At 40.0% G+C, this 144179-nt stretch overlaps 3 protein-coding genes across 4 annotated transcripts; 2 read left to right on the top strand and 1 right to left on the bottom strand.

The window, feature by feature from the left end:
• Positions 1 to 44488: 44488 nt before the first annotated feature.
• Positions 44489 to 111839, bottom strand: OXCT1 (3-oxoacid CoA-transferase 1). Its single transcript, XM_070938894.1, has 17 exons — positions 111656 to 111839; positions 103346 to 103454; positions 100386 to 100476; positions 91072 to 91207; positions 89409 to 89558; positions 88480 to 88586; positions 83830 to 83890; positions 77179 to 77286; positions 69668 to 69782; positions 69466 to 69560; positions 69172 to 69220; positions 67395 to 67467; positions 66667 to 66742; positions 56414 to 56503; positions 52390 to 52470; positions 51004 to 51105; positions 44489 to 46962 (listed from the first exon to the last, which is right to left on the bottom strand). Exons 1-17 carry the CDS (start codon positions 111764 to 111766, stop codon positions 46927 to 46929), a joined length of 1590 nt encoding a protein of 529 aa, XP_070794995.1. The 5' UTR covers positions 111767 to 111839; the 3' UTR covers positions 44489 to 46926.
• Positions 111840 to 117822: 5983 nt separating this feature from the next.
• Positions 117823 to 127106, top strand: RIMOC1 (RAB7A interacting MON1-CCZ1 complex subunit 1). The gene is made up of 6 exons (XM_070935914.1): positions 117823 to 117946; positions 121468 to 121574; positions 123227 to 123373; positions 124131 to 124262; positions 125400 to 125514; positions 126798 to 127106. The coding sequence occupies exons 1-6, from the start codon at positions 117853 to 117855 to the stop codon at positions 127061 to 127063; spliced, it is 861 nt and encodes a 286-aa protein (XP_070792015.1). The 5' UTR covers positions 117823 to 117852; the 3' UTR covers positions 127064 to 127106.
• A 2071-nt stretch (positions 127107 to 129177) lies between these two features.
• Positions 129178 to 139272, top strand: FBXO4 (F-box protein 4). 2 transcript variants are annotated; one of them, XM_070935913.1, is made up of 8 exons: positions 129178 to 129543; positions 130161 to 130396; positions 131983 to 132203; positions 133993 to 134065; positions 135458 to 135624; positions 135718 to 135893; positions 136515 to 136608; positions 139261 to 139272. In XM_070935913.1, exons 1-7 carry the CDS (start codon positions 129352 to 129354, stop codon positions 136590 to 136592), a joined length of 1143 nt encoding a protein of 380 aa, XP_070792014.1. In that variant the 5' UTR covers positions 129178 to 129351; the 3' UTR covers positions 136593 to 136608; positions 139261 to 139272. The 2 variants fall into 2 exon arrangements, with proteins under 2 accessions (XP_070792014.1, XP_070792013.1); XM_070935912.1 differs by lacking the exon at positions 139261 to 139272 and having other exon boundaries at positions 136515 to 136649.
• The last annotated feature ends 4907 nt before the right edge of the window (positions 139273 to 144179 follow it).

Here is a 144179-nt window from a genome sequence, read left to right as displayed (position 1 = left end):
GGCATACTCAGCTTAGTCTTGATTTCACTTATCTGACAATAGAGTAATTACTTTAACAGATGATTAATCTATTCTTCCCCAAGCTATCTATTGAGGGAATCTGTTGAGACAGCAACTTTGGTAACTTCCAAATTCCCTATTAACAATTCCAACACATCTGGTGAACTTCAAGTTAGAGAATCTGGTATTAATCTATAATGGTATATATGAGAATGACCTTGGGAAACAAGAGGAAGAGCTGCAGACTAAAGTATATGGAAGCAAAGAGAGCATGGGAAGCATTTAGAAAAGTACCTCCTACTTTTCAGGCGAGTAAAAGTAAAGGAGGGGATTACAGATTGGCAAAATTCTGCTGATGTAATCTTACAATAAGCATAGAACCAGTGATGGGATTCAGCCGGTTCAGGTTGATTTAGGCGAACCAGTTGTTAAATTGCTGGCTAGCCCTGCTCCACCCCATCCTTTCAAGGAGTCCCCACGTGCCCCATTTTGGCTCCCAGGTAAGTGCAGGGGGGCCTACTAGGTCCAAAACGGGGCGTGGAGGTGTGGTGTGTCCCGCCCCCCCCCACTGTCCATTTTTGCTCCCAACAGGCTGCAAGGAGGCCTACTAGGCCCAAAATGGGGTGCAGGGGGGGGTATGGTGCCCTCCCATGGCCCATTTTTGCTCCCAGGAGGTTGCAGGGAGGCCTACTAGGCCCAAAACGGGGCATGGGGGGGTGGCGTAGCCCCCTGCATGGCCTGTTTTTGCTTCCAGGAGGCTGGAGGGAAGCCTATTAGGCCCAAAACAGGGTGGGGGAGGGTGGTGGGTGGTGGCCCCGTGGCCCATTTTTGCTCCCAAGGTTTGCAGGAGGCCAAGTGCTGCCTGTCATCCCCTGGCCATGCCCACCATGGCCATGCCCACCCAGCCGGTCATTAGGGTAGAGAACCGGTTGTTAAATTATTTGAATCTCACCACTGGATAGAGCCAATATTCATTGTTGTGCTTCTTGTCTGGATTACCTCAAAGGGCTATCATAATCCATTAAAGACCAATATTTCTCTGCAGATTCTTTAGTTTAAGCTAAATGAGAGTGGTGGACTAAAATCAGGAAGGCTTCAGTTCAAGTTTACCCGAGTGACTCTGGGGCACTCTTTCAATCTAGACTACTTCATAGTCTAGCCTTCTAGGGGATACCACATTGAGTTCCTAAAGGAAATCTGGGACATAAATCTAACAAATATATCAACATATGCTGTTGCTTGCAGTGTTTCTATTTGTGAGTCAGTAAACGTTTTGCAAGACTCAGCCAATGAAATGCCCAATTTAATCCAGTCTATGAATTTAAGCATTTGGTTTATTTGGCTTCTATTCAGCTGATGCACAGTAATGCCATTTCCTTCTCATTAAATTATTTATACATGCTATTCTTTCCTATTTATATTACCTTCATACAATAAATGAATGCCAAAGAACCCTACATCTGATTTTCTCAGAGGGAACAGGAATAAGTTAATTCCCCAGCAATCTAAACATCATACCCAAAAACACACACAAAAACTGCACCCTTTGTTCTTTGTTTGTTTATATGAAATAGCAGAAAGTTTGCAAAATAGGCACCAAAATCCCTAAATGGACATTTTGTGTTAAGTGACTTCCAGAAGAAATAGCATGAAAAGTATTAGAATTTAGAATTGGTTCTAAAACTACTGTTTCATGACTTATGTCAGGGTTCCAAGTAACACCCCCAAAACCTGCACTCCTGCTAAAAAAGATAAGTTACGTGCTTGCTTAAAAAAACCTCTTCAATTCACAAGTTCATAGTTTGACCTTTCCCAAAATAAATCCCATTGATAATCAAGGAGCAGGTTCAGCTCTGGAAGAGGAAAATTTTATTGTGAAAGTTTGAAAGTGGGAAAAAGTTTTTTTTTTCTTTTTAGATAATGCCATTCTTTTGGAGGGGGGGTTGTTATTTCTAGAAAAATGTGCTCCGTATCTTTTCTCTTCCAAAAAGAAGCTAGTCAAAGTAGTTTACATAATATGATCAAGAACAATCCATTGTTAAAACACAATTGCCTTATAAAACACAATCAGAATGTTTCAAATGCAATACCCTGCTGTTAGAGCACCAGCGGTTATTTCTACTTATTTCTATGTGCCATAGTGTCATATAGACATGTCTCCAATAAATAGTCAAATGCACATTAGCAGCATAGGTAGCTCTCAATTTACAACAGTTCATTTAGTGACCATTCAAAGTTAGAACAGCACTGAAAAAAGTGACTTATAACCAGGGGTGAAATGCTCCCGGTTCAGACCGGATCACCCAATCCGGTAGTGATGGAAGTGGGTGGTTCAGAGAACTGGTAGCAAAAATCTCTGCCCCCCCCATGCCCAGTTGAGCCGCACAATCATCCGAGGCTTTTTTTTTTTTTACTTTAAAAAGTATTTTTCCTACAACCTCTTCGGCTGAAAAAATGCTTTTAAAAAATAATAAAAAAAACCTCTCATGATTGTGCAGCTCAGCTGGGATCATCAAAGGCTTTTAAAAGAAAAAAGGGTTTTTTTCTTTTAAATGCCTCTGACGATCCAAGCTGAGTTGCCTGATCGGCAGAGACTTTTTTTCTTTTAAATGCCTCTAACGATCAGGCAACTCAGCTTGGATCATCAGAGGCATTTAAAAGAAAAAAACCCTTTTCTTCTTTTAAATGCTTCTGATGATCCAAGCTGAGTTGCCTGATCGGCAGAGGCATTTAAAAGAAAAAAGTCTCTACCAATCAGGCAACTCAGCTGGGATCGTCAGAGCCTTTTGAAAGCATTTTTTTACAACCTCTTCACCGAAGAGGTTGTAGAAAAAAATGGTTTTAAAAGTAAAAAAAAATGGCCACGTCCACCCAGTCACATTACCCCCCTACACCAAGCCACGCCCACAGAACCGGTAGTAACAAATTTTAGATTTCACCACTGCTTATAACCATTTTTCACACTTATGCCCGTTGCAGCATCCTCATGGTCATATGATCAAACTTTAGATATTTGGCAACTGGTTCATATTTATTGCAGTGTAAGGGGGTCATGTGATCAGTTTTTTCAACCTTTTTCAAACAAAATTAATGGGAAAGAAAGATTCACTTAACAACTGTGTTATTAGCAATTGAAATAATTCACTTAACAACAGTGTTAAAAAGTTGTAAAATGGGGCAAAACTCACATAACAAAAGTTTCACTTAGCAACATAAATTCTGGACTCAGTCATGGTCATAAATCAGGGATTACCTGTAGTAGCTGAAGACTCTGCTGCTAAATTGGAAAGTAACGTGACTCTCTTTATAAGAGGAACAATCGCATGTTTCTTTAAGGTGGCACTTTTATACTTGCCAAATCCAAAATCCAGAGACGCACAATTTCTAAGAGGGAAACCTCTCCTTCTTCACCCAACCAGGATGCACAAACAACACATATCAAGTCTGCTCTCTCATCCAAGATTGAATCATCTTGGTTGAATCATCTTGGATGAATGATTTATCCAAGAGTGAGTCAGATTTATTATAGGCAGACTTGGCATTCATCAACAAAAGTCAGAAACAAAGGATTTCATACACCTGATGACCTAGTTCCTGTGGTGACAGCGGATACCAGAAGTGGGAATTTATCTCAAATAACCAATCCCCTTTTCCCAAGAGTGGCCCTCCTCTTGCCTCCCACCATATTTTCATTACCATCTTGTTCTGTATCTTTTCTGCATCTCAGGTTTCAGTATCTGCAACCTCTGTTCCTGCCTATAGTAGGTATCATCTATCTTATATTCATGTCCTTATTTCCTCTATCCTCAGTCATCCTCACAACCTCCAGGACTTCCCACTGCTCACCTCTGGGTATACTTGTTAGGGTCACTAGTTGTCCCTAGTCCCATTAAAAAGGAATGGGTAAGTTAAGGTTTTAGATACCTAAATCCCATGTTTTCAGTAGCTTTAGATCTAAGCCAAAAGCTCACAATTGTCCCACTCCTTACAGATATGGCAGCCAAATTGTCCCTGCCAAATTGAAAAGCACAGTCTTATTAGGTCTTAACTATAGCATGCTTACATGATTCCAGCAGAAGACTGTCTATCTCTCATCTATCTATCTATCTATCTATCTAGCTAGCTAGCTAGCTAGCTAGCTTCTATCTTCCATCATCTATCAATCTGTGAAGTTCTTAATGTTCTTTGAGCCTGCAGTTGTTTGCCTGCAGAAATTTCATTATCCACCTAGGGAACATTGCAAGTGCTGGTGAGTGTAAAATTTGCACTGTCATCCCTAACACTGATGATGTTACCTAGGTGGATAATGAAATGTCTGCAAGCTCGGACTCCAACGTTTACATGAAATGAAGCAAATTGACTAAAGAACTGTCAAGGATCTGGATTCTAAATCCTCTTGTTGGAGGGTCTATAAAACACCAAAATCCATAGACTAGGTCAAGGTTGTCTTTTGAGGAATTAGATGGCTCTGAGGAAAAGAGTATTTTAAAAATCCCAAAATCTAGAATATATGCTGAAAAGGAAGTCACTTGTATTGCATATTTTATTTATTTATATTTCATATTTCTTAACAGCCTATCTACCTGAGAGAGGGGCTCTGGGCGGTGCGTGTTTGCATCTTACTTTTTCCCCCCAGGAATTAAAAGATCTCTATTGCATGCATTCCTTCCCCTTTCTTAGCCCACCCACCCCCCACCCAATTTTCCAGTCTCTACCTGTTCCTTTTTCTCACTCTTAAATTCTCCTTACTGTTTACTTGCACTCTTAAGTGTGAAGAGGAGAGAGTAAAACTTGGATTATAAATACAAATCTTGTTATTTCTCCAAATTGAGAAAATAGGGGAGGGGGAAAAAAAAGTAAAGTGGTAACAAAATAAGCACTTTTCTCATCTTGGAGATGGGATGACACATCCAGTAAACAAAATGACTAATATTTTTTTTCTTTTGTAGCAAGGGGACTTTCACTTTGTATAGGAGCAACCTTTAAAAAAGGGGGTTATGTGTGTGTGATATACAAGGCAGGGGGAGATAGCTATGAGAATAGTGATTTTTAAAGCACATTAGCAGTCATCCCCTTGAAGTAGGGCAAGTAAGAAACAGACATGGCAGGAATTTCAGGAATACTTTTTATTGTATAAGGTAAAATTATACCCATCCAAATTTCTCTGGGTCCCATCTTACACTCAATAAAAGCAACCTCCCTCCCTATGGATATTAGACTGGGCTCCATTCTGACACTCTTTCGGAAGGCCCTAGAGATGTCGTTCTGCCAGCAGACCTGGAGAACTCAGAATGGGATAGAGCCCATTAAATAGTTAGGTGTGGGTGGGTGTTGTCGGAGTAGAGGGATGCGGAGTTATTATATTATTTTATTATTTTTATTTTCTTTTATACTGTGTTTTTGAGCCGAGGTGGCGCAGTGGTTAGCGTGCAGTACTGGAGGCTACTTCAGCTGATTGCTAGCTGCAGTTCGGCAGTTCAAATCTCAATGGCTCAAGGTTGACTCAGCCTTCCATCCTTCCAAAGTGGGTAAAATGAGGACCCAGATTGTTGGGGGCAATAGGCTGACTCTGTAAACTGCTTAGAGAGGGCTGTAAAAGCACTGTGAAGCGGTATATAAGTCTAAGTGCTATTGCTATTGCTATTTTATTTCCTGTAAGCCGTCTTGAGTCGCCATGAGCTAGTAGACGGCAATATAAATTTTCATGAATGAATGAATGATAGATAGATAGATAGATAGATAGATAGATAGATAGATAGATAGATAGATGCTATTGATAGGAAAGGTTTGGTTTGGTGATCTTGATCTGTTGATCCTAGATCAACGGCTGACTTGAAATGGGTGGCCCCTAGCATTTGTTAAAAAATTCTTTCATTAAAGCATAGAGAAGTTGACTAGGAGGGCTTTAACATAAATTCTGTCGGGGTAGTGGTGGAAATGAAGCCCCTGTAGTAAGCACTTTGGATCAAGAGCTGTGCGCTGTGTGTGGCTTGGTGGGCGTGTCTTGGTGGGCGTGGCAGGGGAAGGATACTGCAAAATCCCCATTCCCTCCCCACTCCTGGGGGAAGGATATTGCAAAATCTCCATTCCCATCCCACTTTGGGGACAGCCAGAGGTGGTATTTGCCAGTTCTCCAAACTACTCAAAATTTCTGCTACCGGTTCTCCAGAACCAGTCAGAACCTGCTGAATAGCACCCCTGCCATCAGTGATAGGATTCAAATAATTTAACAACCGGGTCTCTGCCCTAATGATTTCTTACAACAGCCAATTCACCAAACTGCTCAGAAAGTTAACAACCAGTTCTCCCGAAGTGGTGCGAACTGGCTGAATCCCACCACTGCCTGCCGTTCTTCAAGTCTATGAAACTGTTATGTTTCTAATAAATAAAATAAGATCTAGCTGCAAAGAGGTAAAAGAGAGAGAGTAGAAGCAGCAGCTTAGAGGAAAAATTACAGAGCAGGATAAAGGCCAACATCTAAATTCAGAATCCTGATCATCCTCCACATCATGGGCAATTTGCCCCTTGAAGGTTTTAAATGCTGATCTAATACTGTTCCATTCTCTTGTTCCATGGAGGAGAATCCATTAACGATAATAGGACCCTTTTAAGCCAGTAGATCTATTGCAGAAGTTGCGCAATGAGAAACCCTGCATATTTAATCTGTACTCCCCCTCCCAAAATCTATACCAGAGTTAAATAATCTAGAGTGCCTTCATTTTGCTGAACAATCTGAGTATTCCCTAAGGCAGCTGGATTTCAGTCCATTAAGAACCAAGATGACAGAGATCATGCCAAGGTTATTTTTAGGCTTGTCAATAGACATTCTAGACTGAAACTGGTTAAAAAGGCCTCTCTATCTCTCCTCTCTCTTGTAGGAAAAGGGTTTGAGGCTGAAGCACAGTCCTATTAAGCAGTGATAGCAGATTGGTTGATTTTCAGAAATGCATTTTCCTTTCAAAGAAGTGCGGACAAAACCTTTCTCTCTCTCTCTGAGGTTTGGTACATAATGCATTGTTTGCAAACAAAATGTCCCAGTAGCTTTATCAAATTATTGTTGTTATTTCAAATAAGAGAGTTCAGAAAAGTTTGTATACTCAAGCTTGAATAGTCTCATACGTTGACAAGGTCTTGACTGCTTAAGGCAAAAGGATAAACCCTTATTCAGCTGCCACGCCCAATTCAAGCTGCGCCTTGTCCACAATTATCCAAATTATTTTAGCATTTTATGTGCTAAAAATCCCCCTGATCTTTTCCTTTGAAATAAATATTTAATATTGTTGGAAGAAATGTCCATCTGGGTTCAGTTCCAAGTGGGGTGAAAGACACTGGAAACATGGAGGCTGTTTGGAAAGATGGTTTAATGGTGGACAGGACCAAATGGTTTGAGATCCTGGGCAACCGCGCACATGGAAGAGAGAGAGAGAGAGAGAGATTTATACCCTCTATCGGGCCCCGCCTTGGAGCTTCCTGTTCCTGTGTAAGGGCAGGTATCCCATTGGTTGCTGTAGGAGTTCTGTGCAAATCCTAGGAGTTTGTCTGATATAAGTCTCGTTGAACTGTGTGCTGATGGGCAATGCAGTGAGCCCTGTTGTTAGATAGAGGGCTAATCCTATCATGTCCTGAGGGCCATGTCTTAATCCCATCATCCTGGAGTTGAAGTAGGGTGGAAGGAGCTTCAGGGAGCAGCTTTCTCTTTAAAAAACATGTTTCGCCTTTTCTTATCCAGGGAAATATAATATTCCGCCTTTTTAATATTTCCTAGAATATTTCATTCTTCTAAGAGGGGTGGGTGTTAACTTTCTTCAATACCAATACATGAAAAAGTATGTTTCTCTATCCCTTTATAATAGTCAAGAGGCACCCATCTTACTCTGCCAGTTAGTAACTGCATTTTGGTTGAAACCTATTTTGGTTGGCAACTTCATGTTCTCGTGCATCACTGTATGGTTTTGTGTGATGGTTTAGGGCCCCTCCCTCCCTGTCTCATGGAAAGTCTCTGCAAGAGCACCAAGCAAAGTCACAGAAATTCATAGAAAATCTCACGAGGTATTAGATAAGAAATTTAGTTATCTGGCAAGATTTCCTTGCCGGATACTGGATTTCTCAAAACTCATGAGAGTTTGAGGGGTTGTTTTCTTTCAAGAACTCCTATAAAATGGTAGATTGGATAATATTGGGGGAGAGGGAGAGGCCCTTTTCCAAGCATTCCTCCTGTCTATTATTGATAATATGAAGGACATTCAAGCCAGTGGTGGGTTTCAATTTTTTTTTTAATATAATTTTTATTAATATATTCTATACACCAATACACCAATAAAATATACAATCCTGCCACCATGGTATAATATGATTACATTGTCCATAAGTATAAAGTCATTCCTTTATACATACATATTTGCCATCATATATATACATCATCATATATCTATTCTATCCCACTTTTTCTGGACCCAATCGTACCATACTTTCCAACTGTTATAAAATTCTGAATCTTTTTTACCATTGATCAATCTAGTTAATCTATCTGATTCCGCACACTCATTAATTTTATATATTATTTTCAAATCTATCGGTAAGTATTGATTTTTCCACTCCTGCGCATACGCTAATCTTGCTGCAGTGATAATGTGAATCAACAAGAACCATATATCTGATTTAACATTCAAAGGTTTTGCCCCCAATAGGAAAATCTCAGGTCTTAATTCCAAATTAATCTGTGTAATTTCCAAAATCCATTGCCGTATTTTTTTCCAATATTTAACCGCCTGCGGGCAGGTCCACCATTGGTGAAAATAGGTTCCATTACTGTAACCGCACTTCCAACAGCAGGCAGATGTCCCGGGAAACATTTTAGCTAATCTCGGCGGGGGGAGATGCCACCGGTAGACCATTTTATATATGTTTTCTTTATATGAGGAGGCCATGGTTAATTTCATATTTTTCAACCAAATCTGTTCCCATTGCTGGAAGTCAAGGGGATATCCAAAATTTCACCCCCATGCTATCATACAATCCTTCACTACATCCTGTCCTATCTGCAGAGACAATAAATATGCATAACATTTAGATAATATCCCTTTCCCTCCTTCTAATAAGATCTTATCCAATTCTTGTCTTTTACGGTAAATTCCTTCACTATATAAATCTTTTTTATACCTGGAGCGCACTTGAGAATAAGACCACCAGTCTATCTTATATCCTTGAAGAGTTAATAATTCTCGTGACTTCGGATTACCCTGAACATCCAAGAAACCTTCATACATCAAGGTTTTCTCCCCTTTATACAATGTCGGGTAAATCTGAGCTTCCTGCGCCGAAATCCAACATGGAATTTTTGAATATACTCTTCTTCTAACCTTTTCCCAAGTGTATCCAAGTGTCCTATGTAAATAGTGATCATCAAAGTGTCTAGGGCGGCCGGATGCTCCCGGCCATAGAAAATAGTGCCTGCCATGTTGAAGACCGGCTCCCTCAAATGTCAAAAGTCGTCTCTTTTGTAGGACCATCCATTCTTTCACCCAAATCAAGTTCACTGCTTGGTGATAGAGCTCCCAATTTGGGAGTTTCACATTTTTTTACTACCGGTTCTGTGGGTGTGGCTTGGTGGGCATGGCCTGGCTTGGTGGGCGTGGCTTGGTGGGTGTGGCAGGGGAAGGATACTGTAAAATCTCCATTCCCACCCCACTCCAGGGGGAAGGATACTGCAAAATCCCCATTTCCTCCCGATCAGCTGGGACTCAGGAGGCAGAGAATAGATGGGGGCAGGGCCAATCAGAATGTTTACTACCTATTCTCCAAACTACTCAAAATTTCCGTTATCGGTTCTCCAGAACTGGTCAGAACCTTCTGAAACCCACCTCTGATTCAAACCTGTTAGAGGCTAAGGCAGATTTTCCTCACTTCATGAGAGTTCACTTCGTGCTAATTAACTATTATTTTTTGTCCAAGAATTTGCTTCAGGCAACTCAAACAAACAAACAAACACAACCCACTGTTATGCAATTTGTGCCAGTATAGTCAGTTTGTGCCAAAAGTCTGGATACACATGCCAGGATGTCTTCCAACCCAAACCACGTGAACATTTTCCCACCAAGATCCCTTTCTGCCCACACATGCACCATTTATCGTTTACCACTTATTATTTATTTAGTTCTTGTTTTTTGTTTAACTTTTATCTAGCCGCCCATCTTTCAACCTATTCTGGAAGGCTCCCAATCAAACATTAAAAGAACATATAAAATTCAGAGGTGGGTTTCAGCAGGTTCTGACCAGTTCTGGAGAACCAGTAGCGGAAATTTTGAGTAGTTCGGAGAACCGGTCGTAAAAATTCTGACTGGCCCATCTATTCTCTGCCTCCCAAGTCCCAGCTGATCAGGGGGAAATGGAGATTTTACATTATCCTTCCCTTGCCACCAAGCTATGCCCACCAAGCCACGCCCACAGAACCAGTAATGAAAAAATTAGAAACCCACCACTGATAAAATTGTTTTGTGTGATTGTGCTAATAGTGTGTTGCCCATTTACTTCTACAGGTGTAATATCTAATCCTTTTACTCTAAGGTCAAAACACTCACCAACATTTTGTCCAAATGCCTTACCCAAAAGGAGATGATCTACTCCAACACTGGAAGCAAAGTAGACATATTAAGTCAGGCTGGTGATGGCTCTTCAGCTCTAGGTTCAGCTTCTAACCTAGGAAATCTACTGTGCATAATATAATAAATAATGCTTGAAAATATAATACATCTGTGAAACTTTCTGCTTTTTATCCACCATCTACATTAGAAATCCAATCGTAGAAGACATGGAAAAATGTTTTCACTGTACATTGAAATGAGGCAAGGAACGTCTATTTAAATAATGTAGTGCTTGTGAATAAGATTTAAAAAATCTAGGTTACTGCTTGTTACAGAATTTGACACCGCACCCTGCAGCTCACTTTTTCCCACTGGCCCAGTGTCTTATTTTATGAGAACTTGCTTTGTGTGAGCTTTTGGGAGAATATAATCTTAGCATAAAGAATTGCTATATTTTCCCATTAGTTCTCATTCCATCTGATAACAACAATACAAGGAGCATTTATTTAGAGTAATTCTTGAAGGTGGAGCATAAGGCTCTTGCATTTATTTAGGGGGCTGGGTGCCCTATCATTCAAAGGCATTATAGAGGAAGAAGTGTTACTGTTACCACTAAGGAGAGTCCTGATTAATTGATCAGTTGATTACATGCGTGGTCACTGACTTGATGGCACATAAATTTTCTCTATGACAATCTGTCCTTAACCTGTTCTTCAAATCTTGCAATGGTGCATCCATCGCTGCTGTAACTGAGTTCATCTACCTTTCAGCCAGTTGGCTTCTTCCTCTTTCCTTCCATCTTTCCCAGAATTAGAGTGTCTTCTAGACCAGCAGTCTCCAACCTTTCTGGCTCAGTGGACTGGCCAAAGGTTGGCGGGGGGAATGGTTTCATGTGTGCATCGCTTTCACAAATGCAGATTTATGCAAATTCAAAATAAAATTAAAAAAAAATGCATATGGCCACTTCCGTGGCCTGGTTCCAAATGGGCTGTGGCCTAGCACCAGGTCACATACAGAGGGCTGGGGACACCTCTTCTAGACAGTTCTGTGTCAAAAGTAGAATAATTTGAGCCTAGTCATTTGTGACATCCATAAATGAGAACTCTGGGTTGATTTGTTCAGTGGTCCATGTATTTGTTTTTTTTGGCTGTCCACAATATTTCTCAAGTGTCATCTCCAACACCATCATTCAAAAGCATCAATACTCTTCCTATCCTTCTTTAAGGTCCAACTGTTGCTTCCATCAAATATGGTTTACATTATTCTGAACTTTGTAGCAGTGCTGGGTTGCTACCAGTTCTCCCCGGTTCTTGCAAACCGGTAGTGGAAATTTTGAATAGTTCGGAGAACCAGTAAATACCACCTCTACCTGGCCCCACCCCCAATCTATTCGCTGCCTCCCGAGTCCCAGCTGATCTGCTAGAAGGAAAAAATCAAGGCTCACTTGACAAAGAAGAGGAAAAAAAACACCTTAGCTTTAAATTGAGAAGCCAAGAAGCCTCCCAACTGATCAGCTAGAACCGATCAGCTCCTTGTAAACTGCTCGGTGGTGGTAGATTGGCAATTGAGGCCAAGCTGCCTGAAAGCGGTTTCTGATGATCTTGGTGGTGGCAGAGCAGCAAAAAACTGTTTAAACTCTTGCCGCGTGGACTGGCCATTACTGTTAGCTATGAGCAAATAATTGGAGCGGTACGTCTCCCTCCCCAATTTCATTTCAATTTTTATGCCATATAATCTAACTATGATTTCCTCCTTAACATTTTCAGCTTTGGCATTCCAGTCTCCAGTTTCATCTATCCAGCAAATTCTATCAATTTCAAATTAAACTTGATTATAAAACTTAGTAACCGAATCTTATTCTGCATCATTGGTTGGAGCATTGACTTGGATGATCATCATATTAAAGAATTGTCCATGAGGTCTAATTTATATTATTTGGTCATTGAAAGCATTATAGTCAAGTACTGTTCTTGTAATACTCATCTCTAACTATAAAAGCAATGCTTTCTTGCTTTGTATTTTATGCCTTGAGTAATAAACAAGATGATCTTCTGACTGGAAGTGTCCAATCCCAGTCCATCCCAATTCACTCATGACTAAGAAGTCGATTTGTAGTGGTTCCATTTCATCTTTCACTGGGCCAGGCTTTCCTATGTTTCTGCTTCTTACAATTCATGTTTCTAGTATAATTCTATTTTTGCAGCTTCAGATTTTACTTTTTTTGATGGCAACAACAGCAAGCATACATCATGAAGGCTTTAATCCAGCCATAACATAAACAGCATTAGTACTCCAAAAGATTCTCAGCATTTATTTATTTATTTATTATTAATTAATTAATTTGTCAACAAGTACAAGGAAACAAGTAACAGTCTAGACATAGACATGGACATATGAAAAAAAATTGGCACAAATAAAAGGAAATAAATAAACAAAACATAGCCATAAACACATAAAATGAGTACATATACATGGGAATAGTAGGACAGGGACGGTAGGCACACTGGTGCGCTTATGCACGCCCCCTTAGGGACCTCTTAAGAAACATGAAAGGTCCACGGTAGACAGTTTAAGGTAAAAGGTATGGAGGTTAGAGAGACTAACAACAGGATCAGGTAGATTGTTCCAGACATTTACTACTCTATTGCAGAAGTCATATTTCCTACAATCAAGATTAGAGAGATTTACATTGAGTTTGAATCTATTGATAGCCCTTGTGTTATTGCGGTTGAAATTAAAGTATTCATTTACAGGTAGGACGTTTTGGTAAATAATCTTATGAACTAAGCTTAGGTCAGAACGTAGACGGTGTAGTTCGAGACTATTGAGGCCTAAAATTTCAAGCCTGGTGGGATAGGGAATTTTATTTCGAGCAACGGATTTGAGTACTCTTTTAGTAAAATATCTCTGGGCCCTCTCTAATGTATTGATGTCTGAAATACATTTAGCTCAGCTTTGTGCCATCTGACCCGAAATCATCCAGCACTGTAGTCAGCTATTTTATATTTTTCATCCATGTGGTTTTCGTGGTAAGAAAAGAAGAGTGGCTTACCATTATCTTCTCCTGTCATTGTCATTAAACTGATAATTTGCCTCCAGCATCTTCCTACATGGCTGTTCCCCAGCACAGGCAACTGATTGCTTCAGCTGGGCACCTGAGATGATCTTAACACCTTGACTGATCATGGTGGGAACATATACTCTTGGTGTGCACTCCTGGTATTCTTCACTCATCCCTCCCTGGTACAACCCAGGGGTGGGCTGCTGGGGGTTCACAGGGGTTTGGGAGAACCTCTAGCTAAGATTCTGTGCAGTTTGGAGAACCCCCAAATCCCACTCCTGGCTGGCCCCGCCCACTGCACCCCTCCCAAGAGGTGCCGTCGGCCAGACAATGTCGGCTGGCGACCCCCAGGGGGAGAGCCTTCTCTGTGGTGGCACCTGCCCTCTGGAACGACCTGCCCCCAGAGATACGCACGATACCAGACCTCCAGACTTTTCGTCGGGCCCTGAAAACACATCTTTTTCACCTAGCCGGGCTGGCTTGATCCCATCCCTTCGATTTTAATTTGTAATTGGTTTTAACCCGGGTTGTTTTAATTGGATAGCCAAATTATTTAATGTTTTTAAATTGCTTTTAAATTTTATATGTTATGTTTTACCATGGCTGTTCACCGCCCTGAGTCCTGTTGGAGAAGGGCGGTATACAAATTAAATAAATAAATAAATAAATAAATAATAAATAAATAAATAAATAAATAAATAAATAAATAAATAAATAAATAAATAAATAAATAAATAAATAAATAAGAGTCCCCACGTGGCCCATTTTGGATGCAGGACACGCGCAGAGGCTCGGGGAGGGTGAAAAACGGGCCTATCGGAAGCTCGGGAAGGCCAGAAATAGGCCCAGAGCCTGGGGAGGCCGTTTTCGCCCCCCGGAGGCTTGCCCCCCTCCCCGCCATGATGCATGAGGCCGACTAGGCCATGCCGACCATGGTCACACCCACCCAACAATCAGGCAGAGAACCCCTTGCTAAAAATTTTGAACCCCATCCCTGGAACACCCCACTCCCCAACCACAATGAGGCAGCACAGCAAAAGCTGTGGGGGAAGGACAGTCCTTCCCTTTAAAAAGTTGTTGAAGAATTTTTTTCCTCACTGAAGAAATTTCTCCACCAATTTCTGCACCCATGAATTTGATGCAGAATTTCAAAAAGTTCCTTTACGTCCAACTCTGATCATAACTAATTTAACTCCTGGGTGTTCTTAAAGGGAAAGTTAAAATTAATCCTTTATTTTTCCTGGCACAGTGGAAGCTTTACCTTACAGAGAAAAAGACCATCTTTTCTGATTTTAATAAGCGGGATACTGAGCAGCTCTCCTGAACTGTTCCGAGACAGGAGCAATATGCTGATGAGTATCAAATGATGACACATCCCAAATTCTGCTCTTCCTGGGCTCACTTTGTGGCTGTCAGCCAAGAACCTGCTTCTTAATGTCTGATGGAGCTGGCATTTCACAAAGGTTTCTCAAGCAGCCAGGCAGTCTTGGTTTCAAATTGCTGTTGCAAATTTGTTGAGCTTAATGATTTTGATTTAACACTATGAAAAGGAGTAATGACCTCAGCACCCCAGCTGTCAATGAAGGAAGAAGCACAATGTTAATGGACCAGAATACTGAAAGCAGCACTCCTAGTCTTGGCCATTCTCTTTCCACCCCACCCCACCCCATCCTGGGCCTATATGTGATGCTACTTTGGCATACTTCCACTTAAGTCTTTCTTTCCATCTGCATGTCTTTAACTGAGCAGAGTGAGTGGTGAATGCCGGGACAACAAGAGAACCAAGTCAGCTTTTTCCAAAAGAATCCCACTCTGATACCTCTCCAAAATAAAAGTTGAAAAAAAGTATTCTTTAAGCAGTTCTTTCTGTCCTGTGCCAAACACTCTCCTTCAACTCCCCTCAAATTTCAAAACCTTTGCCAGACCAATTCTTGAATACAGCTCAGCTGCCTGGAATCCACACTGTATATCTGACATTAATACAATTGAGTGGGTCCAGAGCAGTGGTGAAATGTAAAATTTGTTACTAACAGTTCTGTGGGTGTGCCTTGGTGGGGGTAACGTGACTGAGTGGGCATAGCCAACTTTTTTTTTTAACCATTTTTTCTACAACCTCTTCGGCTGAAGAGGTTGTTAAAAATGCTTTTAAAAGCCTCTGACAATCAGGCAACTCAGCTGGGATCATCAGAGGCTTTTTTTTTAACTTTTAAAAGCATTTTTTTGGCCGAAGAGGTTGTAGAAAAAATGCTTTTAATTTTTTTTTTTTAAAAGCCTCTGATGATTGCGCAGCTCAGCTGGGCATGGAGTGGGGAGGTAGGGATTTTTGCTACCGGCTCTCCGAACCACCCACCGTCCTTGCTACCGGATCGGGTGATCCGGTCCAAACCCGGAGCATTTCACCCCTGGTCCAGAGGTATTTCACGAGAAGAGTACTCCACTCCTCTGCTCACAATAGAATCCCTTACCCCACCAGGCTCGATATTTTGGGCTTGGACAACCTAGAACTACGCCGCTTATGGTCTGACCTAAGCGTGATACACAAAATTCTCTGTTACAACGTCCTATCTGTCAATGACTACTTCAGCTTCAATCTCAACAATACACGGGCAAACAATGATACAAACTCAAAGTAAACTGCTCAAAACTCAATTGCAGAAAATACGACTTCAGCAACAGAGTGGTCAATGCCTGGAATGTTCTACCTGACTCCATTGTTACATCCTCAAACCTCCACAGCTTCAACCTTAAACTGTCTACTGTGGACCTCACCCCATTCTTAAGAGGTCCATAAAGGGGGCATGCATAAGTGCACCAGCATGTCTACCATCCTTGTCCTACTGTCCCCGTTTACTTGTACTCATTCCTAGTTCATGTCTATGTTTATACTGTACTTATACCTGTCATCTAGTATATGATCGACAAACTAAAGAAATAAAATAAATAAATGTTCTTCTCCCTTAAATGTAGCTTCTGGTTTTGTACTTCAGACTCTGGATGCTTTAGAGCTTCATTTGAATTTCTTTTTGTAGTGTTTTGGAGTTAAGAGACGATTTCAAGGTGACCAAGGGTGGAATCACTACAGGATTGTTGTTGTTGTTTTGTCTATTTGTGAATTACACATCTTCCTGTCACCCTCCAGCCTTCAGATTTAGTAGAAACATGGAAAGTCTGGGAGACGGAAAATCACAGAATAATTATCACACAAACTGCTTAGTCTCTCTTTACTAAGACATCTTACTCATCTTATGGCAGCTCCTAGTTGTATTTAGCAGATCTCAAAAAATTCAGCAGGACACATCAGGGAATACCAGGCCATAATACAGTTGGCAAATTATCTCACTTTCTCTTGGAACATGGCAATATATTGTTGCCAAAAAAAATTACATAACAATCTCCATGTAGTCCCCAAGAGCTAAGCTTATTAAGCAAGACATGTTCTCAAAGGAGTACATAGTCTGCTCTGGAACTACCTAGGGTATATTTTAGAAAACCCCTATTTGGATAATGCACAAAATATTAATTACTTTTCTTCCACACTATTTTCCCATATTTTAAACATATTAAGAGGAACAGTTTCCATTCATTACATAACTTAGTAGTTCTGTCTAGTTTGTTCTTTATAATATACTTTGCTGGTGTTTTGGTTTATCCTTCAAATGATGCAATTTCAAAGCACTGCTTATGAAAGTGTCATTTAATAGCTTTCAACTCTTCAACTGTTACAGAAAGGCTAGGATTTCAGAACATGCTAGATCAGTGATGTCCCCCAGTGATGGGGGGAGCGCGGGGGGTCGTGCGCGCGCATGCCCACACCCATAATTATATGCACCCCGGCCCCCCGTGCATGCATGTGTGACACACACACCTGCGCTCCCCCCACTTTTGGCACGTGTGGCACAGTGGGCCTGGTAGGCTCATTTTTTGCTCTCCCCAGGCTCCAGAGCATCTCTAGGAGCGTGGGGAGGGTGAAAATGGTCTCCCCCCCCAGAGGCCCTCCGGAGGCCAGAAATAGCCTATTTGCCAACTTCCAGTCCCTCCTAGAGAGGCTCTGGAGCCTGGGGAGAGCAAAAAACAGGCCTTCCCCACCCCCCACCCCCCACCCCCAGGCCCTCCAGAGATAGGAAACAGCCTGTTTCCCTACTTCTGGTGGGCCCAAAAGGCCCGAAAATCAGTTGGCCAGCACACACTTGCACGCCAGAGCTGAGCTCACGTGCCCACCAATATGGCTCCGCATGCCACCAGTGGCACACGTGCCACAGGTTCACCATCACGGTGCTAGATGAAGCTGAAGTTGTGTTGGTTAATTGGTGGTTCAGGGTGCTGTCAGCCCCTACCTGGTAGGGTTGGCAGTAAGAGACATGAGGCTGGCCTTGAAGATTACCTTGAGCCTACAGCTGATACAGAAGTCAGTGAATGCATTTATTTAATGGGCAACCTCCTTACTGACATGTAAAACTACTTCTGTAGAAGCTGCATGTTTCTGAAAGCAGATCAAGACACTGGTACAGGTAGTCCTTGACTTACAGCCATTCATTTAGCAACTGTTCAAGATTACAACAGCACTGAAAAAAGTGACGGATGACCAACCTTCACATTTATGACTTGTTACCACTTATACCCGTAGACACATGATCAACATTCAGGTGCTTGGCAACTTGCCTATACTTACGATGGATGCAGCATCCTCTGGTCATGTGATCACCATTTGTGACCTTCCCAGCCAGCAAAATCAACTGGATTTGCTTAAACCTCATGATTCATTTAACAACTACAGTGCTTCACTTAACAATTGTGGCAATAAAGATATGGGTATGACTCAGTTAACAACTGCCTTGCTTAGCCATGAAAATTCTAGTCCCACTTGTAGTGTAATCACCTATAATGTCCCATATGGCTCCCGGCCATATGTCTAGGAGACCGCATATCCCACCAAAATGTTGTGGGGTCAAAAGAAGGCAATCTCTCTGTCAAGGGAGAAACATCTCCTCTGATTCGGAACAGCTTGCCCCCAGAGCAAAGATGGCTTCCACTTTCAGAGCCTTCTGGAACTTTGTAAAATGCTGACTCTTTGCAGACTTCATGCTGTAGAATGGTTGACATCAGGAATGATTATTAGAACGCTTTGCATCAGGTGTTAATGTTTTGTGAGAATGCAGCTGAGGAGTGGACAGCACTTTCTCATTATATGAACTGCTTTCAGCTATTAGTCTCCTAATAGCTGAACTGGGAGTTCAAGGACAAAATGCAAGGTGGAGGAAAGAGAGGCATAATTTGGCATTTGGCATGCTCCACTATGTGCAGCACATTGAATTTAAACAACTTTCTCTCAAGAGAGTATTTTTTAAAAGAAAGGCCTGATATATTAATAGCAATAGCACTTAGACTTATATATTGCTTCACAATGCTTTGCAGCCCTCTCTAAGCAGTTTACAGAGTCAGCATCTTGCCCCCAACAATCTGGGTCCTCCTTTTACCGACCTCGGAGAGATGGAAAGCTGAATCAAGCCCAAGCCTTGAGCCCATGAGACCCAAACTGCCAAACTGCTGGCAGTCGGCAGTCGGCAGTCAGCAGAAGTAGCCTGCAGTACTGCATACTAACCACTGTGCCACCATGGCTTAACCTTAGTTTCTGTACTGTATCTCCTTACAAAACCACAGGCCTTTCCTATCTTTTTAAATGGCTCATTGTTATTATACCCAACGGGGATGATGTAACAGTTGGTTCCAGACTGGTAAACACTGAGGAGACTGCAAAGTCCTCTGGATTTTTAATGATTTCTATAGTTGTTTCAATTTTATTCTTTATGTTGACTGTTGTAAAATTACTTTTCGTAGAAGAGGGGCTATAAACAGGGGCATCTGTAGAACCCATTACTTTAATCAAAATGACAAAAGTAATGTGACACCGGGGTTCAAGATCTGTAAATCTATGTGACATCCCAACATACATGAAAAAGGGTTAGAATTTGCGTTTTGTCAGGACAGTGTTGTTGGCCATCATTTGATCCCCTTGGTTCCCTCTTGCAGATGGCTCTGACTGTAAATTAAAGAAATGAAGATCATGTCATCTGACTGACAATGGCCTGAAGAGACAGCATCTTGATCCCAGCACTCAAAAATAAACAGCAAAAGATGAATAATCTATGTACATTGAACTTCGAAGAATTCAAGAAGCTTCTTGGATGAGAAGCACAATGTCTTCAAAGAAAAAACAAGAAAGTCCAGTTGCCTCCTGGAAAAGCATTTTTGGGACAACCATGACCTGGATGACTGAGAATCTCTACAGATTTTTAGCTATGCAATTTGGGGTGAACACCCTTCAAATGGTGTGGGAATCTGAAAGGATTTCCAGAAAAATTGCAGACTACAGGAACCATTAGCACTACTCAGGTGACCCTCAGGACACAGAAAAAGTTCCAAGTCCTTCAATGACCTTCTAAAAGGATGCAAATGACCAGCGTTCTGCAAGGAATATAAATCCTCCCATTCCCCATCATCCAGTCAGAGCTGAAGAAGCTTCTCGGATGATCTTCAAAGAAACAACAAGAAAGTCCAGTTGCCTTCTGAAAAAGGACCTTTGGGACAAACATGACCTGGATGACTGAGAATCTCTACAGACTTCAAAGAATTCAATTCTCATGAATTCTGCACAAGGTAGTACAGTAAGTAGTCTTAAAAATGGAAGTGATAACAAATCACAACTGTGGTTCTGAAACTGATATAAAATTGGTTTCTGGGTTCATTTTAATCTAACTCAGTTTTTTCCAATCTGGTACCCAACAGAAATGCTGAACGTTAGAACTCCCTGAATTTTAATCCTGGAAATTGCTAGTCTAAGATAGTAGAGGACATCTAATTACACAGCAGTTATCTGTTAAGACAGTTTCAAGTACTGCTTTCTGATCTCAGTAATTCCTTAACTTAAAGTGTCTTTAAATTTTTTTCTCTTGGTGGTGACTCTCTTTTCTAAATATTGCACAAACTTATTGCCATTTAAAAAAACAGGTGCTGTGTGCATTTACTTACGTGCTTGTCAGCAAACGTGCTGTGAAGCAGGAAGATTATTTGACACGTTATTACTAAATTTATTTTGCACTGACACATAATGACAAACTCCACTGGCTATATTTTCAATCATTCTATTTTAAAAAGAAATGGGGCGGGGGAAATCTGTTTTTCTTTCTCTGTGCTTAAGTTTTCAACCAAGATAATTTGATGTCATTTATCAGAAACTGAAGTTATGTGACACTGTGCTAGATGACTTACTGAACAATGGCCAATCCTTGGAAAGTAACACAGCCATCCAATTACAGGTAGTCCTTGCTTAATGATAGATTGCTTCTTGACTGTTCAAAGTTACAACTGATCCCCTCCCAAAAGATATTTATTTATAACCTGGTTCTGGAGTTCTGATGGTAACACACACACACTCCCACACACACACACACCAGAGGTGGGTTTCAGCAGGTTCTGACCAGTTCTGGAAAACCAGTAGCGGAAATTTTGAGTAGTTCGGAGAACTGGTAGTAAAAATTCTGACTGGCTCCGCCCAGTGGTGGGTTTCAAAATTTTTTACTACCAGTTCTGTGGGCGTGGCTTGGTGGACATGGCAGGGAAAGGATACTGTAAAATCTCCATTCCCTCCCCAATCCAGGGGAAGGTTACTGCAAAATCCCCATTTCTTCCCGATCAGCTGGGACTCGGGAGGCAGAGAGTAGATGGCGGTGGGGCCAATCAGAATTTTTACTACCGGTTCTCTGAACTACTCAAAATTTCCCCTACCGGTTCTCCAGAACTGGTCAGAACCTGCTGAAACCACCTCTGACACTGACCCCATCTATTCTCTGCCTCCTGAGTCCCAACTGATCAGGAGGAAATGGGGATTTTGCAGTAACCTTTCCCTGGAGTGGGGTGGGAATGGAGATTTTACAGTATCCTTCCCATGCCACGCCCACCAAGCCACATCCACCAAGCCATGCCACACCCACCAAGCCACACACACAGAACCGGTATGAAAAAAAATTTGAAACCACCAGTGACACACACGGCCACAGGTACTTATTAACATAACAATTTTAAATTGGGGTATTTTAAATTTCTGGGATTTTAATTGGAGCCTAATTATTTAATGATTTTAAATTTTAATTTTTGTTTTGTTCTGTGTTTTTAATAGGCTGTACACCGCCCTGAGTCCTTCGGGAGAAGGGCGGTATAGAAATAAAATTATTATTATTATTATTATTATTATTATTATTATTATTATTATTATTATTATTATTATTATTATTATTATTATTATTATTATTATTACTTGGCAACCGGTTCAACTTTGCAATTCAGTTGCCAAGTACCTGAAAAATAGCCCTGTGACCATGGATGCTTGTGTGTGCCACTATCAGAACTCCAGTTTACAGCAAAACACACCTATAGGAATGCATTTTCTCACTTAATGACCATGATATTTGCTTAACTGCATGTTTGATTTACAATTGCTGTGTTTGCTTTAGGTAAAAGAGGTCAAAAACTCAGGTTGGTCATTATGGGTGCTTTGAGATAGGATCATTGTGACTTGCAATAGAAATTCCTGGCAGCATTAACAGTCATAATTTCAGGACTTCCTGTATTTCTCTAGTCATTTGGGGCTGGACTTCCAATCCCAACATCTGAAGCTTGGGGAAGGCAGCAGAATCCAATGTCACCAAACCAGTACAATCCCATACTCCATGTCTACTTTGGAATAACCTTGCCTACCTTGGGACACTGTTTTCAAAGTATGATCGAATACTATTTTGATCATCTCTTATTTCAATCATTTTCTCATCTGCCAGCTATCATGAAAGAAATCAAGCTGGGTTAAATTGCCTATTCCCAAATCTGTAGCCAGCTATGCCAAACTTTACAATCATGATAAAGAACTGGTGGACTTTTAAAAGGGAATATTTCTGGGTTGATCTCCATTCCTGGAACCGCCATAGGCACATCCATGGAGTTTTCTTCACAACAGTGTGATATGTTTTATCATTGCCTTCTATAGGATGTTTTCAAACTTCTCAGTGTAATCTGCAGCCCTGGGATTTTCTGGTAGACTCACACAAAACACAACTAAGCCTAATACTCTAGAGCCGTGATGGCGAACCTATGGCACAGATGCCACAGGTGGCATGCGTAGCCATATTGGTGGGCACATGAGCTCAGGACCGACGTACATGTGCCAGCTGATTTTTAGACCTTCTGGACCCCCCAGAAGTAGGGAAACAGGCCATTTCTGGCTGCCAGAGGGCCTCTGGAGGGGTGGGGAAGGCTGTTTTCGTCCTCCCCAGACTCCTAGAAAGGCTCTGGAGGCTGGGAACAGCAAAAAACGGGCCTACTGTGTCATCACTTGCCAGGAGCAGGGGACGCATGGGGGGGGTCGCACGTGCATGCGTGGGGGCAGGGCACATAGAATTATGGGTGTGGGCATGCATGCATGCATGCAACCCCCCCCCTCCTGGCACGCTATGGCAAAAAGGTTAGTCATCACTGCTCTAGAGCTTCTGAGCCAAGATAAACTCAACCAGATGCTGGTACCTGCTGGTACCATTTCTTGACCAACTTCTCCTGGAAAATGAACATTCTGAATGCTATAAAACTTACTCATGCTTTCACCTGAAAGTCCTCAACTCCATTTGTTGGGTTGCAAGCTGGTAGATCAATGGTATGGATACAAGGAAGCCACACTGAAATGTCTGTTGTGTTAAGAATCTTTCAACCTGAAACTAACTATATGCAACTTGACCCAGCAGAAGTATTTTGGGATGGCCTACACCTCATCAGTCTGTCCTCGATGAGATGAATAGCCTTGACCAAGATGAATGGCCTTGACCATCCATTGAAACAGTGATCTGTCTTCCTTGTTTCTCTCTGCTTGAATATCTTCCATTAGATAAATCTGTAAAGGTGTTGGATGACATACTAGCTGTGTTCTAGTCCAGTCTAGTTTAGTCTAGTCTCGTCTATTCAGGAACCACCTGATTCCAAACTTTTTCTTGCCTTATTTTGAAATGTAAACAGTCAACCAAGTGCAGTCTAGAAATCTGAGCCTCCTAAAACAGCAAGCAACACATGCCAAAACATGAGATTAACAGAGTTGGAAGGGATCTTATAGGTCATCTAGTCCAACACCCCCACTCAAGTAAGGAGACCCTACACCATTGTAAGGAGACCCTACACCATTTCTGACAAATGGCAGTCCAATCTCTTCTGGAAAGCCTCCAGTGATGAAACTCCCACAACTTCTGAAGGCAAGCTGAAGGCAAGTTTGGTTGATTGTTCTCACTGTCAGAAATTTTTTTCCTTATTTCTAGGTTGAATCTCTCCTTGAACAGTTTCCATCCATTATTCCTTGACTGGCCTTCAGGTGCTTTGGAAAATAGCTTGACCCCCCTTCTCTCTGTGGCAGCCCCTCAAATATTGGAACACTGCTATCACATCTCCCCTGTCCTTCTCTTCACTAGACTAGCCATGCCCAGTTCCTGTAACCATTCTTCATATGTTTTAGCCTCCAGTCCCCTAATCATCTTTGTTGCTCTTCTCTGCACTTTTTCTAAAGTCTCAACATCTTTTTTATAAAGTGGTGACCAAAACTGGATGCAGTACTCTAAGTGTGGTCTTATTAAGGCTTTAGTGGTGTTAGTACCTTACTTGATCTTGATTGTGTCCCTCTGTTAATGCAACTTAGAATTGCATTGGCTTTTTTGGCTGCCGCTGCACACTGCTGGCTCATATTTAGCTGGTTGTCCACTAAGACTCCAATCCTCTGTAACATGGACAAGGACTCAAAGATTATCCTTATCTATGTCCTTATCTGCTCTAGTGGACATTCCACCTTCTGCTGGATCCTTCTCCAGACTGGTTGCCATCTAAGAATGGTAAGGGTGTCTCTCCAGGACATCAATTTTCTCTTCTGCAGGTGAGGTGCCACTGCTTGTTTTAGTTGCGGATTTCATCTTGAGCTGAACACAAAATTGTTCCAGTCAATTTATTTTTCAGATGTTTTTCCCTTGCTTGATTGGTGGATACACTGCTTTTATCTCCTACAACTTAAGGCAATGTGTACAAAATGTTCCTTCCTCCTGTTTTCTCCACAACAGGAGGGAGTCCTAACAAAACGTAGGCAGTACATTCACTACTTTTCACTACTTTTTCTATGATTGCATCTACAGATTTCTGTTCATTGGCCATGCTTGAGTTGATCAGTCCTTCTTATAGAGGGAAGGAGTGGAAGAATATCTGAAAGGTTATTGGGAGGTTTGTTTGAAGCATCGGACAGGTAAAATTGCTTTGATCTACTCTAAGCTGACCTCTGGTTGTGCAGGTCCTGCTGAGTTGATTGAAGCATGGTCTAGCTTGATTATCTGGTAGGAATTTGAGCATGTTAGCCTCAAGCAAATGGACATGGTCTCCTCCTCAGGCTCTGAGCACAGCCATCACTTTATCAGATCCATGTTAGTTAAAGTTTCTCAGTAAGACAGCATGTGATTGAGCCCAAATGGTGATCATTTTTTTTCTTAAGTGAGGGGGTAATTCTTGCTGCAATGATCTGTCTTTAGTCAAGAAGTCATTGCCAAATCTAAAAATGTTAGCTAGATCTCTACTAGCCTCCACCCTTCCCTTCTGGGGAACACCATTGAGAAGATGATTGAACTGCGGCGGAAGTAAATTATCCAGATTTCTTTCAGTTGAATTTCAGGCATGAGCAATTTCAGGCGTTGATCTTGCTTAAGGAGACTTTAGAAGGGATGCGTATGACCTGACTGTCCTGAATCTCCCTGAACTTTCAGTGACTTTTCACTTCATCAATCTTGGTATCTTTCTGGACCAGGAGTCTCCAACCTTGGCAACATTAAGCCTGGAGGACTTCAACTCCCAGAATCTCAAAGCTGGCTGGGGGATTCTGGGAGTTGAAGTCCTCCAGGCTTAAAGTTGCCAAGATTGGAGACTCCTGTTCTGGACTGACTCAGGGACTGAGGAGTACAGGCCATTGAGTTGCAGTGGTTGCCTTGATTCCTTCTCCATTCAATGAAGGAAATATCTACCCTTAGGCCATTGCTTTGCAGAGGTCATCAGGGTTCAAATCACCTTACTCTTACTTAACATCTACATAAATCCATTGTGTGGGGCCATCCCTCAGCATATGATTAGTCATTTAAAAAATTATTAGGTACTAACAACCTATAGCAATATATAGAATATAAATAGAGCAAACCCTTGTGAGAAATTTTATATCAAAATATATTTTATACCTTATACTGTTTCCATCTTCCGTTAAAACATTAACAGAATCCACAATGGTCTGAGAAACAGTCAAGCTAAAACTAAATTAATCAAGTAAAAATAGCAAATGGGAGAAAATACTTTACCCAAACTTCCTCAGACCCCCCCCCAAATAAGTTACTCAGACTTAATCGACATATCAAAGGATAAGGTCTGCAAACACAATAGAGTTAAGTTAATTAAGTCTCCCAGCAGAATTACATGATCACAAGAATAATCATCATAGACATACCTACAACACACACACACATATACACATACACACACCTCAAGTGTCACCCTAGAATCAGCACGTAGACATTTCTATACCCTGGACAAGCTCCCCCACCCTATAAAAATCTGCTGCTGTACCCCATTTCTCTGCAGCTGCCCCCAAAGGCAAACTGTTTGCTTTTAGGAATAATTTTTTCTTCTTTTCTCACAGCTGTCTGGATCTCATTTTTATTTATTCTTTCACAACCCCGGCTCGAGTTGGAACTCCAAATTATTCTTCTGACAACCTATAGCAACTTATTAGCAATTCTGTAAACCAGGCCTACATGATATATGGCCCATGGGCCACATGTGGTCGATCAAGCAGCCTTGTGCATTGGTGTTTCTCAAAAAAAAACAAAAAAAAAAAAAAACCACCTCAATAAATTGACTGCTGTCAAATGTTGTTGCTACCAGGCAGGATCTGCTGTTGCCACTGCCAGAAAGACACACTGTCAAATACCTCCAACATCTCTAGGCTGCATCAACCCCAGCAAATCCAGAATGGCTGATGCTCTGGTTGCTGTCAAAGAGCTGATCTACATTCTTTCATTAAGGTTTGAAGGTTAGACTCTCCCAGTGTTTTTAAGACTTGTTACCCAAAGGTTTCCAATGGCTAAAAATTAGTTAATAAACAATTTCGACTTAGTGTTCTTTTAAAGACCCTAATTGTGATTTGAGCAAGATGGTTATTCTTTCATTGATCCCTCCCCTCAAAACCCACTGAAAACCACTGTGTCAGGGTTCTAAGTAATACATCAATAACAAACAGAACTCTGAGGTAAGTAGGTTCCTCAAAGAATTGGTTTATTGGACATATCATATTGGCACAAGCTGGTGAAAACTGACTGAATATTCCTGCGGTTTTCGCCTAATTAAAAGTAAAAGTTTCTCCCTTTTCCCAAACAATCAGTCACATGGTCCAATCAAGGTCCAGTCTGTTTGTCAGGTGACATCACTCCTCCTCTCTCCTATGCAAATGTCCTTGGTTCCCAGGAGAAAGTATTTTGTTTTGACTACAAACCAGGGGTGAAATCCAGCAGATTCTGACAAGTTCTGGAGAACTGGTAGCGGAAATTTTGAGTAGTTCGGAGAACCGGCAAATACCACCTCTGGCTGGCCCCAGAGTAGGGTGGAAATGGAGATTTTGCAATACCCTTCCCCCAGGAGTAGAGAGGGAATGGAGAATTTGTAGTATCCTTCCCCTGGAGAGGGGCAGGAATGGAGATTTTGCAGTATCCTTCCCCTGGAGTGGGGTAAGAATGGAGATTTTGCAATATCCTTGCCCCAGGAGTGGGGAGGGAATGGGGATTTTGCAGTATCCTTCCCCTGCCACGCCCACCAAGCCACACCACGCCCACCAAGCCATACCCACAGAACCAGTAGTAAAAAAAATTTGGATTTCACCACTGCTACAAACCCCCACTATCTCTATTCCCCCCTCCCTAACCCTCAGCTCCAGTGTTGTAACACTGAAGCCTCAAAATGGCCTCGGTCGGGTCAGCTTAAGGGTTGACACACTGTCTTGCAGTCTCCTTGTGAGGAGCAACTGTTTAGAGGACTTTTAGGTAATTTCCTCACTTTATCTGGAGAGGTTCAAATAGCTGGTCTACTCATCAGCTCTTTGCTCTTTGCCACAATCATTGGCTCCACTTTTCGCCAAATTCTCTTCTGTGGTAGAAAATATTAAAAAGGAAATTTGCTCTTTCTTAAAAATAAATTGAGATGGTACCAATATGTTAATCGCCCAGGACAAAATTAAAGCATCCACTTGTGGATCTATTATCACTTTTGCCTCAGCAAAAAAAAAAGAGAGAGAGAGGCTCTGAGATGCTAATTTTATTCATCTGGAAAAAAAAAATAGATTCATTTTGTTATATACCAGAAACCCCACAGATGAATCATATCAAGTATTTATAGCAGCTAAGGTTAAATTGGGTCTACAAAATTTGAATATTCCTTGAGATGCATTAATCTGAACTCCTAGGAATAAGGATAGGAAACTGGAAAGTTTATAAGTTTATGGTTTGAAACAAAAACAACATTTTATATCTAGAATTCTGGCCAGCATTGGTCACTTACAAATTAAGACAGAATCTATAAATGATCAGTTTTATATTTTTTATACAGAGTTATATAAATTATGGATATTTCCTACTGCACAGAAAATTATTAATTTCTCGAGAAGTATTGAAATGTAAGTGATCTTTCAGGAACTTAAAAATCAACTGTCTCAGCCACCAACATGAGAAATTACAGAAACAATTCAAACTATGAAACGGAGAAAGCCCCTGGACCAGACAAATTTCCATTTGAATTGCACAGAGGTTTCATAGACCAGTGATGAAATCCACATTTTTTTATTACCGGTTCTGTGGGCATGGCTTGGTGAGAGTGGTGTGGCTTGGTGGGCATGGCAGGGGAAGGATACTGCAAAATCTCCATTCCCACCCCAGTCCAGGGGAAGGATACTGCAAAATCTCCATTCCCACCCCACTCTGGGGCCAGCCAGAGGTGGTATTTGCCGGTTCTCCAAACTACTCAAAATTTCCGCTACCTGTTCTCCAGAACCTGTCAGAACCTGCTGGATTTCAGCCCTGTCATAGACCTATTGGAACCTATATTGCCAAAGTACATGTTCAAACATTTAATATCACTATTATTTCCCCATTGTTTTATGAGGCTTATATTACAGTAATAATAGTTCTGTGATATAATACTATTAGTAGTACTATATTAGAGAAAATATTCTACTAACTGTGGAAATTATCTTTGTTTAATGTTGAATGTTGAAATATTAATTGCAACACTAGCTAGGGAATTAAAGAAAATAATAGCATCATCCAAGCCTATCCAGGACTGGATGTATAAAAAGTAAATGAACCCCTGACAATAGCAACTGCTATTTTGAAGAATAGAATAGAATAGAATAGAATAGAATAGAATAGAATAGAATAGAATAGAATAGAATAGAATAGAATAGAATAGAATTCTTTATTGGCCAAGTGTGATTGGACACACAAGGAATTTGTCTTTGGTGCATATGCTCTCAGTATACATAAAAGAAAAGATACATTTGTCAAGAATCATAAGGTATAACAATTAATGATAGTCATAGGATACAAATAAGCAATCAAATCATATTAGGAAACAATCAATATAAACTGTAAGGATACAAGCAACAAGATTACAGTCATACAGTCATAAGTGGGAGGAGTTGGGTGATAGGAACTATGAGAAGATTAATAGTAGTGCAGGCTTAGCAAATAGTTTGACAGTGTTGAGAGAATTAGTTGTTTAGCAGAGTGATGGCATTCAGGGAAAAACTGTTTTTGTGTCTAGTTGTTCTAGTGTGCAGTGCTCTATAGCGTCGTTTTGAGGGTAGGAGTTGAAACAGTTTATGTCCATGATGTGAGGGGTCTGTAAATATTTTCACAGCCCTCTTACCACTGATCCTTTGAAAGTGGCTGAATGATGTTGAATGCTGGAAAGGCCTTTGATGTGGTTCAGTTTAAATTTATCAAATCTATCCTAAAAAGATAGGGGTTTTCATCATTTTTCATTTACTAGATTACTATTTCATACTTTCCCCCTATGGTTGAAATTATTACAAAAGAATTTGTTACGCCACCCATCAAGGGGCTGTGGTGGCGCAATGGTCAGAATGCAGTATTGCAGGCTAACTTTGCCCATTGCTAGGTGTTCGATTATGACCAGCTCAAGGTTGATTCAGCCTTCCATCCTTCCAAGGTCGGTAAAATGAGGACCCAGATTGCTGGGGGCTTAGAGAGGGCTGTAAAGCACTATGAAGTGATATATAAATCTAAGTGCTATTGCTATTGCAACCCCTATTAATTATGCCCTTATCGCCTTAAAATTTTTGATTAGCTTAAGCCTTTGAGTTCTTCTTTTACAGGTAGTCCTCACTCAGCAACCACTCATTTAGTGACCATTTGAAGTTACAACACCACCGAATGAGGAGTCTTGCAGCTTCAGCAGCAGCTCTGCAGTCATGTGATCATGATTCAGATGCTTAGCAACCTATACACAATTTTAATGTTCACAGCATCCCACAGTCACATGATTGGCATTTGCAACCTTTGCTGCTGACGTCTGACAAGCGAAGTCAGTGGAGTAGCCCCTGGGTGGTCACAAGTCACAGTCCCAAGTCATATATAATGCTGTGTGATTCGCTTAATGATCATAATTGGAGCTGCTTTACATGCCATCATAAATTGGAACGGTAACATTTTTGATTTTCAAGTGTGTCACTTATAATTACAGTTGTTAACTGCGGACTACCTATAACGAATCTTCAGATATTTCGGGGCATTTAGGCACTTGATACCAGTAGTGAAATCCAATTTTTTTTTACTACTGGTTCTGTGGGCGTGACTTGGTGGGCATGGTGTGGCTTGGTGGGTGTGCAGGGGAAGGATACTGCAAAATCCCCATTCCCTCCCCACTCCTGGGGAAAGGAAATTGCAAAATCTCCATTCCCTCCCCACTCTGGGATCAGCCAGAGGTGGCATTTGCCAGTTCTCTGAACTACTCAAAATTTCCGCTAACAGTTCTCCAGAACCTGTCAGAACCTGCTGGTTTTCACCCCTGCTTGATACTGAATATATATTTTTATATGCTGATGATATCATGGCTACTTTATTTTGGAAAATAATCTACTGTCATTAGCAAAACTGTTTGAAATTTTATAGCAATACAGTTTTATACTCTTGTTTATACCCTCCAGTTATACTATTAATTGGGAAAAAATAATTTTCTGTCTTTGGAATTTACAGTATCCATAGAGTAGTAGGGCTCATATTTTGTACAGACTCTGTTAAAAAAAACCTTGGCTTTATATTTTAATTGAAATATATCATAATGGTTAGAATTAAAAGTGTTTAATGGCCTAGATGCAATTTCATTAGATATAATTTAATGACTAAAATTTCCATTACGATAAGTCTTTGGAGAAAGGATGATGCAATTAAAATGAAGATTACATGAAGATTAGTGTATATTTTGATGATTCCTATGATACTGCCTCTTACTTCCTTTACACAACTAAGTACTTTAATAAGAATACTTTTATGACAAGCTAAACCCCTTGAATGTCTCTGGCCAAAATGGAGTTTGCCTTTACCCTGAAGTTAGCTTTAATCTGTCAGATTTTTAATGATATTATTGGGCTTTCATTTTAATATTTTGAAAATGAAATGTTTATGAAATCCCCCCCCCCTTTGTCCTACTAGAGCAAACATGTATTCTTCTGTATTCTTAGCAAGTTGAAGGTCCAAGTATATTAAAAGGGGATTTTTGTTTGAACCTTGTAAGCTGCCAGACACATTTGGTTATTAATTGGCAAGCAGGTGTATTTTTGATCCTAAATCACAGGAGAAATTAACATTGTGGACGAATCCAAATTTGAAAACAGCAGCATGATGTGGCTTAAGGATTTTGGTTGTATTTTTGTTTGATTTTTTTTGCCCCCTAAAAGACAATATTTGTAGCTCAGGGTTGAAGTGGGGGATCCTTGGTGCTCCCTGAGGTTGGTTCAGCATTGGCACTGATGATGTAACCTAGTTTGGAAACTAACAGAGGTGTTATTCAGCAGATTCTGGAAAACCGGTAGCGGAAATTTTTAGTAGTTCGGAGAACCAGCAGATACCACTTCTGGCTGGCCCCAGAGTGAGGAGGGAATGGAGATTTTGCAATATCCTTCTCCTGGAGTGGGGTGGGAAACAGTGATGGGTTTCAGATTTTTTTACTACCGGTTCTGTGGGTGTGGCATGGTGGGCATGGCATGGCTTGGTGGGCGCAGCAGGGGAAGGATACTGTAAAATCTCCATTCCCTCCCCAATCCAAGGGAAGGATACTACAAAATCCCCATTTCCTCCCAATCAGCTGGGGCTTGGGAGACAGAATAGATGGGGGCGGGGCCAGTCAGAGGTGGTATTTACTGGTTCTCCGAACTACTCAAAATTTCTGCTACTGGTTCTCCAGAACTGGTCAGAACATGCTGAAACCCACCTCTGGTGGGAATGGAGATTTTGCAGTATCCTTCCCCCGCCACACCCACCAAGCCACACCCACCAAGCCACACCATGCCCACCAAGCCACGCCCACAGAACCGGTAGTAAAAAAATTTGAATTCCACCACTGGTAACAAAGCCTCTGCAAGAAAACAACCAAGCTCAGAGACCACCAAGGAGCCCTCTTTTCAAATCCTCTGCTAACCACCCAATGTCACATGACAAATGGGCAGCTCGAATAAAATAAACCGTCTACTTACCTACACGCCTACAAACAAAAATAGCTGGAAAGTGAATGCGCGAGAATAGGCCATTTTAAAATAGCAGCAAACAGCAGGCAGTAAACAGTGGTGAACACAGGACAAATAAAAACTTGCATGGGTAACAAGAGAAAAATGAAATAAAAAGGTCTGAGAGAATGAAAAGGCTGATTCTAGCCTTGAACACAGAATAGACTTGGGAGCTTGTGTGCTTCTCTGTGGAAGTTAGTTCAAAAACTGAATCCAGTACTGATGTTAGAGAAACCATCTGGTGTTTCTTTAACATGGAAGACCAAGTGAGAATATATAAGAATATGCTAATGCCTAAATCCTATTTTTTTATTCCTTTCCAATCTCTCATATTATATTTTTCTCATCTGCAATCACATTCTTTTTTCTTTTTTACTTTTCTTTTTCTTTTCTGGTTTTTTTACCATTTTCACATACACTGAGCTGCAATCTGAATGGATTCAGGGCTAATATGTGTGCCAGGAACAGGAGCTTAGTAAGTGTGAAACAATAGCTTTCTAGTCACATGACCTTTGAAACTGCCAAACAACAATTTATTTATTTTTATCCCACTTTATGATTTTTATATATGTAAGAATGGAATGGAATGGAATGGAATGGAATGGAGTAGAGTAGAGTAGAGTAGAGTAGAGTAGAGTAGAGTAGAGTAGAGTAGAGTAGAGTAGAGTAGAGTAGAGTAGAATAGAATAGAATAGAATAGAATAGAATAGAATAGAATAGAATAGAATAGAATAGAATAGAATAGAATAGAATAACAGAGTTGGAAGGGACCTTGGAGGTCTTCTAGTCCAACTCTCTGCTCAGGTAGGAAACCCTATACCACTTCAGACAAATGGTTGTCCAATCTCTTATTTAAAACTTCTAGTGTTGGAACATTCACAACTTCTGAAGGCCAGTTGTTCCACTTATTAATTGTTCTAACTGTCAGGAAATGTCTTCCTAGTTCTAGGTTGCTTCTCTCCTTGATTAGTTTCCATCCATTGTTTCTTGCCCTGCCCTCAGATGCTTTGGAGAATAGCTTGACTCCCCTCTTCTTTGTAGCAACTCCTTGTTATTTATGAAGTCAATTTGTTATTTTGACAAATCATTGACTTAGCCAAGTCACATTGAATATCGACCATGGTTTTGTTTTCTTTCAAAATACAGCACAAAGTTAGTGTCCATAACCAAAACAGGCAAAAGATAATTTCCAACTGCAATAATTGCTATTCAACTGTCAGACTGCTTATAGTACCGCACCAACCAATTTTGTAACCCTACTTGTAGAAAATTTATAGTGGTTCTGCAGATGTCAAAATATTTTCCACTCTCATATTATTCAGGATAATCATTTTATATTTCTACAAATATAAAATGAAATATTTGAGCAGTTTCTCATTCCTTCTCTTCAATCAGGACACTCATTTTTATGCAACTCTATAACTTCACTTTTTCCTTCTTTAATGACTGTACGGAAGTGATTTGCCATCGACTTCTTCCTGGATGTTTTCTGACTTTCCATAACAACATTTGTCCAGGAAAGATAAGAGGATATGAATTATGGAGTTTTTTAAAAAATGACAAAGCTCTGGTACTTTTTCACAGAAGTGAAAAATGGATGGCCTAATGAAATACGTTCCCTTATGTGTCCTAAGATCCTTGTCTCCTTTCATTAATTCTGGTTCCCTCTTTTATTTCAAGCATAAATAACTATTTTTGGGATAAATGAAAATTGGGTGGAGAACAAGGGAAGTTGATTTATGTTTATGTTTCCTTAATATTAAATTTGAAAATCAGATAAGCTAATACGGTTATTTCTTTCAAATTTTAGAATCTTCTCCTTCTTCCATTAAAAAAAAAAGAGTTTACTGATGTTTAGGGGTTACATAGACTGTTTTAGGGGATAAATGTAGTCCTATTGTCATAGATTTATAGATAAGATTTTATTGACTTGCAGAAAATAAAGAAAATAAAGCTAATATCACAATAGAGCTAATTTTTATTTAGTATTTGTTGCCACACTTTTGCACATTTTTGAATGTATTTGTGTATGTGTGTGTGTACACAAGTATTTATTCTTATAAATTTACCAGTTTAAAACAGGGGATCTATTTTATTATCATACGTTTATGAACAAAAATGATGAAGAACTTCAAACTTCAATGACAAAGTTAAAAGAAGCAAATATGTATGATACAATTTACAACACCAGATCTGGATTACATTAGAAGAACATGGCAATTATAAATAACAGTGTGGTTAATATATTCCAAAGGAAATATAGCAAAGATAAAATAATTCATAAACAAGATGCTTGTCAATGGAAAAGCCTTGCGGCTATTATTCCTGGCAAGATCATGTTCTCTGAAGTAGAACTGCTCTAATTGTATTCTTGTATTCTAGAAATCTGATAGAAGACTGTTGACAAGCTGTGTCTCAAATGTGGAAGTCTACATTTCTTGCAATATGCATTCACCAAAGGTCACATGAAATGTTAATTTGAAATAAATAATACACTTTTTGAAAAATGGCTCAAGTGAAGTGTGACTGAAAGAGCAGATACCAAAATATAAAGATGGTTTGAGCATCAACTAAGGAAACATATTCAGATATGTGTTCTGAGGTGTGCAAAAAAGAGAATGAAATTCAATGTTCCATAGAAGACAAGATTTCGAAAAGAAAACAGCAAGGACAGGATTATACAAAAACAGATAGTCGTTTCTAACTTTTCCAACAGTTAGAAAAAATTTAAAAGCAGTAAAAAATAGAGTAATAGCATTAAAATGCAGCAGGTTCTCTTCTGGATGTCTTTGAGAGGAAATTAGGACTTGGGCTACTTTCATTTGAGTTCTTGCACTAAATGTGAGATTGGATTCAGTACACTGAATGATCCCTCCCAATTTGTGGTTCTTTGAAATTAGTGAATTTTCCTTGAATCGTTTCTTGGAGAGGCCCCTAGTTTATATGACTCTCAATACAAGCCATTGCTGGCACACTATATTTTCTCTCTATATTTTCAATAAGGCATGCCTAACATAATGATTTTTTTAAATGTACATTAACTTTATCATACCATAAAAAACCAAAATTACCATCATTATTCTCATCTTCCCTATTACCTATCTCCTTATCTTCTTATGACTATAACTTAGTTGCTGATCACTATTGTTGTGTGTACGTTGAGAGCTTATGCACTGTGTCTAATCAGACTTGGCCAATAAAGAATTCTACTTCTACTTCTACTAAACTATGCCACCCAAACCTCAGGTTGTGCTCTTCTAATTGTAACAGTCTCTTTTTTCTTTTAGCAACAGCCATTCTTTTATCCATACCAAACAGCAGACTGAAAAATACAATTTGAAATCTAGCAGCCTCAGCCTTCTCTTACCTTTGCAAGCTGGAGAATTTTATATTTAATAATTTCTTGCCTTCTTGCCTGCCACTTAAACTGTCTCTTATTTGACCATTGGATAATCTGCTGCTATTTCTCCTGTTTCTCAAGGACATTTTTACAGACCATAACTCAGAGGTGTTATTCAGCAGGTTCTGACAGGTTCTGGAGAACCAGTAGGGGAAATTTTGAGTAATTCGGAGAACCGGCAAATAACACCTCTGGCTGGCCCCAGAGTGGGGTGGAAATCAGGGGCGGGTTCTACTTATCTTTACTATTGGTTCGCAATGGGATCGCGCACCTTGCTTCTGCGCATGCACTGAAGCTTCTGTGCATGCACAGATCGCTGATGACAACATCCGGGGCGGTGGGCAGGGCCTCCTACCAATTTTACTACCGGTTCTTGCGAACCGGTCCGAACTGGGGGCAACCCACCACTGGTGGGAATGGAGATTTTGCAATATCCTTCCCCCAGGAGTGAGGAGGGAATGGGGATTTTTGCAGTATCCTTCCCCTACCACACCCACCAAACCACGCCCACCAAGCACAACACACCCACCAAGCCACGCCCACAGAACCGGTAAAAAAAAATTGAATTCCACCACTGCCATAACTTCAAGGGAGATCCAGATCGAAGTTCCCTCCTCAGACACAGAAACTGATTTAGGACAGATCCTCTCTCAATTTCCTTTGCAGGATTGTCAGTGAAAGGAAACTTGGAAGAAAGGAGTACTGTATACATCACCACTGACTATAGAATATCAATTTAACAAATAAATAACATGAAATTTTGTGACAAGGTACTACAGTTAATCTGGTTTGTGCACCCGTCTTTCATTTGCCTTGTTGGAGAGCTGAAGGAGACAAGAAGACTCTGCCAAGTCAAACCAATGGCACCATTTGATAAGGCATAAAAGCAAAAATCTTTTTCCAGCATGGCCAATAGACAGAAAATGCCCTCTATAAGTACAATCCAGCCTTACTGAATATATAATAATCGTAGGTTAGCTTAATAAACTGCAAGAGTGTTGAAATAACACTTGAAGCCTTTTCATGACATTTTATCATGAGGATAATCATGTTCAGCAACTCTTTATCGGAATGTAAATGAATTTAAGAATCTAATCTAACCATCACCTTTTTTAAAAAAAAAAGAAAAAAGAAAAAGAAAAGATGTTAACAATTTAATCCATTTTAGAAATACCTTTGCTGCTAAAGGTAAGAGAGAAAAGAACAGGTAGACTATTATTTGGAAAGAGATTATTTCAGAAAAAAACATGGTACAGGTAGTCCTCGACTTATAACCATTCAAAGTTACAACAGCACTGAAAAAAGTGACTTATGACCGTTTTTCACAGTTACGACCTTTGCAGCATCCCCATGATCATGTGATCAAAATTCAGGCGCTTGGCAGCTGGTTCATATTTATGACCGTTGCTGTGTCCCAAAGTCATGTGACCCCCTTTTGCGACCTTCTGACAAGCAACGTCAATGAGGAAGACAAGTTCACTTAACCACTGGTTACTAATCTATCAACTGCAGTGATTCACTTAACAACTCAGGCAAAAAAAGGTCCCAAAATGGGGCAAAACTCACTTAACAAATGTCTCACTTAACAACATAAATTTTGAGTTCAATTGTGGTCATAAATTGAGGACCACCTGTATTTTTCAAAAGTGGATTAGATCAAAACCAAGCTCCACAAAGCATTGATTCTTGTGCTTCATATTCCAGGAATGTGAACCCAAAGACAGCATACTGCACCATGGAAAAATGAAAAAGAGATTTAATAATTACAGGTAATCCTTGGCTTGCAGCCATTTGGTTAGCAACCATTCATAGTTATGACAACACTAAAAAAATGGCTTATGGCTTGTCCTCTCACTTACGACTGTCATAGCATTCCTAGCCACATGCTCAAAATTTGTATTTTTGGCAATCAGCATATATTTATGACAGTTGCAATATGCCGGGATCATGTGATTGTTATAGTGTGTGATCTTCCCAGCTGACTTCTGATTTTTCAGCAAAATAAATGGGAAAAACTGGATTAGTTTAGCAATTATGTGACTCCCTTAACAAATGCAATGATTCACTTAACAAACCATGGCAAAACAAGATTGTAAAATCAACTGCAATTCACTTAACAATCACCTTGCTTGGCAAAAGAATTGTTGTGACCCTGGCCCAAGTAAGTAGTGGGAAAATCAGTCAGTGAAAAAACAAACTTTATTCGAACAGCTGAGAATTACTTCATTCCCAGCGTCGCTCAACTAAATTAAAGCAAATTCCTCCCAACACAAATTCCTCAGTCCTATCGCAAACCTTGTTCCAATTAGGTAAACTGCCAAAGGCCTTTCTTGGCAAACGTTCAGAAGTCACAGATACAAAAATAAATACAAGACGTAGATGAAGAAGACGATGAAGCTACCAACGTTGTTTCCGGCAAAGCCCAAACGCCGTTGCTGGTCTGTTTTAAGCCTTATGGGAGGGGCCAATCATCTCTTGGCCCTACTCCCGAGTTGTCCTCTTTTCTTGAGCTGCTCTTGCCTTCTGGCAGCTCTTCTCATGGGTGCATTACGAACAGGCTCCTCCTGTTCCTCTGCCTCACTCCTATCAGGCTCTGGAGGCTCTGGAGTCGGTAACCTCACTCCCCGATGGCCCTGGCCCCATCTCTGCCTCTGACGCAGAGCCCTCATCCGGGCCTTCCCAAGCCTCCAGAACTGGCCCATGTTCTTCCTCAGCCTCATCGCTGTCCGACTCCGCTGCCAGCTCCGCAGGCTGCTGGCGGACCACAACAAGAATATCTGGTCCCAATTATGGCCATAAGTTGAGAACTACCTGTGCTAGCAGCTTGATTTCCTAACCAATTATTTTTAAATGTCCAAATGAATTTCTACTAGACAGCCCAACTTCACTCTATTGTGTGTTCTTCAATTAATGGAGTTCCCAGCAATGGCCAAGATAGCAAACTAAAATGAAATCTTAACCCTCAACATCTGGAGAACGTGCAGGTTGAGGAGGGCCGCTCGTAAGTGCTTTCCCTTTGAAAAAATATCCAGGATTATGTTATTTTGAAATATTGAACACAATAGTGGTATCAATCACCAGTTTTGTCAGCTTGTAATGATTGCTGATGAAAAATCGTACTTGATTTAATTTGCTTGCAAATGAAATACATCCCTGTTTAAAGGGACAGATGCACTTTTAAGAATGATGCATTGATGAGGCCTTTTCTTCACTTGGCAGAAGTAAAGTAGGTTCTCCATTTTCTGTCATCCATGACGCTTGTGTTTAAGGAAAAATGTTTTTTTAATCCTGAGATCTCATTTCTTGCTATTAGAACAATCCTAGAGCTGCCGTTTTGCTTTACCTGTCATCAACTCAACCCTTTGGGTGGCCCATCGATGAGGAAGGGGCACACAGCATTTCTATGGGGTTCCTGTCACTTTAACCTCTAATAAATCTTTGAAATAAAAGCAATGACGTAACAGCACAAAAATGAATAAAATTATTATAAAATGGTAAGAAATGAATTCAAGATAAAAGTGGACATATAAACTGGTTATAAGCCGGTTATCTGGTTGCACAGCCCATTAAATAAAGGGAATGAATTAACTCATCTGCAACAGGGGTGGGTTCTAAAATTTTTTACTACCAGTTCTGTGGGCGGACTTTATTTTGTGGGCATGGTTTGATGGTCATGTGACAATTCTTTAGGATTTAGCAGACATACTGGTCTACCAGGCTTTTAATTGCTTGCAGAGCTGTACCGGTCTATCCATTTGTTCTTGGAGCATTCCGGTCTACCCATTTGTTTTTGGAGGCACCGGTCTACCCATTTGTTTTTCGAGCGCACTGGTCTACCACCACACTGCCTTTTAACACTGATCAGCTGTAGGGCGGCTCTTTGAAGCCCCATGGCAAGAGTTTAGTTTTTTTCCTTCTAGCCAATCAGCTGGGATTCGGGAGGCAGCGAATAGATGGGGAGTGGGGCCAAATAAAAGGTAAGAATAACGCAGGGGGGGGCGGGAGGGCCCAGCTCCCGAACAAAGAGAACCAGTTCGTGACGTCATATCGTCACCGCTACCGGTTCGGCCGAACCAGGCTGAACCAGGAGGAACCCACCACTGATCTGCAGCATCTAAATTCTCCAGCTCTGTTGGCTAGAGAATTCTGGGAGTTGAAGTCCACAAGTCTTAAAGCTGCCAAGTTTGAAGACCTCTGGTCTAAAGACTCAGAGTGATGTACCTTAACATTAAATTCATGCAGACTCATGAGAGTGATAGAGTTAGCATACCCTATAGTGAAAAATGAGCAACACTTAGGATATTCACTGAACCAATAACAATACTGTAGTTATTGCAATAAATAAAGAGTTAAGGAAATTTGGGCCCTAGCTGTCAAAGAGGAAGATTTATGTTTTGTTACATTCCACCCCATTGGCCCCAAACTGTACAGCCATATTATTTGCTACTTTAGGAAATAGGCATGCTATAGTTACCAGCACCACTGACCTCTTATTGGCCTTGCAAACAAGACCCTAGAAGAGAAGATCACTTGTGCTCAGTACTCAGGAACAGCTTGCAGGTTTGACCACATCATTTCAAATCTTCCCCACTTTCTTTTCTATGAATTGAGATGCAATGTCAGCATTGCTTAAGATCAGGGGTGTCAAACTCAAGGCCCGGGGGCCAGATCCGGCCTGCAGTGTGCTTAGATCTGACCCGTGGGGCCACCCTGGAAACAGCAAAGGATGGCCCATGGTGCTTCTGCCAGCGAAAACAGAGCTCAGGAGGGCCGCATGAGCTCTGTTTCCGCTGGCAGTGGGTTGCAGGAGGCTGTCGTAGCTGGAAATGGAGCTCAAGAGGGCCATGCACGGCTCCCCAAGCTCCGTTTTCACTGGCAGAGAGTTGCAGGAGGCCATCGCAGCCGGAAACAGAATTTGGGAGCCCGTTTTCACTGGCAGAGCTCTCGGGCCACCACAGGTGCCCCTGCCACGAGACATCGAGCTGGCCACACACCCCATACCCTCCCCAGGTCAAATACAATCCTGATGCGGCCCTCAATGAAATCAAGTTTGACACCCCTGCTTAAGATGATCATATCACAAGCCTTGAAACAACTAAATGGGAATAGTGGGCTGATACATTTAAGAACCCGGAATGGATATTGGATAAAGTTGCCATGGCAGGAAAAGAGTCCTTCTGGCCAAACTTTCAGTGTGATCGGGCCTGTGAATGTGATTTCTCATTTCTTTAGTCTGTGCTCATTTGCTGTCTTATCGCAGGATTTTTAGAAACTCAGTTGAAGCACTTTTTCTTCCTTCTATCAATCGGATGAGGTAGAAGTGCCATTGTCAACATCCATTAGCACTCATAGCAACAATACACTTTCTACTTCCATTGTGTTGTTAAGCATTTGGGAATGCTTTCCGTCTGCTAGAGCAAATAATATCTGACAAATAACATCAAACTTCCTGCATGTACTTCAAGAACTGTATTTTAATGTTTTTTTTTTTTTTACTACAGCGACTTATAGCTGGAATGGTTGTGTTGTGTGAGTAACCCTGCATGCAGTCGCTCCAAACCAGGAAGCTATTTAATCTAAATTGCTATCTTTTATGCCTGAAGGAGCTGCTTGTTCCTCACGATCTTCCTAATGTCACTGGTTTTTATGTTTCTGCATTATTTTTCCATTCAGTGGCTTAGTTCAAATGATCCCTTCATTTTTTTTGCATAATTTTATTAGGTATTTTCAAAAGAAGATAAAAACTCATATAAAGGGAGAAATTGCAATGAAAGAAATCAAAAAGAATGCTGAAAGTGTAAAAGATATATCGATGGGGGTGAAGGAAATGGGTAGACTATGAATTGAATAAATGTTAAATTAGGATTTATTATATAGTTTTATAGCGGAAGGTTGCTTTGAAATGTTATATTAATATACATAAAAGATTTGATTTAAGAGATATATGTATGGGGGGGTAGAAAAAGGGTAGATTATGAACAGAAATCGCTAAACTGGGAAATATAATAATATTATTATGCAAAATTAGGAATTATTATATAATGTTATAGTAGAATGTCATTTTGAAATGTATAATATAAGGGGGATATAATAATATTATTAGAAAGAAAGGGTCAGTATATGGGGATGGAGTAAGGGGATGGTAAAGTACTATATAATCTGTTATGAATTTGGGTTTTACTATGAAGAAGCCACAGGGAGGAGGGGACGGTGAGGGGGGGTTAGGGAGGAGGGGGGAAAAAAAGGGGGAAAAAATTTGTATTTGAAAAACTTTTTCAATAAAAAAAAAAGAAAGCTGAAAGTGCAAAAAAAGGGAGGAAAAGAGAAGAAAAATAGAAAAGAAAGAAAAAGGGTACAAACAAGTAGTTTCCAATTTTATTTACTGTATATCTTATACAGTAAGTACAAATATAAACTTACTTCTTACTCTATGGTTATAATCTCTTCTGGCTGGGGAATTCTGGGAATTGAAGTCCCAGAATTCCCCTCCAAAGTCGTGCGAACTTCATGTCTAATCACCGAAAACATAAATCCATTTGTTTTCCTATTTTACGCAAAAAATCCATAAGGGGCTTCAGTCAGCAATAACTGTGGACAAACGATCCCCTCCCAAGTTACATTCTACTGAATGGCATTTCTTTCAAAAGACAATCCTTTAGGGAGGTTGGAAAATAAAGAAGCTGAAAATTCCAATTCAGCAAGCTGAAGGAATCTCAGATGTTTTCTATTTCTATTGGCACAATACACAGTAAACTACTCAACGGATTTTAGCTTAGCATGTTGTGCAAACGCAGGCCATATGGACAGTTAATGACTCAGGGTGTGGCAAACCAAGAAAATGTGGTTGACTAAATCATGGATAACTATCATGTGAACAAAGCCAAAATAGCCTTGCTTGAAATACACCCCCGAGTAGCTATTTCTAAACAAAAAGCAGGATAACCATATGGTGCGTATAATATTTAGGCTGGGTAGTACAAATGTTCCACAAGCAACACAGCTACAGGAAACCAAACATTAATTCACAATATCACACTGCTAAGCTACGCGACCCATTAGGTTTTGTTCACTTGACCTTAAGCAGTGATAAAGCTGATGCTGCAAATCCTAAGCATGCATGAGCAGTGGTGGCGCAGTGGTTAGAGTGCAGTACTGCAGGCTACTTCTGCTGATCACTGGCTGCCAGCAGTTTGGCAGATCGAATCTCACCAGGCTCAAGGTTGACTCAGCCTTCCATCCTTCTGAGATGGGTAAAATGAGGACCCAGATTGTTGGGGGCAATAGGCTGACTCGGTAAACGGCCTAGAGAGGGCTATAAAGCACTATGAAGCGGTATATAAGTCTAGGTGCTAGTGCTATTAGCTCCCCATCGCACGGTGCTTTCCCAGAGAGGGCCTCCTTGGAGTGCCGTCAGCCAGGCAGTGTCGTGTGGCGACTCCTAGGGAACGAGCCTTCTCTGTGGGCGCACCTACCTTATGGAATCAACTCCCCCTGGAGCTCTGGGTGGCCCCTGACCTGCGCTCTTTCCACCGTGACCGTAAGACATGGTTATTTCACCAGGCCGGTTTGGACTGAAGGGGTTTTTAAGGGGAGTTTTAATGGTTTTTAACATCTTGTCTATTTTATTGCTGTGATCCGCCCTGAGTCCTTTTTGGAGAGAGGGCGGCATATAAGCTTAATTAATAAATAAATAAATAAATAAATAAATAAATAAATAAATAAATAAATAAATAAATAAATAAATAAATAAATAAATAAATAAATAAATATTCAACAAACTTACTTAGGAGTAAGCCCTTCTGAAATTAAGGCGTACAATTGCTCTGGAATTTGCTAGAATTAGAAGAGTTCCCATTTTGGATGGTAATCACAAAGCACCAAAATTTCTTTAGATAATCCGCTATCCCGAAAACTTAACTGTGGGCTCAGAGCCCCTCCAAACATTGTCACTGAATTGAATTATAATATGACAGAAAGGGAAAACTATGGCAAGTAATAATATTCCTTGTGTTCAAATACATATAGTATATTAAAGCACATTTAAATTTTTGCCTATCCCTGGCTAGCTCTTTGTCCTGGCCCCACCCAATTGTTCAAGATGCAAGTCCAGGCACATCTCTCAAATGCCCAGAACAGCCATTGGCTTCCAAAGTTGTACATCACTGCATTTCATGTTTATTAAGAACCGTGATGATGCAGTGGTTAAAATGCAGTATTGCAGGCTAATTTTAGCAATGCCAAAAGTTTGGTCCTGACCAGCTCAAGATTGACTCATGCTTCCATCCTTCAAAGGTTGGTAAAATGAGGACCCAGATTATTGGGGGTAATATGCTGACTCTAAACCACTTAAAGAGGGCTGTAAAGCACTATGAATCAGTATATATGTCTAAGTGCTATTGCTATTAAACCTGAATCAGAGGACCTGGATTGGATGCAGGGCATAAAGCATTTCCACCACACAAGTTCCTACTTAACAAGAGGGCAGTACACAACCATTGGGCACTTTGTTTTATTATTCTGAAAGTTACATATAAAAGATCGGGCATACAGTATACAGCACATTCATTAGTCAGTTCGCTTTTATTCCTTATCAGTGGGCAGAGTGAAACATTTGACAAACACAAGGCATGAAAGAGAAGGGCCAAAAAAAGAAACATTCTACTGAAGGACAGAAGTACTATTATATTAGCTGTACAATCAGGAAGGGTCCCTGGGTAAATTGGTGGACCAGACTAGAGGATGAACTCACATATTATATGCACCTTTCCCAAACCCCTAGATGGCTTGGACAATAATAAATTCAATTTTTTTCTGCAAATTATTCATTCCTATTGGTGCCCCTAGGACTTGGTACTACCATCCAACTATGCTAAAAAGCCACTACAGTGTCCTGCTAATTATACTTCGTGTACAGATTGCTTCCTTTGAACCTGCCTTCAAGTTACTCTATTGGTTTCATAATAATCTCTGGGTTCGGGTGAAACTTTTTTGCACAACTTTATTAAATGTTAAAAACAGAACGAGAAAAACTAATATAAACTAATATTTAAGAAAAAGAAGAGGAAAAATAAGAGTAAAGAGAGGCCAGAAGTGCTACATATTCTTAATAACTTTCAGCATCTCTTATGTTTTCCCCCTAAACACTCTTCTCCTGCTGCAAAATGCCTGCTCCTCCTGGGAGCTGTGTTGTTTCTCAACTTCAGCAACTTGAAGATGTGTGGACTTCAACTCCCAAAATTTCCCAGCACCATGCTGGTTAGGGAATTCTTGGGAGTTGAAGTCGATCCATCTTCAAGTTGCCCAAGGTTTAGAAGCGCTGCCCTAGGGGAACAAATATCACTAGCTGCTCATTAGCAGGCATTTAAAGCTTCCTACATCACACAGAAATTAAGTTCAGATCTCAGCGCCCAAAATCTTTCCTTAGATGTTGCTCCTGAATTTCTGTGTTTCAGATCAGAAGGGCTTCTACATCAGATTGCACTCGGAAATGGGCACTGGTTACTGAAAATCAGCCTGATTCCTTTGCACTGCCACATAAAAAGGCAGGGACGTATCTCACTGGAATGCTAATGACCTGGCCAAGCTTTAAAGCTTCTGCAATCAGTGCTTAGGTAGGAAAGAAAGAAATGAGGAAAGAAGCTTTGACCTGGGAAATGTTTTTTTTTTTTTTAATCTCTCAGACCAAGAAAGAAAAGCAGATGCTATCTGCTAATTATATGAAAACCTAAAGGAAAAGGTCAAATTCCAAATAGCACCTAGACTGATGTAATTAAAAATCTATGTGAACAATTAATTTTGGATATTAGTGAAAATGTGGAATCCACACATTAGATGTATGAATGTGTGCATCTGAATAAATAAGGTTAGTAAGAATAAGGAAGTTATTGTAACAGCATCACAACAAAATTCCATTGCAACAAAGCTTCTGGTATGTGCAAGAGGGACAATTTCATTGTACATTTTTTTATACAATTCAGGGCCGTACATATTTGGCAGTTAAATAAACAATTTTTTTTGTGCCGAAGCAATCCAAATGGACTCGTAGATATTGCAGCCAGTATTATTTCTGCAAATTAAGCAATTTTCTCCCTAATTTATCTTGCACATTTTATCCTGCCAGACATTTAATTTCTACTGCATATATTCATGCTTTCAGCAAGTAAGTGCTACTGGATAACCCATCAGAAAGTGCTTATATGTTACACAGAACAGAATCCATATATTACTGCAAATCTTGGAAACAAGATTTCTAGACTTTTGGGGTTCTGAGATTTCAACAAGCAAATATATACTCCAGTCATCTAAACTCATATTTGTATTTCACAGGATGAGTAGCTGGAAGGTTTAAAAATGCTTACTTTATCAGAGAATATAAACAGCCCTTATGTAGTCTTTTAGCAATGCAACCCTGAAAATATGTCTAAATGTCCAAAGTTCTGGTGATTCACAAATTTTAGGTAAACAATCTGTGCCTGTTTGTGTTCAGATCTGTGTACGTGTCTGTGTAGTAGTGGTAGTAATAGCTAGTGCACAGGCACTCTCAAATTGCTTTTCTGCATGTAAAAGTAACCTTAGCATAAAAGGAGTCATATATAATCCTGGACACATTCAGAGGCACTGAAAATGGCTGGATATTTTGAAGTTGGTAATTATAACCTACCTAACTGCAGTTTTATCTGTTTGGAAAAGTTTGTGCATATTTCAGCTTAAGAAGACAAGAGATGATCATCTTAACGGAGTCATTTCCTCTACTACTGTTTAATAACAGTCAAACCTGTAATGCTATAATTAAAAATATCTAAGTACCAAATGAAAATTTAAATTTGGAAACTGTACTGTACTGTTGCATACAAGTAAATGTTTACAAGTCAGCTTGATGCTAACTACTTAAATAAAAACTGCTTTACAAAGACCTCTGAATAATGCATAAATGCAAAAACAGACATTTGATTCCCCTTCCCTGGAAGTATGGAAGAAAGGACCACTCTACATTTCAGGTTCAAATCTGTTTCATTGGCATGAGGTTTGGCGAAACCTGTTAAAAAAGGAGAAAAAAAAATTAAATTGACAGATAATTACCAGCATTGCTGCAGCGCTCTGAAGTAGTTACTGATTACAGCCAGTGACTATCACTCTTCAGTGTTTATAGTGGTGATAAGATGACAAACAAAACACAATGTTTTTGCCTCCAATAAAAACCTGAGTCTCAACTTCAATTTTCCAGAAAAGAGAAGGAGAAAAGAAACAGGAATAGATTATGGTATCATGAACCAGGAAACCCTGAACTCTGGTTTGGAGATTAAGGAAGACACTTTCGAACAAAGCCTTGTGCTGCAGCCACTTGCTTTGTTATTATCTAAGAAAATATTTTTTCTTGATGGGACCAAAACATCTTGGAAATATTATGCTGGATTGGAGTAGTAAAAATAATTTAGGACCCTCATACAAATAAGAAAAAAATCTTGCTCTTTCAGGTATATGAAGCACTGGCAGAACAAACACGTGTTATGGGATACAATGAGTGTATTGTGAATGTTTAGGTATTATTCTACCTTCTAAATCTATGAGTCCGGAATTTGGTCCTTCTAAACTAAACCCTTATGTGGACTTTAACACCCTGAATTCCCCAGCCAAAACAGGCACTGCAGAATTGAAGTGCCTTTAATCTGGAGGACGCTCAAATTGGGATGTGTGTGTTAACAAACAGCTTTTGCATTACCACAGCTCCATTTTTCCAATACCCTGTTGTATCATAAGAGACTATAGTTTGATATCAGCTACTACAAATTAATAATGGAGCAAGTTTTAGGTAAGCTGCCAGGATCCAGAAAACCATCTGCCATAATAACAATTAACAGTTTTATTGGAATGTTTTGAACACTCAAGAAACACTGTGCAAATTCTATTTTTCATGAGAAAAGGGATTCAAGAATGAAGACAAAAGCAATTACCAGAAATAACAATGTTGAATGAAATAATTAAAAAAAAAGACATTGTTTGCTTCTATTGAATGATGGGTCAGTGCCTGTTTTTGGCAGCAAGGGAGGGGAGAAAGAGCCCCATATCTCCCATATGCTCATGTTTTGAACACTCAAGAAACACTGTGCAAATTCTATTTTTCATGAGAAAAGGGATTCAAGAATCTATAATCTATAATCTATAGATTCAAGAAACCTATAGTTTCTTGAGTGCTATCTGATTTCAACCAGGTCTGGATTAGAAAGCACAGCATCCCATGTCTAGTGTGAGTACTGCCTCACACCTAAATTTTCATTCTACTACTACTGATTTGGATGAGCAATGTAATTCCCAAAGGTAAAACAGACCCAGTAAGATTTTATGTTTTCTCTTTCTATTCCTGGTTTGCCCTAACACCAAAGCTGTCATGTCACAAATCGCTTTCAACTCTTAAAAAATATGTCTTTAATCAAATATGATTGGTGCCTACACAACAATGCAATCATGACATGAGAAATGTTAAGTGCTGGAGGCAATAAAAGTTCTAGCGCATACTGATGTCCCTTCATGCATTTCAGCAGAACGGGATAGAAATAAATGTATACATGGATTAACTCAGTTATGTACAACTGTCTCCGTGCACTGAAGCAAACCAAAAGCTTCCAACCTCTTTTCTCAACTTCATGCCCTCCAAATATTTAGCACGAAAGTTCTGGGAGTTGATCCAACACATCTGGAGGATACTAGATTGAGGAAGTTAATCCATGTATAGATTGGTTTCTGTTCTCTTCCATTAAAATCCCACTGAGTTCAGTGGGACTTAAAATACATAAGCTTGAATAGCAAGTGTGTGGGCAAACTTCTCTTGTCTTCTCTCAGCAGTAATCTGGCAAAGACCACATGGGCTGAAACAAGCAGTCAATAGGGCTTCAGCCAACACTGGTGTCATTATTTGTCCCACACTTTTTTTTTTCTCTCTCTCTCTTTCTGACACTTTGTCTCCCCACTCCTACCCATAAACAGTAGGCATCAGGTTGAGACAAAGAGCATTTAATGGAGAGGTTTGACTGATCTCCTCCAATGGATGAGTAGGCAGAAAGACTGAAATTAGGCCAAAGTCACAGGCAGCTTTGTCTACTCTTTCCAGATCTTTCTAGCTGTGATGGAAAGTGCACCTGCAGAAGTGAGGGAGAGTTTTGATCCTGTGTTTTCTTCCTACAAGTCATTTCCTTTAAAAATTGATGTTATCCAATGCTACCCAAGACTGTAAGCCTTTAAATGTCAATAATGTGCTCTATCAAGCCAGAGATAGGCTGCTGCCGGTTTGGGTGAACCTGTCGTTGCAACCAGTGGGTGGGCTCGCTCACCCGCCCTGGTGCTATGTCATCCTATATTGCCATGTTTTGTAACAGTGTTTCTCAACCTTGGAAGCTTGAAGATGGGTGGACTTCAACTCCCAGAATCCCCCAGCCAGCACTGCTGGCTGGGGGATTCTGGGAGTTGAAGTCCACCCATCTTCAAGCTTCCAAGGTTGAGAAACACTGTTTTAGAAGCTGTGCGCGAAAGGCACGCGAGTGAGCAAAGTGAATATGCGTGCATGGTCACATTTTCAATGCTGGGCGAACCGGTTGATACAACCGGCGGCAGCCCACCACTGTATCAAGCCATCAGTTTTTTTCCAGAGATTCAAGATAACCACCCTAGAATCTCAAGATACTGTATATTTAATAGTTTAGAAAGTTATGGTTTTAGTTTGGCAAGATTCTGCCCATTAAGTGTAAGCAAATAAAGGACTGAACTTGACTGGATTTATGGGTTTGTTTATGTTTAAACTAATCCAGTTTAAGACCACTGATTCCACTGTTTCCACATTTAATTTTCTCGAGCTTAATTGTCTGTTTTTACCATGCTCTGCTTTTTGCTGCAGAATTTAATTTGGAGATTTCAGCATATTAGTGCAATTTAGAAAACAATGATTCCTTCTTGTTTGTAAGAATGCAAGGCAAGATCTCAAGGCTACCATTAAGACATTGATCTTAATGCATACAACTAATACATTGTTACATAAAATCTTAAAAATAAGGATAATTCTAAAACTATGTTTTTTTTTTAAATTGATGGCTTGATGGAACATATTATTGATATTTAAAGGCTTGCAGCCTTGGGTAGCATCAATTTTTAAAGGAACATGACTTGTAGGTAGAAAACACAGGATCAAAACTGGTAAACTTTCAGGAAATCATTAAGGGCAAGACCTCTCCTGTTTTTGTACATTATATTTTATTTGCTTGTAAGTTTGTAGCTGCAGGCCAAGAAGCTTTTGTGTCTTGGAGGGCCAGATCTGAGGCTTGGGACTTTAGTTGCTGAACCCTCAGTTTATAATAGTGCTAGAAAGTGGGGATGTTGATCCATATTGCTACCCAGATCAATCTGCTACTTTTATGTATTTTAAATATGTTTATATTCCTATAATGGTCAGTGACTCCAATCTTCTTTCACAGCATCTTATGAACGTAATCAAAAACATGCAAGCATAAGACAACATTGTACAGAAACATTATAATATTGTCAGAAGATGAGCTCATTCTAAGTCAAGCCAATGAACCATCTTTTCTAAGAAACTGAAATAGATAAATTACTTTCCTCTCCTTAGTCTGGACAAGTTATACCACCACTGGCCTTTTTAAAAAAAACCCGTACTATTATCAACTGTTAACATTTGTCATTAATGTCTGAAAGGCCACAACCTGCATTGCACTAGGCCAGGAATGTCAAACTCAAGGCCCGCGGGCCAGATAGGCCCCATGGGGTGCTTAGATCTGACCTGCGGGACCAACCTGGAAATAGTGAAGGACCAGCCCCCGGTGCCTCTGCGAGCGAAAATGGAGCTCTGTTTTTGCTGGCAGAGCGCTTAGGCTGCCACAGGTGCCCCCGACACAAGTGACTTTGAACTGGCCATGCCCCCCCCCGCCCCCCCAAGGTCAAACACAACCCTGATGTGGCTCTCAATGAAATCGAGTTTAATACCCCTGCACTAGGTCAAGAGTAAGGGACTAAGAGAATCCTGTCTTCTTTAGCAATTTATTTCTCCTCTATATTTAACTAGTTAGAGACTTACAGTAAAGTCAGCACCAGTGCATTTTTTAATCTCATCTACAGATTCGCCTTCCCAGATTTCGATCAGCGTCAGTCCTTTTTTCTTATCGACATCAAAAACAGCCTAAAGGATTGAAATAAGTTATAAAGAGGTTTAGTTAGAATGGAAAACTCTGCTGAGTTTTCAGAAGGCTGATTCAAACTCTGAAAACCAATCCCTGCTCTCGAGTCCTGATGTATGGTTGCCCGTTCCTCTGTTTTCCTACACTTATGCTTCTTCCCTTCCACCTACTTTAAAAGCAGCATGAGCAATTCACTCACTCAAGTAAACTGGGTATTGGTGCTACAATTCCCAAACTCACATGACATACTTGTTGCCAGATGATGTCACTATTAATTGCTTGGTGGGGAGAGTAAGCATGGGCGGTGAAGGCCAACCAGAGTTAAGTAACTGAAAGTATCTGAAAAGTATCTGAAAACATTATATTTAAGCTCATTGTATGTAAAAACCAGAAGAATGGAAGGAAGTGCTAAACCCAGTTATTTCCTTGACAGGCTGGTTTTTAATCTGTCAAGAGCTTTTTTGCACAACTATCAAGATATCCTTCCCCTACAACAATTTGTAAATGGCAACAGCGAGATGATAACAGATTGCTATCATACGGTATGAGGAAAGAGTATTATAGTCCCTTCCTTGAAACCTGTTGATAAACACTACAAAAGCATTAATGAAAGGTTTGCTTCAGCAGAACAGTCTAATATTTTCCCAGAAAACTGGAGCCAGGTGGGGAAAAGAAGCTCTTTAGGAAAATGGAAGATCACACAAAAATAAATAGATCTCAAAATCCTTGAGAGTCCCTTTCGCTGTCCCACCATTGAACCAGTCAGGAATCCGTATTCTCTAGCCAAGAGACCACAGATGGTCAGGGATTATACTTCTGAGCCAACAGAGCCAAAATCTGCCAGGTTGGAGAATCAAACCATAAATAATTAGGCACCCTGGAGCAATAGCCTACTAGCCTGAATGACAGCTCCAGTTGAAAAGACTTTAATTCTCCTTCTTGGTAAGCTTACACGGTGGAGGCAGACATGAGTTGGAAAGAAAAAAATGAAGAGACTATTATTTTAAATATACATTTCTATATAATAATTCTAATCTTCAGGCTATTTCCCCTTATTAGTTGAACTGAAAATAACACAGAGCAAAAATGCAGGCATTGGGCCTTGTTTTTTGAGAAAAATGGTCATTTGAACAAAACAATATCTGAATATTATTATTCAAGGGCTTACCTATTTCCTGCTCTGTTTTGCAGGTTTGCTATGACGATAACAAGGTTCCCCCCTCCCAAGTCCTTCAGTTTATGTCAGAAAGGAAATAAGCTAAAAGTAACCAAACCAAGTACTTTACCTTTTCCGTTATGATGCGATCCACACACTGTTTCCCAGTAATTGGCAAAGTGCACTTTTCCAGTATTTTGTGGGTATTGCCCTGCAACAGAACACAAATTTCATTCTAATAAATCTTCACTGTTCAAGAGTCCCACTTGCTTCAAAATCAGAAGCATAATACTTTTCAAATGCTACGGTACAATTCTTCAGTTAGTCTTGACATTTTCATGGATGATTTGGGAATTGGTATAGTCTAGGCCCGTGATAGCGAACCTATGGCACGTGTGCTCAGCTCCACCACGTGTGTGCGCCTCCTGCCGGCCAGCTGATTTTCGGGATGGGGGCCAGGGCACATATAGGAGATTCACGCACAAGCGGGGGGGGCGTGCACATGCATGGGAACAGGGGAAACAGTGCGCCCCCATGGCCCGTTTTTGGTCCCAGGAGGCTACTGGTGTTTCAAGTAGTTTTAATCAAAATGCAGTTAAAACGCCAAACAAGCCATCGAGAATATAAATACATATATACAACAGGAACAGGAAGTGCCTCATAGGAACAAAGAGAAGTAAATCCTAGAGGCAGGAAATGCATCACAAAACAATAGAGTTGAATGCTAAAGAGGAATAAAACTGCATACAAGGCTGACATGACACCTGTAACAGCAAGGCGGCCTACTAGGCCCAAAATGGGGCGAGGAGGGCCGCACGTGCATGCGCAGGGGAAGCGTGAGGGAGATTATGTACCCATGCTCGGGGGGACGCATTGCATTATGGGTGCCGGCACGCGTGCGTGCTGTCATGCGCGCTTTCAGCACACGACGACAAAAAGGTTAGCCATCACAGGTCTAGGCTCATTTTTGGCATAAATTGGGGCTTGCTCACAGAATGTTTTGTAAAATCTGACTACTTTAATCCGTGCATTTCCTGTCCTCGTTCCTGCTAATTTCCACTGTGTCATTCATACGTTTTAATAAATTAAATTCAGTTTTCTATAGCCTGGCCTTTTCCAGCTATACTAGGGTGCACATACAACACATCAGAACCATGCTATGCTGGAAAAGGCCAACCTTCTTCCTTCTATGCTATCATGTCCATACATTCAGGAGCTTACCAAGGCTATCTTGAGAATATGGAGTAGAATGAACCCTAGATCAGGCCAATTAAGGGGAGCCTTTCTTTTATGTCATCCCATTTGAGAACGCAACTTCCCAGTAATTGAACATTGGGCTCACAAGTTAACTCTTCCATAACAACTGCAATTTCAGGCATCAAAAACTCTGAGGACTTGGAAAGCACCAGCAGTGTTTTAAAGTTAGTTAGCAACTTTGCCACTCCTCTTAAGTCTTTAGTTGGCCATTAACAGATGATAGATCAACAGTTTTTTTTTCTTTCAAACTAATCTGTAACTATGGCAGCACACTTTCCAGGGTTCTGATATACTTCTCTTTCATAGCCCAGACCTTGGTTCTGACTCTTTTACTGAATGCCCAAATTTAGCAGGTACCTCATTGTCCTAAAGCATATCAGCAATATTTCTCTTTGAAGAATCATCAAAACTTGCATCATAAGATTCATGTTAATTATCTGGCCTATATTATGTCATCCCACATGTTACTGAAACATTCTGAGGCTTGATGCTTAGATGTGCATTACAAAAAGACCCTGGTTTTTTGAAATAATCACATAACCATAGCTCCAGGTTATAACAAGAACACTGAATATTTTACTTTTCTAGTACTATTTTACTACTCAGATAAGTAAGCTATATTTCATACTTTTGTCATATGAAATACATAAGGTTTCTGTTTAATACAATGATATGACTACATTATATTCCTCTACCATGGAACAGGCATCTTGGGTACTATTTTTCACTTCATTCAAATAATATAAATAGATCTGCGAAGTTCCATGAAAGTGTTGGTACTGTAAACAAGTAGATTTACTACCAGTACATAATCAATGACTTCCAGATTTAACTTCATCTTCCACCATGAAATTCTGAATGACAAATCTATCTAGAAGTACTTCAAAGCTGGAATTCGTTTTCATACAGCAGAACAAAATAGTTATTACATTACATACGATTGCATTAATAGGTGGAAGATTCTCAAGTATTATATGTATCGTATTTTTCAGACTATAAGACACACCTTAGTTTTTGGGGAGGAAAATAAGAAAAAAGCTGATTGCAGGTGGATCGGCCTCCCGGAATATCCCCAATCAGCTATTATCAGAGTTGAATTTTAGCAACAGGTTCCTTGGTTGTGAGCTCTGTGCCTTGCTTTTTTTTTTTTTTGCTTGTTTTTCTGCCTCTGAAACTTCCGAAACTCTGTTTCAGGAAAAACTTTTTTTCCTGCCTCTGAAAGCCTCAGAAACAGAGCTTCAGAAAAAAAGCCTCTGAAGCTCTGTTTGGGGGCTTCTTTTCTGAAGCTTTGTTTCTGATGCTTTTTTCAGACTCTGAAATCTCCGTTAGCGAGGCTGGGCAGGGCTACATTCGGAGTATAAGACACACCCAGGCTTTACCCTCTTTTTGGGGGGAAAAAGGTGTGTCTTATATACTGAAAAATACGGTACTTATATACAGTATTTATATTATGTACTTACAGTACACTATATGTGTCTATAAATAGCATTTATATTATGCTATCATTACAGAGCCAACTTTATCTTACATCAAGGCAGAGGTGGTATTCAGCCGGTTCATGTGAACTGGTAGTGGCGACCTGCTAGTGGTCTTGCCCACCCACCCAGGGGCAATCCCGTCCTATATCACTGTATTTTTGACATCACACACATGTGCAGACGGTGTGCGTGAGTGAATTGCCGTGTTTCGTGATGCCACATGCGTGCGCGAATTCGCGCGCGCTCACATTTCCAGTGCCAGTTGCTACAGTATATGAATCCCATCTCTGCATCAAGGTCATATTGGAACATTTTTGCCCACAAAAGGGTAGCAGTAGTCCAGGGATCAAATCTTTCCCTGTAACTTCTTCCAGTTTGAGTAGTTTGTTGCCTTTTCGGCGTGTTTCTTTCCCTCAGTTCTGCTTCTCAATTGGTATTATTATTCAACTTTATTTAAACTGATCCCAGCAAGCATGTGGTTTATACCATGAACGTGATGTGATTATATCATGTAAATAGTCAGATGTTAATAGCGATTGATATTGTATTAAATTTAAAATGAGAAAAAGAAACGATGCCTTCTAATTGTGAACACTTTAATCTGTTCCCTGGTTGCCTGAAAAAAAAGGTTTCATACTTTTACTAGTAACTGCTCAGCTATAAGTGAGCTTAGTTAATAGTTCTCCACTTCTGCTTTCCAATCCAATTGCTCATTTGGATTAAGTATTCTAAGAAGCAACTTGAAAATACTTTGCAAGTTTTAATCAGTGATCATTGTATAGAATTTTGCAGTAATGCTAAGTCTGCTTTATAGCTGTGTATATCAGCGCTTTTTTAATTTAAACTCTTTGAAACATTCTTTGTTATGTGTTATGTGTTTGTTAGTAGGATTCACTGGGTTAGGAATTTTTCTTTTCTTTTAATGTCTTTCACTGTGAGTTGTCTTGGGTTGTGGGGGGTGCACGAAGGGAGGCTCAGCCAATCTCATTGTACACATGTTGTACTCTGACAATAAAGGTTTGAACTGAATTGAACTGAACTGAATTGACATTCTTTGTTATGTCCTTTTCTTTTCTTTTTACTACAGAAAACAATTACTCCATTCGAATTCATTCTAATGTATAAAGGGATGTCCACAGAGTGTAGTTAAAAAGTCAAGAAGATATCTACCATAGTATAACCAAAACTCTAGGTTTGTTTTTATGTCAAAAGGCACCCAGAATTGCCTTGAACCACAAGATTAATGGCATATACTGTAACATATATAAATAAACAAATAAATATGCAAAGGTCAAATTAAAGATGATGGTCATGACCATGCAACCACAGTTCTTGTACATACATTGACACAAAAGATGAAGTTTCCTCTCCATGATTGCAAACAGAATTTTGACAACACACAATTTCACTCTATTTTACCTTTGCTGAGTGTTCCATAGTCACTACTACTTTAGTTCTTGAGCTGGACACCAAATCCATGGCACCACCCATTCCTTTCACCATCTTTCCCTAGAAAAGAAAGAAAGAAAGAAAAGAAAGAAAGAAAGAAAGAAAGAAAGAAAGAAAGAAAGAAAGAAAGAAAGAAAGAAAGAAAGAAAGAAAGAAAGAAAGAAAGAAAGAGAAAGAGAAAGAGAGAAAGAAAGAGAAAGAGAAAAAGAGGGAGGGAATTAAAATACAAGTATCTCAAAAGTTTTTGTTTTTTAAGGTTAATTCCTGCAAACATTAACAGTGCTCCCTTTGTCTCAATCCATCTTCCATTACCAAGGGAAGGGAAATGGATCACTAATAAGACACATTTCAATATGAAAAAGTAAGGTCAATATGCAAATGACAAACTTTCTATTATCTTAAAGCAGATATAATTTCACATTTGAGATGCATAATCCAAGATTTGCTTGTTTGCTTGAAGGCTCAGGGTAGCTGCCAATTTATAGCAGCAGTATGGCTCAGAAATGTCATTGATTTTAAATAAAAAGAGACAAGTTCATATTAATCCTGTTTGTTGCTGATTTGGAGAACATAGGCATTTCACTTTAAACTGATTGTATTCTATTGCTTTTTTGTTATGCTTATGTTTTATTGATGGATTTCAGGTTTTTGTTGTATTATGATGCTAGCATCATCCCAACATATTCTACGTATAATCAATTTTCTCCTTTATTCCTGAGTTCTATCCTGTGGATGCTTAAAATCAATTCTGGGTGTTCAAATGTAAGGGGTAGGAAAGGGAATATGGCGGGGGGGGGGGGATTTGCTGATTAAGAGAGAGAGGAAGAGTGAAAGAACACTTTTCAGCGTGTACCAGTACTCAAAAGGTGTTAAGCAAGATTTATTTATATTTGCCTTCCCAGGAAGGAAATCAAAATAACTGTTATAAAAAAAAGGCCTTGGCAATATGTTATTTTTGCAAGCCTAGAAACCATTAATCAAGCATTAGCCCTCTTTTAAGGAGGCTGAAAGAAAGTATGTTCCAAACAGAAAATTCTCTGTAAAATTTGAAGAATGTCAATAACCAATGGGCAAGTTCTGTAGCTTGAGCTAAAAAAGGAATTGGAAATAGCAACTTCGTTAACGTTAGTGTTCTTTCAAAGCATTACAAAGTCAAATACCGAGAGATTAGAATAATCTTTGAGGGTGGCTTTAAAAAGCAAACAGATCAAAAGGTTCAAAACCATGTAAGGCAAGAATGGTAATAAAGTTTTTTGCCAAGGAAAAGCAGTTCTCAAAAGCAAGTATTTCATAACAGTCATTTTCCGAACCAGAAGACCAAATAAAAGTAAGAAGTGACATTTCCACATATTCACACATTCTCTAAAGAATGTTTGCCATACTTATTATTTTGGGTTCACTGACTAATAGCCTCAGAGTATCTGTCGTTGGTTTGGTAGTTTACTTACGTTGCTGCACTATATCTTCATCATCACTCTTTGTTATTAATATTGATAAGTCTATCATAGGAAGATGTCATCTATCACTTTGTCACTCTTCCACCTCTAAATATTTTGCTCTTAAAGTAGGATGTTTAATAGCATGAGGCTAGTCCAGGGGTAAAATCCAGCAGGTTCTGACAGGTTCTGGAGAATCGGTAGCGGAAATTTTGAGCAGTTTGGAGAACCAGTAGTGGAAATTTTGAGTAGTTAGGAGAACCGGCAAATACTACCTCTAGCTGGCTCCAGAGTGGGGAGGGAATGGGGATGTTGCAGTATACTTCCCCTGCCATGCCCACCAAGCCACACCACGCCCACAGAACTGGTAGTAAAAAAAAATTGGATTTCACCACTGGGCTAGTCTAACTTTACCAAATGTAATTCCCATCACCCCGGGAAGCTAGAGGAATGGAGAGGAGCAGGGATGTGTTCTTGGAGACACCACTCCAGCAGCCATCTTGGATGTTCACAGCATGAACTCAAAATTCTGAATCTGTCCAACAACTCCAAACTTTTAGTTAGATGGACTGGACTTCAGTACGATAGACCCCTTTCTATTAATTAATTATCATACTATAGATAGTCCTCAACTTGCCACTTGTTCAAAGTTACGACGAACCATCCCAAAATGTACTTACAACTTGGTTTTGAAATTCTGCATCTTGGACACTTGGCAACTGGCCTGTATTTATGATTGTTTGCCATGATCCCATGATCATGATGTATGTTTTTGCCTAAAACCAGCATTTACTTCTGGTTTGGGACACAAACACTCCATAGTGAACAATGAGTTTGCTTAATGACCAAGACATGTGCTTAACAACCTCAGGAAAAATGGTCATAATAGTGGGTTGGTCACATGGATGATCTGCTTTATGACCATCATGACTTACGACAGTAATGGGCAATAAAGATCACCATTATGGTCTTTAGTTGAGGACTACCTCTATTCATAACAGCCAAAGCAATACTTTACCTAATGTTACACAGCTAAGAAAATGTTTACATAAACATTATGGAAATGAAATCCATGTGCAAAGGTGTAATACTAAAAGAGATTAAAGAGACTGAATGACTTCAGGCAAAGAAAGTTCTGCAACCTGCAAAGTTATGGGGGGAAAGTGCTCTGTGACACTTTTCTAAAGTTTCTGACATCCAGTAAGACCTAGAAGAGTCAGCATGCCCTGGAACCAATGTGTTAAAAGAATTTTATCTGTAGGTTCTCAGTGGCAGCTCTCTGTGGAGAAAGGCATTTTTCCCCCAAAGCCCATATGGCCCTTTCTCTGCTGCTTTTCAGAAGAACCACAAAGACATAACTTTCCCAGCAGGCCTAGAGCAGAATGATCTGGAATCCTGCTCAGTTACTTTTTTTATGTATTGTTGGTGTGACACTTCTACTGCTTTATACATCTTTAACTTATGTATGCTGCCTATAGCTATATCAGTGATCGAGGTGGCTAATAATTTTATTAAATGAACAAACTACTAGAGAAAGAGATGAGAATAACAACAGGTACAAGAAAAAGACAGCTGCAGTAGCTACATGAACCCTACAGAAGCAACGTGCATTCCAGGAGATGTAGTAATTTCCAGGGTTGGATTGATTCCTAGAATCACCAAGGCTGGTCTTAGAATATGATATAAACAGCTCCTAGTCAAATAAGTCATTTAAAAAGAAGTCAGCGCACCTGAATGGACACAGCCTAATTATCCATGCTTCAAGAAAAAATTGTTTATGTACAGTATATGGCCACCCATCTTAATCAAATAACTCTTGAGTGACTATCAAGAATAAAAACAGAAATACATATCACAAAACTAATTGAAAGAACAGAGAGACATCAGGCACACACACACAAAAAAAGAAACTCTTCAACCATCGCATGGCAAAAACACATAGCAGACTCCACACCTCCTTGCCAGGGATGGGTTTCAAAAATTTTAGCAAGGGTTCTCTGCCCGGTTGCTGGGTGGGCGTGGCCATGGTGGGCGTGGCCTAGTCAGTCTCTTGCGTTTGCCCTCCCTGGCCTCCGGAGGCTTTCCTCAAGCCTCCAGGAGGGTGAAAACGGCCTCCCCAGGCTCCGGAAGCCTTTTCCTGAACTTCCAGTAGGCCCGTTTTTCACCGTCCCTGAACCTCCGTGCACGCCCTGCATTTACCTGCATCCAAAACAGGCTGCGTGGTGACTCCTGGGAGGGGAGGGGTGGGCGGGGCCAGCCAGGAGTGGGATTTGAAGTGGAATCCAAATTGCACAGAATCTTAGCTAGAGGTTCTCCTGAACCCCTGCTTACCCCCTGCAGCCCATCCCTGCTCCTTGCCCTTAAGATTGAGGGAAGAATCAGGGATTTTAAGGCCTTCAGTGTTGGGATTATCTGAACCTCAGGAAAGAGGCTGTTCCACAGGGCAGGTGCTGTGAAAGGAAGGCCTGTCCCCTTGGTCCCAAGAGATGACCACATTTAACAAAAGGGACCTAGCACTTGTTCATCCTGTCCACTCTGATGGTGTGGGTGCAAATCACCAGAGAGACTTGGTCCCTCAAGTATCCTGGCCCTGTGTGCTGTACAATTCAGCACCTTGAATTGCTCTTAGAACCTTATTAGAAGTGAGTGCAAGTCACGTAACAGTGGTGTTTCAGGGAGATACTGTAATGTGGGTGCACCAGTGGTGGGTTGCCCCCGGTTCTCACCGGTTCTATAGAACCAGTAGTAAAACCAGTGGGAGGCTCCGCCCACCGACCCCAACATCATGAGAATGCTCCTGCGCATGCACAGAAGAGCGTGCACGCGAGCAAAGCGAGGCCCCATTGAGAACCGGTAGTAAAGGTAAGTAGAACCCACCCCTGGGGTGCACCCAAAACTTTCCACACCAATACATTCCGGAGAAGTTGCAGTTTCCAAATGCTCTTCAGGACAACCCAATGTAGACTGCACTGCAATAGGTTATGGGAAGTGATTAAGGCATGAGTGACTATGAGCCTCCCAATCCAGGAAAGGGTACATCTGGCTCACAAAATGGATTTGTTGCAAAAGAACTCCTTGGCCACAGCTGCCACTTGCTTACTGAGCTGTGAATCCGAGAAGATGCCCAGACCGTGAAACAATTTGGTCTGAGGAGCTATACCCTATCCAGAAATAATGGAAGTTCTCCAGAGCCAGAAGCCCTAAAACCCAGAGTTACCCAGTCCTTTATCCATCAAAGTGATGACAAGCCAGGGGCCCATGAAAGATGTAACCTGTGGAATATATGAACCTTCCATCTGCAACATCTAGTTTGTGTTCGGCCTTCTTTTCTCCATCCTGTCTACATTTCCTTTTAATTGGCTATTCAAATATGTGACTATGTAAGGAGGATGAATAAGTTGGTAAGAAAATAATATTTATCATTATTTTGTTTTAACAAGAAGCTTATTCTATACCATCTGTTTCATTTATGCTTCTGGCTTGATTTTACAAGTTTATCAATATAGATCATGTGAAAAGATGGCAAACATAAATGCACAGTCTCAAATCTTTCTTTAATTCACTTTTAATGTAACATTTAGACTAATAACTTTCAAGCAGATGCTCCCAGTAGTAGTTGCAACTCACTTGTGCCTTAAGCATGGTGGGAAACTACTGTTGAAGGGAAGTAATAAATATTAATAAACCCTAATTACACTATTATGCACATGGAACACAACTTAAAATGAACAAATATTTTTACAATGCCATCTGACATGCCAATGAAGAAGCAAATATCACTGACAAGGCCTCTGTATCCACAGAGATGGAAGAACTCACATTTATCCAAAATGGAAAAGTGGCTGGTTAAATTAATGGAGTTGGCAGAGATGGAAAAATTGACTGCTTTGATTTTATAGTATAGGGCCATGATGGTGAACCGATGGCACACATGCCAGAGGTGGCACGCAACGTCCTCTCTGAGGGCACGTGAGGTATCGCCCCAGTTCAGCTCTGCCACACATGCATGCATGCCTCCCGCCGGCCAGCTGGTCTTTGGGTCTTTGCCACACATGCGCAGGGGGGAGTGCACGCATGCAGAGGGTTACACACGCATGCACAGGGGGCATGCAGGGATGCGTGGGGGCATGTGGGGGCCACATGTGCATGCGTGGGGGGCATGTGGGGGCGTGCATGCATGCCTGGGGGGCAGGGGTGTGCCACAGGCATGCACGCATGCGTTTGGGAGGGGCATGGGGAAGGCCAAGCAGGCACTGCATTTTTGGGGTTTGGGTGCACGCATGCTTTGGGCATTCGGTCCGGAAAAGGTTAGCCATCATTGGTTTAGATAGACCTGTAAACAAGTCTCAATAGACTTATTTACTGGGCCCTGTCCAACAAAACGAAATTTATATTAGAGAAAAGCAAGGTCTTACACTTAGGCAAGAAAAACCAAAAGTACAAGTACAGATTAGATGAAACCTGGCTCAATAGTAATAACTGTGAGAGGGATCTTGGAGTCCTAGTGGACAACCATCTAAACAGGAATCAACAGTGTGCTGCAGCAGCCAAAAAAGCTAATACAATATTAGGCTGTATTAACAGAGGATAGAATCAAGATCCTGCAAAGTAATAGTACCACTTTATAAAACCCTAGTAAGACCACACTTATAATACTGCATTGAGTTTTGGCCATCCCAATACAAAAAAGATGCTGAGATTTTGGAAAGAGTTCAGAGAAGAGCAATAAAAATGATTAGGGGCCTAGAAGCTATAACATATGAAGAACGATTGCAGGAACTGGGTATACCTAGTCTAGTGAAAAGAAGAACCAGGAGTGACATGATAGCAGTCTTTCAATACTTGAAGGGTTGCCACAAGGAAGAGGGGACAACTTATTCACCAAAGCACCTGAAGGCAAGACAAGAAGCAATGGCTGGAAACTAATCAAGGAGAGAAGCAACCTAGAACTAAGGAGAAAATTCCTAAGAGTGAGAACAATCAACCAATGGAACAAATTGCCTTTGGAAGTTGTGGGTGCCCCATCAGTGGAGGCTTTTAAGAAGAGACTGGAAAGCCATTTGTCAGAAATAGTATAGATCTCCTGCATTAGCAGGGGGTTGGACTAGATGACCTCCAAGGTCCCTTGCAATACTGCTACTGTTAGATCTCAAGGAAAGCACAGAGGGCCTAAATCATAAGGCAGCTTTATTCTTCCCTTGGCAAGCCTTGAGGGTGAGACTGTCTATTTTTTCTCTGAATTGCTAAGCTGATGTCGGATGAGGATACATGAAAAGGCTTCACTGCCAATAGTGAAATATCACACATTGCTGGCTCACAGCAAGAAATTTATTGAATCTTAACTCCAGCCTTCCACAGTAATAAAAGAGAATTCTTGCAAGAAGAAAACCTCCAAGTGGATTTTTAAAGTTTATTTCTCCTCACCTCTCTTTATAATGAATCTGTTTAGCTCTGAAAATTGATTAAATTTTTCCTGTCATTTAAAATTTGAACCTGGCAATGAATAGCTGAATGCCAGCCTGGAAGAAATCAATGAGGTATGGAAATAGGTAAGATACAGAACAAGGAATAAAATGTGCTTTAATTGATAAACAAAGCATTCAAATCAATGCACTTTTTTTTTTTTTTTGCTTTTTAAAATGAGAAAATATATCAGAGCTTTGTCCTAAGAAGCCCTCAAGTGTAAGAAATGCTTCATAGTTATGACTACTGTATAATAAAATTATAAAAGGGTAACAAGAAGTTTTGCTGAAAGCAATTATGTTTCCTGGGTATATGGGTTAGTCAGCTTAAGTGAAGAGATACAGAATCATTTCTTTTTTTTGATTGTAACAGATTATAGCAATGTTGTAGACATAATTTATCTTGATTTCAGCAGATTATTTAAGTAAAAACTTCAATACTTATTGTTTAGTAAACTAGTTAAATGTGGGCTAGATTGCATGGCAATTAAATGACTTCATAGCTGGTGTCAACCCTGAAACTGGCCTGACGAAGCCATTTTGTCCGCTTCAGTGTTGCCACACTGGAGCTGAGGGTCAGGGAGGAGGAAGGTCTGAGATAGAGGGATTTTTGTAGCCAAAGCAAAATACTTTCTCTTGGGAACCAAGGACATTCTTATACCTGATTGGAGGAAGGCAGAGTGATGTCGGACTGCACAGTGATTGGATTATGCAACTGTTTGTTTTGAGAAAGTGGAAAATCTTTTACTTTTAATATGGTGAAAACCATGAGAGTTCTCAGAGTCGGTTTTCACCAGATATGTGCCAATATGATATTTCCAATAAAAGTAATCTTTGAAAAATTCAATTGCCTCGTCTTGCTTGCAATGGATTTATTACTTGGAACCCTGACAGTTGGCTTGAAAAGCATACCTAAAAAGAGTATTCATCAATGGTTCCTGATCAAATTATTGTATTATCAAACGGGATAATACAAGAATTAATCCTTGGTCCTGTAATATTTTCATTAATGATTTACATCTAGAAAAGATGGGAATGTTGATTAAATCTGCAAATGAAACAAACATAGATATGTGACAGATGTAGAAGCTAAACACTTTCCGCATCCTACCATATGATTTTCCAGGTAGACAAGCTGTTCCTAGAGGTTGTAAACTCAATCTGAAAAAATAATTATGAAAAACCAGCTTGCAGACACATGCACAAAGAGAGAGCCTCTCAGGAAAAGAGGGGAGAAGAAGCTGAAATGGGATAAGGAGCTAACAAGGAAAGTATCTGAGGATTATGAGTGGCAAACTAAATTGGATTTAAGCAGTTGGATTTAGACAAATTATGTTGGTTTGGAGGCTACTGCAAGATTCTTGGATTCCAGGGAAGACCAAGGAGCCATTGAAGAGTTTCTGGGTTAAGGAAGATCATCAAAGGTAGAGGAGAACCAGATTTTTAGAATCAGTCTCTCCTGTGCAGGATTCTCAGGGGGAGTAGAGCATCTGAAGAGAAAAATATCCATGTGCTGATAGCCACAAGAGATTGCCAGCTAAATTTTTTCTGAAACTCTTAATTAACCCTATGAAGATTAGCTATAGCTGCATACATAGTTATAGAAGTTTTATTATTGGAGCAGTGAAATAGTTGAGCTCTGAATGCTATTGCAATAAAACTATATTACAAGTTGCTGCATTCCAACCTTTCATCTAAAATCTTTTGCAGGCAAGTGAATAAGGAAAAGGGAGATCTATTTATATCTCTGCTTAAGCTTGTCATTTAGTTAACATTTTCAGGATTGGCCTTGCATCGCTGGAATAGAAACCAATGCTTTCTATCAACAAATAATGAAAATAACTGAACTGGTTCACTACTGTAGATTTAACAGTAACAGAGTTGGAAGGGACCTTGGAGGTCATCTAGTCCAACCCCCTGCTCACACCTATACCAGGGATTTGAACCGCCGAACTGCCGACCATTCTGATCAACAAGCTCAGCGTCTTAGCCGCTGAGCCACCTAGCCAGGCATTTGTGTGGGTTATTAGATGGGTTATTGTGTGCTGTAGTTTTATCAGTTTGGTCTTCCGAACCACAACATTCCCCTCCATTACAGGTAGTTTAAAACCCCGGAAGACAGAAATAACATCTACAATTATCTTGAAAAGTATGCTAAGTAACAGAATGAAGTTTAACAAGAGAGAAGCGTGAAGATCTTCAGTTCATTTGGTAACAGAACCTATGAAAAAGATCTTAGAATAATAGTGGATTACAAACTGAATATGTGTAATTCTGTGTAATTCTCTATTATTCTGTATTATGAATTCTGTAATATGGAAGCAAAAAATAATTTGTTTAGACCGCATCAACAGAAATATAACTTTCAAATCACACAAAAAAATTATTATTCCTCTTTATTCTTAGTTCCTTAGTCAGACACACACACACACACACACACACACACACACACACACACACACAAGTACTCTGTCTATTCAAGGCAACATCTTCTAAGATGATGGATAGAGAAACTGGAACAAATTTAAAGAAGAGCAAGAAGGAAGACTGAGGGATTAGATATTAAGTCCTATGAAGATGGATTGAAGAAACTGGGTATATTAAGCCTTGAGAAAAGATTATTGAGGTATAATAAAATAGCATTGTTCAAAAATCTGAATGGATATTACAAAGAAGGTCAAAATCTGTTCTTTCCTCCATAGAAAAAATGGATTTAAATTACAGAATCAATCGAATTCTGACTGAATGTTATAAAAACCTTTCTAACCACAAGATCAGTTCAGCAGGGATCTAACTAGCCCCTTTTCACTTTTGGCTCTACTCTGTGATTCAAACATCTTGGAACCATGATAGAATTCTCATCCCACAAAATCTGGAATCATTGGTTCCTCAGCCTGAAACTAAACAACAGGTTTCAAAATTTCATTTTATGTTTATATGATATAGCTGAGTGATCAATTGATAATGTAATTAGGAACTACACTTAACACTGAGGAGACCCTAGTGGGAGGGGCAATAACCCAAAACAGGTTGAACCAAGATTTTCCTTTTCTTTTTCATTAGACATATTAGATTAGATTTCGTTAGAATTAGATTTCTAAAGGAAATCTTCAGTTACAAAAGACAAGTATAATATTGTGATCCCTTCTGAGCAAATTGGGAGATGACTATAACATTTATTTGAGCATGCATTCACAAGTTATATTCTCCTTTTTCTGGCACTTTTTTGAAACACAGATGTTAAGAAAGCATCTTTAGTAAAGATATATAGCAGCACTTCAAATTATTCTAAGCAATAAGATAATATAAAATTAAGTCTACTTACAGGAATCATCCAGTTGGCTAAATCACCAGTTTTAGATACCTGCATTGCCCCAAGCATTGTTAGATCAACATGTCCCCTGTTAAAATAGCAAAGCACAACATCAGTGCACAGCTAGAAGAACAATTACACACAGAATTCTGGCACACTAGTTACTTTAATCCTCAAGATGTTGAAAAATTAAATAGCAGTGAGATTAAAGAATTGCTAGTTTAAATGTTTTGAATAAACATAAGACTGAAGTTCCTAAGACATTTATAGAAGACTATGTCTGTCTGAACTAAATAATAGGTTGAAATGTGGCATTAATTATTTGAATAAATCACAATTGGCTGGGACTCTAAACCATGATTCATAAGCCATAATGATTGGGTTAATGCTAAGCCCAAAACCAATCAACCAGTACCACTGGTAGCTTGGTACCAGAGACTTTGATCAGCAGATGTTATAAACAAATGTTAACATCTAATAAATAATAAAGTAACTTTCGTGCATACCATATTTAGTTATGAAAACATCTCAGTTCATAAAATAGAAGGATTTATATAAAGAGTTATTTTGACAATTCTTAAAGCTGCTTGAGTTGCTAATATAGCTCAAATATCTATCAACTGCATGACTGTTTTGATGGGTAAGTATGAAGTCCCTTTGGGATGGTTAAATAATAAGTTCAGCTACCAGCTGGGGCAATACCTTGGACAGTTAGTGAAATTAAGATGATCATTACATACCCTCGAATCATTGCAAAAGATTCATCACTAGAGAAGTATGAAGCACCTGGCAATACAGTGACTGTTTCTTTACCTGGAAAAAAAAAATTGGGCATAAAACCAGAGAACTTTCCAGAGTGGTACTGGAAATTTATTCTGCCAACTTCATGTATTATGATTCTTAATAAGTACAGTAAGAAAACACATTCCCTCTGCATTAAATATAAACTTTCTTGAAGTACCTCACTGTTTTAAAAAAAATGGTTACTGAATTCAAAAAATTCCCAAAGGCGCTTTTTCAAGAGGCAACTGGACTTTCTAGTTTTTTCTTTTGAAGATGTTTCGCTTCTCATTCAAGAAGTTTCTTTAGGATATTGGGAATGGAAGAAAAAAAGAAAAAACAAGAAAGTCCAGTTGCCTCTTGAAAAAGCACCTTTGGGACAACCATTACCTAGATGACTGAGAGTCTCTACAGACTGTATTCAGTAAGGCAGAAAAGTGTACAGAGAAGTTCATGGTACCTATTCTAGTGTTTGAGAAAAAAAATAAATACAAAGTGAGAAACCATGTACACTTTCAAGTACTTCACATCTGCCCCAAAGAGAGTGCTAAACTCGATTAAAAAAAATGCAATGTATCAAGCAACTATTTTAAATTTGATACTGTTTGAAGGTATTGTAAATGTCCAGGCATCCATAGATCCTGTGCTGCTGACCATTCCTTTATGAAATGCAGAAATGAAGCCAATGACTCAAGAAAAGTTACATGGTTCATCTTTAAACACAGATATTTTAAAATACTGTACAGAAACTGAAGTTGAAAAGAGCTGAAGGACTGTAGTTGAATGTACTAAATAATGAAGTCAGAAAGTTTGGGTTAAAGTCCTTTTTCAAAAATTAGGCTTGGACAAAGCCCATGAGGCAGCTACTTCAATGGACAAGCAGGGAGGTATAAACTACAACTGAGAGGATCCAAGAATACTAAGAAAAGGAAAAGCTGTGTGAGAATAGTTTCAGAACTATTGACCCTCATGAATCAGTCAGGGACCCTGATGAAAAATCTCCAGGAAATGGCACTGCCCAGTTCAGCCAGCTCCATTGGAACCAAGTAACTCCCATGAGGTGCTTTGTTTACTTCTGAAAGGGCAGAATTATCTCCTAAGAAGAAACTTAGAGAGAAAAATACCCAGGTACTGAGTAATAATTATAGTATTTTATCAGGATGGAGATGTGCAGTACTAAATTGGGAGAGGAGGAAGAATGGTATTTGTGATGTTTTCACTTTCTCACTTGGTGACTAAAGCTAAGAATTACTAGAGTTACTCTGATGTGAGTAACTAAAGTGACTGGCTACAAAAAAAAACATGTCAGATACATGTAGTCTACATCCTCCTAGCTTTGTGCGAATCCTGAATGTCTTGGTTCCCAAACACGCAAAACTTGTTATTTTAATATAACAGAAGAGGAAGTTTTTTTTAAATACTTAGTTGGAATTTAATCTTACTATCTATATTTAAGTGGCAATAATATTAAGTTTAGCTTTGCCATGGCTGCTAATCTGCAAAAATTTGCTTTCTGGTATAGGGCACTCTACTAAAAGACCCAAGTAAATCTTTGGCTCAGAAAAAATAGCGTGGCCCTATGCTAAAGCTACTTCATCTTCTACATCTCTACATCTGGAACATTTGCTTTCTGGTCCTCCCCATGTATTCTATCTGGAGTCAGACAATAGGTTGCACTAATCTTTCTGAATGAAAAAGCAAGATAGAAATGTAAGTAACAGAAAGGGGAAAAGTTACCTGCATTGATGAGGTCAGGGTCAACTTCATTTTCAGATGGATAGGGTCCCTAATTCAACAACAACAACAACAAATATTGAATCTTTGTTCTAACCATATATTCAATGAACTCATCCATAAGTATTAACCTCCCCAGCCATATTTACAGCAGTCTTCAACAAACTGGACTACAGCTGAACTACAGGTCCTATTTCACACAAGGGGTGATAGGAACTGTAGTCCTATTTATCTGGAAGGCCTTGGCTGGAGTAGGCTAGTGGATGGGTTTCTGTATTATCTCTGTTCTCTCCTTACCAAACCAAGGACGCCATTTTCACTCTGCAGATGCACAGTTATATCCGGACTGATGAAGTTGCTTGCAAGTAGGGGAATGCCGATACCCAAGTTAGCTTTAGTTAATTAAGTTAAGGTTTCATTCAACTTTTATCTACATTGCTTGTTCCATTGTGCCTTCAGAAACAAGGAAGCAAAGAACTTTCACCATGCTAAAGGATACCATACATGCCATCTGCAAATTCAAGAGCGGCCCGCCGGATAATCCTTTCTCTTACATTATCACCGCTTTTCTTCTGTTTGCTCGGAGAGTCCTCAGCTTTGCGAAGTGATAATCTCTAAGGAAAAAAAAAGGAGAGCAAGAAATTGGTGTTTCTTCCATGTGACATCTGGAACAAGCAAATGTCTTAAAGAGGTCTTAAATAAAGAGATGCTCCTTTACACTGAGGTACTTTAAAATAGTAAGAAATAGTATTAGGTGGGCCTGGACTATATATAGCAATTTTCTCTGAGTTGAGAGATGTACTTGGTTTTTGAATAAAGTCTTGGGATCTGTATGCCAAAAATATCAAGTGAAAAAGGGTCAAAAGCTTACTTTCATTTTTATATGCTCAAAGGTGGAAGGACTTATAAATATCTACAATGGTAGAATGGATGGTGAAGCTGGTGGAATTAGCAGAGATGGTGAAATCGATCAAAGATTTTGGCAAATTTTATTTTTACTTGGAAACCATTATTGGACTTTTTGAGAGAAACTGAAGGAAATGAAAAGCTGATTTTGGAATTTCATTCAGAAATAATTCTTTTCCTATTTTTATTTTTATTTTTCTTTCTGTTTTTTTACTTTTATTGCTTTCTGAGCCATTTTCTTTTTCTAATTTTCTATTTGTTTATCTTTTAACTTCATATCTTTTTGGAAATCTAATAAGTTATTAAAAATGCTTACTTTGATTTTTTTTTAAAATGTGCATTTAATTAAAATTAATAATAGGCAATATTTTTGCACAAAAGGGACAGAATGGAAGAAAAGTTGCGCTGAATGTTGAATGTAGTAGAGAGGATCTGGATTGAACTAAGTGGAGGAACAAATGCAGACAATGCCATTATTCATGTCTATTATCATCATGCAACCAAGGAGATGATGCATATCATGCATTCTTAACAGCGGAGGCATAATAGTAGACTTTAATTAATTAAACATGTTAGGAGACAAGACCTCTTGCTTTTTACTTTATAGAGTATATAATATGTTCTCTCTATATAGTATATATATTACATCAGGGGTGTCAAACTCAATTTTATTGAGGTCCGCATCAGGGTTGTGTTTGACCTTGGGGGGCCGGGGTGGCGTGGCCAGGGTGGGTGTGGCCAGTTCAATGTCACTCGTGTCAGAGTGCATAACCCAGGTGTGAAATGCTTCCAGATCAGACCAGATCATCCAATCTGGTAGCGATTTTTCCTTGTGATTCAGCGATCCGGTAGCAATCGCCACTTGGGTGTCATTATCTTCTGCACATGCACAGGTTTTGTGCATGCACAGAAGGTGTGCACGCACGGTGCATGCGCTTCTGAACCGGTAAGGAAGGTAAATAGATTTCACCCCAGCATAACCCTAACCCTCTACCCTTTCATCTATGCTATAATATTTAGAAAGGAAAAAAGAAAACAACCCTAAAACATAGCCCAAACAAAATAAATCACACACACATATGCACACACACGCACACATTTAAAATCCACGTATGGTAAATTCATAATTTTTCTCAGGTTTCAAATTTTTGCTACATGGTTCAGCCTGAAAGGAAAACCTCTGAATTTTACTTCTCTTCCTGATATAATTTCTGGGCATGAGTACCTGACTGTAAGTTAATTTGATTCCCGGGAATTGCCTGGACACGTCCCCTGCAGCTCTCTTTGTAACATTTTTAAGATGTGATTTGCCTTCTTAGAGTTCAGAGAATGACTGGCCTATGGTCACTCAACTGGCTTCATACTTCATTCTGACTTTATTGGAAGTGATTGGGTGCTCTTGCAGAATTTGTTAATTAATTTTCAATATCCCCAGAAGGTTGTATGGGAGCTGCATGCACCCCTGGGCCTTTAGACAGTAAGTTTCTGGTTTATGGTACGACCTGTATCAGTAGTACAGTCAGCTGTACACTAAGGATATTTCCAGAGGGTCTTATCCTGATTACACCATTGTAGTACACAGAAATTCAGACTTAGTCAAGGAATGGGTGCCTAGGCTGCTCTCTAGCCTACGACTGTTCAGGTGGGAGGGCTTGTTTTCTAATTGATAGAAGTCAATAGTCAATAGATTGATTGATTAGTTAGATTAGGGGTGATTTCATACAAATGAAATATCAAGGGTAAATCATTCTTATGAGCCGCAGTGGCGCAGTTAGAGTGCAGTACTGCAGGCTACTTCTGCTGACTGCCGGCTATTTGGCAGTTCAAATCTCACCAGGCTCAAGGTTGACTCAGCCTTCCATCCTTCCAAGGTCGGTAAAATGAGGACCCAAATTGTTGGGGGCAACATACTGACTGCAGTATGTAAAACTGCTTAGGGCTGTAAAGCACTGTGAAGCGGTATATAAGTCTAAGTGCTTTCCCTATTCTAAGATCAAAGAACAAAGCAGGCAAGTTTAATATCACTGCTGAGCTCAACAGTATTTACAGTACTCACATTTGTTTTCCACTCTCCTCCCTTGAGTCCGAGTGGTGAACATCAAGCAATAAAAACAGAAGCTGACACTAATAATAAAAGCTCAAAATTATCTGTTAGTGTGTATTCTTTTCTGCTTTCCATAGTCACTGCTGTGTTATGGATTTAGTACCAATTTGGGACAACTAAGACACAACACTATATGTTATTAAAAGGCAACACTCTGTTCCAAGAACTGACAAATCCATGAACTATGATTATTTCCTATAGGATGTGTTGAAAGGGGGTGGGGGTACGTATAAAAAAATCCATATCCAGTAAAGCTACTTTGTGCAATTTAATTTAGAACATCTGGAGAATATTATAAATCAATGAAGGTAAGTAAATAAAATGGGAGGAGGAGAAACCTTCACCCTTCCCTATGTCAACTCATGGCCTGGCTACTGTTGTGCACTCTACATGGGGCTGCCCTTGAAAACCATCAGGAAACTTCAATTGGTCCAGAAGGCAGTAGCACAATTCAAGGTGCTTGAATAAAGCCCAACATGGCAAAGAGCCTTGTTATTTGAAGACTGCCTGTCCCCCATAGCATCTGCTTGACTGATTTGATCTGATCGGGGTGGACGCTCCAATTCCTTTAATTAAACCATGCCATCTATTGGGATCACGGAAGGGTGCTTTGTCTATAGCAGCACTACTACATGAGGTTCCCCTGAAGATCTGGATGGGGTCTCTGCTGTTGTTCAGAAGAGCAGCGAAGACTTAGTCCTTCATCCAAGCCCTTTGGCAAGGGAGAATGAGGCTCTTCGCTTCATTCCATCTGGTCTGTCACACTTGCCAGCTTTTATTGTTTTTATTGCAATTTCTTTATTTGATTGTTGCAGGCTGCCCCCAAATCATTGGGAGTTGGGTGACATGCAAGTTTAATAAATAATAATAATAATCCAGTAATGCTCCACAATATCAGTCCTTTCTCATCAACTGTTCCATCATTTTTTCAAGATGAAATGCCAGTGTTTGAAGTGAGTATGTGATTTGCAAGGGGCACGCAAAATGAATAATTCCTAAGAATTATCCAAATGTAGACTCTACTTCTCTCCTCCCCTCAACAAGCTTTTTCTAAGCAATCCAAGCCTATTCACACAGACAATAGAGCAAACATAAAACCTTTTTCAACTTCTGCATCAAGACAGGGCTGGTGCAGGGCCTCGTCTCCTTTTACTCTTTATTAAATATTACTCTTTAAGTCTAGTACAAGTCTAGAACATATGTTAAAGAGTAATATTTGCAATGGCAGCTCAGAAAGGAAATACAATACATGTACAAAGAACAACACACATCCTCGTTCTCCAAAATGAATGCCAAGTAATATTTGTTATGGCTCAACACAAGCCCTGCAATGAACTACTTTGAGACAGAAGAGATGTCAGTCCTACAAAGTAGAGCAGATGAAGAAACAGACATTACGTATGCCTAAAACTAGTTGTGAAGTTTCCGAAAGATGCCCTAATTAATTCATGAGCCATGAGCCAAACTTCAAAAGAAATACAGTCATTTATTAGGAGCACCATTTCGGCAATATTCGGATGCAGTTAGAACTAATCCTACGTAGATTTACGTTCCCCTATGACCCTGTCTATCCCCTCCTTCCTGGCCATGTCATAAATCACATTCTCCAATTAACCACTTTGGCTGGCTGTGAAATCCAACACCCTCCTTCTGATTGCAGTAAGAAAGCATGTATGGAATATCGCTTCAGTTAGGGAAATCAATCAGCTCTATCAGTTCACCCTCCCTCCTGCTCATGGCAACTTGAAAGCTTTGAAAGTTGACACTAGTCTTATTAGAATGGGTATAGTAAGAGAATCTTTGCAAGTCTGAATGTGTTTCCCTCCTCCTTCTTTTATGTTCTTGTGTCTGCATTTTCAGAAATCTCTATCTATGTATAGACTTAAGCAGGGGTGGGTTCCACTTACCTTTACTACCGGTTCGCAACGGGAGCACACGTGCACACCCACGCTTCTGCGCATGTGCAGATCGTCCATGATGAGGTCTGGGCAGGTGGGTGGAGCCTCCCGCCGCCATTATTATCGGTTTGCAAGAACCAGACCGAACCGGGAGCAACCCACCACTGGACTTAAGCCACGTTTATCTTATTTGCTTTGGTAATAGATATCCCTCTCTCTATCAATGCCATCCACTAAGTTCTTTACATAGGGTAAGAAATCTTCCAGCCTCAGGGCGGAGATCAACTCAGGAATGAATCAAATATTAGTTGGATGTTTGATACCATTATTATTTATTATTACTATTATTAACAGTATTACTGAAAGTGCTAGGACAGGGGTCTGCAACCTTAAACACTCAAAGAACCATTTGGATCCATTTCCCACAGAAAAGAAAACACCGGGAGCCACAAAACCTTTCCCATGCCTGACTATTTCTTGAGCGGCTACAAAACTAGCACATGTAGTTGAATTAAAAGTTCTGTTTTCTTCGGAAAGTTTTCTTTTTTTGGATTTATTCATGTTTGGCCTACCAGGGTTGAAAAGCTCGGTAAATTGCATGCTGGCTGGTGTCACACATTGGCAGTTGTGATGCATATCTTGAGTGACAGGGAGCCGCAGCAGAGGGGTGAAAGAGCCACATGCAGCTCCAGAGCCACAGGTTGCTGACCCCTGTGCTAGGACAACCAAACAGGAGAATTGTGCAATGTATTTTGCAACAAACAACATCTGCACAGATGTTTGTCTACATGAGGTCCCAAGAAGGATGTCACAAACTTTGAGCAATCCTCAACTTAAAGTGATTTATATTGACAAGGTAACCTAGAGCCAAATAATCAAAATAAGCAAAATAATCCTCATTGATTATTGCAAGGACTTACAGAATACAAGCCAAGGATTGTTTTAAAAGTAATAATAATAATTTTTGGACTGCTGCTGATTGGTTTTTTAAAAAAATAATCTGTTGTCCTGGTGGAATAAATCAGTGCTTTATTCAAGACAGATGGTTTTATTTGGCAGAATGAATTTTCAACAGGGGTTGCAAAAGGGGAAATGAAGTTTTATCATCTCCACAGTTGCAAGAACAGTGTATGCGAGAGACCTGAATATTCCTATATGCATTATGCAGAGCTGTGGATCAATGGCCAGGCTGCTACTGTGAGGTCCAGGGACACGGCTTCTGGTCTAAATCTGCAGCTTGTTATCTTGGCCTCTGCTTCTTATTTGAAATTTGAACATCAAGAGCATAAATATCTTAACACAGTTATTGGGAGGGGGGAAATGGGATAAAGAGAATTTAGGCATTTCTTTGGCTATTTTACTCACACAACTGCAATTGGGCCAAATATATGACTGCAATTATTCCTCCTTTAATAAGATAAAGGCTATCTTTCTTTGCCAGGCTCCCTAGTTAAATCTGCTTTATACCAGAATCCTCACCCTGCAGGCAGTGGAAAACTGTATTACGTCCAATATAATTTCTATCTGAAAATGCAATCAGGACCTTATAGATGGATGCTATTTTTATAGAGCCTTTCCGCAGTCCCTGTTCCCCTCAACACCCCACAACTCGGTAAACAGGGAAGCTTGAAGCTTCATTGTCTGTTTACCAAGAAAGATCCCTAGGAGGATGAAAAAAAATAAGTAAACCCAATTCAACCCCAGCTGCAACTGTGATCCAGGCTATATAAAACATTTCAAAACAAGAGGACAAAAAGGAGGAGGAGTCACAAGGGTGAAAGAAAACAGACCCGAAGAAAAGAAAAGGTGAAGGGCAGTTGAAGATGCAGCTGAATAATAAGATGGCAAATCGACACAGAGACCTTTTGACTGAATGTGAAGAAATAAAGAAACTGCAGGGACTTGCTCAGACAGTTACCAGGAGTCAACATTGACGCAAAGGTGAAGGCTAAATAAATAAAATAAAATAAGAGAGAGACAGAGAAACAGAGAGAGAGAGAGAGAGAGAGAGAGAGAGAGAGAGAGAGAGAGAGAGAAAGGAGAAGGAGGAGGAGAGGGAGAGAGGGAGGAAGGGAGGGAGGGAGGGAGGGAGGGAGGGAGGAAGGAAGGAAGGAAGGAAGGAAGGAAGGAAGGAAGGAAGGAAGGAAGGAAGGAAGGAAGAAAAGCAATATTAGAAAACTAGGTTCAAACTGGGAATGTGAAGAGCTGTTTTTCGCAGAATTAAAATGTTTTTTGGCATTTTTGTGGATGTGTGACTTTGAGTCAATATTGATTCCTGGTGATTGCTTGGACAAGTCTCTGCAGTTTTCTTAGCAAGATTTTTCAGAAGTGGGTTGCTGTTGTCTCTTTCCTAGGACGGAGAGAGAACGACTAGCTCAAGTTTACCCAGCTGGTTTCATACCTAAAGCAGGACTAGAACTCCCAGTCTCTCAGTTTCTAACTTGGTATCCCAACTGTTACACCATACTGGCTCTCATTTTTGGCACTACCAAATATAAAAAGAGAGAGCAAAACTGTTTCGGCTGTCATCCCATGGATCTCTTCCTTTTGTAAGCTTCTCTTAAGAAAAAGGGGGGAAAAAACAGTGCCAGAGACACATCTGCTATGAACCAATCATTTGACTGCAACTGCAACAAGTAAGATTACAACAACAGATGATGCTTCTATTTATGGTCTAATTTCCTTCACAGAACTCAAGACAGTATACATAGAATTCAGAGCAATCTGAAAGTGGGGTCCCCTTAATATCAGCAAATTGATGTATCACATACCCTAAGATACAACCCCAGATCAAAGTTATTCCTTAGGAGTGATGGCCCCCCCGTAAGGGAATCAAAGATTACCATCGTTCTATAAGGAAATGACTTTTTAAGTTATCTACTGTCTCACACATGATTTTGTATAAAGCATAGATCAGATTTGCCTGTGCTGAATGTCTGGAGGTGAGAGGCATAGGAGATTACCTGTCTCTGGAGACTCAGCACATGAAACTGTTCCTCGATTCTCGCTATAATCCCCACATCCAAACTAACATTGCCAGTGGAAACATTTTGCAAGCACACCCATAGCCACAGACCAGTTCCAAACCCACCTAGGAGTTACCTCAATTCTTTTTTCATACTTGTCCCCTTTGATGAGACGATGGACGTAGATTTTGGGGACATGGATATCTTCGGGGTGAAATGACCCTACATCAACAATTTCTTCTACCTGGAATGATAGGAAAATAGGAAACATAAAGACAGACTTTAGTGCAGTATACCACATGATTTCGACAAGAATAAGGAGAGTGCAGTTTTCCCTTATTTAGCCCTCTCTTTCAGATGTGCTAGTACTACAATGCCCAGAAATATTAGCACACACAGTCCAAAGCTGTGCTTGCAATGAATTATGGGAGTTGTCATCCCAATACATCAAAAGACAGTAATTTGAGGACGATTTGTTCAGAGAATGGAAGGGAAGGGAAGGGAAGGGAAGGGAAGGGAAGGGAAGGGAAGGGAAGGGAAGGGAAGGGAAGGGAAGGGAAGGGAAGAGAAGAGAAGAGAAGAGAAGAGAAGAGAAGAGAAGAGAAGAGAAGAGAAGAGAAGAGAAGAGAAGAGAAGAGAAGAGAAGAGAAGAGAAGAGAAGAGAAGAGAAGAGTTGGAAGGGACCTTGGAGGTCTTCTAGTCCAACCCCCTGCTTAGGCAGGAAATCTTATACATTTTAGACAAGTGGTTATCCAATCTCTTCTTAAAAACTTCCAGTGGTAGAGCATTCACAACTTCTGGAGGCAAGTTGTTCCACTGATTAATTGTTCTGTCAGGAAATTTCTCCTTAGTTCTAAGTTGCTTCTTTCCTTGATTAGTTTCCACCCATTGTTTCTTGTCCTGCCCTCAGGTGTTTTGGAGAATAGCTTGACTCCCTCTTCTTTGTGGCAGCCCCTGAGATACTGGAACACTGCTATCATGTCCCCCCTAGTCCTTCTTTTCACTGCTCCACACATGGGATGAAACTGGGAATGAATCCGAGCGATTTTGTCCTCAAGTGTTGAACAAATTCCTCTGCACGGCCTTGAAAATGATCACTTAACCTCCCCCCCCCCCTTTGTCCCAGGAGTGCATGGGTGATCCAGAACAGGGCCACCGGGCGACACTAGAATAGAACTCATGAAAGTAAGAAGTCTTACAGTTTCAAAATATCATTTAAGCACATGCCAATGAATTACTGCCTAAATTACTGCAGTACCCAATACTAATTACTTGCTATGGCCCATTTACCGCTAAGATCTCTACCATTTATTCCTAATAAACATATGGATGCAAATGGTTGCATATGGCCTCAGATGAGAAGAGGTAGAGAAACAAATCATAGTGAAGATCAGTGAAAAAAACAAATGTGCAGTTATCAATTTGACAGACACAAAACCCCAAATACTATTTTTTCCATTCTGCCTTTACCCACTAGTGACCACTGCACAACAGAAAACCAAAGCAGAAGTCAATGAATGTTATTATTCTCGAAAATCATCAATTCATAATTCACAAGTCGTTCATATAACAACACCTTTCAGGTCTGAAAAAGAAAACGTAATTAAATAAAATGAGATAAAAACCAGATAATTCTTTACCACAAAACATATCTAATAAGGGTACAGCCTTAACTACTGCAATCCAATCTATGACCTGGAATTCCTGGATTAAAACCTGTGCTTCAGGCCAGAAAATATACAATGTTCCCAGGAAGCACCTGTTCCCAGTAAACCCAGTGAGTCTGTTTGTAGCAAATACCTGTTTAACTCTGATAACTTCAAGTTATAACGCATGCCATTCATTCTGTGAGTGCTCCCATAAAATGTCTATGGAGATTTTCAGTCATCCAGGTCATGGTTGTCCTGCTTTTTTCAGGAGGCAATTGGACTTCTTGTTTTTCTTTGAAGACATTTCACTTCTCCAAGAAGCTTCTTCAGTTCTGAGTCTATAGTGGGGAATGGAAGGATTTATATTTCTTGCAGAGAGCTCGTCAATAACTCTCTAAAAGAATGCAAATGACCAGCTGTCTGCAAGGAATATAAATCCTTCCATTCCCCAATATCCAATCAGACCTGAAGAAGCTTCTTGGACGAGAAGCGAACATCTTCAAAGAAAAACAAGTCCAGTTGCCTCCTGAAAAAAAGCACCTTTGGGCCCCCATAAAATATCCTCACCATCCCAAAAGATTTCCATACCGATCTGGACAAGAAGGCACAGGCTTAATAATAAATCAGCCTTTCCTAACCAAGTGTCTCAATTCTATAGAGCATACAAGTCCCAGAACCGACTTCTGTTACTCCTAACACATATGCAAACAAGTTGGTGAAAATTGTACTAAATCATATGAAAATATTATGAAAAAGATTGTAGATTTTCTCCAGGTTTACACATTCTGTACTTAACCTGCCCTCTCTTACTTTTTATATTTTTTACTATTACTATCATCATCATCATCATCATCACCACCATCATTGCCATTTATACAGACTACCAGATAGATCTGACTGACTGGATATGGTACTTTTGACTAGTGGTGTCTTGTCAAAGATCTAGGATAGCTAACTATATTGTAGCAATGTGGCACCAATCAATTCTATAATTGTTGGATTGAAATTCTATCCATTTCTATTGTGTTTAGCTGCTTTTGGTAGGCACCAAATGCATCTACTACTCTTGGCACCAATATTAATTTCCACATTCACTCTATTTAAAGATTTTTATATTTCCTTATTTTTTAGTTCTTTTTAAATGATTTTTTTTATCCTGCCTATTAATTAATTAAGTGGTGAGCATATCTAGTACTCTTTCCTCTTCCTATTTTCCCCATAACTACCACCCTTTGAGGTGAGTTGGGCTGAGAGACTGTGACTGGCCCAAAGTCTCCCAGCTGGCACTCATACCAAGACGAGACTAAATTTCACAGTCTCCTAGGCCAGTTGCATCACCATTAGACCCAACCAGATCTCTTTTCTAGTTCTTTCCCAACTATTTCCCTTCTATTTCCAATGGTTGTAGTGTCAATTATACATGCTTGCTTCTTCATAACTGCTGTCATGTATGGCTTATAATGAGTTAAATGCTTATCAGTTTGTATCTGGAAATTTTACAGGTTCTTAACCTCTTTGTTCTCAACCACTTTTTCAATATTGCAATTCTACCAATTCTTTCCATTAAGTTATAATTAGGTAATAACATCCAATGAATGATCCCAATGAATGAAAGTGGCTTCTTTACTGTGTCTTTCCAAATATTCCACTTCTACCATCTTCTTACTTCCATATATAGGTGACTTAAGACTATAATTGGGACCAGAATTTCAACAAGTACAAGTGTCAGAATTCAGCAAAAAGGTCACAAATCACAATCACGTGACTTCAGGATGCTTCAACTAGTCCTGAATCTGAGCCAGTTGCCAAGCACACAAATTGCAATCATGCAATCCTAGAAGTGGTGCAAGTATAGATTCTAAGTCACTTTTCCCAAGGCTGTTGTAACTTTGAACTGTTATTAAGTGATTTGTAATTAGTTGAGGACTACCTGTACTGGGTGTTCAAAAGACTCTTTCCACTTCTCCTTCTATTATTACTTTAAAAGGCCTTCTACAAAGTGCCTGCCTCCACCATCATCATGTAAATGGACCTATAAGCTTTCTCAGAAAATTAAAAAGATGAGCACCTAGAACCCAGTGCTTTGAAGGATACTAAAGTGCCCCCAAAAGAACAAATGTAAGATAGCCAGAAAACCTGTGGAGGACAGGCAACTAGAAAGGTGGCAGGAAGCAGAAAATATGTCTTGTAACTGAAGATCCTAAGATCTTCACTGTGTTATATGGATAAATTTTCCCTCTCCTCTGCAGCAGCTTTCATAAGTGCCTGCAATGCGTTTTCAAAATTTCAAATACCTCTACCAGCTTTCAAAGGCTAACAAGGCTTGTTTAAGTTCATAGTACTTGTAATAGCTAGATTCTCACTAACTTGGGAACTTGGGAAGGATTTGATAGCGGTTTATCTGATCAATCTTCAATTGGCAATCTAGATTCATTGCTGGTTTTATCATTTTTGTTATAGTACATTTAATGCACTGTTTTCTACAAATGTTTAGAAAAAATAATTGACAATAGGCTGCAGTCAATAGGGCACATGTAGCAAACAGATGCACAGAAAATACATCTAAATTGAATGGGATGATTTGACCCAGAAATCCAACTGGCTTGATTAAGTTGTTTTATGCTAAAAGTGCTGGCTAATATTATATGAATTAGATAAATTTATGGACTTCTTTTTAAGTTACCAAGAGCCTTGGTAATACAGTGGTCTAAAGCACCCTGTTATTAAGAACAGCTGCCTGCAATTACTGCAGGGTTCGAATCTCGCCAAGGCTCAAGGTTGACTCAGCCTTCCATCCTTTCTAAGGTAGGTAAATTGAGGACCCAGTTGTGGGGGCAATAAGCTGACTTTGTATAAATATACAAAAGAATGAAGGCTATTGCTTAGCGCATTGTAAGCCGCCCTGAGTCTCCGGAGAAGGGCGGCATATAAATCAAATTTAAAAAAAAAAAAAAAAGTTGTTTTGGGGATCTGAAAAATGTGCTCGATGGGAGAGGAAGGGTTCATTTGGGAAATAAATTCTTATAATTCTGGAAAATAAGGGAAGCCTGAAACAAAGGAAAATTAAGATTGAATAAACTATATTGTATAAACCTTTTTTAAGAATCTTCAAACATTCAATAAAAACTATGTAAATACCAATATTTAGGTGAGAAGTGGAACTCATTCAATGCTGCCACAGACCGTAATGAGATCCATTGTACCTGAGAGAACAGAATAATAATGGAACAGGACAGCTGTTGCTAAGCAACCTGGGATACATTGCAGGATTTTTAATTACATTTATTTAATTAGTTATGGGTGAAAGAATTCTACACTGTGTAGAATCCGCATCCTCAAAATTCATCTTGAATCTGTCAAAACTCAAAGGAAAATACAGACCTTTGTTTTTCTAGCTTCTTCCACTGACAAGGAAAAAAACACACAATTTGCGAAGAACATAACAAAGGGGAAGAAAAACAGAGTGGAGGATGAAAAAGATAGAGGGAGTAGAGGCAGATATGGGGACTGAAATACAGAGTGCAAGGAGATTCCTGGTTTAAGTCTTCTTCAACCTGGTCCAGGTGCATTGGGCTACCAATCCTGTAGGATCAACACATCTGAAGGGTACCAGCTTGGTGAAGGCTGTTCTTAATCCTGTTTTTTATTAAATGTTACATCTTTCCACGATCAAAAGCAGGAAGTCCTTCCCACTGTAGGATTGGTTGAAGACATCAAAAGGCCAAACAAAAAGACCAACCCGTCGTTCAACGTTCAACAGCCTCACTTCCTAAATGGTTATCTGCCACTGAATTTAATAGATGACAAGCTTTATAAGCAGATCTTCTATTTGACTTTGTCCAACCCTTCCTCCCCCATCGAGTTTTTCCTTAAGACTAGCTTTACAACATGATAAGCCTTTTTTTGATGGAAGCACATAGACAATTTTGATTAGGTTCAGAAGCTAAGCAAGTTTGAGCTTGGTAAGCATTTGTATGGGCAACCCCCCGCCCCCCCCCGAGAATCCCAGTGTCAACCCTGAAGTTGGCTGAACAGTGGCCATTTTCTTTTTGTGTAGTTTCTAGGGAGGTTGCTTTTCTCACAGCTTCAGGGCTGACACAGCCTGGAGTGAAGAGGCTGGTGTGTGTGTGTAGAGAGATTAGCTGGGGTGTGTAGCCTAAATAAAATTCTTTCCCCTGGGAATCAAGGACGTTCGTGCAGGGCGGAGACTGAGGCCATCTCGCAACTGGACTGTATGCTGATTGGATCATATGGCTGAGACTCTGGGGGCGGGAATAATGAAGTTTTACTTTTAATTAGGGGAGGAACCGGCGCCAATTTAGAGCCAGTTTTTCACCAGGAAGTTGCCAATTTGATATGTCCTAACAAAATGTTCTTTGAGGATCTTGCCTGCCTCGGAGTTCTTATTGAATGGGACCTATTATTTGGAACCTTGACACCCAGGAAAAAATGACAGACAACCATCCACATGTGTCCGATTGTCATCAAGTGTCCAGTTCAACTTGAGGAAATCTTTACATACAAGGTTGTTTTAGCTATATTGTACTGTACACCACTTAGAACTGTTTCTAGAGGGGCAACTACTAAATACATTTATAAAGAAAGAGTTAGTAGAAACAGGATCTATGTTCCTGCATGCAAAAGATAAAAGCTCAGGCTTCCAAAAAAAAAAAAAAAAAAGGAGCAATCCTTTTCTTGGAAACAAGGATTCAGCTTTTTAGGATTATATAAATGCCTCTGCTAATTCCCTTTCTGCTGCGCACAGATACAGTATCAGCAATTCCCCATTCTCTTCAACTGCTCGGCTTTAAATATATAGATATGTCATGCATCAATTCACCAAGGCCTGTAGGTCTTTCTATACGTTTGTCAAACGAAAGCAGGGGATACTGCACTCTCACATCTTCTCATCTCTTCCGGATTTTGCTTAAGGCTGTGCTTGCAAAAGAGGATTTTGATTTTGATGTAAAAACAAAAACAAGGGAAGAGGAGCCAACCATGTCTGAAGATATTTGGTATGGAAGAAGATGCTGCAAAGACAACAACCTCATTCTCTCAAAAAGCTGCAGAATAAGAAGGATAAATCCTATTTAGCCCAGGAACCACTGCTGGGGCTGGAAATAACTTTTCTGCCTTACCTCTACCACTGTTGTTCTGGCAGCTTTACACATAGGCTGATTGAAATTTCTCGCAGTTTTCCTGTTTGAGAAGAAAGAGGGCAATGTATGCTTAATAGAGCTGCAGTTATCCTTTTCTATAACGTCAAGAAACATTAGCAGAACAAAATTCAGAGCATAATCAATTCAGAGTTGAAAGGGGATTAGCCTTCAGGTCCAGAAATTCCAACCAAAGCAAACCCACTTTGCTATCTAGCTTCTGCTTGAACATAGCCAGTAAAGGGACTTCCTTCTGTCCTTCAGGCATCGATTGCTTACATACAAGCTGAACAGGTGTGTCCCCCTCAAAAACAATAACAGAGTAAGTTTTAATGGTAAAGTGTTATCCTTGTTTTCAGTCTTATCTTCAATAGTTCTCAATTAATCACATTTCCAGGTAGTCCTCAACATTGAGAACTGTAATAGAGCCCAGATTATCCATCATAAATCATAATGATCGTACTTCGGGTCATCCACGTGGCTGGAACCAATTGCTGAGGTCATTAAGCAAACATTGCAGCCCTTAGGCAAATGTATCCCTCCACTGTTTTTTATTGAAAACAAGCCGAAAATCTCAAAAAGTCTCCCTTGGGACTGTCCCATTCTTCCATGGGGCATGCTTAGTGAATGGATTCAACTTAGAATAGAGAGTAAGACAAGAATGTGTGATTCCCCTTTGACTGTATATTTATGAACAAATGCATAAGAAATGTTCATTCTGTAGTTGTAGCACAGAGGGTGTTAGTGTATTTTAACCACCATAGTGGTTAAAATATTAGATGAGTGAAGCTATTGAGATTCAAGCATGGAAATTCATTAGATCATTTCGGATAAGTCATTCTCTCTGAGCCAAGTTGTGTTTGGGATAGAATGAAATCAGATCTTCATTAGTGGTGAGTTTCAAAAATTTCTACTACCAGTTCTGTGGGTGTGGCTTGGTGGGCGTGGCATGGCTTGGTAGGCATGGTTTGGTGGGCGTGGCAAGGGAAGGATACTGTAAAATCTCCATTCCCATTCCACTCCAGGGGAAAGTTACTGCAAAATCCCCATTTCTTCCGGATCAGCTGGTACTTGGGAGGCAGAGAATAGATGGAAGCGAAGCCAGTCAGAATTTTTATTACCGGTTCTCCGAACTACTCAAAATTTCTGCTACCGGTTCTCCAGAACTGGTCAGAACCTGCTGAAACCCACCTCTGATCTTCATGTAAGCCATAAAACTTCTGGAGAAAAGATGAAACATGAATCTAACAAATAAATAGCAGATAAGCATGTTCTCTGCCAGCCATGCCCGGACTACCTCTAATGGTTTCTTAGGTTATAACCAGTGGTGGGCTGCTCCCAGTTCTGTACAGTTCTTTAGAAACAGTAGTAAAAGCGGCGGGAAGCTCCGCCCACCCACCCAGATGTCATAATTGATGATCTGAGCGCACGCGTTCCCATTGCGAACCGATAGTAAAAGTAAGTAGAACCCACCCCTGGTTATAACAATGCCTGATTTTCAATATTACAAGAATTGATAGCAGGAATTTGACTAGAAATGTCCTGGTGAATCTCCCTCACTGGTGATTCTCAGATAGAGGCTGGAGAGTTAGCTCGAAATATTCTGGTTCTGGATGGTTTACATTAAACATGGATTTGTTTAGAATAATGCTGGCTGAGGAATTCTGGGAGTTGCAGAACACACATCTTAATAGCAATAGCACTTAGACTTATATACTGCTTCACAGTACTTTGTAGCCCACTCTAACCAGTTTACAGAGTCAACGTATTATCCCCAACAATCTGGATCATTTTACCGACCTTGCAAGGATGGAAGGTTTGAACCGGTGAGAATTGAACTGCTGGCAGTCGGCAAAATTAGCCTACAATATTGCAGTGCACCACCACGGCTCTTCAAGCTGAGAAACACTGGTTTAGAGGGCCTACTATGCCTACAACATCCCTCTAACCCCCTCTAATTTACAATTCTCTGAGTATTGATGAAGATATCTCATAGGCTATCTCTATTATGAATTATAACACTTGGGAACTGTCCTGAAACTAGTTACATTATTCCTGAGTTTTAGAAAGAATAACGACATTTCTACCTGGAAGAAAAGATCATAGTTTTAAATTTTAATTCTTAATTCTGCTCTCAGTCTATTTAGCATCTTGACATTATTTTTGGGGGGGGAGAGGTTTTTATACCATCATCAGCAAAAAAAAACCTGGTTCTCTGCTTCTGTTTTGCTAACGTTATCTGTCCTGGATACACAGCTTTATAATAACTGCTTTTTATCAATGCTAGCACTGAATTCATATGGATGTCAGTGTTTTTGACAGCATGTCTCCGAATGATGGCATACATCTCTTTAATATTAAGAAAAGGCTTAACATTAAGCCAAGAATGTTACTTTTTTTAATAGCACCTACAGCTCCAGCTCATGCAAAGCTGAAAGCTACAGCCTTCTACTGCCCTCCTGTGGTTTTATTTTTGTTTCATGGGTTTGTTCAATATGGTAGAGCAAAAACCAGAGGAAAGTCTTAGCTGTTGAAAAACAGCCTTAGTCAGGCAGCACTGCCAACACAGGGACAGAAGGAATAAAACTGCTGGAATAAGACAACCATTATCATAAATGGGGAAGTTGTTTCAACCTCCTGCCCTCATTAGTCATGATGAGCAGGAAGAGCCTAGCTTTGCTGTATTAGCTTTCTTACTATAGCCACTCTTTTGAAAAGCAGCCTCACTACACAGAGGCAGAAGCTCCTGCGTTGCTTCAAAGGATTCTGGGATATAACCTAGGGCAGGAATGCACAACCTTCTTCAGGGTGTAAGGCAGAAGTAGGCTGCTGGGGGTTCAGGAGAACCTCTAGTTAAGATTCTGTGCAGTTCGGAGAACCCCCAAATCCCACTCCTGGCTGGCCCCACCCCACCCCTCCCCGGAGTCCCCACAGGGCCTGTTTTGAATGCAGGTAAGTGCAGGGCGCGCGCAGATGCTCAGGGAGGATGGAAAACAGGCCTACCGGAAGATCGGGAAGGCCGGAAATGGGCCCGTTTCTGGCCTACAGAGCCCGGGGAGACTGTTTTCACCATCCCGGAGGCTCGAGGAAAGCCTCCGGAGCCCGGGGAGGGCAAAAATGCCTCCCCCCCCCCGCTGTGGTGCAGGAGGCCGACTAAGCCACGCCCACCATGGCCACGCCCACCCAGCAACTGGGCAGAGAACCCCTTGCTAAAATTTTCGAAGCCCACCCTTGCTGTAAGGCCATACTTGGATTCTCAATGGCAGGCCGGTGAATATGTTTCAAAAATGAATGAGACTCAGTTGCAGAAATGAGCAGGCTAAAACAGTGGTTCTCAAACCTGGAAACCCCTCAAAAGGTTCTTACAACTTGGTTCCGAAGGTTAGACTCCCCTATTCCCACCCCCAGTTACGTATCCGCAATTTACATTTTTTTTTTCAAAAACTGGCATTGATTTCCAGTTGTCAGCCACGCCCTACACGTAGCAAACAATTTATTTTATTTAATTGTATATCAGCTTTATTATTCTTACAAATAACTCAAGGCAGCAAACATATCCAGCACACCTTCCTCCTCTTATTTTCCCCATAACAGCAACCCTGTGAGGTGAACTGGGCTGAGAGAGAATGACCTGTCCAGCTTTTATGGCTAAGGAGGGACCTGAACTCACGGTCTCCTGCTTTCTAGCCTGGTGCTTTAACCACTGGAACAAATTGGGTCTCTGGTTTGCTTAATGACCTTAATTAATGACAACTACTGTAAAAAAAGTCATATAATTGGTCATATGGTGACCCACTTTATGAACATTATAACTTACAGCCATAATGGGCAGCCCCCATTACAGACATAAGTCAAAGACTGCCTGTAACTTTCCATTTGATATGAGCTTTTGGAAAGGTGCTGGGGTTCTGGAAAGATCTGGACAATTTTGGAGAGCAGCTTGCTATTCTAGGGCTATAGACTCTGCACTCAATACTAAAATATACTGCTGCTGTTTTTTTCTTCTGTTTTGTTTTTAAAAATTTGTTTCATTTTTACGGTGGGGTCTTTTAACTCCTCACATTGTCCTAGTAGGGGACTAAATATCTTTTAAATAGCAAACTGGAACACAAAATAAATTATTTGAGCTGAACAACTAGGCCTCCCCTCTTGCTGCATATAATTAAAAGATGCATCCTAACAGAAACCCCCCCAAAAAATTCGTCTAAGATGTAGAACAGTGATGGCTAATCTTTTTGTCATGGAGTGCCCAAAGCACGCATGCACACCCCCATAAGGCAATGCACGCGTGACCCTTCCCTGTGCATGTGTATGACTCCCCCTCATGTGCCCCGACCCCTGTGCATACATGCATGACCCCCACGCATGCACATGCGACCCCTCGCGTCTGCGCCCATCCCCCGTGCATGCTTGGCAGAGACCCGAAAACCAGCTGGCCGGCGGGAGGGGTACACGCATGCACGGTGGAGCTGAGCTGAGGCGACAACTCGTGTGCTCGCAGAGAGGGCTCTGCGTGCCACCTGTGGTACACGTGCCATAGGTTCGCCATCACGGATGTAGAATGTTCATATTTCCCAGAAAACTCTTTGAAAGCAAAGTTAAAAACATGCTTGCTCTGTGAACATGCCATACCTGAAGATAATATTTCCAGCACGATCAGACTTCCACGCCTTTACTAACGCGAAATCTCCTGTAATTGATTTTTCCATAATGTAATGCCGACCGTCAAATTCCCTCACCTTTAAAAAAAAGGGGAGGGAGAAAATTTAAAAAATTTTTGAAAAGATTTGCTCTCTTTACATTATCAGCTCACGCTACAATTTAATACAATCATCTTTGAGCAGAGATGGAGTGAAAATACCATTGACGGTAATGAAAACTGGAAATCAAATGTGCAGACTGAATAAAATCACAAGCACAATATGATCTGCAGAGTGGATTTATAATCTGCTTAATATATTGCACCAAGTTATGACTTATTCCACTTTGTTTTCCTGAACAGGCCTCAAATCAGGGGTGGGCTGCTAGGGGTTTGCAGGGGTTCAGGAGAACCTCTAGCTAAGATTCCGTGCAATTCGGAGAACCCCCAAATCCCACTCCTGGCCCCTCCCACCCTGCCCCGCCCCTCCCAGGAGTCCCCACGCGGCCCATTTTGGATGCAGCTAATTGCAGGGCGTATGCGGAGGCTCAGAGGGGGCGAGAAAAACGGGCCTACCGGAAGTTCGGGAAGGTCCGTTTACGGCCTCCAGAGGGCCTCCGGAGGCTGTTTTCGCCCTCCTGGAGGCTCAAGGAAAGCCTCCAAAGCCTGGAGAGGGAAACCCTCCCCACACCGTGGGGCAGGAAGCTGACTAGGCCACACCCACCATGGCCATGCCCACCCAGCAACTGGGCAGAGAACCCCTTGCTAAAATTTTTGAAGCTCACCCCTGCTTCAAATCATGCTATCATATTACTGGCAAAGTGTGTTACGTCCTGAATCTGCCTTAACTTTCAAAAGTTTCAAAAAGACTTGTGCTCACCCCCCTCATTCACAACCTCATTCAAATCCACAGGTATTTTACCTCTCTTGGCTCACTCGCCAGGGCAACAGTGCCATCACTGTTGTATTTGATTGGAGACCCTCCTTCTTGCACTAATGTCCCATACCCCGTACTGGTGAAGAAAGCTGGGATGCCAGCTCCTCCTGCTCGGATCCGCTCAGCAAGGGTACCCTAGAAAGAACAAAAGGCTTAATGGCTGGCAAGACAAGACAGATGTAAAGGAGGCCTATAACTCATAATAGTACATCAATTCTTTGACAAAAGTTGTTAAAGGACCTTTTCTTCTTTTCTAAGTCCACTGAGATGGCGCCTGAATACTGCAAGAGGATTTTCATAGAATACTCATTCCTAAAAAATGTGGAACAGAGGTATTCAAGCTTTCTAATTTTTAATATTAATTTATTACTAAGCAATAATAAAATAAGGTCAATGATTAGCAGGGTCAATCATCATCATCGTCGTCTTAATGTTACCAATATTTCATTTCTGAAATACCTGGCATGTACTTTCCAAACTTTTCTCCTTATTTTACTGTTCCTCAAAAATATTTTTGAAAATCTATTTCCCCAGCTATATTTATTATAGGTTTTTTTCAGGCAAATATGGCTTCTTTACCATGCTAATTACAACACATTTCAAACGTGCTACTTCGTTTTATAGGAATATTCCCAGAATCTGAAGATTTTGAGGAGAAGGCAGCCAGAGCCTGTCTTGCTGTGGTTAATTTATTTACTCAGTGTGGGTGAGCTAAGAAAAGATTAAATTACAAAAGGTGGTAAATATGAAATGAGCTACTTGTATTCTTATCTTTGGCGCAGGAGGGAAGTTTGGCTGGCAGGCAAGCAGTCAATCTTTTTCAAAAAGCTAGTTAAACGTGCATGAAGAATGGAGTGCAGTTCAGTCAAGCACAACATTGCAAATACTTAATGGATTTTTAAAATGTGACTGCCAATGCAAAATGCAAATGCAATTAAAAACACCTCCTACTTCTCCTACTCTTAACTGGTACGTGAGTATCTATGTTTTCTTACTAGTATTTCAATATTGTGTTGCAGAGATAGGTTTCAGCAGGTTCTGACCAGTTCTGGAGAACCAGTAATGGAAATTTTGAGTAGTGCGGAGAACCAGTAGTAAAAATTCTGACTGGCCCCTCCCCCATCTATTCTCTGCCTCCCAAGTCCCAGCTGATTGGGAAGAAATGGGGATTTAGCAGTAATCTTCCCCTGGAGTGGGGTGGGAATGGAGATTTTACACTATCCTTCCCCTGCTACACTCACCAAGCCACCCCTACAGAACCGGTGGTAAAAGAATTTGAAACCCACCACTGCTGTGTGGTAATCATTATAGTATGTGTGTAGTCTGAGGTTCCAACATAAACCAGGCTTTAGGGTAGATTCAGAATCTGGCCAAAGACTAATCTAGTCTGGTTTCCTGATTCCTATAGTGATACAATTCAATACACTCCCAAGATGGGAAGTCTGTCGACGCCTCTGCAAAATGCCAGAAATGAGGAAAGCTGTCTGATCCTTACGGCTTGCAACAGACACAAAAGGGTCATGCAATACAGTAGTTACACAACCAATATTTCAGTTTCTGGTGTGGAAATCCTGCAACTGGAATGGAAGAGTTGGTGCCAATAATTATAAGGAGCCTTCGTTCAAAGAACAGGCAATTAGAATTTTACCTGTGGGGTAAGCTCAACTTCCAGTTCGCCGCTCAAGTATTGCCGCTCAAATTCTGCATTTTCTCCAACATAGGATGACACCATACGCTTGATCTGTTTGGTCTGAAGCAGAAGCCCGAGCCCAAAGTTGTCTACTCTGCAGAGAAAACAGGGTTAAAGTTGAAAACCAAGTGATGGAAAATTTAAATTATGCCTGCAATATTGTGACCAGAAATAAAAAGAAAAACAGAAGAGAGTCACACTGAGCCACAATTTAGTTTAACTGCAATCTGTCAAATAAATTACAACTGGGTGGCTTGTACAGCACCGCCTTTTCAGGGTGTAGCAAAAAAAAAAAATGTTATATTTTGGAGGAAGACTAGTGAACACAGAAAGTAAACCTCAGTAGACAAGAACAAGAATGTCTGATTTATAGATGTAAGGTGTTTTTTTTTTTTAATACTCTATAGAGATATATTTCAGGCCTTTCCTATCTCAAAACATGGAAAATATGCCATCAGTTTTCAGCAACTATAGTCAGAAGTAGCTCTGAGGTCTGCAAGAATGGGCTTGGCGATTTTCAAGTTATTGACTTCAATCTTAGACTATAAAACAAGGCTTATGACATGGATTATAATAGGCATGGTTTCTATGGACACATAGGAACACATCATATTTGCACACCATTCAAGAGACAATAAAAAAAGCTAAGAAGGAAACAAAAAGAGCAGAACACATCTTCCCCGGCAACCAACATTCCAAATAAGCAGGGATTAATACCAGACAAACAATCAAGCAGAAAATAATATCCTAATCAAGGAGAAAAGGACACCTCCATCACCATTGGCAGGACAAGCTACTGTATACAAATAGGGAGCAAATCACACACTCACACTGATGATGTTATCTAGTTGGGCAATGAAACATCTGCAAACAAACAAGCACAGAGATCACCAAGGATTCTACAGATGAACCCTGAGCTACATACATTCTCTTCTATTGATTTTATAATTTTCCAGAATAAGTATTCACATTTTGTTATATATTTTGGTGTAATCTGTCTCAAACACATAAAAGCTTGTTTCATCTCAGATTTTGTACATGATTATGTAATATTAAAAAGCGATGAGATGAATGTTCAGAAATGTTAACCTTTCTTGATCATGTGTTTTTTTTAGCATAGCTTATAACTTGAAATGTAGAAGAATTCTAAGTTGTGAATGCTAATTCACAACTTCTATATTTCAAAAACAAAACTAAATTAAAGTTTTTTTCAAAAAAAAGAAAAAAACTCAGTACTCTGAGCAGATGTGAAATTCAGCCAGCTCTATCAGGATCACGCGATCCGGTAGTGCCAGTGGCAGGAGGCTCCGTCCACCCATCCAGACGTTATCACGTCCTGTTTTTGACCCTCTGTATATGCACAGAAGGCTTTGCACATGTGTGGAGGAGGCATGTGTGAGCGTAGCAAGTGCGCGTGCTCACATTTGCGAACCAGTAGTGAAGGTAAGTGAATATCACCCCTAATTCTGAGGTATGATAAATCGTTTTCACCAGCTTCTGATTTGTTTCCAGGATAAAATCAAAAACTATAACAACACTGTTTTGAGACCACAGTATCTGAAAGAAAGATTTGTCTAGTGATTTAGCCTCAAGTTAGAATTCAAAAACTCAGCATTCTACTCCAGCCTTAGGCATGAAAGACGGCTGGATAACTTTGGGCCTGTCGCTCTCTCTCTCAGCTCACAATCTCAGGCGACAAAAAAGTTAATCAACCAATGGACCAATACTCGGTTGATCCGGGGGGGAGGGGGGAGAGAAGACCTTTGTGCACTTGGAGGAAAATGCTAGGAAGAAAAATAAAAGTATTTGGAAGTGAGCATTTTCCCCGAAAGACTCATTCAATCCATTCCCCTGAATATTTAAAAGGAAGCTGTCATCTTAGATTTGTTGAAAACATCGCAATGGAAACAGACCACTTTTCTCTGTGGAATCATTCCTTCTTAATGGACGATTAAAAAGGGGGGCTCATCTTTCTAGTAAATATAACGATTGTTGCTGTTTATGTGTTCATTATTTTTAAATTTCTAATCTTATTTATTGCAGCTACACGTTCTCCTAAGAATAAATCTCAATAACGGCAACTGGTATGTTGTATAAATAAGGAAACCAAGTGGGCCCTCTAAGCTCTTGCTGCCATTTTGAAGGTTCCTTTGGCCACAAAACAGCCACACGGCATTAACCTACAGATGGTCCTCAACCTAGGATCATAGTTGGGACCAGGCAGTTGTCAAGTGTATTGTGTCTGATTTTTATTACTTTTCCCCCCCATGGTTGTTAAGTGAATCATTGTAATCGTTAGGTAAAATTTGTCATTAAGCAAATCTGCCCTCCCAGAGTGACTTTGCTTGTTAGAGGCCAGTTGGGAAGTCACAAATGGTGATCACATACCCCAGGATGCTGCCAACAGGATTAATACATTCTGGTTGCCAAGTGTCCAAATTTTGATTATGTGACTGTTTGGATGCTGCAAGATTTGCAAATGTAAAGACCAACTGTAAGTGGCTTTTTTAAGTGCTGTTGTAAGTTTGAACGGTTGCTAAATGAATAGCTATAAATCAAAAGCTACCTGTACTTGTGAAATATGAAATATGAAATCTATATGAAATAGCTTTACCCAGTTAATAAGATAATGTTATCACTTTTGTTATCCTCCTGCTGTTAATGGGTTTGTTCTAAGTTTGTGTATATCTTAGAAATAATGCCTTGAGTGATATGGACAAGGAAATCTGATTTTATCCTGGAATGCAGTGAACATACCATTACCTATTGCTTACTTGATTAGGTAACACTAAAGATGGAATTTTAAGAATTAAAGATTGGGACCTTCAAGAAGACCCAGTGGGGTGGGAGCGAAGCTTATTTTCTTGCCACATTATTTCCATGTAGATTGCTGAAGCCAGCTTTCTGCATCGTAATGAAGCAGTAATGAAGCTGTAATTGCAGATAGTCCTCAATTTATGACAACTGAGCCCAAAATTTCTGTTGCTTAGCAAGACATTTATTGAGTTTTGCCACATCTTATGAGTGAGGTTTTTAAGTTAGTAACACGGTTAAGTCAACTCCCATTGACTTTGCTTGTCAGGTCACAAAAGCTGATCACTGTGAAGGTTCCCCCACCCAGGATACCGAAACTGTCATAAATATGAGTCAGTTGCCAAGCATCTGGATTTTGATCACTTGACCATGGGGATGCTGCGACAGTCATAGGAGTGAGAAATGGTCATAAATCACTTTTTTCAGTGCTGTTGTAATTTCAAATGGTCACTACATGAACTGTTGCAAGTTAAGGACTATCTGTACATCATCAGAAGTAAAACAGGGCTAAGCACCTAATCTGCATGTTTCTTAGTCCCTCTGAATTATAAGAGCCCTGGTGGTTAGAATGTAATATTGCAGGCTAACTCTGCCCACTGCCCAGAGTTCGATCCTGACTGGCTCAAGGTTGACTCAGCCTTCCATCCATTCGAGGTTGGCAAAATGAGGGCCCAGATTGTTGGGAGCAATATGCTGACTCTGTAAACCACTTAGAGGGGGCTGTAAAGCACTGTGAAGCGGTATATATATGTCTAAGTACTACTGCTATTGCTATTATGGTAATCAAAGGAGGAGAGGAAACAAAGGTATCAGTTGTTTGCTGGGTTTTTTTTTTTTCTCATATTCATTATGCACACCATGTACCATTCCCATACCTAACAAGTGAAATCTAATATGGTCTACCAGCCAATGTTAAACTTCATTATCACTTCTGTCCCAGTGCAGAGGTTGACTTCATCTTGGAAAATTCCCAGGTTTCCATTCCTCAAGTTGATGCAGGCTTGTCAACAGAACATGGCTCTTTGGAGCCTCTGTATTTTAGGAATATTTCCAGAGCAACTTGATCTGGCATATTGAGAAATAATCTTCCAGCTAAAATTAGGAACAGCTAATCTTAAATACAGGAGTAACTTCATCAACTCAAACCATTTGAAAATTAAAATAGATGAACTACTCTGGAGATTTAAAAAAAAAACTATTCTATTTTTTTTTCTTAAAAAAAATATGCATTCACAATTAGTAAAATAATCTGGCACCCATCAGATGTGTGGACTTCAGCTGCCAGAATTCTCAGCAATGACCATGAATCTAGGGAATTCTGAGAACAGACGTCTAAACATCTACTCCACAGCTAGGACATTTTGTTGAATTTCTACACAATTATTTATTTTACAAGCATTTCTATGTTGATTTAATTCAATTAAAAATAAGAATAGCCACCCCCTAGATCAGTCTAGGTTTCACACCCATTTTTATGATGGTCATAAAGTGGGTCACCATGGCTGTTAAACAAATCAAGGTTGACTCAGCCTTCCATCCTTTCGAGGTAGGTAAAATGAGGACCCGGTTTGTGGGGACAATAAGCTGACTTTGTATAAAAAAGAACACTGCTTAGGGGGGCCCGAAAGCCCTACTAAGCAGGTATATACAAAAGTATGAAAGCTATTGCTTAACACATTGTAAGCCGTCCTGAGTCTCCGGAGAAGGGCGGCATATAAATCGAACTAATAAATAAATAAATCATGTGGCCATTAGATAAACCACATAGTCAATAAGTGAATCCGGCATATGCAGGGGGCATTTTTGCTGGAAAATGGCAAAAAAAAACCTGTTGCAAATTTCAGTCATATGACCATGGGATGCTGCAACCAGTAGTAAGCCAAATGCAATCATGGAGGGTGTGTGTGCGCGCAGCAGTAGTAACCTCAAGGAAGGGTTGTAAGTAGGATATTTGGAGACAGTTATAACTTCAAAAATCATTAAGCGACTAGTCATAAATTGAAGACTACCTGTTGCAATTTTCTGTCTGCCAACTCAAGATTTAATTCATCAAGATGACCTGTATTCTTACTAAATCCACAGCAAAGGCAGTCTACAGCTTCCATAGGAAACTGTTCCAGCCTACAGGATTAGTATACACCCTGTTTTTAAAGATGTGCTTATCATTTTTAAATCCCCTATTTTATTAATATTAAAAAAAAATTCTGGGATTCTACAGGCTACTCCTGAATTAACCACAGAGGATCATTCTAGAAGTCATTCACATTGCCCATTTTCATAACTCACCTGGAGGCTATTGCAACAGGACACAAAGAACTTCCATGTTGGATGGGTCAATGAGGATAGTGCTCCCTTTGAGTAAATTGAGCAGTTTTTGCTTTCCTTGCCACTGTCACATATTTTTGGTTCATTTTTCTTTGCAGGATTGATAGTTATACTATGAGCAGAATGTATTTTTCCCACCAACATATGTTGCTAAAGAAAATAAAACTAGAGGGTGATATTCAGTTGGTCTCCTCTGTCAACAGAAGGCATATGTCAACAGTTGGTTTCAATTCTATACTCTCCAAATCTTTCAGAAATATAGGGGAGTTTTTCGAGCAGATTTTAAGGAGGAGGAATTTCAGCAGAAAGTGGGGAGGTCACTAAACCTCCCTTTGTTTTCTTCCTTCCTTCATTTATTTGTCAAATTCCAGGTTGCCGACCTGCAACTCTAGGAAGCTTTACCAAGCATAAAATGGTTAAAATAGTAGCCCACAAAATGAACAGCTGGCATCTGGAGGAAGATACCATGGGGAAGAGCCAGAATTTTAAAGCTTATTTTAAGTGTAGACAGAATGCGAAACCATACAAATCTCTAGAGAAATGTTGTTTCAGACAGTAAACATCACAACAAAGAGGGTCTATCAAATGCAATTACTTAATCAATGGGACCTAAAGCAAGCCACATCTGTTAGATTACATGGAATGGACAGGCTTTCACTGCAGATGAAAGATCATTCTTCAGATAACCAGGATTATGAGAGCCATGTAAGTAGTAGTAAGTGGGAGCTTGAATTGCACCCAGAAGCTTTGTCATGGCCCCGTCAGAGCCCAATTCCAAGGATGAGGAGGAAAGGAAGCCAGGACCAATGGAGGAAGAAGGCACAGCCTCTCTGTCCCAGGAGGAAGGACTGGACGAGGCAGTCCTGAGTACCTCGGGCCTCAAAAGGGTCACCAAAGAGGAAGAGAGAGCGCAGGATGACCAGGCGATGCCTCATTAGCAGCAGGAGAAAGAAGTTGGTGGTCAGCTGGGGGCAGCAGGAGTGGGAGATGGCGGTGGAGTGCAGGATGGCCAAAAGAGGAGAAATGGGGAGGAGGGAATGTAGGCAGGTAATGAGAGTTGAAGTGCACGCTGCAATCATAAATGCAGGCAAGCTGCCAAGTGCCAGAATTCGGTCACAAGGGTATTATAACACCCATAACTTTGAAAACCAGCCATTATTATTGTTTGTTCAGCATTGTTGTAATTTTGAACAGTCACTGAATAAATGGTGATTAAGTGAGGAGTACCTGATTAAGGCCCTCATCACCCCCCAATTCCTGAGAGAAACCCTCAGAGAAACGGACCAGCGTATCTCAGGAAAAACTCATGCTCGTTTTGAAACCCATCCAGTTTCTAGGTAGGCACACCTCTCTGATGGGAGAAGGGTCACAAGCAAGCAAAAAGCAATCAGAGAATGACCTGGCCATGACAAAAGACACAATATCCTCCAGCCCTCGGGTCAGGTTGCAACAGCCCCAAGATAAAACTAGATTTAATGTATGACCTCTGGGACCTCTGGTAACTCGTAGCTCTTGATTATCTGGGTCAAGTTCATGGTTGTCATGAACCATTCCCAAATTCAATGCCATCTGGGCGCAGGTTAAAATCCCCACAGATTATCAAGCCTTGGGGATTCCATTGCTGGCACAGCAATGGAATCAAGCAGCTCAGACAAGCCTATTGCTGCACAGCAGAAAGCTGATTCAGCAGCAACAAATCCAATTGAAATCTAATTTCAACTACAAGATCTCATGTCTATTTCTTTATAGCAAAAAGCCTCTGAAAGCTGTCAAAGCTTCCTGAGTGGCAGCTGCCATCTCCCCTGCCCCAGGTCACAGCTGTTGTCAGAATACAATATATAGAGACTCTAGGCTGATCCCTCTTTTAATTCCGCCCCAGGTCCTGCCACTCCTCCTTCTACACACTTAACAACTGGGATTAGCACACAACAAAAAAGAGAAAGCCCCTTACAAATGGTTACCAATAACAATTTAGGGAATTTACTACCATCAATTTAAGGATTTCAACACTGAAAAGGCAAAAGTACAAAATACAGTGCCAAATTTCTCAATTTTACAGCAGTGTCTAAATCTTTCTCAACTCTCAACAAAGACGATTAGTAAAAAATTTTGGCATTTCATAAACATCATGGTAAAGTTTCACATCGTTCTGATGCACAGTATCAGGTTTCTGAAAATTGTATTCAAACCAGGAAATGAAAAATTGCGAAAAGTGTTTGAATGATTGGAAAAGTGGACTTATCTAATCATTTAGTTGCACTGTCAACAGTAGCATTGATAACTAAGGGAGAAAATCTTTCAATGTTTAACCTCAGTATTACATTCAAAAGTGTTAAAATAGCCAATCTAAATCAGGTTTTCTATTCTATAGAACAGTTATTCACATCCTTACAATATTTGGCCTGAAATGCTCATATATATCAATAAAAACAGAGAAACATTTACTTACAAGAAAAATGTAGGATTCAGTATTTTATATATATAATGTATAATGAAACAGATATTAATTTAGGGTTTTTTCCCTTTTAAAATATTTTAAATGCTTTAATTTTAGAGGATCCAAGAAAAGATTGGACAGCCATTTGTCTAGTATGATACAAGGACTTTTCTAATGATCCATTATCAGAATTGAGAATGCACTGGATTATTTCCAAGGCAATGCTCCCATAGTTAAACAAAGGAATAAAAAAGACACCTGTGCTTTAATTATTTGGAGAAGACACAAAAAAGATTTTGGTTACTCCTCCAAGGATTAACAAGAGGTTAATACAAAAAATACCTTAAAAACTAACTTCTATTGTGAGGGTCTTCCTAACATTATTTGAACATTCATGTTAGAGGTCCCTGACCAAGAATCAGTATTTTCAATATATGGTTATATATTATAAATTTATATGAATAAATAAAGATTGGTTCATAATTTAGCTGTTGGTTATACCCGTTGACTATGTTTTCATATATTGAATAGATGCCAGGGTAAGTGGGTTGGGTAAATACTGTTGCAGAAATTTATAAATTGTGTGCCTGCTTCACAAGGGGGGAGGAGTTATTATCTTTTAAATATATTTATGAGTATTCAACGGGGGGAGGGACAATTTACATATATGTTTTTTTGTCTTATTTATGCAGTTTTTTTGGGGTGTAGTCTTGTTTAGCTTTGTTTTGTTTTTGTTTTCTTTTTTTGGAAGTTTGTATTTTAATGTTTTAAATAAAATAAAAACTGGGTTAAAAAATAATAAAGCCTGATTCATAAAACTAGCAATTTTGCAATCTTAAATCATCGTGTTTTATCATGGCTTGTTGAATAAGCCAAAACAGCCAGGCTTACACATTGCAAGGGAGAAACAAATTCATCCATCGCATTTAAAATACAGTGTTAAATTTTATTGAGGTAGCTTAACATTAAACTGTTTTATATTATTCAGCTACATTATATTACTGCTTGTTGTATATAGAGATCAAAAATTAATTATTGAAGAACATTGTGCATTCATTTACTTTCATACCATAAGCTCAATAAGATCATAACGCATAGGAATGGATACTGTACTCAAGCATTTCATCTCTTTTATTAAGTCACTGTATTGCTGAATTGCAGTTTGAGAACTTCGACCTTACATATGAATACTTGAAGAACCAAGTACAATAATAAGGTGATGATTTTATATTACAAAAAAGCAACCTTTTTTCAACTTCAGTTTTAAACTCCTGTTTTAAAACACTCCGAAATGTTTTCGCATCAGTGCATTTCATCCAATGTTTTATTATTTCAACCACGTGTCTTTTAATGGGTGACCAACCGAAGTTTATAGCAGATATTTAAATGAATGAGTAACTTACCCTCTGCAATAGCCATGACAGCAGCCCTGTTTATGACATGATTATGTACCACTGCTGGGTAGTCATGCCATTAAAAGGTGCAGCAAAATAAGTAGAGAGAGAAGAATATAGCCACAGTTCAGGCTTAATTGAACTTGCAAAAAAAAAAGAAAAAAAAAAGAAGTAGCCTCATCAGTTAAAGTTGCAAAATAGGTTCTTCACAAAACAAAGATAAGGAATTTCTTTCCCTGTGCAGCATTACTAGGGATGTTTAAAATAATCCTAATAATTGGTACTGGGGGGGAAATACCTACCCTGCATTGTTACTGACAGCGGTTATTCCTTTTACACCAGTCTTCAACAAAGCTCCTATGAGGTTCTCTGGAATTCCACAGAGCCCAAAACCTATGTGACATAAATTGTTCAGCAGTGAATAACTCTATTTTGAAAATATAGTTCTCCCATGATGAACCACTAACCAATTCTATTTCCCAATTCAGGAAAAGGCATCCTATAACTTGGATTTTGGAACAGCCAAAACCTTTAGTCAATAATCAGAATAAGACACCCCAACACCATAATTTGTCATGCACAAAAGACTTGAAGCAGCTGGCAGAAACTCACTGATAATCCAAACCCTAGCATCTCAATGAGCTGTGAACTGTGTGAGCTGTGAAATGAAATGGGGGGGGGGGGAAAGGAGAAAGACCTGAATCATAAATGAAAACAGAAAATGTTTTCTTGGTAATATATAAGAATGTTATACACTGAAGAGTCTTGAAAGATGTTTAACAACTTGGACCTCAGTCTATTTCTACACAGGTAGGATTGAAATATACATCACGTAACTGATGAAAAGCTCCTATTATAATAAATTTGATAATTTTTGTAACCAAAACTTTACAATAAAGGAAGTTACCAAATTATTATAATAGATTTATTAACATTGCCGGTAATCTTCATTTAGTGACCATAATTGGGACTGGCAACTTAGTCATTAAGTGTAGCAGGTGCAAAGTGAAAAATCATGTGGTCACAAATCTGCTTATGATATTACTTCAGATTTCCTTTTCTTTACAAACCTGCTAAGGATGTACATTCAGTCATTGGTCACAAAGTTACCTTTTCACAACCATCATAACTGAATAGTCACTAAGCAAGAGCTATTTGTATTCAGAATGCATATTTGCTCATTGCTAACACCAATCATGCTTTTCTTATACATTGAATTTTATACTGCTTTAATCTTCTGAGAATGAGTCATGTAATACCTCAGCTTTCACACTAAAACAATCTACTAAATTATTATCTTCTATTTTCCAGGCTGAAGCAATTTTCTCGTTCATAAATTTGTAGAAGAAATCAAAGCCATTTAGAAGAAGAAATGGACAATGTTGAACAACCTTATTTGAGAGAACAATCATATGTAACTTTTGAACGTGATACCAGAAGTCACTGCTCAATAATAAGTAGGATCAAGACAAAATTAGAAGTCAAAGCTAGAACAAAACATAAAGCATGATTTAATTTCCATCAATATTTTAATGAGATAAATCAAAATTATTATTCTTCCACCTATCGTATTCAAAAGACACAATTGAGCGGTAACTTCTAGAGAGTCACCAGTTTCTGGAATCTCAGGGTATTGCATCCATTATTTAAAACCTTTACACTCTCAGCTTTTAAGGATTTTTATGGGGTATGGAACTAATATCTGCATTTTGGCCCATACTGTATTTGAAACATTAAGTATTTTTTTCAACTTTAGTTTACCCCAAATTATAAACAGAGTAAGTATATTCAGTCTCACTAAGCCATGCAGCTTCTACATGCTTGAGCAGTTCTGCAATCTTAGAACCTAAGCTAAAGTCTTGCTCAAACAAGAATTTTTGTAACAATAAGGAAGACATTTGCTATTGTCTTTTTCTGACATGTATTTTTGATTCCTTGATTTCCTCTAAATCACAGGGCTATAAACTACGCTAAATCTATCTGAGAAAAAGACAGTGGGACAATAGTCGTTTCCCAATAAAGTACTAACTGGTTTACTCTGCTTAGGGTTTTTTTAAACAGCCAAAATACTATAAACTCTCCCTACACATCCATTCGAACATCTCAGGTGTACATAATCTACATGTATCTCTTATAGAGGCATGGATAAAACATTGACAATTACAGATTTAAATACATACAGGTAGTCCTTGCTTAACAACCCTAACTGGGACTGGCAAATCCATCAGTAAGTGGAGGCAGTTACTAAGTAGGAAATCACATGATTGGGACTGTGCTTTCCAGCTAGAAAGAGACAAGGCATTTGTATTGACTTTCACACCTTCAGATTCTATTCACCTAACCACTTCCCCGCCCTTTGGAATGCTCAAATGCCTGCTTACTATCTTGTACCCATCGAAAGCAATGAGATTGCACCACAGCTCAGGGCTGGGAGCCGCAGGCGTGTTACATGAACAGCTTACTCTCTTGAAATATCTTGCTCTTCCTCTGCAATCTGGGGAGGTGTGGAGGCAAGGATCAGGCAAAGGAGAGCTGCTTGCAGAAATTGCTTCTTTTTATTCCCCGCTTGCAAAAATGCAAAAAGATTAGAAACAAAGATCTGTACAAAGTAAGGTCGTTTTGCTCTTCTAGACATTGAAAGCAAAGTGATCACATTTAGTCATTATTTTTTATTTATTTATAAAATTTATTGGCCAGCCATCTTACCACAGGGTAACTCTGGACATTTTACAATCCTAAAAGATAAACACAAATATATATGCACAAAGGTAAGCTATACAGTTTACTCTCCTGAAATCACTTCCTCTCCAGTCTCTCCACTCTGGCAAAGGAGGGGCAAGGGGTCAGGCAAAGAAGAAATTGCCCACCGAAATCACTTGCCTTTTTTTTTTTCTATCCCTGGCAGAGCCAAGAGATTGGAGAAGAAGAGATTTCAAGAAAGTACCGTAAGCTGTTTGCATAGCATATCCGTTTCCCAGCATGATTGCATTGCTTTCAAGCAAACAGCTTACTCTCTTGAAATCTTTCTCTCCAATCTCTCAGCTCTACAAAGGAAAAAAAAAGAAAAGTCATAGCTGAGGCACAGGACGCCACATATTGACTAAAATGGAGATGATGTGACTAAGGGACACTGCAAAGATAATAAATGAATTGTAAATTTCTTTTTTGAGCACCACTGTAACTTTGAACAGTCACTAAAAGACCAGTAAGTGAGAACTACCTGTAGTTTACATGGGGAAAATAGTGGAATTTCACTACTTACCACCAACAAGGAGAGTAGACCCATTTGGTATGTCTTTTACTGCTTCTACCGGATCAGTGTAAAATTTGGTATTGTGACAGGAACTGGTTGAAAAATAGCACCCGCAAGTCTAAAAGTGAAGAAAGGGGGGAAAGGGGGAAGGGGAGAAGAGAATGTCATGGATCCAACATTATACAGTTAATCCAAATAACAGACGTATTGACTGTGCATTCTGTATAACACATACAGATGTACATAAAGCAATTTACACTGATCTAGAATTGCAAAATATCCACAAAATGCATATTAGAGCTTTACATCACACTAAAACTACACACACACACAAACATAGAATGCAATACTCTTGTTATTGTACTAATGAATTTAACAACCAAAATTAAAAACTATATATATATGGGAAATAAACTAAAAATTAACCAAAAAAATCCAAATAATTTACTAGTTCTGACTTTACTTATTAAATATAAATCATATACAAACTTATTGTGCCTCCTTTGCATGTCTTATAAAGAAATCTCACAACTTTACAAAGCACACACCTCTTGAATTCAGTCTTTAATACTTAGTGGTTGTTTTCCTTTTGCTTGGAAAGAATGATTTTCATTTAGGCTCAGTAAAATCCAAGTTTTTCAGAAAAAGTAAATTCCATATTTCTGAAGTATAGTTCAGGACCATATTTACACCTTTTAACAACTATGTTTTTGCAAAGCTGTATTAATATATACAATAATTGGAGACCAAAAAGGGATCTTAAAGAACGTAACTATCATATGAGACAAAGAGACCTTACATTTCTTATGCCAACACAAAACCTATATGAAATCACATTTCATCAGGATATATGTGAAAGAGTTTACAGAATACAGTGAAGTCTCAGAAATTAAAAGGACCTCAATTACAGACAAAATCTGTTTCTATACATCTTGTGAGTTTTCTTATGATGAGCTGTAACAGCAGGTGCTCCTGAGAAACAAAACATCCAAACAATACAAAGTGTGTGTGTGTGTGTGTGTGTGTGTGTGTGTGTGTGTGTGTGAGAGAGAGAGAGAGAGAGAGAGAGAGAGACATTATATGTATGTATCAGTTGTATGTGCATAAAAAAATCATGTCAATTATATGAAATCAAATTATCAGAAAACAAGTGTCAAACACTGGAAGTTGGATGGCTATCTATCCTATGTTACTAAGCACCATCTACCCCCGTGTTGGCGAACCTATGGCAAGTGTGCCACAGGTGGCACACATAGCCATATCAGTGGGCACGTGAGCTCAGCTCCGGCCAGCTGATTTTCAGGTCTTCTGGGCCCACCGGAAGTAGGGAAACAGGCTGTTTCCTGCCTCCGGAGGACCTGGGGGGGAGGGGAACGCCCCTTTTTCTTTCTTACCTGGCTCCAGGGCCTCTCTAGGAGTCTGGGGAGGGTGAAAATGGCCTTCCCCAACCCCCCCGGGAGGTCCCACCGGAAGTTGTCAAACGGGCCATTTTCAGCCTCTGGAGGATCTCCGGGGGGGGTGGCATTTTTGCCCTCCCCAGGCTCCTAGAGAGGCCCTGGAGGTTGGGGACAGCAAAAAACGGGCCTTCCAACGCATAGAATTATGGGTGTGGGCATGCAGGTGTGCGACCCCCCCCCGCCCTCCCCCCCCCCAGGCACACAATGGCAAAAAGGTTAGCCATCATGATCTATCCTATTTTACTAAGTGAGATAGAAGGTCTCTTATCCAATTTAAAATTAAAGAACTGTAACATGAGAAGTTGCTGATCAGCAACAAGCATCTGAACATTTGACAGGCAAGCAAGTCATGTTCTCACATCGTGTTACACCAGAATTCGTTTCTTTAATTCTCACTTAGCATGTACAGTACAGTACTATGAGCAGTACAGCCCTAGTGATTTGTAAACCATGATTAGGACATCATATGAATCATGGCTTTGTATCATACATAACATTACATCTATACACGTAAATTTATGTACATGTATCTTTGCATAAAGCTTTTTTTCTTTTTTCTGGTGGTGCATGTTTACTTTTTACAACATTGCTGGGCAGAAGAGGACAATTCTTAGCTATCCTCTGATAAAAGGAAAGACCGCAAACATGTATATTGGGGGGAAAATGATCCAGACATTATACATTACTGAGGAAAAGACCCAATTCCTTATAATAAACAACTGAAAGCCCGTGTGTTGGACTAGGAGTAGGACAACCCAAATTTTAATGTTCTGGGTAATTTTGGACCAGTCACTCTCTTTCAGTCCAACTGATATTTTCCTTCTTGTGAGGAAAAAGAAGATGGAAGTACTACATAGACCACTCTGAGTTTCCAAATAAAAGGAGGGATATAAATCTACTATATCAAATAGCCTATAGAACCCAGTAGAAAAAATCCCACACTTAGACGTGAGCAGTACATTCTACTATCGGCAAATTCTTGAGGGCAGCTTTCCACATGTTGGGATCCTAGGAGGCAGTGGTGAAATCCAAATTTCTTTACTACTGGATCTGTGGGTGTGGCTTGGTGGGCATGGCTTGGTGGGCGTGGCAGGGGAAGGATACTGCAAAATACCCATTCCCTCCTCACTCCTGGGGGATATTGCAAAATCTCCATTCCTACTCCACTCTGTGGCCAGCCAGAGGTGGTATTTGCCGGTTCTCCGAACTGCTCAAAATTTCTGCTACCGGTTCTCCAGAACGTGTCAGAACCAGCTGCATTTCACCCGATAGGAGGGCCAGGAATTCTGTAAGATGCATCTGGAAGGCTCTAGAGCAGGGGTGGGGAACAATGGCCCCTTTAAGACCTGTGGATTTCAATTCTCAGAATTCTGGAGCCAGCTATGGTCTAGAACAGTGTTTTTCAAACTTGGCAACTTTAGGATAGGTGGATTTCAACTCCCAGAGTTCCCCAGCGACCATGGGAGTTGAGGTCCACCCATCTTTTTTTTTTTATTAAAAAGTTTTATAGAAAATACAAACATTTTCACCCCCCCACCCTTCAACCCTCAACCCGTCCCTCCCCTTTCCCACCCACCCCTTTCCCTCCTTCCCCCCCACCCCCCTCCCTAGACTTCCCAGAACAAGCACAGGGTATAGCATTCACAAATCAAAAGCTAGAATATGCTAACAAATTGTTACATTTCATATTCTCCCTAGATCCTTAACTCCTTATAATTCAAAAAACAAACATAAATTACTTAAAGTTACTTCATTCATATGCTATGGTCCACCCATCTTAAACTTGCCAAATTTGCAAAACACTGTCATAGAGGGAGACACTTAATCTAGGGCAAAAGTAGCAGACATGGAACTGTCTGTTATAGGATATTAAAAGCTAGGTTGCACATTAGTTCTGTATAAAACCATCCTGAATCTGCTTGAATTGGCTTTCATGTGGAAACAGAACCATCACATTAGAAGCACAATAGTCACATTCCTAGAGGGGTGCTCCCTTGGGGAAGGTTGCAGTAAGGAGCTGTAGTTTAATATATTTATTTATTTATTTATTTTATTTATTCAATTTATATGCCTCTCCGAAGACCCAGGGCGGCTCACAATACACTCAAAAAAATCACTATAAAAACACTTAAAAATTAAAAACATTATATAGCATTGTTTCTAATACTTTTACCCTATGTAGTGTCCTTCCAACAGCTTTCATCATCCCTGCTAATATTACTAATACTTCCTCCTCATTGCCTATCCTTATTATGCCTGTTCCTTAATGGTGTCACATATTTGGAACTGTCTTCTCATCTTGAACAGCATATTATTTAGCACTAAATAACAGCAAGTTACTGGTACCCCAAAAAAGAAAAGCTAACTAAAAAAAATATTGATATTTCTTAGGAATTGCTTGAAATGCTGTTTTCCCAAACACAAAAATCTGCTGAAATGCTGCTTCCTTTATCAGAATATGAAAAAGACATACAAAAATCTAGTGCATAATGGCTAGCTCTTAAAATCACCTGAATATTTAAGACAAATAGTAACAACTTTAGGATTACTGAACAACTACTCTTTAATTATTCAGAAAAAAAGGGTACTGCATAGGTAGAAAAATAGAAGAATTACAAATAATAATACTCTTGACTTAACAAAAAACCCATAAAAAATGAGGATCTTCTTACAAGCTGAAAAAACATCTGCAACATTTTTGTCTATGCATGGCCCTATTCTTAAGAAAACACAACTTCATATATAAACAGTGATTATTATCTTAAGCAATTCCTAAACATAACAAGAACCAAGGTGAACCTATTTATAATGCTTGCCATTGACAAATCAAAACAACTAATTTAGTCTAATGCTCCAGTTCAACAGGTCCTGATTGCGAATCAGTTTCTTCCAATAACATAAGTACCAAGCAGCAAAATAATTCCAAAAAAAATAAATGAATTTTAATTCCAAATTAGGATTCAACTGTGTGACTTGTTTTAGAATCATACAGTATTCTCACAATCATTCTGTCCAGAAATTATCAACTGAGGGCACAAGTTGCCAAAAGTTAGGAACTGCAGAAATGAATCTTCCTATCAAACTATTACTCTTTTGTAATCAGAAAGAACGATATCGACAACCTCCAAGCAATACCAACATAATTGTCACTAAAAGGGGGCACGAAAAATGTGGATTTTCATGAATGAATGCAGTGTTTTATTATCGCTGGCACTGTTTTGTATTACTTTGTTATTGGTATTTTAGATTCTGTACTTTTTAATCTTATTTATGTAAACAAGGCATGTCAGTCACTCAGTTTCGCCTGTTGTCAGTTACATAGGATTATTGTGTGTAAAGGAGGCAGCCATATACGTTCTATAAATAAAAAAATAAAGTACTTAATAAAGTATGCCTGGCAGCATGACGCAGGCCACAAAGTTCTTGAAACCGAAAGAAGCAGCTCACACAGTTTGTTCTCCCTGGCATGGAAAATCACATGGCACATGCTGTGTTTCACTAATATTGGAGTAACAAAACAGCCAAGCAACCAGTTCATCACCTTTTATTGACAAGAGCAGTTTTTTCAACTAATCAGATGGTGCCAGCTGACTCAAAGAGCCTTTTATGATTAACCCATCGCTACATTAGCTATCCATTTATATACTATTAAAACTCTTATTCCCATAACCTTTAACTGGGCAAAACAGTGCATCACTGGCCAACAATGTTTCAACCAAGGGCAAATGGGCTAACTTACAGAATATGTCCAAAATGGATCACAGGTTGAGAATCATCATTCTAGGACAGGGTGTCCAACCTTGGCAACTTTAAGACTTGTGGGCTTCAACTCCCAGAATTCATGGCTGGCTGGGGAATTCTGGGAGTTGAAATCCACAAGTCTTAAAGTTGTCCAAGGTTGGACTTCCCTGTTCTAGGAGTAGTAAAATTATCATCTGTCATGATAACTTTTGTGACTTTATTAAGGCTGCAAGAAGGAAATAAACCTCATTGAATCTTGGGGCTCTCAGCCCCAAATTCCCAGCTGCTTGTTGCTGTAGGAAAAATACAAGGACTGCTATATATGCCACCTTAGGTTTCTGAATGAAAGGCAGGGGTATAAACCCAATAATAGAATACATTTTATCCTGTGCTTCTCCTCAAATGTTGAGAAGACAGTCAGTTCTTGAAGAAAGCTTTACTTTACAATGGCCTTCAGGATGTAAGGAATAAGCTCCAAGAAATACAAGTTAGGATGGTCCAGGGGAATTGCAGTCCCAACATATTTGGAAGACAGCAGGCTTAAGAAGACTGATATATAGGCTTTTAAATATTTAAATCGAAAGAGGAAATCATTACTCTTGTGGCAGAGTTATTTCCAACTCTATCTTGGACAGACAGTTGTCTAACAGTAGCTCCGACTCTTGACTCTCTACAAATGTTTTAATACTTGTATGGCTTTCATCATTTTTATCCTCACCATCAGGGAACTTTGCTGTAAGCTACATTATCCCAGCCAACTAAGGTAACTATAGATAAGTCCTCAACTTACAACTATAAATGAGCCTGACAATTACAATCAAAAGTCATGATGGTAGTCAAGCAGGTTACATCACCTGATGCATTTTATAACTTTTGTGGTGATCAGTTACAGAACTTCCTGTTTCTGGCAAAAACATTGTAAATTATGGCCACCTGATCAGGGGAGCACTGCAAATAGCCATAAATGCGGGCAGGTTGCCAAGTGCCCAAAATGCAGTCATGTGACTGCAGGGAGGGGATCAAAACTTCAAAATTGGATCATAACTTCTGAGGGCGGGGTCTGTTGTAACTTCGAATGGTGGCTAAACATCTGATCATAAGTCAAGGACTATCTGTATTTCTTCCTGGAATTTCCAGCTGAACTGGAACATTTATTACTACCCCTAATGTAGATAAAAGAAATAATGTGAATAAAAGAAAGGAATCATACAGAGTCAGATATATGGGCTCTGGGGGACCCTCTCTATTCACATTATTATAAGAGAGGAAAGTGCTTGTTGGAAATTACATTAACAAACAGTTAAACCTCATTAAGTGGTAATATATCTTGAGACATAGATGTCACGGAAAGGACAGCCATATGGAAAACATCTGAGTGACCTCACTGTGAATGACACAAAGACCTATATGTTACAAAGAGTTACTTAATCCAATAAATTTACCCAAGGACAGCAGTAAATCTCCCATTAGCAACTCCGAGCACTTAAGAAAAGTTGTGTGCTAAGATAATTTTATAAACTAAGATTAATGCTTTAAGTAATTAGATGAACATATTATCCAATGTATGTAACCATATAGGGAAAATCGGATGTATGATCTCATATTAACCATATATGGAAAATGTATGATCTCACTGAATCCTTTGTCTTAGAAATGTATAAAACCGTTGTATCAGAGTTCTTTCCTTGTTCAAAGCTCCAAGTACAAAACTGGCTCTGAACCTTGCGCAATAAAACTGTCTCTGGCTAACCCAGGAATGTTGCTTCGTCCTTTCATTCCACAACACCCCTTTTCAGATCAGTAGGTGCCAGGAACCAGTAGTAGCTGCAATTCTTAACCCACTCTGATTTAGAGGCTAACTCCATTGATGAGATACACTGTCCAACAACAATTTAGTTGCCTTTATTCTGTGATCAACCAAATTGTTGCAGCTCAGATATGGCAACCCAGTGTTTTACAAACCTGGCACATTTAAGAGGACTTCAATTACCAGAATTCCCCAGCCACCATTCTGGGACTTGAAATTCCCCCATCTTAAAAGTTGCCAAGTTTGGAAAACACTGCCAAAGTCGGGAGGAAGCTGTCACAAAACACAGCTTTAATAAAAGTCCTCCAATTAATATTCCTGCGAGGAGAGATGCATGTGTATGTTTTTTAAAAAAACTTTCATTTTCCAGACAGATAAGGCCTCACAGAGGAAATGCTGTTTAAAAGAAGCAAGCTTTATTTCCAAGTAAGCCATGCGCAGAATCGAGCTGTAAGAAGCCACCGTTCCGTTCAGCCACCGTTAATGGATCTTCAAAGAGATCCATTAAAGCCTCCTCTAGAGGATCGGGCCTACCACTGGATCGCCCCCTTCCTCCGTTTGAAGTAAATGAAGTACCCAGTTGCGGAAACAGAGCTGAAACGCTCCTTTTCTCTTCCTCAAGGTCAGGTCGGCGACACAGTCCCCTTTTTTCTGCAACCACGTCCAAGGACGCGCGCCGCCCGTAATGCGCTGACCTCTCCAGCCAGCCGGCAGAAGAAAGGATGCGGGCGCGTCATTCATTCTGCAGCAGATCGGAGGTCACCTTTCCTGCCCTGGCTGGGGTGAAATATTTTCCTTGCACGAGGGGGTGGCGGGGAACGGAAAGAGCCCTGGGGCTAGACTCGATCCTGGTGGGAGCCAACGAAACAGGCCCAACTAGTTGTCGCGGGGAGGGTGAGTCCGCGCCACAGCCAAGAAGGGCGCAAAGAAACGCGAGAAGGACGAGACGCGACAGCAAGTGGTCTGACCGGCTCTCCTGCCTGCGAGAACGGCTTGACCCCGCCAAGACCAGGCTCAGGTTCATCCAGGCGCGCAGCTGAACTTGACCCCCGGCCAATTGCGGCGGATCAAGTCGCTCTTAAAGAGACCGGTTAGGGAAAAGGATCTCCAAAGGGATGGCTGCGTTCCCGCGCGCCCTCGGCCACCAACCCGGGAGAAGCCACCCGGCCCCACTTGCCATGAACCTGGCGAAGGATGCCCGAATCTACCAACAGCGGGTCAGGTTCGGCCAAATGCAAAACGCTGCTGCAAGCCCGTAAGCCTATTCCCCTACCCCACCCCGCGGGGGACCCTCAAACCTCGTGGCCGCTTTACCTTGGCTTGCGCCCCGAGAGCCAGCTGCGCCGTCCTGTGCCCCGACCCCCATCGGGAAGCGGCGGGCAAGAGGCAGCGGTGCAAGCGGGCGAGGAGATGGTGAGCCGCCATCTTCGGGCTTGTGCGGCGTGCAGAGCGAGGAGGAAGGAGTTGGGCGAGCGGCGGTGGAGGCGGCGGCCTTGAAGAGCAGAAGAAGAAGAAGGCGGCGGATGCCCAACCCCCTTTATGCGATGCTGCTGGAAAGAAACCGCGCCCAGCTGGCAAAGGCTGAGCTGCCGATCTCCGTAGAAGCCGGGGGAGGGTTAGGGGCTCGGCCCTGACGTTTTCCTTTAACCCTTTCCAAAACTGCCCGAGAAGGGCCCGTGGTTTATAGGGAGTTGAGCGAATCATTAGAGGAAAAAAAGCCTCCAGGCCGGAGATGGAGGGATTTACAGTAAAGTAAGTAAGGTAAACCTGAGTGGGCTGAATGGAGCTTACTCCCAGGAAAGAATACATTGGAAACTAGTACAGACAGCCCAGAAAGTTTGTTTCTTGGCTATCTTGGATAGACTCGGAGTGTAAGATAAAATGGAGCAGATCACTTGGAAGTAACCATGTTTACATTTTTGCAGTGCGAATAAACAAATACACCTTTAAGAGTGCAGAGCAGTGACTCAGACTAAAAACCACTGAAACTGAATGGAGTTGGGGTTAGAAGTAGAATCCCTGCATAAAACTTCCATTTTAGTTTCGCACCCTGTGAAGCTCTCCCTTTTCTACAACTTAAACCCCTATTAAAGGCAGAGAAACAGGCTAAACTGGCTTCGCGTTTTATTTTCAGCTTTGTTGTAATTTGCTGTTGCTAAGTTTCTACACAAAAGAGAAAATAGTTGAGGGGCCCTTGGTCATGTTACCTATTAGGATGTTACCTAGTTGGGGTAATGAAATGCCTGCAAGAAAACAACCAAGCTCAGAGAGCACCAAGGATCTCTTATTTCAACACTGAGCTACAAATATTCTCCTTTAGCACAGAAAATAGTTGTTTAGAATCTATAATAAATCATTACATTCAAGAACTAAGCCCAGACACCTTGAATTGCCTGCAATTTGGCAGAAACCGGGAATGTTCTACTTTGCTTTGGATTTCAGATGATGCAAAATTTTATTTTGTGTATTTAGAAACCATCCATCTCTCTCACAGAGGGACGAAATCCAGAGGGGTTTATGTGACAAGTGAAACACAGTGGTGTGTGAAGTTGTATGTGAAGTGTGTGAAGATTAATGTTCTTTGCCTCTCAGCAATTCCTCTTGCATTTCCCACTATTGTCTTCCCTTTCTGCCTCTCCCAGTCCAACACTTCTCACTGCCTTGATTACATCCTCAACCCAATCTTTTCCCTTTTCCAGTCACCACTGGGATTCTGATGTATGCATCTATTCCACACCACAGTCTCAACAGTAAAGAACAGATTCCCAGCAAAGCACGTTACCAGTCTGCAAGCCCGCAATCTGCTCTGTGCCTTCCCATATAGAGTGCATTGCAGAGGACCCAGATTGTTGGGGGAAATATGATGACTTTGTAATCCAGAGGTGGGCAACTATGGCTCTTTTATGACCTGTGGGCTTCAATTCCCAGAATTCCTGAGCTAACATGGCTGGCTCAGGAATTCTGGGAGTTGAAGTTCACAGGTTGTAAAAGGGCCACAATTGCCCACCCCTGGTCTAAGTGCTATTACTATTACAATAGTCCAGCTGTGAGCTGACTAGGGAACTGAACAACTGAGTGCACGGTATTCTGATCCAGGAAAGGCCACAAATGTGTATAGAACATTTGTCCTATCCTCTTATCAACTCATTTGGTTTGTTCCAAAAAAACCCTAGACTTTTCCATACATAATTTTATAAACTTGGGTTTTCTTATCAAGGTTTTCCTTATTTGCACCTAACCATGATGAAACCATTATCTAGACCAGGGGTGCCAAACTCAAGGCCCGGGGCCTGGATCCGGCCCGCGAGGTGCTTAGATGTGGCCCGCGGGGCCGCCCTGGAAACAGCGAAGGACTGGCCTGTGGTGCCTCTGCCAGTGAAAATGGAGCTTGGGATGGCCGCAACTGCAACATGTGTAAAATCTGTTGCATTTTCCTATTAGTTTACAGTGGCAGTAAAATTTGGTGGCCAGAGTTGGGTGGATTCAGAGGGGCACTTATTGGCATTTCAAGCACACTTCCGATCTGATCCCTGGTCAGCTTTGTCTGCCGTCATTCTGTCCTTGCTGCCCTAAAGAGCTGAACACCATAGTACTGGAATGGTGGGAAGGCAAGCTATAGGCCGTGAATGGCTTTTGGTAGCATATCCGAGGAGGAAGCGAGCCTATGTGGCAACATCTGGGAAGAAAGCAAGACTGTAGCCAAACCTGGAAAGGCAGCAAGAGATCACCCAGTAGAACTCTTAAAATCACAGCTTGAAACCAGGGCTTTAAATTCCAGACTTTATTACACAGACTTTAATCCTGCTGGCTCTTTATTAGAGCTGTCACATAAGGACATTGAAAATCCAAGGAGCCATTAGATGGCAGCAAAAGCTTGTTTCTGTATCTCTTTGCTGCCATCTAATGGTCATCTAGATTTTTGCAGCCCAGACGTCCTATTCTATTATTTGCTAGCTCTGTTTGCTTGATATTTTCTTCTCTATAAAAATCAGCATTCTCCATCACGTTTTCTTGTACAAATAAATGTGTTAATTTGTTTGAACTTTAACAAATTAAAGTGAAATAATTATAAACTCATTATGAGATATTTTATATCCATTTTTTTGGCTGTTTACCTTGGTGTTTGGGTCAAGTGGGTAAAAGAACTGTTTTATTTCATTTTGATATTGGTAAGTAGAGTTATTATTTATTTATCCTTAGGCACTTTGAGTTATTTTTGATGGGTTTGAGCATTTTAATACTGTAAGCTTCCCAGACTCACTAAACACACACACACACGCAAGTCCAACTTTTTTAGAAATGTCCACATATAACTGAAAAAATATGCTTATTAAATCTAGTGTAATTTTTAAAGCAGTGGCATTTTTTAGACTTGGGCAGAATTGTGTTCAGGGGAGATCTGAGGCATTTTTTAAATGAGCACAAACCTAGTTTAAAAAGAAACACTGGGCTTATTCCATAGCTTTCAAGTTCCTCTATAGAGTGAATTAAGGGAGATGCTTTCAACTCTAGCAGTACTGAACCCTCTAAAACAGGGGTGTCAAACTCAAGGCCCAGTGGCCGGATCCGGCCCTTGGGGTGCTTAGATCTGGCCCATGGAGCTGCTCTGGAAACAGCAAAAGATCGGCCTGCAGTACCTCTGCCGGTGAAAATGGAATTTGGGAGGGCTGCATGCAGTCTTCTCGAGCTCTTTTTGTTGGCAGAGAGTTGCAGGAGGCCATCACAGCCGAAAATGGAACTCATGAAGGCTGCAGGCAGCATTCCCAAGCTCCATTTTCGCTGGCAGAGGATTGCAGGAGGCTGTCGCAGCTGAAAATGGAGCTTGGGATCACCACAGGCAGCCCCGACACAAGTGATGTGGAGCTGGCCATGCCCACCCTGGCCACGCCTACCCCGGCCCCCCAAGGTCAAACACAATGCTAATGCTAGTGAAATTGAATTTGAACACCCCTGCTCTAAAATAATAAAGGTACTTCTGTGAACCACCCTGATGAAAAATTTTATTCTTTCATCAGCTGTATAATTCAGCAAAAATGATAGATTCTACAATCTATCTAACAAATAATAACTTTCATCAGAGGTATTCTGACTTAAGCAAACTTTTATTAGTATTACCAATAGGTCATTTATAATTTTGCTGTTAATCTTCAATTTATGTCTGGTCACTTAATGACCATTCAAAATTACAGTGGGGCCAAAAGGGGTGCTTTACACTAATGCTTTTATTAAAGCATTTCTGACCATAGTAAACACGTGCAAACACATACGTCATGTGACTATATTTCAGGTGCATAGTAACTGGCTCACCTTTGTGATCAGTTGCAGCATCCTGCAGTAATATCACCACAATTTGTAACGTTTTTGCTGGCTTCCAGCAAAAACCATCCATTTAAAAGAATGGCTTCACACTTATGACCCGACATTTCTTAACTGCTGCAAAAGTGGTAAAATGAGTCCAGTCATGTGGGTGCCTCATATTACAATTGTAATGATTACAACCAGAAATCTGGTCCCAATTGGCGGACATAAGTCAAGAAATACCTGTACTATCCAGTAGAACGCTTTTCCAGTTTTTGAAAGACTGGACATTAACTACATACCATGTTAAAAGTCACCATCAGACTCAAGCCACCCTTTGACTTTTTTGACCTCCAAATAGGCCCATTTGCAGTCATCTCAGAATTTGCTCTCCTCTTTGCCTGTGCAAACCGCTGTGAGTTACAGTAAGCTAAGAGCAAGCAGAGGCTGAGATAATGGTTTACAATAATCCTACAATGTACTTCAATGTTATTCTCAACTGAGGTTAAATAACACAGAGACCAAATAACTGAAAAAGAATTCAAAACTGTCATCCAGTTATTTTATTAGTTAAAAAAAATGCTGAGATAAAACACATGCTAAGCCAGTATCAAGACTTTCCTTAACTGTTAACTTAACCAGAGCTTACTTTAACAGCATTGCCAAAAAGGCATTAAGAGTTGTTAACCTAATCTTGCGAAGCTTCTTCTCCAGTAATATTGTACTGCAAACTAGGGCATACAAAACCTTTGCTAGACCAATTCTTGAATACGGCTCATCTGTCTGCAACCCGCACTGCATACCGTACATTAATACAATTGAGCGAGTCCAGAGGTATTTCACGAGAAGAGTCCTCGTCTGCTCACAACAGAATATCTTATGCCACCAGGCTTGAAATTTTGGGCTTAGACAACTTAGAACTACACCGCTTTAGGTATGACCTAAATGTAGTACACAAAATTATCTGCTACAATGTCTTACCTGTCAATTATTACTTCAGCTTCAACCGCAATAATACATGAGCACACAATAGATACAAACTTAAGGTAAACCGCTCCAAACTCGATTGCAGAAAATAAGACTTCAGCAACAGAGTGGTCAATGCCTGGAATGCACTACCTGACTCTGTAGTTTCTTCCCCAACCCCCAAAATTTTAACCTTAGACTGTCTACTGTTGACCTCACCTCATTCCTAAGAGGTCTGTAAGGGGCGTGCATAAGTGCACCAACATGCCTACCGTCCCTGTCCTACTGTCCCCATTTTTTAGTATCCATTTCCTGTATTCATAATCATGTTTATACTTATATCTGTTCCCTTATACATGCTTGACAAATAAATAAAATAAATAAAATATTACACTGATATAATTATACTTTATTATAATTCTGTATTAAATGGTTCCTGGGGATCCTGAGACTTATTTGAACTCTCAGCATCAAATTCTCTATTCAAAATGACCCCCAGAAATCCCTTTCCCCATTTATATTGAGACTACAAGTTTATACATTTTTTCTCAGAAGAAAATTTAAGTGAACTCAGTGAAACATATATAGTCTTGAAGAAGCAGGGACTTTTTCTTCCAATTTTTTGTTTTCCAATTCCACCATGGGGGTCCACATGATGCAAGCCTTGCAATCATTCAAAAATGTTATTTGATTGACCTCTGTGAAAGTTTCATTGGGGGGGGCGAAAACCCAAAAAGGATCTACATTAAGATGTATAAAAACATGTTTGGGGGGGGCGCTTCTTACACAATCTCATTATTGTGTCATTGTGATTTTAAAATGAGAAACAGAAACCATTTCAAAGTCAGTTTTCCCTTCTTTCTTCCATAAAGGAGAGGTAAGGTGTCTCTGTGTTCAGAAATCGATCCCCGCGCGTGAAATTTCTGGACAAAATATAAAACTGGTTTTGCCCCACTGACCTCTTTATGGCTGCTTTTCCCCACGTGACTTTTGTTCGCTTTACAAGAGCAAAGAGCAAAATACGAAAGGAATGGCACCTCTACAGGTTTCCTATCTCTAGCAACCAACGCCTCTTCTAAAAAAAAAAAAAAAAAAAAAAAACCACGTCGCGTCGCCAAACTTTAACAAGAGAAACCTTGGGCGCGAGCCTCCCACGTGACAGAGGGTGGGGGTCACGTGGCTGCGGCTGGGGAGGTGAGTCACGTGATGTGTGTAACTGAAGCTAAGCCCGGCCCCGGTTTTTCCTTATGGCCGAAGCTGCCTTTGCCGGTCTTCTGCAGCGGCGGCTCGCCGAGTTAACGGAGAGGCTGAACCGTTGGCGAGAAGGCGGAGAGTTTGGCGGTAAGAAGGGACGGCGCGGCTCCCGGATGTGCCCTGATACGGTTCTCCTTGTTGCCGCAAAGTCTGGCTGGCCGCTTCCACGGCACGCCAAACCTTCGCATCCCGTGGTCTCTTTTCCCCTTGGAGTAGAGCAGGCTGGATACGGAGGGTGAAGTAGAGGGTGTTTTCTTCACGAGGTGCTCTTTTTGAAAGAGCTGGAATGCCGTGGTGTGATTAGGGAATTGAATCTTGCCTGGTTCACACCAGTCACTTTTCCAGTGTTGTCTTTATTGTTATATAAATATATATTGTTACAGTGATATATATGTATGTATGTATGTATGTATGTATGTATGTATGTATGTAATGTGTGTGTGTGTGTGTGTGTGTGTGTGTGTGTGTGTGTATATATATATATATATATATATATATATATATATATATATAATATAGTGTTTTTCTATGAAGGGGGGAGAACTTGTGGCTCAGAAGGTTAATTCAACTGCCTAATATGCAGGAAGCCCAAGTTCGAATCCGAGTAAGGGTATGGCTAGCTGATGAAAGCTAAAAAGCTTGAAATAGATCTATATTAGTCTCCCTTTATTTCTTTATCAGCAAAATATAAATTTGGTATAATTAATAGATAGATAGATAGATAGATAGATAGATAGATAGATAGATAGATAGATATAGAGATATGTAGGTCTTTGGTTATTCGGGTTTTCTCCCGCGTAAAATTGGAGATTTCTTGGCCAATCATTTTACGCGGGAGAAAACCCGAATAACCAAAGACCTACATACAAACACCCGTGAAAACCTCAGAAAACATATATATATAATATTTATTTATTTACATTTTATATTGTACTACTCCCACATGTTGGGGTAGACCAGGTGTCTCGATAGAAAAACACTTTCTTTATATATATATATATATATATATATATATATATATATATATATATATATATATATATATATATATATATAGTCATAGTTATAGTTATATAGTTATATAGTTATACTTATAGTTTTATATATATATATATATATATATATATATATATACAGATATATAAACTTACTAGGTGGCTCAGTGGCTAAGACACTAAGCTTGTCAGTCAGAAAGGTCAGCAGTTCGAATCCCTAGTACAGGTCTGCATGAACAGGGGATTGGACTAGCTAGGTGATCTCCAAGGTCCCTTCCAACTGTTACTGTTTATCTCTTGGAAACCCCATAACCAGGATATGCCAGTCTTGGAAGAATGGTGCAGAGTTTTCTCCCTTCAAAAGCCTGGTTCATACGTTGTTTGGCTAAACTTTCCATATGCTTAACTGTACAGGTAGTCCTCGATTTACAGACTACAAGAAAACTATACAAATACATCCTTGTAATCACCTGGGTGGGTTTAAGCAGAACTCCAAGGAATGATGATGATATCATCTACAGATCATATGCTTAAAGCATATAGGTAGTCCTCGGCTTACAACAGTTCATTTAGTGACCATTCAAAGTTACAACAGCACTGAAAAAAAAGTGACTTGTGATAGTTTTTTCACACTTAGGACCATTGCCGTATTCCCAATGATCACATGATCAAAATTTGGATGCTTGGCAACTGGCTTGTATTTATGACGGTTGCAGTGTTCTGGGGTCATGCAATCGTCTTTTGCGACTTTGTCACAATCAAAGTCAATGGGGAATCCAGATTCACTTAACAGTGTTACAAACTTAACAGTTGCAATGATTCACTTAACAACGGTGGTAAAAAAGGTCGTAAAATGGGGTTTAACATAAATTTTGAGCTCAATTGCTGTTGTAAGTCAAGGACTACCTGTAGTTTATTGGATGGTTTGGAAAGACTTGATCTTGTATAACATACTTAGCTATAGTTCCTGTGTTGCAAGCCACAGAAACTGGATACATTTGAATGACAAAACAACAAATATTGTAAAGCAATGTGTACTTCAGTATACACTGTTGTGTGGTCTCAGCAGCTCTGTGATTTGATAGCCCTGCAGTTTGGCTGAGCAGCCACTGGGGGAGTAAACTCTGTAAGAAGGAATTCCTGTTCTATTCCATTTGTAACTTAAAAGTTTTTTCTCCCTTTTTAAGATGAGGCTTGTTTAGTCTACCCAAGCAGGCCCTTGAGTACTTCAACCTCAAACACTTTATGATGGGTTTGTTAAAGCAAGTCAAACATGTATTGGAATCTGTGGGTAAGACTCTTATACCCAGGAAACAGAATGTATTTATAATCAAGTGAAAAGAAAATATAGGATCATAAAATTATAATTCTGAATTATAAAAAGACAATGTTTAAAAGGACCCAGTTGCTAGGCTTCACCAACTAAATCTACTGCCTAAATGTCAAATCATAACTTCAACTACTTCTAGCTACTCCAACTTCCTTTAGAAGCCTAACTACAGGGACAACACTGAAACTATTCTTATGTACCTACATATAATCCTTGCTTAACTAGGGGCCAGAATTTCTGTGGCTAAGTGTGTGGTCATAAAGTGACTGTGAATATTAAACAAGGATCTCAAATGACCACAGCTTTTGACTTTTTCCAGCTTCCCACTTTGTTTATGAGAAGCTGGCAAGGAAGTTGCAAATCACGATCACATGACTACAGTAACTAATGAGTGGTGATTGCCCAAAGACCCCCTCTACTTGCATCTTGTGCTTGGTAAATATTTGCTTAAAGCCAGTATCCCCAAACTCTTCAAATCATCCATCTCTTCGTGAAATTTCAGATTGTTTATCAACCTCTAAAATGTATTATATGAAAATACTTTAATAAATGAAAACTACTGATTTTTAACTAATAATACTTTGGACAATGATCATAACAATGGATAATCCCATTGACCCTTGAGAGTAGATAGTGACCTCCATAGGGAGCACTCCTTAAAACATTTATTAATATTTAGTTAAATTATTCCATATTCCATATTCCACCTTGGAACTTGGTTCCATTGTCTTACTTTTATGGCACTGTAATTCTCTCCTAGAGTCTGTGGAAAGCCAGGCTTCACTTCATCCCATATTGGCATTGGTTCCAGATTGCTGGAATGCCTTGTTTCTGGAATTCATTACAATTCCAGTTCTGTTCACTGATTTGACCTTGCCTAGGTTCATAACACTGGAAAAGTAACTTTGGTCTCATTATTGGTTACCTCTGGAAACCCCACAAACAGGATATGAAAGTAGTAGTTTTTCTTAGTTACACTTCCCCGGTAATAATACCCAGGAATTTGTGTATTCTTAATTCTTTCAGTTAATATAGAGCCATTGTAATTTGTAGCTTACTGACTGTAAGCTACAGCTACTTTGTAAGCCCCAGGATTTTAAAGTAGAGCTTTTTTTGTAAGTAGGTATACATTGAGCTTGTATTTTCTGGCCTTCAATATAGACTCAGATAATATGAATATTTTGCTATCATGCTTTGCTCTTGAAAAATAGTATAACTGAGTTTTGATTGCATAGATAATTTTGCTCTGTTTTATTAAAATATCAAATGTCTTCTTTCGATAGATGCTTTCTTAATTCAGGCCTCTACTACCCTGGAAAACCTAGCAGAATTTTCAGACGAATCCGGGGACAACTTCACATACTCTAGGCTTATACAACTTTATACACAGGTATTATGAATTAAAGAATTTTCATCACGCTTGTGAATATGGTTCATTGAAATCAAAACATGTTTACTTGATAATGGAAGTTAGGGAGACATTCAAAACAAAATATGAAAGGAATATTGAACCAATTGATTGAATTATCTTCCCCGTTGTTTTTGAATTAGAATAGAGCTAAAATTAATGGGACTGGGAATAAAAATCAGGATTGTATGTTTAAATATGATTAAACCAGACCAATCTGTCTAACCTTTGAACTAGTTATTAAAACACTGAAAGTGAACTGGATGATTTAGGATTGTATATGCGTTCTGAGATCTTCATTGATTAAAGCTGCTTTCAGTGCATTTTTTTCACTTGTGGCTACGTAGATGACACATTTTGCAAATAACACATTGTTCTAAACAGGTTATTAAAACTGATAAATGCTTGTAGAAGTTTTAAAAGCTGTATAAGTGTGTGCATCTTTGTGCAACTTTTCAGATATGTGGACTTCAACTCCCAGAATTCCCCAGCCAGCATGTTGGCTGGAGATTTCCGACAGTTGAAGTCTACATGTCTGCTCAGGGCCACATATGTGTTCTGACCTGGCTCCCAAACACAACAAACCCTCTGTAGTTAAATAAATGTTCCCTTTATTAGGAGCGCCAGCAGCCCCAGCAAAAAGTCTCTCTGTCTCTCTCACAGCAGGCTAATAAGTCCGTCCCACCAGAAGATGAATAGTTGTCTGCCACACCTATTCATCTCCGCCCCCTGTCTTTTACCCCCAGAGCTAGGGTGGGGCTTCGCTAGCAGCAGTGGCTTTTCCGTCCCAAGGGTCAGCCCATAGATTTCCACTGTTCTCCTCTTCTCTGCCTTCTGCGCATCCGCGCATCAGCTGTTCCTCCTCTTCCACATCAGCCATCTCCAGACCTGGGGGCTGTTGACTCTCCATCTAAGGGCTGATGGACAACCCAGGTTCCACCTCTGTCTCTATTTCTGACAGCATCATTCCCTCTTTCCCCTCGGAGCTCTCAGTTTGCCTTGATGCTGACCCTGACTTCTACGCCGCCTCCTCATCTGATTCGGCTGCTGGAGGGGCTTGTGGCTAATAGGCCACAGCAATATGGATCATATGCCTCCTTAGGGCCACATATGGACCTTACTGCTCCAAAAGGTCTGTTTTTCCACATCCATTTGTTGGCATGCATTGCCTAGCACAACTCTCAAGAAGTCAAATACCATGCCAGCCCAAAATGTTGTGCAATCTATTGTTAGTTCTTTTTCTGTTCTTAGATTTGCTAAGGTGCCTTTCCCAAGAGTGTTCCAGGTGATCTCAGTGGAATGATTTGATAATGGAGCACAGGATTGTGGCCAATGGGCTTTTCTGCTTGGAAAACAGTGGTTTCTTCTTGTGATCTGCAAAAAAAAAAAAAATAATCTCTAGTTGCAAAGCTGTGAACCCTTCAGTAAATCGAATTCAGTTCAAACTGATAACCCAATTTTGCAGTTTTTAAAATAGCTGCCTTACTAATAAGGGAAAGTGCCACCATTGAAATGTAAAGAAAAGTTAACTTAAAATCCACCTTTAACTTAATGCAGCCATATTTCTTGGCCAAGTTAGGAAGGTGTAAGCAGGCTGCATCTAACAAAACCTAAGCTCCTCCGTCTCTTTAAAGGCGCTATTAGATATCACATATTTTGAAGAAAACCAACTTGTTGATGAAGAGTTTCCAGAAGAATCCTCTCTGCAGAAAGTTGAGGAACTAATTGGTGCACTCTCCGAGCCAGAAAACCTGGTCAATGAAAGTGGTGTTTTCCAAGAAGTAAGTATTAAGTCAGCTATAATCACTCAAATAGACCTTCTGTTCAAGAATATGATCAACATTGATGACTAACATTGAATAAAGCCCTTCCATTATCAAAAAAACTTAAATGATCTTTCATTCCTGCACTTTATATTGTATATTTTGCAGCAATCATACCCAGCAGTGTGTTTCTCTGTCAGATCAGTATAAGGTAGCTTAATGTCTGATTGGCTTTTGTGTGCCACTTAACTTTTTTAAATTTTATCAAGTAGAAAACACATTTTTAATTCTTGGAATTAGTGTTGTAATACCTGTGAGCACCATGTGCCACGTAACACTTTATGCCCTATTAGTTTACAAATAACAGTTTTGAAAGAGAAAGATGACAAAAAATGAGAATAGCTTTTTCAAGCTATCACGAGGCTGGCCTTATTGAACTTTTAAATATTTAGATTTCTAATACTACCGTTTCCCCCAAAATAAGACATCCCCTGATAATAAGCCCAATTGGGCTTTTGAGCACATGGCAATAAGGCCAAGCGCTTATTTCAGGGTTCAAAAAAATATAAGACAGGGTCTTATTTTCAGGGAAACATGGTAACTGTTTAATATTTTGACCATGTAATGCTACCAGGAGGTGAAATTGCATGATAATATTTGGAAAGGATGCTGATCCCTATTTTATAGGAATTTGCTCTAGCTACATGTTTGAAGTGTCTGTTCTTCCCGTTTATATGAAGCTCAAGTTTTTTCACTGATGGGCATCTTTTCCTAGCCGCTTGAAGTACTTGGAATTGAATTGCTGGAATGCCTTTATTGGAGAAGAGGAGCTTTGATCTACATGTTTTGCCACACAGTTAAAGGAAGAAAGGAATGGCTTAGGAAGGAGAATGACTTACTTAAAAAGGTATATTTTCCCATTCCATCACAATAAAAATATTGCCCCCTCCTGCAAGAATGATGCCTATTTTTCAAAATAAGTTCCAGATCCAATTACATAGACAAGATACCAGTTGAAATTTGGACTATGAGAAATTGACAATTCTTTAAATATTTTTCCAGTACAAATAAAAGGCAGTGAATCAAAATGTATGGCTTAGCATAGATTGAATTTCCCCTCTTGTTCCCTTAAACCAGTGTTTCTCAACCTTGGCCACTTTAAGATGGGTGGGCTCAAACTCCCAGAATTCCCTATGCAGGATGGGAATTTGGGGAGTTGAAATCTACCTATCTTAAAATGCCCAAGACTGAGAATTCTGCTTTGTAGTATAGGCCTGATCATGACTGAAGAAGAAATACTGTGTGTTCCTCAGATACATGGATTTCAACTCCCAGACTTCTCTAGCCAGCATTCTCTCATTGCAGAGAATTCTAGAAATTGAAAGTTCACACGTGAAGGATTCTCAGGTCGAGGAAAGTGCCATAGTTTTTGAAGACAGTGATCTCCCTCAGTAGAAACTGCTTCCTATATTTACTTTATTCTAGAATAAACAAAGATGTGTTTTGGTATGAACTTTTAAGTTCTTTATAGAGGAATTCAGCCTGATTTTTAGTAAAAGTAGAGTACCAGAACATGTCAGATGAAGTCCTATAAAATTACAACAGTTAAAATCATATTTATTTTATTTATTAGATTTTTATCCCATCTATTACAGTAATTCAAGGTAGCAAACATAATGAGATATCAGCGGCTTAAATTCTACCTCAAGCCTGATCAAACAAGTCCTTATTGCTAAAACCTACCAAGATTTGGCATCAGGTGTAAATAGCACAGAGAACATTTCATGTTCAGGACACCCGTATCAAAAAAACCAGCCTCTTGTAAGACACAAATACTTGCCCTTGGCTTAGTTATGTATTGATAGCATCCATCAGTACATTGCTCTTATTTACACAGAGTCTTATTTTTGAGTCTGCTGATAAATAGAAAGTAAATAATGTAACTTTTATAGCTTGGAAATTTGTGTGTTTCGTGAAGATTTTTCTGTTGTGAAGACTATGTATTGAAAAGGCTATCTTAAGTGCCATTTATTTTTCACTTCAGTTCCTTAAGGAAGGAATCCATTACTTGATAAAGATGCTTGATTTTAGATGTTCTGACAACCGAAATGAGGAATTTGTAGTTCGAGATACAGGCACAGCTATATTGGTCAATGGAGGTAAGTGTTCCATATTAATGCTTCTTAGTAGAAAGGATTCTCAGCTGCACATTGAAATAAAGACACATTTTAGAGAAAGCTGTTAAATCTTGCAAGTTGGAAGCATTTATTTGCACATTATTTTCAGATGCTTTAGGTCTCATTTTCTCATATCATCCCTGTAAAATAAACTAGGGAATTCAATAATAATTATTGCTTAATATAATTATTATACTAATTATATAATTATTAATTCATCATGCCCTTATTCAGGATCCACCCTCATTCTATCTATTAATTCCCCCACTCCAAAACCCCTCATCTTTTCATAGCTTTCTTCATGGTTTTTGATGGAAGTTTTCAGTTTTGTGCAAAAAGGGATTTTTGCCAACCACATTGATATAGAATGAAAGCTGAGTATAATAAGGAGAAATATAATTTAAAGGATTTAATTAGGTTGGTTGATTTCTATGCTGCAATCTTGTCAGTTGTAGCTCATTGCTATGACATTGTGCTTTATGACTGCATGTAGTGATAGAGGGACGCAGTGGCTCAGTGGCTAAAACGCTGAGCTTGTCAATCGAAAGATTGGCAGTTCAGCGGTTCGAATCCCTAGTGCTGCATAACGGGGTGAGCTCCCGTTACGTGTCCCAGCTTCTGCCAACCTAACAGTTTGAAAGCACGTAAAAAATGCAAGTAGAAAAACTTGGTGGGACGGTAACAGCGTTCTGTGCGCCTTTGGCATTTAGTCATGCCAGCCGCATGACCATGGATATGTCTTCGGACAGCGCTGGCTCTTTTGCTTTGAAATGGAGATGAGCACCACCCCCTAGAGTCAGGAACAACTGGCACATATGTGCAAAGGGAACCTTTAAATAAATAATTATTGGTTCAATTTATATGCCGCCCTTTTCCGGAGACTCAGGGCGGCTTACAATGCATTAAGCAATAGCCTTCATACTTTTGTATATACCTGCTTAGTAGGGCTTTCGCACCCCCACCCCCAAGCGGTGTTCTTTTTTATACAAAGTCAGCTTATTGCCCCCACAATCCGGGTCCTCATTATAATCCTTTACCTTTAGTGATGGAGATCCTGTTCCCAATTGCTGTCATAACTCGAGGACTACCTATAGAATGAATTCATTGTTCAGTGTCTTACATGCCACCCTTACATTCATTATGATAACATAAAGGAGGCTTTATCTTTTTAGATACTGGAAAGGGAGGGCAAGTAACTCTAACCAGACTTAGGGTTTGCTTGATGCAAATGATACCTTCCAAATGTTTTCTTTCCCCTCTGGCAGGTATTTTTAGTGATACCCACCTGTTGGCAATGATGTACTGTGGAGAAATGTGTTACTGGGGGCTGAAATACTGTGGAGATCAAGGCATGGAACTGCATAGAGAATCCCCGGGCAGTTCAGAAAACATCATCATGGACTTTCAGGAAATTGGAGAGAAAATGTTAACAAAATACATTGCAGTGTGTGAAGGACCTTTAAGATCACATGGTTGGGATACAAAGAATGCAAAGCGCATATTGGATTATTTTAAACAATTGTCATCCTAACTGACGTAAGCATATGGTGCGTGTACTGAAAACAAGTATTAAAGTGAAGAAAATTATATAAATTTGTTTTATGGTTGAGTCATGGGTGCATCTCTTTCAAAATGAGCTAACAATCGTGTGCATTTCTTGATTTCAATTATACAGAAATTGTTGGAACTGTAATACAAATTACTCTGGAATAATTTCAGAAGGGTTAGAGGGTAGAGATCAATTTCAGGTAGAAGGCACCTATGAATTGTAGATGGCCCCTCCAAGCCCCTACTCTTGTTGCATTCCCAGGAGTTCCTGAAATTTTTATGAGGATTGGGGAAAACTGCCAAATACTTGGGCTGCAATTTTCTGCCTAATTTGGGGAATAAAAAGTTTGCTTAAAGCAGTGTCACTTTTTTGAGGAAAGAAATGAATGTCAGAAAGTGGGGAGAGCTGCAAATGCGGTCCTTAAGCAAACTTGGTCTCATTAAGCAAATCAATTATCCCCAACTGGTTTTTTGCCAGAAACCTGGAAGTAAATGACAGAAACTGGCAAAAATATTGCAACTCATGGTCATGTGACCTTGGCATGCTGCAAACAGCCATAAAGGTGAGCTGGTTGCCAAGTGCCTAAATGACCACAGGCGATGGGACAGATATGTGTGGCCATCATAACTTTGAACCATCATTAAGTAACCAGTTGTAAATCAAGGATTACCTGCAGTTGTCGAGCGGTAAGAAAACGGTCAGTGGTCGGGGGTGCTTGAAAAAAAGGGATTTTTTTTTCAGGGGGCAGGCTGCTAAGCTTTGTCTACATAAAATAGAGCATGACCTTTTATTACGGTTATGCAAAGCATCCAAGAGACATACCTTGCAATGGATGCTAGCACAAGGTGACTCTTCAGTGCTAAAAGTGGCCGTTTCCTTCAGAAGCATATTGGGCTGTTTCAAAAACTAACCCCAGCCATCTGAATGATGCACAGCCATGGAGCTTTGTCAATGGCCCCACCACAAAGCTTGAAGGTTGACTTTCAAAGCAGCCATGCCAACCTTCCAAAAAAAACACTGACTGCTGAACATTTCAAGGAGTTGCTTTGCTTGTACTAATGGACTCTGCCCTGCCCTCCTAGCTCTTCTATCAAGCTACCAAGAGATTCCTTGTAAGCTCGGTCTTCACTTCCTATGGCAGGATGAAATCATGTCATAGTCCAGGGGTACATTACCTGCAGGGTCCCAGTATCCTTTGATGCTTCTAGGTACGCAAGCTCCATTTTGCATTGCTTTGCCCTATTTTGCTCAGACTTCTTTGCCATGGTGTTAAAAGGATGTGTCACCTTAAAGTGTGCTGTTTAACATAGCTTTCTATGACATTTTTAGAGCTAGAGATGGCTGCACAAAATATTAATCACCCAAGACTTTTCATTCAAGGGAAAAATACAGAATGACATGTCTTTCTGGCTAAAATTGAAAGAAATACATATTTCAATATTTGGGAGTTTTTTCACATTTTGTTTAGTGGATTAGAAGATTTCAGTAAATTGAAATATAAAGAAATATTCCACGAAAAGTGGCCAATGTCCTGAGAACTGGTAAAGGGGCTGAAATGAATACAGCATTTTGCTGTTCTAAAAAAAATCCTCGGCAACATTCAAGACACACAAATACTTCGGACCAGCAGTGGGTTTCAAAATTTTTTACTACCGGTTCTGTGGGTGTGGCTTGGCAGGCCTGGCATGGCTTGGTGGGCGTGGGAGGGGAAGGATACTCCAAAATCTCCATTCTCACCCCACTCCAGGGGAAGGTTACTGCAAAATCCCCATTTCCTCCTGATCAACTGGGACATGGGAGGCAGAGAATAGATGGGGATGGGGCCAGTCAGAATGTTTACTACCGGTTCTCCAAACTACTCAAAATTTCTGCTACCCGTTCTGCAGAACTGGTCAGAACCTGCTGAAACCCACCTCTGCTTCGGACGTATTTCTTACAGCTTTACTTTGAAAACTACTGTAAACCAATAAAACCGCATAAGCAGGAAGCTGAGCATCCTTTAGGCAGGCCATCGCGGCAGTAGGCGGGACGCCCGGAAAGGGAAGCGAGTTGACTGATCAACTCCAACATTGCCACCTGCGGATAAACCACCGGCTAGGAGAGCGCGCCGAGAGAGAGAGAGGTGCCGGGCTCCTCCATCGGTCCGGGCCGCTAAGTCCACTCGCCCTCAGCCAAAGCCGCCCTGGCTGCAGCGTAGGGGAGTCGAAATCAACCCTCTTCTTTCCGCGAAAGCCAAACCAGGCGTAGCTTTTACAGCCGGCGGCATTGCCATGTCCGCGAATGCAGGCGGGGACTGGCGCGCCTTGGAATGCGCGCTGCGCAACAGCCTCCAACACCTTCGGGACAAGTGGGCGCAACGGACGAGGCTGTGGAGAAACACCGATTGTGCCCCGGAGAAGCAGGAGGAGGAGGAAGCGAAGGAGACAATCGGGAGCCAGTCCAGCGCCCTGGAAAGCCTGCCGGTAAGAACTCGCCCGAACCAGCTCACCAGCTCCAACGCGGCCGCTTCCCGTTATTTTGGGGAGGGTGATGGATAAATTCTACGTTCTTCCGCAATTCCCTTTCACCTTTTATTGGCCACAAGCCTTAGGGGTGGGGTCCTCATTCAGCCAATCGCACCCTTGCAGAGTCAGTGGGCGAGGCCAGTACAGTAAATAAGCTCCATTCAAAAAAGAGTTGCTGAAGTTTTTCTTTCGGAGGCAAAGCACTGGGAGGATGCAGGGAATGAATTAAGAGCTTGTTTTCCAGCTGATGTTTGCTCTCCAGGCGAAGTCAAATAAGGCACCCTGTGTAGTATCTCTGATCTTCATGTTCCCAAAAATGAAGAAGTTAACGATGTCCTAAGATAACGCTGGAGAAAAGCCACAAACTTGTAGCTTTTGGTGAAAAAAACTGAGACCCCCAATTTCTCTCACACAGTTCTCAAATCCTGCAAATGTTAACTTAAAGGGCACTGTTTTTATCTTGTAAATAGGGGAGCTTTAGATAAAACTGTGATTTTTCTTGAAGTCAGGTTTTTTTTTTTAAATATCAGCTTTTTGTGTGTGGCTGAACTGCATTTTTATTGTCTCATTTACAGATATATGTGAAATTATACATTATGTCCTTTCTCACACCAAAAGAGCTGATTTATTTGGGAAGCACCAACTACTATTGGAGAATAACGGTCCAAGATCCTTTGCTTTGGAGATATTTCCTCATTCGGGATCTTCCTTCTTGGAATTCCATAGATTGGGAATCCCTCCCAGATGCAAAGATATTTAACCAGCCTTTTGTGGAGCCAGATAATATCGACCCATGCAATTTCATGGCAGCGTAAGTATTTAATCATCTAATGATGAAAAGTAAAGTAACAAATTTAATTCCATGCACATTTACTCCAAAATAAAATCCATTTGATTTAATGAAGCAAAGCTTCATTGAATGTGAATTGCTTTGCAGGCTCTCATTTTCAAGTATTTTTTTTTAAAAAAAACTCTTTAGTTATACAGTATGGCAAGTCCTCGACTTGCAGCCATTCATTTATCAACCATTCCAAGTTATAACAGCACTGGGGGGGGGGAGTGATTTTCAACCAGTCCTCATACTTATGACCATGGCAGCATTTTCATGATCACATGATCAAAATCAAGGTGCTTGGCAATCCAGCATGTCCTTACAATAGTTGCCTCATCCTGGGGTCATTTGCTCGCCATTTGCAACCTTCCCAGGAGGGTTCTGACAAACAAAGGGGAAAACTGGATTCTCTTTCAAATCATGATTAACTTAACAATTGCAGTGATTCACTTAACAACCATGGTCGTTAAGATTAGGCACAGCTCACTAACCATCTTGCTTAGCAATGGAATTCCTAGTTCCAGTGATGGACATAAGTTGAGGACTACCTGTATGTAACATGGCACATATTTGGTATCATTTGTCTTTATACAAATATATTATGACAACTATACTGTATTATACTATGATAATTTCCAGGGGTGTGTTAGAAAATTACATTTTACCACATTTTTTTTTTCCCTAGCCAATTCCTCCCGCCCACCCTACCTCACCCCCAGGACATCAATTTATTTATTTGTTTGTTTGTTTCATTTCTACACTGCTCACCTCACCTCAGTGATTCTAGATCAGGGGTGTCAAACACAAGGCCCATGAGCTGGATCCTGCCCGTAGGGCCGTCCTGGAATATGTAAGGAGCCAGCCCACATCACTTCGCCCCAGTCTACCCAGTGCGAAGAGGAAGCATCAGGCCAGCGTGGCTTCGGCCTGGTCTACCCAGTGCAAAGAGGAAACAGGCCAGCAGTTTGGGGAGTGGGGTCAAGCTGGCTATGCCCACCCAGTTGGCCACACCAGAGGTGGGTTTCAGCAGGTTCTGACCAGTTCTGGAGAGCCGGTAGCGGAAATTTTGAGTAGTTCAGAGAACCGGTAAATATCACCTCTGGCTAGTTCCGCCCCAATCTATTCTCTCCCTCCTGAGTCCCAGCTGATTGGGAGGAAATAGGGATTTTGCAATAACCTTCCCCTGGAGTGGGGTAGGAATGGATATTTTACAGTATCCTTCCCCTGGAGTGGGGTGGGAATGGAGATTCTTCAGTATCCTTCCCCTGCCACGCATACCAAGCCATGCCCGCCATGCCATGCCCACCAAGCCACGCCCACAGAACCGGTAGTAAAAAAATTTGAATCCCACCATTGGGCCATACCCACTCAGTTGCCCACCACCCCCATGCCCCCCGAGGTCAACCACAGCCCTGATGCGGCCCTCAATGAAATTGAATTTGACTCCCCTGCTCTAGATTCTTATGAGCGAAGCTGCTAAGGAATAAAGTATAATACAGTAACACACCATGTTTATTGGACATTGTCAACTAATGCTGATTGCTTTTTTTTTTTTTTAAATGCAGGTATAAAAAATGCTGTTCCTTCCATAAAAGTTTTTTGAAGCCCAATAGGACTACTTATAGCACCATGTCTTCTTTTCTACAGTCACTGATCACACAGGCAGAGCCTTGCTTTCCTATGTTCGGGCCTGGTTTGGAAGATTTGGATCAATCTTTGGTCTACACAATGATGGCAAGTCCAGACATTCTGCCGCTTGCTGGCATGCCTTCTAGACAAATACAGGGTAATGTGGTTTTCTTTTTCGTTTTATAAACTTTGTGAGACTATAAAATGAATAAAACTAACAAGAATGAATATTAAGAATGAAAGAAGAAAATAAGAAAGACAAAAAACTGCAGAAGCCAAAGAAAAGGGGAGGGGGGTAATGAAGAAATGACTTCCCGTTATAAGTATAACGTGAATTTATTTTTAATTTTTATTTATTTAGTAAACATACAGTATTATTTTTTTATTTGTATTTATTTGGTAAATGTACAGTATGTATCGCCTTGCTTAGAGGTGATTCTAGGCAGCTTATAATCACAAAAACAAGCTAAAACATTAAAATAATGTTAAAACTGGTTTAATATTAGAAAGATGGGAAGGAAGGGAACATGATGCACCCAGGAAGGAGATGGGATCCTATATCAACCTGCTAATCACCTCCAGGATAACATACCCCCATTGGAGATCCAGGCAAATTGGCAGAAGTAAATCTTTAGGCCCTTTTAGAAGGCCAGAAGGATGGGTCCGGATCTAGAGGGACACAATGTACCAAAGGGCAAGACCATAGCAGAAAAGGCTCTTCTGGACTCCACCAGCTGGAATTCCTTGACCAATGGGATCTGTGGTGGCTCAGTGGTTAAAATGCAGTATTGCAGGCTAACTCTGCCAACTGCCAGCAGTTTGATTCTCACCAGGCTCATGGTTGACCCAGTCTTCCATCCTTCTGAGGTCGGTAAAATGAGGACCCAGATTATTGGGGTAATATCCTGACTCTGTAAATCTCTTAGAGAGGGCTGTAAAGCACTATGAAGCTGTATATAAGTCTAAGTGCTATTGCTATCCACAACATGCCCATTCTTCCGGTGTGGGTGGGGCAGGTCAATCCTATTGGGGCGATATGGTTCCTCAGATAGCCTGGCCCCATGCCATGCAATTAATCTCTTGCTATATTGTTAGAGTTTGCATTTTTTCTATAAATCAGACTTTATTTAATGACATGTTAGTCTCATAGGATTTAATAACATAGATGTCTCTGAGGCTAAAAATGCTGCTTGTCCAAAAGAAGGTGTAAATAAGTGTAATTTTAATATTGTGAGAATGGGTGATAGGTGACAAATTGTATTTATATATTAACTTAGAAAATGTCAGGCGCAGGAAATCAAGAGTCAGGATAGAGTTCAAAAGCAGTATGAGTTGTATTCCATGCAACCTATACACAAGAATCTGATCTACTAACGGTCAAGGCAAATTGGTGCCAGATAAGAGTCAACAAACTTCAAGGGGGGGCTGGACTTAGGTCTCTTACAGGGGTGTAGTGACTCCAAACTGATGATACGTTTGATCCCATCCTCAGGTTCAGGCAAGTCATCTCCTACAGAAAATGCTACAAACTCTTTGATTTTAGCCATTAGATCCCAGCAGTTACCCAAATCTTCCATGAAAACATTTTTATCCATTTAAGACCATGTATCTAGTGTCAGTTTAGTATGAGAAAGGAGATTAAAGTAATTTGATTTTACGATTAATCTTACAATTTTCAGGTCAATATAATAGTCAGAGGAGATACAGCAAATCTTCCTCAACCAAGGTGTGGGCATTTCTCTGTAGATTTTTAATCATTTAATGATTAAACATTTTTAATCATCTCATCTAATCAATTACATTAACTATGATTCACAGCTGGAAAACATTTTCAAGCATGCAGAAATAATTGATTTTAGACATTTGTATGAAACTGAATACATTCTTCATTAAAAATAGATGTTCTAATTTATACACTGTATTTATTTTTATTTTTCCTCTAATAGGAATAGGCTCTGGAGTCTCATTTAATTTGAATGGCCGGAACTTTAACATTCTGACACTGTATTCAAAAACTAGGTAACATTTGTTGAGCTTGTTCTGAGGTAAAGTTAATTTCAAAAAATTGTTTTGAGTTCTTAGTGTTCTCTAAGCTTTGAACAACCTTTCAACAACCAAGCTGAGAGAGCACTTTGAGCTCTGTAGTTGATACAGAGCCGTAGATACTTTCTTCTTTTGAAAAAATTATTTGCCTGGGACAGTTTTTTAAAGAACATTCCTAGATATGATTTGTTGCTGGAATTAAGGGTCATATCATCATAATTTTCAAACAACAGTTTTCCAGTGGACAAGATAATTAATTAGTAGTACATCAGCTGGCCTTGAAGAGGCCACATTGTTCTTTCAGAGTCAGTGGTGGTGAATCTTTTGGGCTGGGCATGTTAAAAATGTGGTATCTTGATTCTACTAGTATGTGTTTGTGTCTCACACACACACGGGGTGGAGAGAGAGAGAGAACAAAAACAAAAACATCATAAAGAGTAATATTAATTTATTTAAATTTCTTATTAAATAAATAAATTAAAACTTACAGGCTCGTAAATATTTCTCAGAATGCCTATCCAAGGCAGTTCCAGGTTATTTGAAGACTGAATGCTTTGAAGATGCTCTTGTGTGGCCTTGCTGCCTCCAAAACAGCAAGAAAGCAAACCCCATTCTCACATGCTTTTTGGAAGCTCCAGAGAAGGCCCTGTCTCAACTTCCAGAGAGACCACAGTCCTGACATGTCACAAAAAAATGACATCGCATGTTATCTGTGACACATGTGTCATAGGTTTGCCATCCCCGTTCAAAACCATTTGTCATCAGATCATTTAAATCAAGGCTGTAAAGCTGGAGTAGGACGGGGATATCATTCAAGGGTTACTTGGTGACTCTTGCTCCCCTCCACAGTTGTGATCAATTTGTAGTAAATTAAAATTATTGAGTTTTATGACTGAGGGCCAGACTGATGTAGTAGTTGGCACTAGGCTAGAAACTGGGAGACCACAAAGCCGTAGGAATGAAGCCATCTGGGTGACTTTGGACCAGTCATTTTCTCTCAGATCTAAGGAGGAGAAGGAAATGGCAAACCACTTCTGAAAATTTACCAAGAAAACTGCAGGGATTAATCCAAACAGCCACTAAGAATCAACACTGACTCTAAGACACACACACAGAGTTTTGTAACTAACTAAGGTTTAACTAAGAGTTGAGAGGAAATCAGGAGATTGACTTTAAAATGCATTTTTAATGCTGGATATGTTTATTTTCCACATGGATCATGCTCATCTCTCTTCTCACCCCCCAGTTATAGAGACCCCTGATACATTCTATAAGACCCATATCTGGCCGCAAATCCCAAAAGAACTCATGCAACCCTGCTTTACTTTTTCCCAGAGTCTTTGAAATAATTAGTGTCTTTTTTTCCAGAAAAGAAAGGCAAAGAGACAAAGCAGATACAAATTCCATCAATAAGATGTTCTACGAAGTGAGCAACGTGGATGGGACAACACAATATAAGCTAATTGAACATGTTCAGAATGTGTGCAGGCTAGCCAATGGATTCATCTACGTTGCCGATGCGGAGGACCATAAAGGTAAGAATTTTTGAACGATGCTGGCATTTTTCAAAGGACGACATTTAAGGTACATCAGGCAGAGGTGAATGAAACAACCATCTCTCTTTCCAGGACACAATCGCCAAATTGAATTTGCTTGGATGTCAGCAATGCTTGATCCCACACTTGGGCCTTCGGCCAGACCTCTATTGATTTTGTCTTGCATTTCATGTGCTTCAAAGGAAAGGATTCCTTGTGTTTACCTGGCACATCAGCTGCAACTAAACCTGCTTGACCGACCATGGATGGTACCGTAATTTTTTTGAAGCTATAGACTCAGTTATCTAACCACATATACAGACACACATACACATTGCCAGAGTAGTTTATATAGCTCAAGTTAGAAATATAGGCCTGTGCTCAAGCCTATAATCTAAAGGCATAACAGATAAGGAAGGATAGATGGAGAAGGAAGAAGAGGAAAAAATCTCTCAAATACCCGTTTTTAAATTGATACTGAATATAATGAATGGCTAGTGCTGAACATGTTCAAATGATCTGAATTGGCTGCTCTTCAGTGATTAATGAAAAGTGCCAAGAGCTCAGCTGGATTTTGCTTTGTTCTCCGTCTCTTATTCAACCAGATGGAATGGCTTCTGCTACTTCATTTGTCAGTTTTAAAGCATATTTTCCTGCACTGTAGTCAACTTTGCATTACATAATTGATTGACAGTAGGCAAATTTCCCACATTCGTGTAATTAAATAATATAATTAAGTTTTGTGACTGCTACAAGATGTGATAGCAATGGCCACAGAATTTAACGGTCATTAGGATCATTAAATTGTTTTTTTTAAATTATTTGAAGGCAACTGTAAATTCCACAATACTTGTTTCAGTTTGGATCTGTCTTTTTCTTGGGTTTTACAGGTTCAGGACATCGAAGCTGCCACACTGGTGGGACTGTTGGATGGAATTCAGTGGCTCCTGGAACATGTCAAACATTAAAATCCATAATAATCAAGTCAGTTTTAATAAAAAATTATCTGTCTTACCTGGCCAAATATGATGAGGGTGTCATTTATCTCAGTTAGTAAGAGCTGGGAAATCTTCCTCAAGATTTAATGGAGACATGGAAATAAGGAAAGAAGATTATGCAATGACAGATGTAATTCCTTTACATATAGTCTTCAATTTATGACTGAAGTTGAGCCCTGAGTTACTGCTAGCTAATTAACCCTTTCTGTGTAAGTATTTCTTTATGTAAGGAAGCCCACACCAGTAATTCCTCTTCAATCTTCCATAGTGCAAAGAAAAACGAACACCAAACAGCTCTTGAAAATGCATTCTCCTACTTTTTTTCCCCTATAAAGTGTCAGGGAAATTCTTAGGTTTAGTTACAATTCAAGTCATATGTAACCCTGGGGAGGTTCATAGTAACTTTGAATGGTCATTAGGCAACATCATAAATTGACATCTGTATTGCAAATTATTTTAAACATGCATTTAGAAATTGTCACTTAGCAACTCTTGCAGATTACACCATTGTTCTATATGTGAGGAAAGGAGTGGCAGTACCTGGAGGGTGGGGTGAGAAGAAGACCAGCCTAGTCCCTACGTAGCCACAAGTGAATTAAGTCCAAACTTCCTTGACTACCATTGACCTTAATATAATTCTAAGCAGTGCTGACCTTAGTTGAGAAGATTCTTGTGCATAGATGTGGGTGTCAAACTCAAGGCCCGCAGGCTGGATCTGGCCCATGGGGTGCTTAGATCTGGCCTGCGGGGCCACCCTGGAAACAGCAAAGGACTGGCCCATGGTGTCTCTGCCAGCAAAAATAGAGCATGTTTTCAGCTGTGACAGCATCCTGCAGCCCTCTGCCAGTGAAAACTAACCCCCCCCCCGAGCCCGTTTTCACTGGCAGAGCACTCAGGCCACCACAAGTGCCCCTGATACGAGTGACGTCAAGCTGGCCATGCCCACCCTAGGCACGCCCACCCCAGGACCAAGATCAAACACAACCCTGAAGCAGCCCTCAATGAAATTGAGTTTGACACCCCTGAGCTATAGCAATCAGCTTGATTGAATCTTCAGTTCTAGACATGGTATTTCATGCCTGACAACATACTAACTTGTAACCATTAAGATAAAGAGGATAAAACCAGATTGCTAATCTAAGATCTGCCAAAATGAGAAGGAATCATAGCTATGTAAAAGCAATGTTCTCATAAATAGGAACTTCTCTGGATTCCTAAGTTTTTTCCAAAATATGTCCTCACATCATCCATAGGTGCTGTCCACCAGAGACCGTTTCTTCCCTAAAAATATTCCTGGCAAAGATTCTGCCATCTAAAATTATGATCAAGGCCAGAGATGGGTTTCAACAGGTTCTGACCAGTTCTGGAGAACCGGTGGTGGAAATTTTGAATAGTTCGGAGAACTGGTAGTGAAAATTCTGACTGACCCCGCCCCTATCTATTCTCTGCCTCCCAAGTCCCAGCTGATCGGGAGGAAATGGGGACTTTGCAGTATCCTTCCCCTGCCATGCCCACCAAGCCACACCTACAGAACCGGTAGTAAAAAATTTTGAAACCCACCACTGATCAAGACCCTGAAAAGGATGTGCTATTAAGCCAACTCCAGAGGTTCATGTTCATATTATCTGTTGCTATTATAAAATGGTGGCAAAAGCTCCCCAACAATTTGAACCAACAGCCAACATCAATGCCTGCTGAATTGTTTTGATTTTGATTTTGCATATTGTAAACCCCTTTATATTTCATAAGGAAAGTTTCAAACAAATGTGTTTTTTTTAAAAAAAAAAAAAAAGCATACATGCATTCCTAGAGACACTTCAATAATGAAATTTAAAAATAATAAGAGTTGATTTGTGATTTAATATACAGGTTGTCCTTGACTTACAATGACTCATTTGGTGACCATTCAAAGTCACAACGGCACTGAAAAAAGTGACTTCCAATTGGTCCTCACACTTACGACCATTGCCTCATCCTCATGGTCATGTGATCCAAATTTGGGCGCTTGGCAATCAGCATGTATTTCTGACAGATGCAGAATCCTGCGATCATGTGATTGCCATCTGCAATTTTCCTATCAAGCATGGGAAAATCAGAAGCCCAGGCAGTTCATATGAATACAAAGGTTTATTGCCAAATCTCCAAGAATCTGAATTACTAATGGTCAAAGCAAATTGGCAATAGATAAGAGTCAGTGGAATTCAAGGTGGGCTGGACTTAGATCTCTTGTGGGTGCAAAGGGTCTCGAGACTGATGGCATGTTTGACCCTTTCTTTGGGCTCAGCCCAGTCATCTCTTACATTTCCCAGTCAGCTTCTGACAAGCAAAGCAATGGGGAAATCTGTATTTACTTAACAGCTGCACGATTCAGTTAACAACTATAGTGATTCTCTTAGCAATCGTGGCAAAAAATCAGGTGCAATTCACTTAATAATCAAGTTACTTAGAAATAGTAATTTTGGTCCCATTTGTGGTCTTAAGTTGAAGGCTGTACTCACAAGCACACATGTTTTAATATACTTGAAAATAATAATATATGACCTCATTTTCCTTTTCAGGTACTGAAAATATTTACAGTATGTTGTACATTTAAAAACTGGATATGTAGACTCTCACTGAACTCCTGTATATAATTCAGAAATAGGTTCTGTGGAATTTGGTGAACTTCGTTCTAAGAAATACGCATTGCATCACCGTATCATTGCTGTATCATTCTTTATCAACCACCAGATGTCATCTTTGCGACATAGAAGTATGAATTCTTTCACAGATTTTATAAAAACAGAGCCGTTTTCTTCAAATTTCTTCTGAATAGCATACAGTAAGCCGTTTCTGGAGACAGAAAATCTGCAAGAAATATTTTAAAACCCTCTGTTTATTTTGCACTAAATTTTTTATGAAAAGGAAACTGAATAATAGTTGTTGTTTTTTAATTGCAAAACTGTTCCCAGTAAATTTCCTTGGAAAGCTTGGAAGCAGAATAGTGCTGTTCATTCCTTTAGGACAAGGGTGTTAAACTCATGTTGTCACGGCGGCGCCAAATGATATATCACAACTTTTTTTCCCCTTCACTAAACCGGGCGTGGGTATTGTAGGAAGTTAGCACCCACCCCTTTCCTAGAAGAATGAAATATTTTAGGAAATATTAAAAAGGCAGAATATTATGTTTCCCTGGATGAGAAATGAAGAAGCATGGTTTAAAGACGAAGCAGCTCCCACCTTCTTGCCCCCCTCCACCCTTTATCAATGGGCCAGAGGCAGAAACTCAATCTTTGTCAATGGGACAACGCATTGCAATGCATGCAACACAATAGGACCCATCTAGCAGCAGAAACTCACCACATGGCACCTGGGAAGATTACATCAGCCAGCAAGGCTAGCTAAGACCCCCACCCCCTGGGAGTCTGACAACCAATCAGGATACTCTTTCTGGGCTCCAGGAAGTTCAAAGCCAGAGAGGGCATAAAACCCGGGGACTCGCAGCATCTCCGCCCTTTTTCTGTTCAGGAACTCGAACCATGTGATCCTGTCCACCATTAAACCATCTTTCCAAGCAGTCTCTATGTTTCCAGTGTCTTTTTCCCCACTTGGAGCTGAACCCAGAAGGATATTTCTTCCTACAGTATGGCCAGCCTTTGATGCATCCGGCCAGTGGACCACAAGTTTCACACCCCTGCTTTAGGAAAATAAACAAATATTTATGAATGTGTACAGGTTTCATATGTGAGGAAAGAGATCTCTTTAAAAGAAGAGGAGAAAGCGGTACCCAATATTGTACTTTTTCTTGAGGTGGCTCTCACCTTTCACCTTTAATTTTGTCTGGGCTTGGAAACTAGGCAGGGACAGGGCTGGTTAATACTTGCATGGAAGCAGAAAATTCCAGGGTTGTAGATTAAACCAGGATAGTGTTTCTCAATCTGCTGCCAGCTGGGGAATTCTGAGAGTTAGTCCACACATCTTAAAAGTTTCCAAAATTGAGAAACACTGGACTAGTACTGTTTTTTTTCGGAGTATAAGACGCACCTTGGTTTTTGAGAAGGAAAATAAGAAAAGAGCTGATTGGCAGGTGGATCGGCTCCTGAAATACCCCCAATCAGCTGTTCCCAGAGATGAATTTTAGCAACAGGTTCCTTGGTTGTGAGCTCTGTGCCTTGCTTTTTTTTCTGCCTCTGAAACTTCTAAAACTCTGTTTCAGAAAAAAAATTCCTGCTTCTGAAACAGTGGTGGGTTGTTACCGGTTCTCCCCAGTTCTTGTGAACCGGTAGTGGAAATTTTGAGTAGTTTGGAGAACCGGTAAATACCACCTCTGCCTGACCCCGCCCCAATCTATTCGCTGCCTCCCGAGTCCCAGCTGATCGCCTAGAAGGAAAAAAACTGTTTGAACTCTTGTTGCGGCGCTTCAAAGGGCCGCCCTATAGCTGATCAGTGGTAAAAGGTAGTGTGGTGGTAGACCAGTGCGCTCCAAAAACAAATGGGTAGACCAGTGCACTCCAAAAACAAATAGGTAGACCGGAACGCTCCAAAAACTAATGGGTTAAAAGCCTAGTAGACCAGTACCTCTGCTAAAGCCTAAAGAATTGTCACATGACCATCAAACCATGCCCACAAAATAAGCCATGCCCACAGAACCGGTAATAAAAATTTTTAGAACCCACCCCTGCTCTGAATGCCTCCAAAACAGAGCTTCAGAAAAAAAGCCTCTGAAGCTCTGTTTGGGGGCTTCTTTTCTGAAGCTCTGATGCTTTTTTCAGCCTCTGAAACTTCCCTTTGAGAAGCTGGGCGGGGCTACATTCAGAGTATAAGACACATCCAGATTTTCACCCTCTTTTTTTGGGGAAAAAGGTGTGTCTTATACTCCGAAAATTACGGTAAGTCAAAAAGACATCCCAAAAGAAGGCAAATCATTTCTGCACTGTTGCCAAGAACATGGAATCTATGTATCTTAAGGTATCACAGTGACTTAAGTTTAATTTTCTGGACTTCAGACTTTTGAATGCACAATTGTGCATCAGCACGTCACAAAGGATGAAGGATTTGGAGACAGATGCTTTATGTAGTGAGTCACAGAGTTGAACAATGCAATCAGAAAAGAACCAAAATGGAGGTAGCTTCTTGATGAAGGACCATCCACTCAGTCTGGTTGCTGATTCTTTCCAGACATTGGGGGGAATGGGGTGGGCGGGTAGAAAGTCTAATAAAAAATATTATTCTGTGTACACTGAATTTAAAAAAAAAACATGAAATGGATGGCTTGAAAAACTTTCATTAAGATCTGGGAAGCTTTTGTTTCCCATGAAACACCCCAAAAAATATCTAGATTCGGTTCAAAATGATGAAACATTTAAGTTTAATATAGGTAAGTATTAGTCTGTACCTGTTTGAACCATAAAGTGTTGTATAGCCTCAAGGTCCATAGATGAGGAAGCAAAGCTGAGGACAAATTTAGTTTCCAATCCAGGTGATGAATGAGACTGAATAATCTCACAAATTTTCTTTTTTCATTGGAAAGTCTTTTGTCGCTCCGAACTACAAGGAAACAAGCCAACTTTTTACTGTGCCAGTACAGTTGTCTGCCAGCCAACAAGATAGCAAGCTGGAGGCCTGCCATAATCCAATGATAGGCAAAGCTCAGGCAGAACTTTTAAAAGGAAAGAGTCCTTTTTTACTGACATGGCACAAGCTGGCACAGGTTGAGACTAGGAATCCGGTAGACCAGTGATAAATCAAGGGAAAAGACAGGAGACATGGTGAGGTGGTATCCAGGGTTCTAACATGGTACAGTGAGGTAAACACAACAGAACAGAGTTTGGAAAAGTTGTCCTAAGCATTTTCTGTCAGGAAATAAGCCAAATCAAGCCTCTACTCAAATGCACACTGAGGCACATTACTGTTTAGAATCTAAGTCTCCTGCTGGCTTGTTTTTGGCTGTCTGTCTGACCTACGTGCTCAGCCCTGTGTTGTTGTATCTTTAAAGAAACAATGAAGAAGCTAAGAAGGAAAAGTCTAGAACATATCCTCTCCAGCAGCCTACACCCAGATAAACAGGATTAACAGCAGAAAATGATAAGAAGAAAATCACAGCACCAACAATGCTGGTAGACCAAGCTACTGAATATAAACAGGGACTAAATCCCATACTCATCGGCACTGATTATGATATTACCCTTTTCTGCTGAAAATATGGGGGGAAATGAGTTGGTGACATTTGTAGATCAAAGAGGCTTGAATGGGATAGAGGAAAACTGAAATGAGAGGGAGGAGAAATATTATTTCTTTTTGTAATTGCTGCAGTGGAAATTGGGAGCAACTTCTTTAATTTTATTTCTTTTTTCTTCTCTCTTTATATGTATTATCTTTTACATTTCTTCTTTTCTTTTTTTCCTTTTGCTTTGTATATGTTTTTGTACATATTTTGCTTTGTATCATTTTTGTGTTTTATTCATGTAAAAATCTTTGCTAATATAATATATATATATAATTTTTCTTGTTAAAAATCTGCACATTTTCAAGGCCCAAGCACTCAGTCCTGACACTCAGCAAATTCCAATCTGTAGGCGTAAGTAATTTTCATCTAAATTGGATTCCTTTCCCTACAAAAAAATGCATATATTCTTTACAAGAGCACTTCTCTCTACAACATCTTCCATCTTTGAATTCCACCAATTCTGGGCACTTATAATAGAACAAATGCATTATTTCCACTTAAAATATGCTCGCAATTACTAGAGGATTGCTGGCAATCCAGTTACAGCACAAATGTTTTCTATAACATAGGGAGGCAATAATAAAAAATGTAGATGATAAATTACAGAGAATCTCAATATTAATCTGGGCATGTTAGGGTCCAAGGTGAAAAGTGTTTTGGAAGAGTAACTGAGTAATGTAACCCACATGGAATAAAGCAACTGAGATTTGATATTTTGGTTTTTATTTCCTAGTCAAAGAGTTTATTTTCATGTTCCCCAGCTATAGCAGATCAAATAAATAATTAAGTAAATAAATATTTCTGTTAAAGAAATACTTTCAATTTTCAATTAAAATTTAATGCTGCTCAACTCCAAAGCAACTTTGGGGACTCACATAAACCAAGCAATGATGCAAAAAATACAGTATACATGATAAAATAGATAAGAATTCAACATATGTCAAAACCTAGAAATAGGAGCCCAACAAATCTTGGGAAGAAATATCATTCCAGAAAGCAGGAACTGCAACAGAGAAGATATTTCTGTGGTCCCAATAGTTTACACTGTCTAGTAGTGTACTAGTAGATCATTGCTTTAATATCATCCCAAACTCACAGCTGAGATCAAAGTGATATTTACTTATTCCAGTTTTAAACTAGCCCTTTCCCTTTTCTCCTGATGTAGTTTTTGCATTAATGCATTCTAAGATATTGAATTAATGATATCGTTCAGTGGTGGGTTGCTACCGGTTTGCCCCAGTTTGGGCGAACCGGTAGCAGTGGCAGCAGGAGGCTCCGCCCACCTCCCCAGATGTCACAAAATATGCTCTGAGCATGCGCATAAGATGCACATGCGCGAGCAAACTGGTAAC

This window comes from Pituophis catenifer, unplaced genomic scaffold (genome assembly GCF_029215685.1).
Source record: "Pituophis catenifer annectens isolate HBS135680 unplaced genomic scaffold, rPitCat1.0.hap2 SCAF_2, whole genome shotgun sequence".
Taxonomy (NCBI): domain Eukaryota; kingdom Metazoa; phylum Chordata; class Lepidosauria; order Squamata; family Colubridae; genus Pituophis; species Pituophis catenifer.
The sequence above is the reverse complement of the archived record's forward strand: the minus strand, read 5'-3'. Positions and strand labels throughout refer to the sequence as shown.

Coding starts and splice junctions, on each gene's coding strand:
- OXCT1 (XM_070938894.1), bottom strand. CDS start 111,766: ATGGCGGCTCACCATCTCCTCGCCCGCTTGCACCGCTGCCTCTTGCCC. Junction 91,208..100,385: donor GCTGTCAGTAACAATGCAGG/GTAGGTATTTCC, acceptor TTTTCTCTGCAG/AGTAGACAACTTTGGGCTCG. Junction 52,471..56,413: donor CTATGGAACACTCAGCAAAG/GTAAAATAGAGT, acceptor GTTCTGTTGCAG/GGCAATACCCACAAAATACT.
- RIMOC1 (XM_070935914.1), top strand. CDS start 117,853: ATGGCCGAAGCTGCCTTTGCCGGTCTTCTGCAGCGGCGGCTCGCCGAG. Junction 117,947..121,467: donor AGAAGGCGGAGAGTTTGGCG/GTAAGAAGGGAC, acceptor TTCTTTCGATAG/ATGCTTTCTTAATTCAGGCC. Junction 123,374..124,130: donor AAAGTGGTGTTTTCCAAGAA/GTAAGTATTAAG, acceptor ATCTTTTCCTAG/CCGCTTGAAGTACTTGGAAT.
- FBXO4 (XM_070935913.1), top strand. CDS start 129,352: ATGTCCGCGAATGCAGGCGGGGACTGGCGCGCCTTGGAATGCGCGCTG. Junction 135,625..135,717: donor CGATGCGGAGGACCATAAAG/GTAAGAATTTTT, acceptor CTCTCTTTCCAG/GACACAATCGCCAAATTGAA. Junction 135,894..136,514: donor TGCTTGACCGACCATGGATG/GTACCGTAATTT, acceptor TGGGTTTTACAG/GTTCAGGACATCGAAGCTGC.